This window comes from Hirundo rustica, chromosome 3 (genome assembly GCF_015227805.2).
Source record: "Hirundo rustica isolate bHirRus1 chromosome 3, bHirRus1.pri.v3, whole genome shotgun sequence".
NCBI classification, from domain to species: domain Eukaryota; kingdom Metazoa; phylum Chordata; class Aves; order Passeriformes; family Hirundinidae; genus Hirundo; species Hirundo rustica.
In genome coordinates, this window is record NC_053452.1 from 2,942,397 (window position 1) to 3,086,575 (window position 144,179).

Genomic DNA, 144,179 nt, shown 5'->3' on the forward strand with positions numbered 1-144,179 from the left:
ACCCAGTGGCTCCTCCCAGCTGCGCTGAACTCAAGAAGACCATCTCTGTAGATATTGGAGTCTGCTGAAGCCAGATGCACTTGGAAGAGCCCCAGCATGCCATGTATTTCCACATGGAGATGTGTAGATGAGACCTGCACTTCTGTTGGCTCAGGGACCTCTGCTTGGAAATGCTCAGTTTCTTGGCTGGTTCCCATTTTAGATGAGCGTTGAAAAGCAAATGTCCCAAGGGATGTGTGCTGACCCTCGTTACCAGGGCTGATCACACGGGCGTGCTGTGAACCAGTTACTGATCCATCCCACCTTCTTCTTTTACCGCAGCACAGATTTCTTTCTCTAGTTTAGGTGTCATCCACCTAGCTGTGCTTGGTTGGTGGCAGGGGAATAGGCTCCTCTGGGTGAGAGCTGGCCGTTCCTGGGTGGAAGGCAGGAATGCTGGCAACACCCTCGTTTGTGCTGCTGCTTCAAGCTTTTAGCAGGTATGGCTGTCAGGATTAACCCTGCATTCCAGAAAATTCCTTTAAATAAATCACTTGGAAAGTGACCGTGGGCAGGGTACTCCTCCCTCTGGGTACAGGTAAAGCTCTCAGGGTGGTGCAGTCAAGTTACTGCATTGAGAGTTGACTCTAGGATGGACACACACACACACACACACATATATTTGTCTTATTTGGGGCGTGGAAAGAGGGATTACTTAGATTATCCTGTTCAGAATTTTTTTTTTTTTTTCTTTTGAAGGGCCCTTTGTCTGGAAGTACCAGAAAGGATGAGACAAACTGGTTGCCTTCATGGCCCAATGAGCAAAAAGAAAGCAGTACTCCTGTTACCTGGAGACATTCAAGAAGGCAAGCGCAATTAGTCAGTAGATAATTAAGCTGTACATAATCAGAGTAGTGGAGACAAACCACCTTATCCCGCAGATGCAGCGGAGCAGAAGCCCTTTTTTAGAAACTGCACGACAGGGAAGGGAGGGAAGGCAGAAACTGCTGGATCAACATTATTTGTCCCACGTCTTCAGCAAACAGAAGCTCTGCTGGGGCCTTTTCTTGCAGCCTTCCTCCTGGGAATGCTGTCAAGGGAGGGAATGCTTCAAAGCTTGTTGTCTTCTCTCTGGTCTTGCTGAGGCAAAAGTTTCACTGATGGGAGCAGCTCGGAGAGGTTTGCTGTTTCAGTCCAGTAAGGCCAGGAGCGAGGGTATTTGGGAAATGAGCGATGCCCGGCGGGGCTGGTGGTCGCTCTTGTTCTCCTCCCTGATCCAGGCTGCCCCAGTGCACGGTGCAGGTCTCAGAGAGCTGCTCCTCAGGACCCCCTTGTTGCCCATGGCCAGTCCCTGCCATGCTTACGGGGTGGGGCAGTGGAGCTCAGCATTTCCCTCTGCCCAAGGAACCCACAGCTGTCTGCGCCAGGAAGCCCGATGGGTCCGTCAGCCCGCTGGCTCTGTAGCCAGGCTCACTTCACTTAACCTTCAGGTGCATTTATAATTAATGCTTAATTGATTTCCATAATGCAAGATCAACACTTTGGCCTCTTCCTCTACGTCTCTTCTCACATGAGCAGTCCTTACTAACCTTATTTTGTCTTTTCTGTGAGGTTTAACCTCAGGCAGGATTCCTGATGAACTTGCTGCTCATAAAAATATCCAAATGTTCCTAGCATAGATCAAATGCTGGCCTCAGGCTCCCTGCTGTTTCTTTTCCAGGAAGAGAGGCTTCTTTTTTTCATAATGTTAGGAGTCTGTGTCTTTTCCAAGACTCAATTTTCTTTCTTGTATCTTCCCCTCTGGGGAAAGGTCATATTCACTTCACTCTAGTCGCCAAGTTTTGCAAACTCGGCCTTAGAAAAGTGGTCCTGTGTGGGATCACCTCTGACATTCTGTCCATAACAATGCTGAGGTTTTTATCTCTTCTGTACATCTACAGGAGATTTGCCCACTCTGGAACTGAGATTGGAATATTGTCCCAATGACCGTGGTCTGTGCTAGATTGCTTTCAGTAAAAATAGCCCAAATCAATCTCTCCAAACCTCATATGAGACTTTCTGGTTGAACCCAACCAGAATTGCTCAAAAACTGGATGATCAAATGAATCCACTGGATGCAGTGTCAGCCACCCTCCTTGACCCCCTCAAGGGGAAAGAGGGGAGGACTTCCCACCCAAAATGATGTTGTGGCTTTGCTTCGTGTCTGTGGGAGCGAGGACAAATGCAGGAGGTGAAGGGGTTTGGAGAAGGACGTTATTAAAGGTGATAAGAAGCAAACTGTCTTGCAGGAAACAAAGCGGTTCACGGCGTCAGGGCAGTGGCCACTACAAGTCTGTCTGTGATATTTGTCTTTGCACTTCTCAGGTGGCTTTATTCGGGCCACACCTGTGTGTTTCTTCACAGCACAGGTCAGTGATACAAGGTTGTATCATCAGAGTAGAAACAAAGTGTTTCCATTATCCCCATCCTTTCAAAGCCTGAGGACCGAGGTCAGAAAATAAAGCCAGCAATGACTGCAATGCTGCTTCACGTTGTCTTAGTCCAACCATTTATTTTAGTTAAGCAGAGATCTGGTGGTTGTTGTTGGAATTTCTGTAGCTGCGCCCTAACAACATTACTTCCTGCACGCCTCTGGCAGTTCAGCACCGTGGTTATGTGCTGTCTCTGTGCCTCATTTCTTTTACTTCTGAGGTGAAGGAACTGGTGAAAGGCTCAGTTTTTAAGTTGACCGTGTGCTTTTACATTTTGTGAGTTGCACTTTTTACCTGCTCTTTCTCTTTTAGCAATCTACAGCCAGGTGATATCCTTGACCTTCTACCTAACACCTTTGCAGCAGACAGGACAAATCAAATTTTGATTGTCTGAGGGGAGAGATGGTCTTTAGAAAGCATGGACAAAAGAAGAATCTACCACACTAAAACCCCACCAGTTTCTAGATCAGGTAAAGCGAGAGGACTTTCGAACCTGTGCTGCAGAGAGGAGAAACCAAACTCCTGTGAAGCTCAGCAGGGACTTTGCTCTCAGGAGAGCAGGGAATTTTCCAAGTCACGGTTACAGTTCTTCTCCATTATCTGCTGCTGCCAAATACCTGGATACTAATGACAAATAATTATGGAGGTGGGAGAAAAAAAAAAAAAGCGTTGCTGGTGGATTGGCCTGTTTTGTTAATTTCAAACATCAGTTAAATCTTAGTTTCAGTACAAGAGTAATTCACTGAAGTCACAGACTCTTTTTTTTTGTATATCAAGCATAATTTGGTAACCAAAAAGGACAATTTTCCTATGGGTGCTTAAAGAGAGCCATGAATTGGATATCAAATGCTCTTTTACTCTGTTTGTGTGAGCATGCAGGAACACATGAGGGCCTCAAGTAGGCATCAGGAGCACACACTGTGAGGTACTGAGGTATGGAAAGTGGAAAGAAAATCTTTCCCAAAAGAAGCTTGTGGTCCAAACACATCAGTTTTGAAAACTGGCACACGTATAAAGAAATTCCAAATAAATCTACATAGTAACGAGAAAAAAGGGGCTACTGCAGACAATTGACTACAGGATCCGTGTGATAAATCTTTTATCTGAAATTAGCAATGTGTGTATTGAGTGGATCAAGATGAGCACGCTACTCTTATAGAAAACTTGTACATGCAAAACCTGTCATCTCTTATTAAAAGACAAATGGCATTTTGAGGCATTACATAAATAATGGAATCACATGGCCACCTGATCTTGGTTATTTCTTAGTGAAGGGTAAGACGTTTCAAACGTCCCTTTATTCTGAGTTGTAGAGCTGTAATTCTCCTGAACTGTCAGCACAAGTTGAATAGCTCTGAAGGCTTGGAATGAATTCCTAGTCTGTTTGAAGTCAGTGGGAGTGGTGTGCCTGGCTTAAATGAAGCAAAGGTTTTCAACTTCAGTGCCTGGGAAGAGGTGCCTCTGGCTCCTGTTTGCTAAAGGAGATGTCCAGTCACTATCTGGAGAATAGAAATAGTATCTCTGTTTTCATCTATTCGTTAGTAAATTCTGCTAGAACAACCAACCAAAAAAAAAATTTATTCTGATGTCCTCAGTTTGGATGACCTGCCCAAGCTGGGCTTGGCCTTTAGGAGAGGGGATGCTTTGTGCCGTGAGGGGCAGAAGGAACAAAGGTGGATTTTATCGTTACCCACATCAGCCACGCTGTAGTGCTGCAGTGACACTGGCCTGCGTGGCTGCGCCTCTGGCTGCTGTTGGGTGTGTGGTCTACCTGGAGCTCTGTACACACAAACCAGCAGGGGTGGCTGCTCCCAAGCAGCATTTCTGACAGCTGAGCCCGCTGTTCTCTCAGGGGGCGGGTGCTGGTTCAGACATTTCTCATCAATCCAAATGCTTTTCATGAAATTTATAGGAACCTCCTGATCCCTGAAGTTTGTAGCCCTCTAGCAAATCTGGTTGAGGCTGGATGACAGATTTAGAAGGTATTGGGGTGGGGTTAGGCAGACAGCAGGAAGGCATCAGCTCTCGTTTGAAATTGAATGAGGGGATTACAAACTAGAAAAGGCACAAATTGTTTCCTTCCCCTTTATTAAAAATACCAGAGAATTTGGTAGGGATCAATCAGTTTCATACACGTGTTGATTCAGAACTTTGATTAAATGAGGTAGCCATTCTAAATGTTATTTAATGAAGAAGAGGAAGAAGACTTCGGAGAAATCTAGCATGGGTATTGTTAAAGGTACAAAAAACAATCAGTTCCCTGTGCTCTGCAATGGGCAGCAAGAGAACCTTGCTTGAATTCACTCTGTTTGAATGAATTCCGTAGATTCTGTTCGGAATCCAGGTGGAAGTCAACATCATTTTGTCAGAATTGACTGCAGCTGGCCACTGAAGGGAATTGATTTGTACCTGGTGATACGTGTTTGTGGTCCTCTGTCTTTCAGTGATGGTTAAGGTCTGGACTTTGGAAGAGATCCAAGAATTCGTAGGACTTCCCAAATTTATAGAAGGACATGTCTGCAGCTACTTAGAATGCCCTCCTGCCAGAGTTGGGCGGGTCTGTGTCTCCATTCCTCACCTTTCCCCCTTTGTCTGGAGGGACAGGTGAAGGTGTGTCTTCCCAGAGCTGATAAAGGTTGTTTTGGGAATGATTTGCATAAAAAATCGATCAGTCTAAGTTGAATTTTAATGTAAGGAAAAAGCTATGAGATCTTGGGGTAGAACTAAACCAGGATTTATAATGAAAAGAGAGTTTGCATATGATCAAAATAAATAAAAATGTTTGCATATCGAGTTTTATAGTCAGTAAAGTTTTAAATGACAGATTCAGTCTGATTATGCAGACATTATATAGAGGCTGAAAATTGCCTGTATGGAGAAATTTCCTTACAATCTTAAACATACTGTGTTATATTCTGGTCTTCTTATACCAATTATTGTCTTGACACAGAGGTATCTCCTCTGTTATTCCGCCGTTTGAAGCAGTTTTCATGTACCTCTCCACGTCCTTCACGTCCTTTTCTGATAGAAATGCCATTTGGAAACACAGTTTCTTCTTTCCTCATGGCTCCTAATGCTATTTTTCTGCTTCTCTCATCAGTCATTTACTTTCAAATACTGTAGTATTTGAGGTAGAATTACAAAATTAACATTTAGGATACCCTGAAAGGGACCTGAGGACCAATTGTACCCATCTACTCAGGACAAGATGAATTCAGCTGAATAAGGAAGATGAGGAAGCCTGGTAGCTAAATCTAGGGAAGGAAATGTACAGCTACTCAATTTGATGGATGGTCTTAACTTGTCCCTCTAAAAAGTTCTTTGAGAGTCTGGATAAAGAAATCAGAAGTCTAGAACACCATGACAACCATGACAGGAGAATCTGTGAAGAAAAAAAGAGAAGTGGTGTGAAACATTTCGGAGCAGCGTTAAAGCTAAGGCCATTCCTGCTGTCTTTTTGTCCTTCACATTGCTTTCTCCAGCTGACAGGTATTCCACTGAATTTGTTTTATTCCCAAATTCACAGGATTCTGCAATGACGCCTCCCAGGTACCCCGTGCCAAAGGCCAATCAATTCTCATGTTCTCCATTAACTGCATGGTATTGAAAATATATAAGCAAGTCAGGTTGATTTTTTCCAAGCATTTTCTTTGGAATAATGAGTTTCTCCTGTGTTTGCATACCACTGTGTATCTGTTTATGTACGGTTCCTGAACTTAACACTATAAGCTTTTTTTTCCTCTTCACAAATCAATGCTATTGATGGTTTCTCTTTTCATTGTTGTTTTTTTTTTTTTCCCCCTCCTGTTTTAGAGAGCTGTCAGCTGGCCAAACAAAAAAACCACCACAAAAACAAAAACACCCAAACATAAAACCCAAACAAAAAAGCCAACAAAACAAACAAGAAAAACAACAACAACAAAACCCCAAAATCAAAAACAAACCAAAAAAATCCCAAAAACAAACAAAAAGAAAACCTTTGTGCATGGCAGCATGTTTCTTTCTTTCTTCATGTCTTGATATATTTGTCATTATTCCACAGTAAAGAATTTATACTCACTGGTTTAACCTCTATCTATTTATTATATTAGTAGTACTTCCTATGGGCTAATTAATTCCATGTTTAAAAAACCCAGTGGTTTGTGATGATAAGCAAATCATTAGAGAAGGTATTTATGTATTTACTGAATTCTTAAAGAGGAATTTCTCTGCTAGAAAAAGGAAATTAATTTCTTTTTTGCACCTTTTCTCTCCCATGTTTTCAGAATTTCCAGAATTATTTATTGAGAGAACCTTATGGGGAATGAACGGGGAAGAAGCTGAGACCCTGTCTCTGAGCCAAGCTGTTTGCAGTTTCTCCATCACTGGGTAGTTTGTTTCTTTTTCACTATGTTAGGGCTGGTTTCCAACATTTTATCCCTAATTTAGCACCAAAAGTGCACAGTGGAGTTGGCTTTCCCCAGGCTTTTGTGTGTGTTTTTGCAATGCTGGCATTGGTTTCCTCCCTTGTCTTATAGAGCACTCAAGAAAGAAATGCAGCTTGTCCAAAATACACGGATGATAACTACCCCAAACATACACATTTTGCTTTTATTCCCACATATGTTTTGGCAGGGTAAAGAGCTCATTTGGCTTCCTGTATATTTGAGCAAGGAGGGAAGCTCTTGTCGTTTCTCCCTTCTATTCTGTGTTTTTATTTATTCATCGTATTGTTCTTTCAACCCGCATAAAGAAACCCCAAGCGCTATCACAACTGGCAAAGATTAAAATCAGTGACTAATATCCTTTCTGCAATAAACTTTACCAACCCCTAGCACGAGACATAAATAATACAAAAGGTCCTCTCATATTTTTGAGGAGCTGATATGAAAATTATAATAATTGTTCCACAGTTAATGGTACAAGAACTCAGTAACACTTAAGGACCTCCACACTGGATTTGATTTGCAGCCAGCTGGAGCCTTTCCATTAAATCAGCGTGGCTTAGACTATGCCCCCAAAAAGAGGTGGGCAGCATTTTCATATTCAGTTTGGACTTTTCCTCCCTTTTGAACTCGTTCTTAGCAGCTGAGCGAGAAGCACTTGAAGGGGTAAATAACCACTTGAGTGGTTATGAGATGACATGGTTGCATTAACTCTGTGTTTAGAAAAATCTGTCTGTGCTCAGGTCTGTGCCTGGAGCCCTGGGCACAATGCTCTGATCTTATAGGGGAGAGCGAGCCAGCCACTAACCATCAGCCAAATAATCTAATAATTGCAGCTCTCTGAACACTGGAGCAGATTCAAAGCCTCAAATTAACCAAAAGGAGGTGCTAGGGGGGGCAGGTGGAAATAGCCATTGACTTCTCCTCAGGACTGCAATAAGTTGAAAAGACATTTTCTCCTACGTGGAATGTGTGAATGGATGATATGAAACAACTGATTAAACTTTGGCCTTTGGATCTAAGCGCTGCTTTTTCAGAGTGGCTTGTGACCCAGTACAGAGTTGGATTTAGAGATGGGAAGTTAATGAACTTCTTATAATCCAGGCAGGTGCGCTTAGCTGCTTGTCCTGTTTGTTTGGTTTTTTTTTTTGTTTTTTTTTGGTTTTTGTTTGTTTGTTTGTTTGTTTTAATACTAAGATTTCTCTACAACAGTAAAATTCAGTAAAAAGGTTCAAACTCTGAAATAGAAGTGTAACAACAGTCTCCACCAGGTGTGAGGTTGGTTGCAGCTGGTGTTCAGTTCAGCAGAGAATACAAATAAAGGATGAGGTTGTTCAAAGACTTTTTATTAGCAGTTAAGCTAATAGTTACACTTGAATAAGAATTAAGACTCGAGCTGGCACAATTTGGAGCTGACGCCAGCGAGATTTAGCAAATGGCCATGTTCCCAGGCTGCTTGGGGCATGATGTCTAGTGGCATATGGAGATGAAGGACTGGAAACACTAAAATAGCCCAAAGAAACCCATCGGGCAGTAGGAAAACAGTGCTTGTGATCCTTACACCCTTTGGGGACTGTGGGTTCACTCTCCCCAGTAAAAAAGCTGGAGAGGAGCTGTCTCAAGGACAAGAGATTAACTTCAGCTGAGACTTTCAAAGGTTTTCTTTCTTTTTTTTTCTTTCTTTTCTTACAGTCAAGACTCACAATCTCATAATTTTAGGTCGGAGAGAGGTAGCTTTTTAACCCTGTGACTTAAAGGAAAATCTCATTGGACACAAAGTGGAAAGGAGCATATAGAAAGTCAGGGTTATATGTAATTGGTATCTGTTATAAATACACAAAGTCATGTAGCTGTGCATTAATTTCAATAATTCATTTTCTGCTACCAATGTCAGAATTAGAAGGGACATTCTAATCCATTTCTCTGTTCACGTGAAGTCTGGAAAAGAGAAGTCTGACAATTGGTAGAATCTTGCCTCTCTTAATTTAGGGGTGTAAAGCTCAGTGACTTCAGGGAGTTCAGATTTCAGCCTGAGAAACAATGTTTTGATTTTTTAAAAAAGATAATAATTAAAACAACTTTTGAAGCTTTATCTGTGGGGGAAAAAAAAAAAAAAAAAAAAAAAAAAAAAAAAAAAAAAAAAAAGGGACAACCAAGAGGCTAGAAATATATCACAACAGGAGGTGGCTTTTCTCTTATTTATCCAGGTGAAATAACCTGATAAATAATCTCAAATAAATATGAAGAACCACTCATCTGCTGAAAGGAGAAACACAGTATCTTGTGAGACTTTCATTCCATGAATGAAGGCAGAGCACCCCTTGAGATAACAACTGCAAAGGATATGAATGCACTTTCTCTTCAGATTCCGCATGCAGAATTAACTGGCTCTTTGCTTTAAACTTTGTTTTGGTTGTTTTATAACTGCAAGGATCTCCTTAAAGCTTTGAAGAGTCCCTTAGCTGTCTTTTGCTTCAGAGGAAAACATGTTTTAGGGAAAGAAGTTTTAGGCCAGGAGGGTGTTTTACACAAAAAAGAACTTCAGTGAAGTTGCAGAAATTGTCTTTTTTGTATAGTTTATAGGTAAAGGGCTAATGATTCCAAATATCCATGACTTTGGAGTCAGGCCCTAGAAATCATGCTACTAGTGAGCTTCAAAAGAGGAATTTCAGTTCTTGTTGTGCATGCAACCTTTAAATCTTATTTTCCTAATTTTTCTAATGACCACTTTTGCTAGAAGCTGCCTTGCAGATTAAATGACCTCATAATCTGCACAAATCTGGGATTTTGTGCTCTAAGAAAGACAGCAGCTCTCTTGAGACCTCAAACAAAAATCCTTTGAAAATCCTCCTGCAGAATTGATGATTAAAGCAACACTCACTTTGAAGTTCATCATACTTGTAGCCTGTGTGAGAGTAAGGATAAAATGGGATTTTAACATTCAACAACAAATTGTTATTTGAGAAAAGAGTCACTTGAAAAAACTATTTCATATTCATCATTAGGAATTATATTCCCTGAACAAAGCACATTTGTTCCATGGTGTAATAAATAGCTACTGCAAAATACGAGGATTTAACTTAATGGGAACTGCACAGTTAAAATTGCCTTCAAGGAAAGTTGTGCACATGGACAGGCACTCAGAGTCTTCAATGACTCCTTTTCTCTCTTCAATTTGACCTGTTGCAGAGTGATACTGAATCATTTTCACCAATTTTCCCCCCATTATAGAACTCTATATGCTTGTGAAAAAAAAAAAAAAAACAAACACGACTTGAAAGAGAGAGATTTCCCCGTTCTGCCCAGCTGAGTGCTCAGAAAGCTTGCATGGGAGTGCGAAACCCTTCTCGTGGATATATTAAGTGCTACCATCTGTTTGAATTGTTTTGAAATGTCTTTTTGGGCCAAAGCCTACCCTTATGAGGGTACAGTTTAACATGAAAGCCTCAGCAGTTCCCTTCATGCCTCCCAATCATGCCCTTTCATTTATCTGCAATAACTGAATCAGAATAGCCGCTCCAAAAATTGAGCCTGTGCTTGTCTTGATGACTCCTCGCAAGAAGTTGCATCGATTTCAAGGGTTTTTTCTCCACTGACTCTGATATCACATTGGGCAACAGCAATGAGTCAAACAAAGTTTGTGGGCAAACACAAAAACTGCATTTTTTTTCCTTTTAACTTTGTCATACTGTTTTCTCTTTTCCCAGACGCCTAAAAAAAAAAAAAAAAAAAAAAATTGGGAAAATATAGAAGAAAAACTTGTATGTAAACTGGTTTTTTTTGTTCCCTGGGAACAGCAGAAAACCCTTAGAATACTATATAAGGTGATATTATTACTGCCATACTTCAGAATTTCTGTCTGAGCTGACAAATACTTTTTGAATGAAGTTTTGTCAAGGTTTACAGCATTTGGCAATTGCAATTCCTATCTGTTATAAGCCAAACTTTATTTTTAGTCCTTAATATTGTGTTAGTGAAGTTATAATTAGCATATACACAGGAACAGCAAGTTAATTTTTCTCGTGAAAATTTTTCTCCTTTTTTTGTATCCCAAATAGTAACTACTTCATGAAATTAATTTTATACTGTAGGTTTCATTTTGATTTACGTGTCAAAATCAGAGATTTTTTTCAATATTGTCTTTTCCTTTTTTCCCTCCTTCTTTATTGTGTCCTGAGGGAAAAAAACCAACCAAACTAATCCGAAAAGTTAATGTGAAGCACGTATTTGTAACTTTTTTCCAGATACTGTTATTCTGAAATGAAGAATGCACTCTAGTCGCTTCTATACACCAAGTATTACTTTCTTTTGTGCTATATCTAGAGCTGATATATGCTTAATTACCTGTTCAGTTTTCCCCTATTTGTCTGGATTTGTTTGTCTTAAAAAAAGAGGAAAAATAGACCAAAAGAGGCAGTCTCAAATTTTTAGCATTCCTGAAAGCTATTCGTCCCTTGCAGGGCTCATGCAGCTAAAGCCACATGTGCTGGTTTCAGCTGGGGTAGAGTTAACTTTATTCCCATAAATAAATTGTTGGAGGGCTGTTAGAGGGCAGACTTTGGTAGCAAATCCTCCTTTTCCATCAGTGTTTGGAGTAAAGTAGCATCTCGTCACAGCGGTGTGTTGCGTGTGTGAAGGAGCTTGGATGAGTTTTCAAGCTGCCCCAGCACAGCTGTGTCTGAGCCCTCACCATTTACCTTTTCCCCGCTTCTGAACTGCATTGCACCACTCCATTTTCTTGCTTTTTGTTGAGGGTGCAGTTTAACACATCCAAATATGATGGGGATTAACCAACAGTGCTTGAAGGAAGGAAGGAATGACTCGGAGAGGGGAGTGTATTCTGGGATTGAATTAATTCTTGGACATTGAACCTATTCTTGAGTGTTTTTTGGAGAAGAGTGAAAATAAAGATCTGCATCTTTATTTACTCTGGAATACTGTGCCCTGACTTGCCACTCTGACAGGCTGGGGACCTTCTGGCGTCTGAAATCATGGAGAGTTCATCACCTAAATTTGAAAGCTAAGATGCAGCAAACTGAACTGGCCAGGCTGAGAGGAGCAAAGTCAACCAAGAGTCACCTGGACTGGAAGAGCAAGTTCAAGCAGCTCTTCAGCTTTATAATGAAATGCTTTCCTGAGTCCTCTTCTTTATACTGAATAGACTGGGATCACCTAGAAGAGCTTTGGGATAGCTAAAGCAAGGCAAGCCTGATCAATGTCCTTTATGAGTATCAGACAAACTCCTGGCACCCTGTATCTGCAGTTTCAGCTGAGAGATTGTGGTGTCAGTGGGACCACCTGAGCCAGAGAATAGGAAGGTGGGTTTTGTTTGCTCATTTCTGGTCAGCCTTCTTTGTCCAAGCAATATAAATAGGCATATGCTTGGTCTTTGCAAAAATAAATACAGGGCTACGTCTTACAACCCAGCTGGGAAGCGGATCTGGTTCAGGATGTGGCAGTTTAATATTAGACACGGTCTCTTCCTTGAGTGCTTGTAGCCAAAGCTCCTGTACTGGCTGATCTCCGAAACTGGAGTTTTTTTTCCTTCTCCCGGTCATAATCTTAGTCATGAACGGGAACAGGACTTGCCTCCTGCTTCCAAAGATGCTGCCTCATGTGTCCTTTGAGACTTTGCAAGCGAGCGTTGCTGCTCCAGCTTTCATTCACTCCCCGCTCCTGAAATAGTTTCTGGATCTGAGCCATCTCTTTTCAAGGTGATGATAGGGATGGGAGCTAGGACGGAACTCGTGCATGGTGGGGATGGGAATTCGAGCCTGGGATGTCTGTTTTAGTTGGCAGATCTCTGTCTTGGAACCTGCCTGCTTGTCTGCTCAAGCCAAGATTGTTGCTGTCCAAACTGCAGTGCGAGATGTGCGCATCTTGACCGGCAGCGGGGCTGAGCTCCTTGGCACCCTCATGAAGTTGTATTCAACCTGGGACATTGGTGACTAAAATGTTCAACTGCTCCCAAATTGCCATGGTTTTTTCATGAGCATGAAATAAAAAAAAAAAATCTTCTGCTGAAATGAAACCTCATGGTGAGATCACTACATCATGCTTTGCTTGAAAGAAGATTCTTCTTTTTTTTTTTTTTTTTTTTTTTTTTTTTTTCCCCTCAGTGTGTGTGTGCTGCAAGACATTAGGAGGGAAAGTCCCAGAGAGAAGTAAAACTTCAGCAACAGAAATTTTCCTTTCCTTAGGGTCTGATCCCTAGGGGTAAATCTGTCACACCCAGCATCTGAAGTCAGCAGGGTTTGTACATATCCATTGCCTTGTATCTGAAATAAAAATACTGTTGCAAATCAGGAAAGATTTTGCCTGACTCTTTTGGCCAAATACAGCATATTCTTTAGTGCTTGTCACCCTGCTGAGATTTGCTAAAGTCTGTAAAGGAAGCAGAAGAAAGTACTTGCTTTTAAAAATGTGTTTACTTCCTTCAAACCACCTGGGCTTATGGGCCTTCAACAGGTTGAGAATTTGTTTTATACAACCTACTTCCCCTCCCAGGTGGGCTTTAATGAACTCCTTCAGCTTCAGAGTCCAGCCCCACAGCTGAATTTCATTCAAGCTCACTGTTTCTCTCTACTTTTTATACAATATAAGGACCAGTCATGTGCACTCACCATCTCCTGGAGGGCATTGAGCTCTTCAAGTTGGCTGGCAACCATCCCCAGTCCCTGGCCAATGTCATCCTGCTTGTAAGAAAAATACATCACGGGAGAAAGGCTCTGTTATGAAAACTGTTATTAGAGAAAACATTACTAGTTCTTAAATCTTAACCAGATTATATAGGGTTTTGAATTTTCAGTAACAATAATTTTCTGGTGTTCCCCATCAGGAGGCAAGGACTGCTGTCAGCTCCACTGGCATTAATCCAGGTTTCATTAGAAGAGAGGTTCTGAGAAGGAGAACTGAATTTTTATCCTAGTGCTTTTGTTCCTCTACAGTTGAAACTAAAAAAAAACCAAAAAAAAACAGGGCAATTTTGGAGAACTCCAGGGTCTGGGTTTTTTTGTATGAAGTAGAGAATTTGTTTTCTTCCAATTCTAACATAGCATGTGATGCTTAAATATTTTGTCAAAATTGTTGGTACTGTGTTTAGTTGTTGAGCTCCCTCACTTTTTTTTTTTTGAGGCTTGAGTTATCCGCACTCCCTAATTTAAAAAAAAAAAAAAAAAAACAAAGCAAACCTTTAATTTAATTTTAACGGTGCACAGGTGTATGGGTATTTAAGCAATTAAGAATCTCATATCCTTAGCTTTGTGGGCACTTCACTAGAAAAACTGGCTATCTGCTGGTTTGGAGGCTGCAGCGAGATTTACTCTTGGGGTTAAACCCCGTTACAAAGGCTGACCTCATTACGTAAATTACTAATTCACGATAAGACGATGCACGTTAGCTGTTTGCTTGGTGGAAGCAGTTTGCTGAAAGCCCTCTCTTGGGGAGAGCGTGGAGCAGCACTTGACACCTTGGCCTGGTTTGGAGCCCAGTGGATCCTCGGTCAGCGCGTGCTGCCAACGGGAGCCGCATCCGCTTGGGCTCGCTGCCAAATCTAGCTCCCACTCGGCTACCAAGGGTCACCACGGAGACGTTTTGTACCAGAACGATCATTTTAAATATCAGATTTCAGCCTTTGAGTGAGTATTGGAAGTTTATAGTTGCAGTTGCTTTTTAGAACATCTGCTTTTTCATAGGAAGGGGGGAAAAACACTTCAGGGAAGTTAAAAAGCCTTTATGATAGATTTGGCATTGCATGTTCATTAGAGTAGTAACCAGTTGCTCAGCAAAGAAGGGTCCATCCATAAATACTTTAATATTATTTATTAAATTATGGTGGACTTTAAAACATATCTAATAATAGCATTAAATGTTTCGGTGTTTAACAGGCGTACACATTGTTTTAACAACATCTACCAGTTGCGTGCTTTGCAACAGCTTTGTTACAGCTTCATCTGTTAGGCATTTAGTATGCATTCACTTAATTCATTTCTTCAGGAAAATAAAAGGGAATTCTCTCTGGTAGGTTGCAAAGGAATGTAGCTGCATCTAATGACCAGCTAAAAAATAGGATTGAGCATTTGTGAAAGAAGTGGAAATTTAAAGCTGTACTCACCTATAGTCATAACTCACTAGGAGCTTGTTTTTTGCCACCTTGCTCCAAGCTCTGCTGGCAACAGGACCTCCTTCAGTCATCATTGTCTGCTGCATGAAGGTGCTGCTGCTGTCTGGGCTGGGTTCCTGCTCTGACTGGGGTTTTAACACAGCTTAAATTAAGAAATAGAGCAATAGCCTTGATCCGTGGTACCAGGAATGGTTGGGACCTGCAAGTAATGCCTTAAGATGAAGATATTTTATATCAGGACACAGCCTATTTTGGTAAGGGGCAGTTTTCCAAAGCAGAGGGCTACCTTTCTCCCCTCCTACAGGCACTGTGCTCACCTGGCTGTGAAGGGAACCCTTCAGTTCCTCTTTGAGAAGCAGCATCTGCTGGAAGGATTGCAAAGGTGCCTTTTTTGGTAAGCTCCACCTCACGAGTGTCGGGCATCTGTTTGTTTCAGAGGAATTTGAGGGCAGAGCTCATTCTTCTGTTATCAGCTGATAACATGCCTTTAATGATATATTTATTGTGGATATATAAATCTGATGCTTATGAAAGGTTCTGTGCATGTAGTGCTTAGAGAAAGCAGTGCCTGGGAGATTTGTTTCTTGCTTTTTCTCACAAGGCAGAGGCTCACAGTTGGCATGCATTGTTAAACCCAGGTGAAATCACTAGTGCTTTAAGAAAAGGGAAAAATTAGGGAAGTGATTGTCCTTCTTTAGGGAAATGTTTGTCCTCCTGTACTCCACACTGGTGAAGCTGTACCCCCTCACACCTGGTGTCCAGTTCTTGGCCTTTCACTTCTAGAAGGACATTGAGGTGCTGGAACGTGTCCACAGAAGAGCAACAGAGAGACTGGAGCACAAGTCTGATGAGGAGCAGCTGAGGGAACTGGAGGGGCTCAGCCTGGGGGAAAGGAAGCTTGGGGAAGATCTTTTTGCTCTCTACTTCTCCCTGGCAGGATAGTGGAGCCAGGTGGATATTGACCTCTTCTGCCAGGTAACCAGTGACAGGACAAGAGGAAATGGCCTTAAGCTGCACTATGGTTGGTTATCAGGAAGAGTTTCTTCACTGAAACTCTTGTCAAGCAATTGGAACAGACTTCCCAGGGAGGTGGTGGAGTCACCACTCCTGGAAGTGTTCAAGCAATGACTTGACGTGGCACTTAGTGCCGTGGTCTTGTTGACAAGGTGATTGGTCAAAGACTGGACTCGATGACCTTGGAGGTCTTTTCCAACCTTAGTGATGCTTTGATTCTTTGAAAGACAAAAGTTATTTCTGAACATTTAGGACAAGAGTTTGATTGCAAATTATTTTTGCTGAACTCTTTCCTTTGGGCCCCTGAAACGAAAAGATGTTTCATTCTGATGATTAAATAGGTGAGACCAGCCAATGATTCCAGGATCGTGGCAGATAGCAATTTCTCTTGCTTTTAATCCGACTGGGATTGGTGTGCCTCCCAGGGCGATACTGGAGGAGAAGTGCACCTGTGTGGAGCTATGGCTAACCAGGCCTTACAGCGCCTGGGACGTCTGATTCCTCCATGGCAATCACTGTGTGTGCCATGAAGGTGGGGATATGTGTCTGAGAACTCTTAACCCAGGTATGTGCTGCACACTGGCAGGTTTCTGCCCCACCACAGCTGCTAAATAGGGAATTGGCTCTTTCCATGGCCAAGTGTTAAGTGAGGAGGAAACCTTTGGCCAGCAGGAAGAAGACACAGAGGGACTAATTGGAGTTTTGTCCAGTTTTTCCCTCCCCTACATATTTCCACAAGTTGAACAGTGTTAACTGGACACCAAGACACCAAACAGTTAAGGCAGAGATTTTTGGGGCATGGGTAACTGATACTGGCCTTGCAAGGCTGTTGCATTCAAGACTCCGTGTTTAAGTGCCTGAATATGGATGTTGGTGCCTTGCTTCAGGCGTTTGGTTTGCAAATGCTGGTGTTGGGTATTTGCCAGGAATGGAATTGGAATCTTTTGACTTTGTGGTTTAAGTCCTAGGCAGCATTTCTTCTTCTCAGCACACTGTATCCTGTGCTTATTCATATGGAGAACAAGCATGATACTTCCAGAGGGAAAATGATTTTCAGTGATGAACGAGAATACGTGGAATTTGGGGTTCTTGCATATGACTTTTTTTTTTTTTTTTTTTTTTTTTGATTGCTGTTAAAGAAGGAGTGTTTTATTTTCTCAATCCATCCCTCTCTTGGTTAATGGCTGCTGGAAGAGAGCTCCCTAGCATGGTTCCTTTTGCTGAGTTAATGGATGACTTTAAGGTTTCTGAGCCAGAGGGTGTAAATGCCCAGCCTGGTTTAGGACCTCCCTGTGCTGAAGAGAAGGAGGCTCTCCAGGGGAAAGTTACCCTCTTGCCATCCCAAAATAGACCGTGTCAGCCAGTCTTCTCTGTCCCTGAAGTGGCAAGGAACCGATAGGAAAAACTATATGGCAGGAAAGGGAAGGACTCCTCACGTCTCTGTTTCTCTTCTGGTCTCCTTGGATTTAGCATGATTTGGGGAGAAGAAGAAAGGAAATAAATTGGACTTCTGGAAAATGACTCTTGTGCCTGGGATAGGCAGTGGCCTGGCAGAGATGCCCCTGGAAAGTTATCTGTGAGAGCTCTGTGAATCTTGAGCATATTCAGAGCAGACTTATCTTGAGAGGATTTTGCTGGAGTGAGTGCCCAGAAAATACGCCTGAGCTGAGGGTCTTCTAGAGAGAGTTAGAAGTCCACCAGAAGGAAAAACTGGCCAGAAGGGAAAGGTGGGGCAGCAACAGGCTTGATACAGACCATCCTTCCCCAATGCTATAAATTCTTGCTTCAGAGAATACGGTTGTGAAAACCTCTCCATTAAATGGTTATTACCTTTTTTTTAATATATAGACAAATTGTTTTTTTCCCCCCTCACTTCATTCTGGGAGACGGCCGAACTGTTTTAACTGAAACTTTCCCAAATAACTCAGCCCAAGACAGAGACATGGGCTAGGAAAATATAATACCAAGCACAGAGACTTTGGCAATGTCTTTAGTAAATGAAAGCCGAATTTCTTAATGGAAAGTGTCAGGCACCCTTAGCCATAAGTAGTAGTAAAACTCAGCCTATAATTATGCAAATGAAGAGGGGGCATCTTTGCCAACTGGACCCGTTTCCCAAACATTGCATTCACTTTTAAGAATCTGGAGTAGTTGCATGATATATAACAAGGTGGTTGTAAAATGGCATTTTGAATGCGACGTGAGCATCCACTTACAAGAGTGAATAAAGTCTTTGTTAGAAAACACTAGGTCAGATTCAGCTGCAGCATGTCCTGGAGATGTGGGGCTGCGTGGGGCTTCGAAAAGTTTGCAAGAATTTTTCTACTGGTAGTAGAAACCAATGATCTTCTGACCGTCATAGCTTTTGTAAGCAAGGTGGGAGTTACAGCTGACGTGTTGTGAAAGGCAAGCTTGATGAATGGAGATTAAAAGGGGTAATCACTGCTGCTGGGATTGGGATTTTGCACGGTGTGCAGTAAGCAGACTGGGAAATACTTTTTTTTTTTTTTCCGTCTCTCCTGTGCATATAGTTTGTTCTCTGGGGGGGGTTCCTTCTCTTCTAAAGGAGTAGAAATTTGCCAGTAGTTCTAATGCAGATAGTGAGCTGAGAATGGTCATTCATATGTCTTGCCTATAAAATCAAAATTAAGGAGCTAAGAAAAGCAGCATCTGTGTTCTTACATTCTCCATGCCCTCTTGGGCTATGGAATGGGGACTGTCAAGGTCCCTCTAGACTTTTTCTCTTAGCTAGGTTTTGGCGATTCCCTTGTTCCGTTCTGCTCTCTTCCTTCGGCGCACTTGGATGCATTGGACGTGGAAAAACTAACGCTGTTTGGGTTTGTTCTATGCTCTTGGGATCATCTTGCTCAGGGTTTACAGAGCTGCTCAGAATAGATGCTCTGTGAACGCTCTGGGCCGTGTGTCGCGTGGCACCCGGCCATACACCGTGACACAGATGGTTCCTGCCAGCCTTTTTTTTTTTTTTCCCCCCCCCCTACAGAAGAAAGATGCCAGCATTAACTAATCCATAAAGCTCCCTCATGCTGGGCATCCACCCAGTTAGAGCGGTTCAAACCTCCATGGTGTCTTAAACTCTCTTGTTGATGTTGTTGCCTTGGTGCTCCATTTCCTCCCGGAGCCAGCTCCAGGCTGTTATTGCAGCGCGGGTAGACGGCGCAGCGCCGGGCGGTCAGCAGAGAGGACAGTGGCAGTTTTATGTTTTTGGAGCACAGTTTTTGCTCTGGGAAACAACCTGCCTCGGTGGAAGGGCTTCTCTCAGATCCCCTGCTCTTGTTGTTTTTTTAGGATGCAGTCCTCGCTGGTGAAACAAAGAGTATCTTTCTTAGTCTGGGAGATGGTGGCGAGGGCTATGCAGTGGTTTTTTTCAGCGTAGGTAAAGCTAGGATGTGGCTTTATGGCTTCCATCTGGAAGAAAATCCAGCCCACATCCTTTGGGAATAAGTGTCTTCTGTGGGAGGATCCCTGGACACAAGGCATCAGTACTCTGAGCTTGCTGATGGTGGGGAACAACCAGAGCACTAAGCAAGTCAATCGCTTGGATTTCTAGGAGGGCAAGATGGAAATTACCGAGCAATTATAAGAGGTGGCAGATGACAAATAGAAATGCCTTTCTCCTAATTTTTCAGCAGATGATCTCATTTTACACCAGATCCTCAGCTGCTGTAGATCAGACTACTCCCTTGAAGCCTGTGCTGATTTGCACCTGCTACAGAGCTGGCAGTGGCATGCTCGATTTTAGAAAGAAAATAATTGCGGTTGTAGTGTAAAATCAGCTTAGTTTTGGATTAGAGAAGCTTTCAGCATTTCAGTCACTCTGGAGGTTGCATGCACCACATGTTTGCAGGCTGACACACACAAACTTCTTTCCTGTCTTTCAGGTGAATCTGTGTGTTCATCCGCCTCAGAGGCTGTTTTGGAAAATTCTCAGACTTCTCCCTAAGTGTTTGTCTGCATTATTTATCTTGAAAGCAGGGGTTTTAAAAATAATTCTTACCAGACCCATTTGGCCCCATACCCTGTGAGTTTAACTCATTCAAGTTTAATTCTATGATATCAGGCAGGATAGATGAATATTGTGAGATATTGTCTAAGTAGGCTGCAGTTTGAAATCTGCCAAAAGATAACGTTCTTTTTGCTCAGATTAGCCCCTCAAGAACTGATTTATTATCTAGTGCAGGGAATATGATATGGGCTCCTGTATTCTGTGATCTCAAGGTGATGTTCTGTCTTCCCTCTCCTCTCTTTTTGCCTTTTATAACCCACCATCTTGGTTTTTTTGGGTTTTTCTTTTTATTATGCAGCTGAGAAGTCAGAGATGCTGCTGCTGTTCAGACCACATCAGTAGTTCCTGGGGTGCAGGCATATGCACAGACAGAATACCGTCGGCACATCATGCTGAGGGTTACTTAAAACATCCCTGCAAAGCAGCTGATTTACGTTGGCCCCGGGAAAGGGGTGAGCTGGAATCGTGAGGAGGCTCTTAAACTTTAACCACGTCTTCTTCAAGGCAGAGAAAAATATCCATCCCGTCAGATAGGAGAGCGGTGGTTCAACTCCTCCAGCTTTTTAAAGGAGGCAAAAACAATGCGCTGCATATTTACATGGAATCCCCTTAAGGACATCCGTCATGCTGCTGATTGAACTGAAAGTCTCTCCCCAGTTTAATGTTATGCCTTCAGGCAGTCGAAACCCAATAGACTCAGTTACTCTGCTCCAGATCCTAGATTGCCAGCACAGGCAGCTTTTATTCTTGCCCTTATTTTTCCAGAAGCACAGAACCTTCACTTCTAAATCACTGGCTTTGTGTGGGTTTTCTAGGCCACTTCCACTTACGTTTTGGAGCCTGGCCCTGTGCTGGATTTGTGGTTAGTGTTTTATACATTAACATCTAGCAGCCATGCTTTCCTTGCTTCTAGTTCCATGTGGTGCATTAGGCAAGTTATTGAACTGATTTCCTTCCCTTCGTTGTGACACACATCAAAGGGGCTAGGTTTCCATCCATCACCTTTTATCCAGAATTTTGCATTGCCTTTAGGATTTGAACTCCAACTACCACCATAAACCTCCCCCGCCCCCAAAAACCAAAAATCCCAAACCCTATCCCCCCAAGGAAAAAAAAAAAAAAGGCAAACAAAAAACCCCCAAACAAACGAAAAAAATCAAACAAAACCCTCCCCCTCTAAACTGGCCAAAGAGAATAGAGGAAAGCAATTATTTGAAAGTTACTGTGTTGATTTCTAAAACCAAGTTTGCTTTCCTTATTCGCTCCTGCTGTCCTGCTGCCACTGAGTCTACTTGCTGTCTGCAGCAGAGGCTCATTTTTCTCAGCCAGCTTGCTTGTTTGCTCACTCTGTGGCCTAAATCTGGGAAGCTTGGCCACAGCATTAAAAAAATACATGTTAATTTGTGGAAGAAGAGTAGATTCCTTTAAAGGAGAAAGCTGCAGAGGTTCAGAGGTTTCCCCAGCAGAGGCATCATTTGACCAGTTGACTTTACAGCCGTAGATGCGTCTCCTTTGACATAATTGGAGGAAAACAAACAACAGACATTTAGGACACCTTCTGCAAGATGAAATTTCCAGTTCCCAGCTTTCACCAGCTGATTACAAATAAGCCAGAATTGAACAGCAACTCTGTCACCAGTGTCAAAATTTCCCCAGCTAGAGAGGGTTTCCATCAGGAGCCCTCTGGCAGGTGTTTCACAGAGACCAGAGGATTATCTCCTTTAGGTGACCCTTTATAAAGCCAGCTTTACTCATTGGATGTAAAGTTCAGTATTCTGCCAGCAACTTTCACATTTGTGAGCTGAATGTCCCATCTTGTGGCAACTCCTGCATTCTACAGTGTTCAGCTTGCCCACGTATCCTTAAGGCAATCCCAAAGAGCGAGGCAAGTGTGGATCCCCCCTTTCTCTCACTGTTTATCCTTGATGTTTTTAAGGTACTGCACATTTGCAAATCTGATGCGTTGTTTCGCAGTTTCTGTGAGCGTTGCCAAGTCCACAAGTCTTAGATTAGACAGAACAATCTCAGATCAGGCTCACCCAGTCAATTTTTGACTTCAGTCATTGATAATGACGGATGAACATTCCTGATAACCTGTCTTCCAAGATGCTTCCAGGTGAGCAGCCCCTGGTCAGTGTTACGGCTCTGCCACGTATACTTGTCATTCTTTCCCCTTGCTGTCTGGTTAAACTATGAAACTTGAACCCCATCAGGCAAGCATAGAATTTGCCGGGGGACTTGAAACACCTCGTTAGCTATACAAGGGCTTTCAAGGCTCTTAACAGATTTCTCCATTAAACCCATAAATTTCTCCATAAATTCCGTTTTATACTTGAATCCTAGTCGGTACCACCAACTGTGGCATCATCAAGGAATAAATTATGACTGCTAGGAGGCTCTCCTTGCTGGTCCTTCCTCTTAAATCTCTGGCTTGCAGTAGGATAAGGTGCTCATATGCGCATCTCCCTGCAGCATGTCCATTGCTCTCTCTCTTGCATTCTGGCCAAAAGGAAAGAGGAAAGGTTGCAGGGGTGAAAACGCTGTCCGTGTGACACCAGAGGACCCTGGGCTACCTGCCTGCATGAAGGCTGTGACCACAGAACCGTGCAGGGATGAGGACACGTAATCCTGCATAAAGGATGGACAAAACAGAATTCTCCGGGTCTGAGGTCCATTTACCTGGATGGTGAACCCTTCTCTGCATGAGCTGTGTGTTGCATAGAAGGACAAACTCAACCTGCCTTTCACCTCTCAATCGTTTATACACTGCTCAGAAACAAAGTTTAGTATGTTTAGCAAGAAGGAAACAGAAATTTAAGGATAATGAGTGTGATGTCCCCCTCACGGGTATCAGCCCACAGAGCTTGTGGGCTGCCTAGGGGAAGAATAAGGTATCTTTAAAGATATATATCAGGACAGCTGCACTCAGCCCCCTCATCCTTTCCAGTCTGATTTTTTTTCTTTTTGGTTCCACATTAACCTTTTAATATCCAAATCATCCTGTGGCAAGGCATTCCCCAGTTCAGCCAAGTCCTGTCACAGCACTGCAGCTCCAGATACACCTGACAGCTCTGAAGGATCTCTGGCTCTTTGGGAGGTTGTGTTTCTGTGGCACCTACATTTCCCAGGTGTGACCAAGGGAAAAGGTACAAGTTATAAGGACCTAGCATGGAGAACCGAGGCAAGGTCTCTAATTTGTAACTGGAAGTGCTGAAGGTGCTCAGCTAAGGGTTTCAAAACTAAAAAGCTGTGGCAAGAAGCCTTGATAACTAAAGAGGGATAATTCAGTGGTCCTGAATTGAGAGTAATGCAAACAGGGCGCTACATCAGAAATGAGCTGTGTAAATATCTAGTGGGGATGGGGGTGGCCCTCACCAAATCTGCTTGTATGAACTGTAGAATTTACTCTGTGTGACACAGTAGTGACACGGGCAGTATTTCAAGGAGGGAAAGGAAAATTTCAAGGGTTGGAGCCTGCATTTAAATTCAGCCTGCAGGAACAGTTTACATAACCAAGGCTGTGACTGTGCCATTAAGGTGGCCCCTCATGAGTTCATCCAGTTCTAATTATAAAGCCACATTATTACACTCTGTGGAAATAACAGATACAGAACCCAAGAGCAGTCCTAGGGGTTTCAGTCTTCAGTTAGGTATTTCCTTGCTCTGGAATTCTTAAGAGAATGAGTCAAATAAACAGAAAGGACCTGGCTCTGAATTAAACTCTGTAGCTCTCAAAATTTCGGTGCTTTCATTTCTCTCCTCCTTTCCAATTACTCTAAGACTGTTTTTTTGTTTGTTTGTTTTTCTTTTTTTTTTTTTTTTCTCCGAGAAAGATTTAAATATACCAAAGAAGCACCATTTTCAAATTCCAGCAGGTGATTTCCAAACCTCATTAGCAACAGCCAAGATGTGGAGAGCACGCGCCTCTTGCGAGGGGTCCGGATCCACTGCTCAGTGCAAATCTGCAGAGCTCCTGCGAGTGCTGCAGATTTGCACCAGCTGGACGTGCAGACTTGCCTTTCCACCAGCACATATGCTACCCCTGGCAGAGAATTGAAGCCCAGATTGTGAACTGCTTCCTCACAAGGATGAACAGCTCCTCGTGAGCAGCTGAATTGACTTCACTGGGCCCCTCAGGTGAAGAGCTCCTTACTGGGGAGAGGGCAGGGTTCACGATGCAGCCCTTAATTTTCATCCTGTAAATAGCTGCTGGGTTTGCTCAGCGCTGTGAATGATCATCATTTTGCAGTGGATGACCAGAGTGGGTGATGAGATCCGAGACTAAAGGGATCGATACCTGCTAACACAAAAAAAAGGAGAAAGAAAAATTCCTTTTACCTCAATTCCATTACCTCCCTCTAAAGAGATGCTCCTTCAGCTACACAGCAGCAAGAGCAGATACGTGGTTCTGTTTCACCAAGCCATCAAACATTATAAAAGTCAGTTATATAAACATTTGAAGCTGGTGACATTTGATTCCCGGGCTGTGTGGGCAGCCTCATTTACAGCAGAGTTTTCTAAACAGGCAATCCAGTTTTCCAGGTAATTAAAAATGTTTGCACAGGCTAGTAGATTTATCTTTTGAAACCATTTTAGCACTAGTGCTCTCCAGAGTGGTATCAGTTGACACAGTGCATAATCTAGAAGAGACTAATTGCTGCATGACTTCTAATTTTTCTGCAGTCATGTAAATGAGCTGGAGCCTGCACAGGTGGAGCCTATTAGAGTGAATGATTTTGCTCTCATGTTGTTATCTTCATTTGCTGTTGTCTTATCAGCCCAGAGTAGGGAATCTGCTGTCATGAAAAGCAGGCTAGGGAACAATGTCTGACTGAAAAGTCTTGTTTCATTATTTTTTAATTCATACAGTACTACCTGCCTAATGCAGTTTTCTGATTACCATGAGAGGCAGCCAGTAATGCGGTTTTATTCAAATAAGGGAAAGCAGTGCTTTAATTTAAGCTAAGAAATCATCCACATTTCTTACCAGGCAACAAGGATTGTGACTCAATAATACATGAATTTAATAATGCATAATGGTAGACTTTGCAGGTACTAAATAGCAAGATCAGAATGAATTAGTATGCTATGTTGTTCTACGGGAGTCCATCTCCTTTGCGCATGTGCTCTTCCCCTGTCCCTGTTTTGCTTTTTCTTCAGCTACTTCCCTAAGAGATAGGATAAACAAATTGAGTTTCAGCTCCTGAAACCCTCATTACAGATCTCCTAAAACCCTTTTAGGCTGTGTAGGAAAGACTAGTAAGACGCTGTGTACAGCAGTCCCGTGTTATGCAGAACCCCAGGTCTGCAGCAAGAAAGTCAAGTAATGCAGTTTTCCATGAAAAAAGTCCTCAGGAGACCTGAGCAGAAGGGCACTGCTGGGGTTCCTCTTAGGTGGTCATCCCAAGGTATAAGTGCTCTTCTGGAACTGGGTTTGGTGCTTGCTCCAAGCCTAAATAAACTCACAGCTTTGTGGCGTTATCTGTTAATAAGAGAAGGTGTTCTCTTTCCTTGGGCTTCCACCCCAGCGGGTTTCAGACAGCAATCACACTTTTATTGTGTGATGAATCTGTATAGCTCTACTCAAGTTAATTTAAATTGAACTGCCTTGGGTATTAACAATACTACATGCAGGTTTCATCAGCCTTTTTGACTCCCTAAAAAATGGGGAGATGCAAGGTGAGAGGAGAATCTGTATTTGCATCTTCTAACTCCTGTGGCTCAGTGAGGACACTAACCCCTCAGGGCTTCCCCCCTCCGTTCTTTACCACCTGAAGCTGGCAGGACTTTCTCCCTCTCACAGTTAGGATGGACTGCTGAAGTGTGAGTCCCTGTTCTTCACCTCCACTCATCAGGTGCGACCTCCAACGAGCTGTCAGTTCACACAGACCTCCTGAGCACCTACTCTTTTCCGCTCCTTGAGAAAGGAGGCACAAGATGCCAGCAGAAATACAAAGCGAGGGAATCGCTGATTCTCCCACTTTGAGGTCCTTGACTTCACGTGTCTTCCCCTTAGAGACATTGCCACCAGTTCCTACCATCTCAGTGCCTCTTTCTCACCCAGGCTGCTTCTTGGAAAGGTTTGGAATTGCATTATTCTGCAGTTTTTGACAGCCTTCAGTCCAGTGAGTCCTGCATTCCAGCTGGCTGTCTTTGTTTTAGGTGAGAGGGGTGTTGTCACCACAGTGTCAAATGTTGTCACCACATGAGCACCCAGACCTGGGCTCATCTTGAGGGCCAGCAGCTCAAGAAAAGAGTTTTCGGTAAGAGCACATGAGCAGTTGTGGAGCAAGGAGGAAAAAAAAATAGAGAACCATGGTCCCCATTCTGCTCTCATCAAAAGGGTATGTAGATCTCAGTCAGTTTCCATTCTGCAGCCCTCAAAAATGTGTCCTCAGTGCAATCCCATTGGTTTAAATAGACTTATTCCTGATTCACACTGTCCTCATATGTTTATAATAAAAATTCTTACCAGTGCCATTAATACCCTGCCGATCATTCAAACTGAAAGAAGTTTTTCAGAACAAATTCCACTTTCATCATTTATGCTTTTTGTGCAGTCCTTGTTTTTCACTCATCACAAGCAATAAAAACTTACTGATCAGTTTCACTTTTATTTACAATCCAGTTAATTCCTTGGCACAAAGGTATCCTGTTTAGGTTAGTGACATTGGAATGAATTTGTCTGTTTTGTTTTTTTTTTTTTTTTTTAAAGCAACCTAGTTCTGTTACTATTTTTGACTTTTTTTATCTTTATTTTTTTTTTAATCGTCTCCTTTTATTGGCAGCTTAGGAAATAAAACATTTGTATTCTTTAATAGCATTCCTCCTAAATCTAAAATGCCCCTGGGAAAGCTCTGATTAACTGTACTACATTCAAATGTAGAATTATCTAATTACTGTTCCCATACCGAGAACTTCCAGAGGACAGGATTATCTCATTTTTAGCTCCTTTGTGTTTGGAAAGTGCTTCTGTGTGACATCTGTGTGTACATGATACATGGAGACATGTGTAGGGCAGGGTGCACACGTACAACAAAATACATGAGTGAAGAACTACAAGAAGTGACATTTTGTTCCTTTTCTATCTAGCCTCTCTTGCTCAGTATTACTTTTCTTTTCAGCAACAAAATTTCGTTCGTCCTCTGTGGACAGAAGCTTGCTTGAAGTTGTAAAATAGATTTCCCCTCACATTGTCCTGTTCAATAAACCTCTTGTTCCATTGTGGAATCCGTGGAAGCCTTCTCTGGGGACAAAGCTAGAATGTGGAATTCATTACGTATTGCCCAGTGTTCCATGCGAAGCACTCCTCCGGATTCCTTCGACACAAAAACGTGCTTTATACAGTTGCAGGGGCTTTTGAGAATTCTGAAGTAAATCCAGCTCAGAGCTGGTATATCAATGGCAAATCCTCTTAGCTCTGGTTACAGGAGATCAGGATGTTATTTCAGCATTCATATTTGGGAGCTGTTCCATTAACACCTACAACAGTGGATGCGGATATATATTTGGCTGCTGTTTAGGAGGATCTGTTTGACGACTTATCCTGACGACAGGGTTTCAAATTCTGTTCTTACTTGCAGCTATGTATCTCCAGGGAGGTTGCTAGTTTAATATTTCCAGCACACCATCATCCCTCTTCCAAGGCAGGGATACTCAGCTCAAAGGAGACACTCGCTGCCTTAAATCACAGATGCCATATCCTGTTAACATCCTCGTATCCCAAAAATGTCTTTATTCAGTGGTGCAGTCTTCAGATGTGGATTTATTGCAGGGATTAGTCCTGCTCATCAGCACCAGCCCATGCAGTGCCAAGTGGTCCTTTTCCTTCCTCAGGTAGCTCATGGCTTGTGCCCCTGTCCTGTAACTCGTGACCTGCTTATGGTCTGGCCAGTCCTTTTCCTAGGGCACTGTTCACAGGGCAAGAAGTGAGGAGGGTTTCAGGGCCACCATTCCCTCCTGTTTTGTGCAAAGTGTCTGTCTCTGAAGTGAAGAGCTGCTCAGCTGCTGTGGGGCTCAGGGATGTGGGTGGTGGAGGGGTAACTTGGAAACCACCAAGGAAATGAACGCTGCAAATGACACCAGCAGAGACACGGCTCACGAGTGAAGGGACCCACAGAGATGGTTTTCCCTGGGAAACCTTGCTTAGAGGTATGTCAAAGCAGGGTTATGTCAGTGCTGAAAATGGCATTCCATATTTTCTCCCGGTGTGTATGGAATGTGGGATGACTTTCCAGGCATTTGAGTTATAGCTCAGCAGTGAGTTTAAACAGATTATTTCCTATCAATTTGTTATTCTTTCTCACTGCTGCTGTCCTGCATTAGCTCATCTAAAACCTTTGATGGGCATGGAAATTTCAGCTGGTTTCAGAGCTGGCTCAGGCGTGGGGTGCAAGTTCTGCCAGCCCATTTCTTGCTTTGGGTCTGCACTGAGCTTTTCATAGGTCTGTGTTCTGGGTAGCAGCAGAGATAAGAAATACTTCTGTGTGTCCAAGCCTCTTGTGGTATGCATTGATGGGAAGGGTTTTTACCAGGGTGATATTTGGCCCAGCAACAATATTACAGAGCAGAAGAGGTGGCAGGGAATTAATCTGCTTGTGTGATCAGCCATTTATATATTTTAACCACTTCTTAATAAGGGCATCTATTTTTAAACACCCAAAATAATGTGTAGTTTAGTTGAAGCTGTAATTTTCCTGGTTTTCTTGAGAGAAATTTCCTGTGTTTTGTATCAGAGCTTCCCTAATGAACTGACCTTCTGTCCTCATTGTCAGCTCATCCTTCTTCTCTAACCATGACTCTTCTGATACTTGATTTGCTTTCATTTTTTTCCCCTTGATCTTGCAATTCCTGAAGGCAATGCCTTCAAAGGAAATCCTCAGTTTTTTCCCCTTAAAGAACTAGGCCTTCTGTCTATGGAAAAGACCGTGAAGATGTGGCCATTAGAGAGCATCACATCCCTGAAGGCGTAAAAAATGAGTTTTGAGGTAGAGTATTTGCACCATATCCTTCGTTCTCAGCTTATCCTATGACTTCTGGGTGACTGTCCTATGATTCTGAGACCCAAGTTTGGTTCCTTGCATGGCGCGTGCGTTTTAGGGAATGGGCAGTGAAACTTAAAGAGCTGATCATTTTGAATGGGGTTGAGCACCAATGGTTTGAAGTTTTCTGGTTTTGTATTCTAAAGGAGCTTAATCAGAGCTGTTAAAATGCAGAGGGTTGTTTCACTGAGCTCTGAAAGTGGGAGCTGTCAGGAGCTGTGTTCGTTACCGTAGGGCATTTGAGGTCAGCACAAACATCCTTTGCCGCGTTGAACATGGAGCTGTAGGCGTCTCTTGCCTCCAGAGATATTCCAGTGGAAAGAGGAGAGGGAGCACAGTCAGGGTGGGTGGGAGATGCCCTCAGGGAGCAGCATGAGGCCCTTTCAATTCCCCAGTGTGGGGGAAAGAGCTGGGTTTTGTGGAAAAGAGATCAGCTTGTCTTCAAGGGAAACAATAACAGGGGAGAGGGCAGAGGAAAGGAAGGCATGGGGTGGAGGTGAAGACAGGCTGCAGTCAAACAGCTTTGGAGGAGGATGTTTCTGTGTGTCCAGAGGCCTCTCTCTTGGTAGTGTCTACACCTGCTCTGTGAGGCTTCTTCTCTGGAATTCGCCTTCTGGAGGAGAGGGTTCCCATCTGGAACTTGTGGGGCTTGGAAAGCAGCAGCTGTCTCTGGGACTTTTCTGAATCTGTGGGGACAGTTAGGCTGTTTGTCTGGGTCTTGGCTCTACGCTTTCCTAATGTGTATTTTCTCTACTCCTGGTAATTCTTCTCCTGTCTTTTGTTAGTGTCTTGGCAGTGAAATGATGTGAGCTGCTCCTATCTCAGGTGTTCCATGGGTACACCAGGAGTGTTCTGGAAAAACTTTAAGTGCAAAGCAGTCTGGAAGAAGGATGAAGCAGAGCATTATAAAATCCATGTCAGCAATCTTTTAAAAGACAAAGCCGTACAAAGTTTGAGTGACAAGATTCCTTCTTACAACACAAGTCTCCATTTTATAATTTGGTCTCCAGATGGCTGTGATTGTTCTCAATCTGGAAAAAAAATATATTAATTAAGATTTGGTGCTTTTAAATTGCATGTGAAATGAATTCTCTTTTAATTCATATTCAGTTTTTTTTTTTTGTTTGTTTGTTTTTGTTTGTTTTTTTTTTTTTTTTTTTTTTTTTTTTTTTTGTTCGACAATAAATTCAGTAAGGATTTGTGGACCTTTCCTGGCTGCTCTAAATCTGTATATTCTGTCAAATCTGTCAAGGCTTGCATGCACCCTGCTCTTCAACTGGCACCCTCAATGCAGGATGAAGTTTTTTAGTGAGGAAATTGTGTATCCTGGCACATCACCCTTGTGTCTAGGAGAAACAAGCTTTTGTTTTTATTACATTTTGTCATTTCAGGTGGAAAGGAAGACAAAACCGTGTTAAGCACACGTTCTTTCCATAAGTGACAATGATAATGGATTTTAACATCTCTTTTAAAAATTTCTCCTCTCTCAAGACACCTCCTTTCTGATCAGACTGGATGTCAGAACACCACATTTACTGTTTGCTAGGGCAGTGCTACCCCCCAGACAGCTTCAGGAGTTGTGCTTAAGGGTCTCAGAGGTAAAGGTTCTTTCTGGCTCTTGCAAAAAGGAATCCAGCCAGTCCTGCAGGTCAGCCAGTCATCGGGAGTGGAGTGGCTGTGCAGGTCCAGGAGATAAAAAAATTAGTTCCACAACAGGGAAACACATGGCTGCTCTTGCAGTGGCAATGGATCTGCCTGGAAATGTAACAACTCGTAAGACATGTAACCGAAATTGTATTGTTCAAGAGTGGAACAAATTAATTAGGCTAAATGGAGACTTTGGCTGTCATGACTCCAGTGAGAAAATTCACAGGCTGCCTTTTTCCCGACAGCTTTCTGCCTTCTGCCTGCATGGACTGGGATTTTCCATGCCTTTTTTGCCCTCTGCCTCTTCATTCCAGTCTCTGCCCCCAGCCCCAAGAGCTGAAGGACTCCTGCTTCTTCCCTGGATAAAGAACTAGCACCCAGGCAATGAGGAGGAGCTGAAGTCGAGGATGTGCCTTTCCCACCCCTGTGATTACTCATAGAGCCACAGTTTCTCCTTCCCGTTGAACTCAACCCCTCCTCTGAGGTCTTTTCAAGCTATTCTGGCTGTGCTGCTCTCTGTTCCATCCCTGCAGCGAGAGGGACGCCATGAGCAACCTGCAAATAGCGTGGTTCCAGAGCAGGGAGAGACCCTCTTAGCTGCTTTCAGGAGCAGGGCTGAGTTTCACTGCTGTGCTGACTATGATTGTGATGATTTCCTTATGTTAAATTGCCAGGTGGTCAGAGGAATTTTGGCTGTTCTGCTTTTAAATAATAATAGTAATAATAATTATTATTATTATGTTTCTGACTCTTTTGCAAACAGGAATGTATCAAGGGAAGATGAAGGGTGTGAAGAAGTAGCACCATTGAGATTAAAGGGACCAAATTTTACCAGCAATCACAGCAAATATCTGACTTGCTTAAGTGAAGCCAATTACTGTATTATTGCCTCCTTTTGCACTATGCACAGTAGGGATGTCACTGGATAATGGTTTGCATGTAGAGTTAATCACTTTGATGCATTTCTGACTGATCCCAGCAAATTATGTTTTGGTTCCACTATATTAAACACAAGAGCAGGGGATTATCATTAATAAATCTAAGGCACAGCATGCATAAATCTTGAATAAATCAAATATCAATTACATAGGCAGTATCTGCTGACATCTGCTTTCATCAAATAATATATTTGAAATAGATTTTATTCCACTTTGTTGGAGTCAAAGGAATGTTAGACTGGTGTGCAAAGACCCTTACTCCAAAGAGTTGGGTTATGTAGGAGTGCTCTCACTAGCTGAGCAACATAAAACAGTTTTTATTTTTTTTTATTGCCTTTCATTTTTAGACATAAATAGCACATCGGTTTCATAGAGTGGGTCACACAGTAAAGGAAGGACTCACATCTTTTGGGAGAAGCTCTTCTGCTCGTTCTCTTTTCAAGTGTTGCTTTATGAGGCTCGGTTCTGACGAGGCTGCCGTGTCCCCTTTTCATGTCCCAGCAGGCTGGGTGGGCTGAGCCTGGCCTGGGATTTCCCTGTGGGTTGTGGCAGGGGGAAAGAAGGTTAGTTAATGCCCGATTTCAAGGGAATTACTGAAAGGGAGGATTAGAGGTGGGCAGAGCTCAGCGGCCGTGGGTGTTGTTGGAAGGCCCGTGGGCAGGGTGAGTATTTATCTCTGAGCACATCATCTCCCTGCCAGGGGCAGGTGGGTGTTTCTCTGGCTTGTGGGAACACGCCGAGCGGGAGTTTAGGGTGACGGTGAGTCCTCTTCAGCTCTCCTTCCTCTTCCTGGCTGCAGAAGCGACTCCCTCTATTGTGTGCCCTCCCTGCCTCCCTCCCCTGGGTCTGAAGGCACCTGAGTCTGCACCCTTTCCTGTTGCTGCACTGCCCCAGGGCGAGGGAGGGCTGCTCCTGCCTCCCTCCCATGGCTGAGCCGCTCCTCCAGCAGGGCATGGAGCAAGCAGGCGAAATGATGTTGGCATATCAGTGCAGTGTCTTCAAGCATTTTGCCTTCCCCTTTGCTCTCCTTTTCTTACCAGCTACCTCCTCACCTCATTTCCAGATTATTGGAGAGTGGTGTGGTGACCAGGGACAGGACCCCGGGGAATGGCACAAAGTTGGGTCAGGGGAGGTTTACGTTGGATATTAGGAAAAGGTTCTGCACACAGAGGGTGGTTGGGCACTGGAACGGGATCCCCAGGGAAGAGGTCACAGCACCGAGCCTGACAGAGCTCAAGAAGCGTTTGGACAATGCTCTCAGGCACAGGGTGTCACTCCTGGGGGGTCTTGTGCAGGGACAGGAGCTGGGCTTGATGATCCTGATGGGTCTCTTCCAACCCAGCATTTTTTGTGATTCTGTTACTGTGAGCGTCTCACAACACGAGAGCATGCTCTCCTCTTGAAGAACAAAACCAAACAAGTGTGCCCTGAGTGTTTCCATTTCCAGCTCTTCCCAGCCTGCTGAAGTCCCATGCTGGCCTTAGTTCCATGGAGGCACTTCAGACATTGGAAATACTGCTTAACAAGGCCAGTGGATCCACAAGTTCATTTCATGGGCTCTCTAGATAGAAAAAAAAATCATCTGAAGACCCTTGGGACGTATCAGAATCTTCTCCAGGGTTTTCTGTAATACAACTAAACTTATACACAGATGTTTTCAAATATGTGCATAATCCACATTAGGTTTGAGTGCATGTAGGTGGATTTAGTTTTCTAATGTTGGTTCACCATTTGTACAGTGTGCTTCTTTGTGAACAAAATTATTTCTTTTCTGTCTGGACATCTGTTGAGTGTGTTAATTCTGAGAAAATGTGCAGATATCAAAACTGTATTATGTGATCACCAAGCCAGAAGGAAAGTAATAATTTTTCTCAGGTTTTTTCTGGTTTTTTTTTTTTTTTTTTTTTTTTGAAAGATCTGTCAGCCTCTAAATTAGTAATTTCAACAGCTATAATGTTCCTTTAACTTATGCATTCACAGAAGTTGAAAAAGTTGCTATCCTATGGATTTGTGTATTTAAATGCAGCCTGCTTTCTCTTGTGCACAATCCTGAAAGGCACGGGGAGCCTTGTCCAATTTGCAGCCAGTGCAAATCTTTACCCCGATTCCTGTGGTAACACCGGCAGGTCTGCGAGTTAAGAAGTGCATGTGTGAAGAATTTATAGGAGTACTGTCCCTTGGGAGTTCTTTTGAAAATATCTGACACTCGATATAATCTACTCCATTCCAAAAAAAAAAAAAAAAAAAAAAAAAAGCAAAAAAGCTCTTTACAAGTGTTTTTCTGAGCCCCAGGTATGTCCTCTGGCAGAGATGGTCCAGCTGTATGCAGAGAGGGGGGGACTCCACTGCAAGTAGAAAAATAAACACAATAAAATATAAAGCGACATACCTGCTGCTTTTGTTTTGGTGGTGGGAATATTTAAGATGTTAAGCAAGCACATTGCAGGCTTGCGTTCAAGTCTGATTCCTTTCTTAAAAGAGAATAAATTACAACGTAAAGCATTAAATTCTCTTCCCATCTGCCTGCTACGATTCCTGTTGCCTTCTGTGGACATTATACCTGTGCAGTAGGAAACAGCTTCCTGTTCCCCCTTTGAATTTAACAGGTCCTGTTACTGCTGTCAGGGATAATGATCTGAACCTGGGGGTGACAGCATGGGTCTGCAGTGGTGCAACCTTGTCTCGTCCATGCCCTGCTGCAGAAGGAGCTGTAGTTTGCTTGAAAATAGGCAAGGTTCAGCTTTTGCCCGTCACTTCTTTTGCATTGCTTTTGTTGTTGTTTTTGGGGTGTGATTTTGATTTTGTGGTTTTGGTTTGGTTCGTTTGTTTTGTTGTTTTTTACAGCTTTAAAGAAAATTCAGAGATCTGGTTTTTAAGGCAGAGATCTTCTGCTTGAGGAAGGGATCCAGAATATTGAAAGAGATGTTGCTCCAACTCCGCAGGCCCCCCAAAACTGGTCCTGGCCCACGCCATTGCACAAGAGGATCTGTAGAGTTTAGATGTCTGTGGTTTTTTTTTTCTCCTTCTGGCCAATCCCAGCCTTTTTGTCCCCATATCAACCCACAGGGTCTTGACCTCCCTTTTGACACAAGCTATGGGGCCCACCACCACCATTTTCATGGATGTGACAAAAGTCATAAAAAAAGCCCCCGGTTTGTCACGTGAAGCAGCTCAGTTTAAGGAGAAACCTTCCCTAAAAGGAGCTCGTCCATAATATTGTGTGCATTCGAGTGGCAAGGAAAAGGAGTACACAGGGATGATGTAAGATAGTGGGAGATTAAAAATACTGCCATATTCCCCACCTTGTTTCTTTTTCTCTGTGTTTAATTGGTATCTAGCAATTACTTAAAGTGGCTAGCAACTACAATGCGAGTATTTACAGTCGTTAGCAACTCCTCGTGTTGGAAAATAAGCCCATTGAGTATTAAATTAAGTCAGACTACTTAATTAATACCATCTCATGATTGTCCTAAAGAAATTTCCCTACTTGCAGCTCTACATGAATGGCAGAGTTACGCACTCATAAGCTGATCTGTGGGCTTTGAACCAAGCTGGCATGACGTGTTACTGAAAGCAGTAAGATTTCTGCAGTGCAGGCAGTTTGCAGAGGCCTTGCTTCTGCAAGGATGAATGTGGCAGGCTTCCCAGATCTTCTGTATTTATTTATTTATTTGTACAGACACACACACATATATATATAATCTGCCTTTTAGTTAATTAGCTAATGTTTGTAAAGCGCTTTGAGGATTAAGTGCTATGTAAGCGCTAATTATTATTGTTGTTATCTCTCAGTACGTCTTAGCAGACAAGGTCGACCAAGAAGACACGGCAGAACATTTCTGCTAAGGGAGGCTGGGTAGGCTCTTTGCTCTTCATTTTTCTTCCCTGTCCTGCGGTGGAAGATGGTGTCAGACAGAGGGAAGACACACAGACAGACAGACAGACACATCCTTAACAATGCAGTTTGGTGGAAACCTGGACTAGGCTGCCCGGGGAGCCCAGCACGTGTCGGCTATTGGGCATCCTTAGGAACAGGATGGACAAGCCTGTGCCAAGGAGGACTGATGTGTGGCTAGTCCTGCCTGAAAGGACCATGGCCTGTGTGGTGGTTACTGGGAGTCCCTCCAAGGTACGGGATATGGTGGCTGCCTTCCAAAATCTGTCAGTCTGGTGCTGTCCTGGGTCCATGCAAGCCAAAATGTCCATAAGCTGGACAGGCAAAGCATGGAAAGGGCTGTAAAGCATTGGAACACACCGCTCAGGGAAGTGGTGGAGTCACCATCCTTGGAAGTGCTTAAAAAATGTGTGAGTGTGGAGTCTGACACTGTTTAGTGGTGAACATGGCAATGGTTCTGGGTTGATGGTTGGACTTGATGATAATTTCCGACTTTAATGACTCTATGATTCTAAAATGTGCAGGTGTTTCTGGTCCAGCAGGAAAACTCACAAAAGTGTTGGGGTTTTGCTTGCAGTCCTTTTAAATAACCCCACAAGACGAGGTTGCACTGTTTCATTGCCCAGCACCCCCCCTGTGGAGTGCTATCCCTCCCAGAGCAAAGCAGGCAGAAATTGCCTGTGGACCACCAGATCTTGCAGCCCGTGCTGCAACACAACTTGACTTTTTCATTTGACAGAGAGCAATAATGTGCTTAGCACCACTTTGCTTTGTTTAAGAGGGGACAGTGAGGGACCAGTTGCCAGCAAAGAAGTCCTTTGCTGCCTGGAACAGACTGTTCCTCTGTGCCTTTACCTCTCACCAAGTTGAGTTTTCCCCCTTTCTCTTCTCCCTGTCTTGATACCACATGAGCGACTGCTGGGTGCAATAAGAGTGTGTGTGTATGCAGGGTGCCTTTCAGCCTTCTGTATGATGTGCAGGCATTAAACACCCACCATAAAATCCTTTCAGGCAGAATGGATGTTTTTATTTAATACACACTCGTCAGTATGTTTAGAGAGGCCGGTGTGTATGTGTCTGCCCCAAAGAAAGAAGCAACAAACCAACACAATGAAAGGTTAAAGAGAAGCCTCAGAAACCTCACCAGGCGCCAGGCTCCACGGCTTTTGGTGAGATGTCTTCCATGAGAACAGCAAAGCAAATCACATTCCTTTATTTCTAGGCATCTGACTAAGATTTAATTGCTCTTAAACGTTTATTTCTACGTTTGCACGAAGGTACGTCCGTGGTAACACGGGTGTATGGTGTTGTCATTTGGTGTGGTGCTTGGTTAAGTGTATCTTTAATTGCTGGCAGGTAGTAACTGGTTCTCAAAAACTTCTGTTGGCCAAGATTGAACTATTGCTCCTTCTCTTCTTTACCAAAAGAAGAAGTACCTGATTTTGGCTTAGTGGCATCCTTTTATTTATTTTTGTTAAAATCTGTTAAAAATATGGATGGGGAAAAAAGGGATTTTAATTAAAGCTCTGGATGCAGTAAATATAAAGTATTGCTTTTGATTTAATATGATTTTCTTTCTTTTTCACCGCAGAACAATTTCATAAACTCCATTTTAGCTTTAAAGTCTCCTAAAATTACCTTAAATAAGTAGGATTAATGTTTTTTGGGGGGGAGAGAACAAACACAATTGAGAAAGTCTGGAGTTGCTACGTCCTTGCAGCTGAAGTTCAAGCCTTCTCTCAGGACAAAACAAATGCATATGAAAGGGGAAAGAAAAGATGAGGGAATAGTCAGCACCTGAGACAGAAGCTGGTTTTGTTTTTTTTTTTTTCTTTTTTGCTTACTGGCTGCTACAGACTCTGCCCTGAGAGCTGACAAACTCAGGTCTGCTGGGCAATTAAAGGAATTGTGTCCCAGCCTGCTTTTTGCTTGTAGTCACAGAAGCCTTGCAAAAGACGGAGTCACGCTGACAGAGTGAAATCTTCCTTTATCCAAAGGACAGCAGAAGTTAGGTCAAAGAAAAGCAGAAGTAGAGTGAGGAGGGAAAAGGCAAGAAGGAGCTACCAGAGGAGCAGCGTGTGAGGCTGGTGTAGGGGTGTTATAGGACTTTTCCCCCTCTAACCTGCACCCTGACCCTGAAAGGGATGTATGTCAGTAAACTTCTCCTAAACAAGGCACATTCCCTTAAATTAGGGAATTAATTAGTTTAATTAGTCAAAGAAATCTCTGTTTAGTTATAACTTGTATTGTTTATGCGTTGTGCGTAACACACGTGTGTGCCTGCGTATAAAATAGTTAAATATATATCTGTGTGCTATGCTTATATCATCGCAGCATTTTACTGTGTAATTATGAGTTATTACATAATTCAATTATAGTGATTATTGAAAAAAATAATATATCATTATCCTATAATATGATTGTATTATTATATGTAGGTGTGTGCAGGAGCTCAGGAGATACCTTGTGTCGCTGAGAGAAGGTTGGATGTAAATCTGAGTAAAGCTCAGTTGCTGAATTGAAGTCAATGAAGCCACCAAAGTGCAAAATTAGCTTTCTCTTTCTTTTTTCTGTAGCTGTGCCTGTATTTTCAGGGTAAATAATTTGGTTTCAAAACTCTTCTGGTAAATACACTAGTGTTAGTTGTCAGGACTATCCATCACCAAAGAAAAAATTTCCTGTATCAGAAGGGCTACAATGAAAACAAAAGCACTGAGAAAGGTGGTGAATATTTGGAATTACACTGCTATGAGAGGCAGTAAATAGACCGCGTGAGATACTGATTAGCCCATAAAAGTGCAGCTTGGATGAACCTGATAATGGCCTGGATGGTGGGAAGCAAGCTCCGAAGCAGTGACTTTTTACTGCTGTTTGTACTACTGGAACTGGAGGGCACTCCCTGAAATAATTAGGCAGCAAGTTGAAATCGGTGAAAAGGAAGTTTTCCTTCCCCCCCTGCTTCCCCAACACCATCAGTGCACGCTTGCAGTGTGGAACTCCTTGTCACAGGATGTTGTGGAAGCCAGCGGTATAAATGGGTTCAAGAAGGGATTAGACGAATTCATGGAGGAGAAGTCTACTGGGAGCTATTAAACATGATGGTCCAGATGCAACCTCTGGCTCAGGAAGTCCCCAAACTGCTGATTGCTGGAATCTGAGGGGTTATACCAGAGGAGGGATCACTGTAATTGCCACGCTGCTTATATTTGCTTCCGAAGAACCCAGCGCTCCCCGCTGGGGAAAACGAGATACTGGCTTGGATGGGCCATCAGTGACTCAGAATGGCTCATCTATTTTGATGCTCTTAATTGTTTTAAAATGAATAGGGCGAGTTACCTCGTTTTTCTCCTCTCTACAAGCTGAAATTCGCTAGTGCCAAGAAATTCAGATTTCCAACTGCTGGGGCCACTTAGGACAGGCTCCTCAGAGCCAAAAACGATGCAGCACAGCACATTAAGTATAACATATTCCATACTGGCCTCTGTGACCTCCTGGGGCCGGGTGAGGCAGGCAGTCCAGATCAATGGCTGGAACCACGTCTTCCCTCTGGGTACAAATGCCTATTTGCTTATTATACGGGTAAAGATACTCAAGCAAAGTCGACTCCAAACTTGGGGATGGAAACTGAGGAAAAAAGGAGTGTACTGCCTGCTGTACCTCCTTCTCTGGGGCAGGTAGGAAGGGATTAAGTAGCAAGGTTGGCAGATGGAGGAAGGTTTGCTGCCTGCATATTCAATACCAGTGGTCACTATACTAAAAGCTGAGCAGAGAAGCTTGGAATTGGTGTGTTTCGGGCAGTGTTGGCATTGTTTTATCTGTAGTGGTGGAGGGGTGAAGGTAGCCCCTCTCTCCAGGCTGGTGCAAAGGCAGACCTCTCTCAGCCTGCCCTTTTAAAGAGGCTTGTTCTCACTAAGGGGTGAATTAAAACCACCTCATTTGCCAACGTAACATTGCCTTGGGGAGCAGGAGTGTGCTGGCCGAAGTGGGTTTGGGTAGATCTTTAGCGGAGTGGAAATTCGCGTTGAAGAGCTGAGAAAGGGGCAGCACCCTCCAGGGTTAAGTGTGCAGAGGGTTGTGTGCTCGGGCTAAATTATGCCGCAGACTTCAGCGATTGCCCCAGGAAAGAACTTAAGCCCAGGGGCCTGAACACAAACCAGCTGAAGTTGGAAGCAGTCTGGAGGCTGAGGTCTGCTTTTCAACCCTGTCCACTGCGTGTGTGTGTTTACCCAAAGTCATGCTCTCTCCCCCTTCCTCCCCCGCTGGCATCTCCTTTCCCTAATTTTTCATAAATGTTGCCACTGGGGATTTGTATACGAGAAAAAAACGAGGTGAAAGAGGCGAAGGGAGGAGGAGGAGGAGGAGAGCTGTACCTCTTCTGCAAATGCAATAATTCAGACAGGGGAATGCGCTGTTAAAGTTTCTGCCTTGACGTGCTCATGTGAAACGTGGCCAAGTTATGGTTTCTGTGGGAATTGTACTTTTGAATTTTCTGCCTTTTGTGTGGTTAAATTCTCAACCACAACATTGCATTAAATAGCCAGGCTTTTTTTTTTTTTTTTTTTTTTTTTTTTTTGAATATATTTTTATTTTTAATATTAGTTGTTGTACCCATAAAGCTTAATGTTTTGCTGCTTTCCGAAGGTGGGAGGGTATTTGTGTGTTTTTCTGCTGGGGTGATGACATGGCGGTTTACTTTAGATGGGAGCGCGGAGGATACACTCGGATTTCTGCCAAAGCAAAAGGAGGAGGGGGGAGGCGTTGGGAGCTCTTTCTAGTGAGAAGGAATGGCTCAGCAACAGGGGTGCACTGCCAGGCCAGCAGCAATTAGCCTAGGGACAGGAACAGGCCTTGGGATTTCCTGTTGTGATACCGAATTTTATCCCTTAGTAAGCAGTTCCGAATTTGCTCCAACTGGTGGAGCCCACCAGTTTCGTCTGCTCTTCCCTGCACCTTCTCCCCTCCAGATATTTGCTCTGCAGCCTCTGGGAACTGATTTGAGTGACCTTTGTAGGAAAACTGCACTGGCTGTCCAGTTAAAAAAAAAAACAACAAACCAAAACAAACAAACAAACAAACAAAAACCCAAAAAACCCCCCAAAAACAAAAACAAACAAACAAAAAACCAAACCAAAACAAAAAAACCAACAAAAACACCTCACAAAAACAAAAACAAACCAGCTTTGCCACCAGCATTGGTTGCTGTTGGAGCTGAGACTCTCCACACAGACCAAGCACTGATGTGATGTGGAGCTTTGGTTTCCTGTCAGCCCCTACAGGAGCCTACAGAAGGCCAGAAGAAGCATGAGGAGTGCTGGCACCACATCCATTCTCTGTGTTTTAATGCCAGTGTGGATGAGGGCTGTGGTCCATTGAAATGTAAATTAGATGAGTTTCACAAGAAGGGTTTATTTGCTGTGCCAGCAGTAGGCTGAAAGGTGAAGGCTTAAACTTGACTGATGTATTTTCTTTTAATCAGTGACCAGCAAGAGAAAATGGATGTTTACAGGTCCTGTGAAACACATTAGCTTGGGATGGCTTCATTATTGCAGCCCTGAGCAGCCTTAGGGAATCACAGGCATCAGAAATTGTCTCCTGTAGCGTTGAGTGAGGGATGTGGGATAGACTGGCCAAGGGAGGGTGCTTCTCTTTGCTTCTTTTTAGTTATGCATTTTTTGGATAATGTTACCAGTTATTTTTCTTTGAAAACACTGGTTTTAACCTCCCGTAGCCACCAAAAGTAGTTGTATTTTTCAGGCCCTGGTCCTGGTGGAAGTCAGGCAAAGCTTGGAGCTTTGCCACACCTGCTGGAGATGGAGATCTGGGAGTAAAGGGAAATCAAATCACCAAATAAAGGTGGTTTATTCTTTGTGGTAGCTCAAACCATCCTCTTCCAGCCTGCTGAAGGTTATTATCTTCATGAAAGGTTATTATCTTCAATGTGGAAGATGTTATCTTACCTATCATTCCTGCTTCATAGCCCAGGGAGTCCTTCCCCACGTGAACACCCTTGGTGTTCCTGTATGCTCCTTTCCAGCCAAGAAGCAAGGATCCCATATCTGAAAGCTGAAGTTGTCCTTCTGACCTTCTCTGTCCTTCTGACCGTGTCTTCTTTCTGTGTTTTGGATTTCCACGTTTCCTGTGGGCACAAACTTCCAAAGCAGATGGAGATGGAATGTCTTTGCTCTTCCTTCTCCTCCCACAAAGAGCATTTGGGTGCTTTTGACACCCTGAGCCTGAGCTGAGGTGGGTGAGGGCCATCCTGAATGTGTAAGTCAGTGTTTATCCCCACAGGATATGCTCAGGGCTCTGTTCTCTGGTCTAATGGGTAGGTAAAAGGCAACTGGTTCTAAAACTCCTTTAGAAGAATGTAAATATGTTTTCTGTTTTGACCCATCGGGTCCTTGAGCAGCTTGTGATGTTTTCAAATGGCAGATGTCCGATTTCCTTCGCTGTCCCCAGAACAAAATCCTGTCCACTGGGGTGGGAGGGAGGGAGGTTTTCCTTGGTCTTTAGGAGAGAGGGGCTTCAAATTGCATGTGTCCTGGTAGAGACAGTCTGGGTGCTTCTGTGGGTTTTCCCCCTTCACAGGATTTTCTGGCCTGTTGGAAAAAGTTCTCTTCTCACTCTGCCTCTGACAGCTCTAAGGGCAGAGGCAAGGACGCTGTCAGCAGGGAAGCCGAGTTTATTGGCTTCCTACCCTGTGATTTGGTTACTTTCTGCCCTTTTTTGAAACAATTCTTTGGTTTTGAAAGCAAATGGTGTCTATAACATAGTGAATTGGACACTAAATTTCTATTAATTCATAAAAAACTAAAATAGAATCCATTAGGAGTAGTTTGGTATTGGCGTGAAAGGAGATGTAAATTATCTACTATCATGCTTGAAATGCGAAAGCTAATCATGTTTGGCATCGGGCCAGCTACCATTAAAGTAATTATTTTTAATCATCAGCTTTTGGTGACATGAATACTCATATTTGTTGATTTACTGTGGAAAGCACTTTACATTGTAAATAAAAAGCTGAGAAAATATACATTTTGTTTCAACGATAATAATAATTATTGGGGAAAAAAAAGGCATTTGCTTTTATGAAGCCAAACGAGTCGGTTTCTATCCCTGTGTCAGTCGATATAATCCGCCTAATCTAATGCCTGTCATATTAAATGGGAAGTCCACCAAATGCAGGAGGGGTTTGGATCCTTTTCCTGTGTGAACAGTGCATTTTTTATCCTTTAAAATTACCAATAATTATTAGTAACTGGAACCACTGCTGTTGAACACCTTTTCTGTTTAAGCTGACATAAATTCAAGCAGGGGCGACCTATGCGCAACCTTTATTTGATGAAAAACCCTGTCAAATATTGTATATGTTCTGCCTGAACTGCGTTAAAATTTCTAACTTTACCTTGTATTCATTAGTTTTTCAGTGAACCTGAGACTCCTAAATTCCTATGGAAGTTAGGGAGGATATAGGGAAGATATATTTTAGGGAAGATATAAGTGCCTTGCTTATTTGGGGCCACTGGATATCACCTGTCTTCTGGAGGAATTAAATTGTATATGCTGGCATTGCATGATAAAATATTACTCTGGAATCTGGAAGCATGAAATAAGAGGACCTGCAAAACATTCAGGAAACAACTCGTGGATACAACTGGAAAATCTCTATTTACCCCAGCGGCCCGTCTCCTCAAAATATGTATTTGCAGAAAGTATTCCTTAATTTCACAGGCATAGAATCCTATGGCCTGAAATATACAGCGTTTAGGTAAAAAATTAATTAATGAAGCAATCAAGGAGTTGGAATTCAGCATGTAGTGACTGGACAGGCGCTGAGTATACGGAAGCAATTCAGGGAGGTGAAAGAGTTATTAGCAGGTAAAGCAAAAGCAGCACAAAATATTAAGTGTAGGCCTGCTTGTGATTTTAAGCGAAGAGGGGCTGGTTCCTCTCTGTTAATTGCAGTAGAATAAAAAGCTTATTACAGGGTGTGAGAGGGCGTGGGACTAGCGTGTGCTCGGAGTCTCAGAGGCAATTCCACCACGTGCATCCTGACAGAATATTTTGTACGAGCCCAGTTATAAAAGAACCGAGTAACGCGGGCAAGAGAGGAAAGGAAAACAAGCAAAAGCTCATCTCTGCACTCTCTCCTTAGGTAAGCAGATCCAACCAAACACAGGCTGTTCCCAAAGCCTTGAGAACGCTCTCGTGCTGGGTGGCTTGGAGGACAGCGGGAGCGTTGGCTCCCATTTCCGTGGCACCAGCAAAGCCACCACTCAGCAATGCGGGTTTTGATTTTGTCAGGCTTCAAGCAGCTCCCTTTTCCTCCTCTTCTTGGCCACTTTTGACCACTTTTTTTGTTGCTGAGTGTAACCGTGGCTTGCCGGAGGTTCTCCATATTTCTATGGAAGAGGTTGTTCTCCATTGCAGATCCCTATCCTTCTGTCCCCACACAAGTTCTGTTCCCAAAATCTGGGCCATCTTTGGGCCTCTCCTTCCTGAAGAGTGTGGTCTGTACGAGCAGACCGTGTAGGGTGATGTCAGTTTTCTCAGGAGTGAGGAGTCTCTGTCAGCCTGCTCTGGTGGGGCACGTGAAGCTCACGAACAGTGACCAAGCCCCAAGATAAAGCCGCCTCTGCGCACCTCCTCCTTCCGAGCACGGATGTACACAAACTGCTTTTCACACTGGCCCAGAAGTTAGCCTAGGGCTTGAATTTGGGTCTTTATAGTCTAAAAATAGGGTAAATGTGCTTAAAAAAAGGAAAAAAAAAGGCATCAGTTGGCTCACGGTCTTCCTTGTGGAAACATGCTCTGTGAGTGTTTCAGGTAGTTTCTTAAAAGAATAAAACCCCAACCAACCAACCAAAAAAATAAACATATTGTGGGTGGAAGTTTAAGAAGGCTTAGCAAGTGAGCTCTAAGATTAAAATAACTTAGGTCAAAAGTAGAGATCAAAAATTAAAATAGTGGTTTAGTTGGTTGTGAAAATAAAGCTGAGTTGTTTTTTTTTTTCTGAAGGCCTAGATATAAATATACAGTTGGGGCAGTGCTAAATCAAAATGCTTATTTTTTTATATTTTAAATCTTTATTCCTTGACAAAGCTGTGGAAGTTGAAGATGTATTCTTTTCTGAAAATTATTTAGTCCTATGTGAGACAATAATTTAGGTAAATACATACTTTTCTAGCAATTCTTTAGGGATCTTCCCCAGACAAATAGTCCTTTAAATATTGTTCCTTATCCTTCAGGCAGTTCCAATATCAGCTTAACTGACTTCTCATCAGAATGCTAAGAGAGAAAAAAGAAGTTTTCATGAAACTCTTAGGGAGAAAAATACTTTCTTGGAGATTTTTAATATTTGGCTTCATTCAGAAATGCATTGTCCGTCAGTTTCAAATATTTCTACCAGCTGGGAAAAAAAGGGACTTGGAAATGTTCCTTTTATAAAATGACAATGCATATTACTAACTTCATTTTTGGGGATTTTTTTTTTTTTAACATTTTATGTAATAATAGAATTGTATATACTAATTGTATATAATTTTATATAATTTAGATAATTTTATACAATTTTTATATAATAATATGACACTATAAAATATTGAGAAAGAATTTGCTTTCAAAAAGGAAAATTCCAGCTCTTTCACCTCAAAACACTGTACTCTTTTGAAATGTTCACCCTACTGTATTTTTTTTTAATATCTACAGGAACATTTCAACGAATACCGCACGAAATTTTTCAAGGTTTTGATTGACCACCTGATTATTCTCTCAAAGTTTTTCTGGGCACCTTCCATTAATTTTGTAACCCTTCCTTAAGCTTTCTGCCCCCAGCTTTTCTTCCACAGCGTTTTTTTCCTCGTTCATTTTCTCTCTGACAGTCCAGCAAAGAAAGGTGCTCTCACCCACATTCTGCTCTCTTGTTTTCTCAGATTGTTGGGCAAGGTACCATTTAATTTGTTTTATAAAATTTGTGCTTGTCCTTCCCATGGCCATTTATATATATATATATATAAATATATAATTTAAATCAGAAAGGAATTGGTCTGTGCTCCATCTGGCCCTGTGCAAAACGCTCACCCCGCTGTTGGTTTTGGGATCCTGTGCAGGCAGGAGTGTCCCTGGGTTACCTTTGCCGTTAGCTAGATGGTGCTAAAGAATTTGTGCTTGTCATCATCGCAGAGGAGACCATTCCCAGCCCAATCCTCCCTCTGGTTCCTGGGCTCATGATTAAAATTAGGCGCTTCTGCTCTGCCCCAAGCGCGGCATCAGCTGCCCCTGGTGCTTGCAAGGAGCCCAAACCGGTGAGAGACCTGCTCTGGAGCGCTTTTATGAGCTGGGCCTCTCGGTTTTGATGACTTCAGTGCGCTGTGGATCAGCCCCAGGAGCCTTACGTGTACTTTGACATAAAAGAGGTTTTGCCAGCAGAGGAATCCCTCCCTCTCCTGCTCCTGCTTCCGATCCTCCGGAGCAGCGATGGGCTTACAGCAACAGGCTGTGAGAGCTTTGCCTTTCACTCTTGCTGTGCCTATCCTGAGGGAGGAAAGGTTTCCTCTGCCTTTCAGAGTGACTGGAGGGATTGAACAGTCAGCTGCCTTAACCCTGCAGCAGCTGGGAAATTTTTAGAAGTGAGTAATTTGGAAAACAAACAAAACCCAACACCACCCCTCCAACTTGCAGTGAGTGCACTTGGAGCCCGGGTTTCCTTGCTGTTTGAGCGCTGCTGTTTTGGATTAACAGAGCCCTGGCTCTGATAAATACTAACAAAGTGTAACGAATGATCAAAGCAGCATTTACAACCCAATGAGCTTGAAATGATTGATCTGGATGACATAATAATGATAACCAGTGAGATGAGGCATGCAGGACTCTACCCCTCCAGGTACTGGGAGGAAAGAGCAGGTATTAAAAATTACTCCACATCTTAGGTCATCAGGTTGTTCCCGTTCTGATATAAGTGAAATACAAATGCAAGACCCTTGCTTTCCCCCCAGAAGAGCCCTGCAGCTGCTTTGGGCTGTTCATATTCTTTTGATAGTAATTCATTGTTTTGTACAAATTACGAAGTTTGACTGATTGTGGGGTAAGTGAGGCCGAGTCACTGATGTCTGTTCCCTGTGCTGCTGGGGATCTAAGCCTCTTGCCTGCACTTCAAAGCGTGGTCTAATCTCAAATGTTGGTCTTTGCAAGGCCATGGTCACAGACGTGGAAGGATATGAATGTGTCTACGGCATGGCTTTTGCCATCCGGAGGTTTCCTGTTATCCCCCAGATAGACTGGCTAGAGAATTGATGACAAGACAATGTAGACGAGCCATAACTGCAGCTATGCTTTAGAACTTGGCTGCCTCTGGTCCCATGACCTCTCCAACAGCAGTGTGTCTCCTTTCAGCCCTCCAAAACCTAGCTTCCAACAGACTTCATTTCCTCATGCAAAATACAAGTGCCTATCCACTGGCCTTAGGCCTGGCAGGTGAGAAAGAGTTGAGCCTTCCTTGATGTGTTCATTTTTTTGCCTTTTTTTTTTTTTCTTCCTTTCAGTCTTTGACAGCAAAGACTGTCTGGATATGTGGAATGTTCACATTCCTCAGCATTCTTTAAAGACAGCTCACCCTTCTATAAAATCAGCATAACCTGCTGTTTATTTCTAGCAGGCTTCTTTTTCCAGGTAGGAACAGAAGGCTTTGTGCCCCCAAACCCACCAGCTCAGGGTTATGGAAGACAGTCTATTTGTGCACGTAGAAGATGCTCTCACAACGTTATCAACATCTTTGCTCTACAGGTCTGATCCTGATGTGTCCCTTTCTCGGGATTTACAGCAGGCAAGGATTCCTTTAGGAACAAGTCCTCTGTTGCTGCTGCACTGTTAGCAGCCACCAGCTACTCCTTCCTTTCCTTTTTTCTCACGCACGGAAAAAGCATGGCAGTGAGAATAACTTGTCCACGCAGGGGCCAAGGAGCATTAGCATTTTAAATATGCTGGCCTGAATCCTCAGCAGCGTGAAAGTAAACAGTAACACCTTTGAAGTCAAGAGAATTTGTCTCATTTACCGTCTGAGACTCCTTTGCGGTATGACACTAAGAGCAGAATCGCAATATCTACACACACAGGAGGATTTCTCCAGGTTTCCAGTAAAGTTGACCAGGAGACCATCAGTTGCTCTGGAAGGCAATTAGAGTATTTATATAAAGAGTCTGAATTCCTGTGTGGAAGAGACTATTTTTTATTCTCCCCTTCCACTGCCACCCCTTTGCCCCTCACCGGACCATACCGACTCCACCAGGTTAAGCCACTGAAGCAAGGTCCTTAAAATTTGGCCAGCTGAGTATCATCTCCTGTCACCACTTTCAGCACTAACTACAGCCATTCCTCGAGGAGTTCCTCAAAGCAGCTCCATCTGTTTCCCTAACCTAAAACACCCCACCAACGTTAGCAGTGACAGGTAGGAGTGACAAGTATGTGGACAGGCATGAATTCTTTTCTAAAGATTTCTAAACTACCCCAAAGTTCTTTTACCACAACAGTGTTACTGTCTATGACAGCTGACCTCAGACTTGGTTCTCTGAGCAGTGACTTCAATTAGCTTTAATGCTTTCAACATTTAAATAGTTAACAGTAAGCAAAGTTCTTTAGAAGCGTAGGGGGATGGCTACATGTGCGTCTGCTGAAGTTGTCAGGCAACGATGGAAAGAAAAAGAAAAAAAAAAAAGTTTAAAAATCTCTAATTGCTTCCAGACAATGCCTTTTTGGGTTGGGCTGTGAGAGAGCAAGGGGAGCTCATGCTCTGACAGAGGGGCTGCTCCCAGCCAGAGAGGAGTCGGCTGCAGCCCTGACCACTCTCCAGTCCTGCCTGGTGACCTTCTGAGTGCCAGTGGAAAAGCTTTGCCCTGAACAATCAGGTTCTCCAGCTCTCTGCAATACCCCTGGCTAACAGGAAACTTGTGGAGATTCAGATGTCCAGGGAAGTGAGCCAGCAGATCTGGATCTACTGCTGTCTTTCTTCACAATCGTGGGCTTGTCCCGTCACTGACTCTCATTCTCCCTGCCAGTAAAATCTGAGATAAATCTGAGCTGTTGAGGGCTGGACTTTGGTAGCTAATTTGTTCAGGTCCTGCAGTAGGAAGTGGCATTGTGTCATTGATATACAGACAAATTCCCGGAATTTCCAATGTATTCTTAGCTAGTAGCAGAACTCTAACACAGATCTTCCTGCTTCGCTTTCTTCCGCGTTATTTTCTGGAGTTGGTTCATCTAGGTGTTGGCAGAAAATTGGATTCACGTATTTTTTTTGCTGCAAATGGAAAACAAAAGCAGAAGGGGCTGGGAGAGACGGCAGCAGAGAGCACTGAAGAAAGTTCACTGGCTGCAAACAGCATCAACAATCAGTGCCAGAACCGAGGGAGGAGTAATAAGGTCATATATTCTGTGATGACAAGTGGGAGAGCTTCTACTTGAACTACCAGGACTCAGCTCAAGCAACTCCTGCCACTAGTCCAGCTCTGGCTGTGACAAACCATCCTCAAAGGTGACTTTTCAGGACAGCCTAATTTCTGAAGAGGCACAGAAAAAAAAAAAAAATAATTTGTCACAAAATTTAGCTTTTTCTAAATTCCACAGAAGTGATTAACTGCTCTCCAAGGCCTCCACAAATGTCTGTGTTACTATAATCTTGCCATTTACTCTGCTGAGACTGAGCCTCAGACAATTCTTTATCAGACATTTCTGATATTTAAATGCTAGATTAAATTTAAATTAGAAATGCATCTTAAAATGAAGACTCGAGCATAGTTTATGGTGGCATGAGGTGGTAGTATTGGGGTGATTTCTTGCTGGGAAAATCTGCTTTGGTCCTTGTCAGTCCATAAGGAAGATGATAATTTTATTACTCATTCGAGTCACTGATTGTGTCCAGTGGATACTGTCCTGCATTGATGCCTTTTGCTATCTCAGTGTTTTAAAACTGTGGAGTTGAAACCAGTTAAATATTTTATTGCAGAAAACCTAGGCTCAGCATGTAAGCTCAGCAGTCAAACTATACCTATATCTCTATACATGCTTTTATTTTATCCTAACTAATATAAGAGTAAATGGTTGGATTGCAGTGGAATTGTCAAGGGTGTGTATGAGCATCATTTTATATCAGGACCTAAGCAAGTCTCCAGTAGAGCAGTGTTGTGGTTTCTTGCAGTCGGAAAGATCGGAGACTGTAGTAAAAATAAGTCCACGGAAATGGATGACCCTACCAGCAAAGAAATCCACGGGAACATCTTGAGCGAATTCATTGCTACATGTTGACATCCAGTGGAGAAATGGCCTCAGAAATCCTCCTTTCATCATCTCTACAGCAACCTCAGGCAGAGGCCCCTGGAAGTGATGTTGCTTAACCTGTAGTTTTGTCTTTCAGATGGATTTGAAGAATTTAAGTCACTGTCAACAGTTACTGCAGGGAAGGCAATGGAGATTCAAGATACTGGTGAAGCACCACATTTCATCTGGAGCCTTCTCCACTCATGGCTGAGCTGGCGTAATTGAGTTTATGAGGAACCATCATCTGTTTCAGTCTGAAGTCAGCTGGGTTAATTTAAGGCAGGGCTGACTAGCTGGCAGGAGAGAGCACTTTAAACCTACCCCAGCCATTACTGCTGCAGCCTGGCCCACTGCCAGCGCTGAGTCTACGAGGAGTTGGAGTATATTTAGCTTCAGCTCATTCTCTGCCCCCTCGACTTGCGTGCCGACCCATGCCAGCTGTGACTCAACTCTTCCTGGCCCCTTTTGCTCCAACCTGTCTGCTTGTTTAGATTCACGCTCTTCGCTGCCGTGGCTCTTATCTTCGACTGGGAGAGTTTTACTGGGCAGCTGCCTTACTCAGACACCTTGGGCAAGTCTTCTAATCCCTCACAGTCAGTCTGCAGATCTGCAAAATAAAGGATTACTCCAAGAGCCCTGACTTTGACTCTGACTTGGATGCTTTAAGATGTGATGCTGGATATTTGTGCACCACTCCACTTTCTCAGTAGAAAAACTGAGCGTATTTGATACAGCATATATCATATTTTTGTAGCATTAGCAGAGCAAGTCAGTCAAGGACCATGTGTTTATTACTCCAAGAAGGGATGCAGCCCTGCTGTCATCACAAAAGATTTTTAGCTCTTACTGTATTCGTGGAAAAGTGCACCAGATCATAGTTTTCTCCACCAAACAAGCACCTTTTTTAATCTTGGAAGCTTCTTTTTCATCCATTCCAACTTTGACTTCAATTTTTCGTGGACAAAAAAAAAAAATGTCAGGCAGCTTTATAGGATTTCCAGTTACAAATGATACAAGTCTTAGCACATCTCACAGGCAGGGGGATATGATGTACTTTATGACCTGATAAAAGTAAACCTGAGGGAGCTATTCCTAAAACTGCCACTCAGGGTCAAGGATGAGATCACATCTGAGAAGGCAGCAGTGGTATCAAATACCTTTTGTAACACAGTGACATAAAGGGGTTTAGAAAGCTGGCCTGAACTCAGGGGTCTGGATTGGCTCCTAGTGATGTCAACCATGTGCCTATAGTGCCCAGAAAATGTCTCATTCCTCTTCTTTTCTAGGAATAATTACCCCTTAATGACAGCAACAAGTGAATTTAGGTCCCTTGGTGTCCCCTGTGAGCTGATTAATATCTGCTCCCAATGGTCACAGTCAGTGGAACTGAGGACCAAAGAGTTTTTGTCAGGCAGATTTTGCACCTTGGGCATCTTTCTCACCCCATCCTAGCTGCATCAACACCTTTTGGGTTCAGGTTCTTTACCTGCCTTTCCTGGGGCTTCATTTTCAGTGTGGTCTCATATGTTGACCCCTTTCCCTAGAGCAGCATGCTCAGAGCTCCAAACAACCTGGCCTTGAACATTTCCAGAGATGGAGAATCCACAACTTCTCCGGGCAACATTCTTAGAAGCCCACTGTGTCAGGGAATTGTGTTAATGGCAGGTGGGGAACCTCTTTCCTTCCTGGGTGTGTGAGGTAATCAGGTGTGACCGTGGTGCTGAAGACCAAATATGCTCGATTTGAAGAACTCCACCAGGGCTCTTCCTAGACAAGTGTAACTGCAGTCTTGGGCCTGATTCCTGCATAATCAGGAGCAGCGAGGTCTGAGGTTTCCATAGCTGTGTCCTGAACATTCGTAAATAAAATGAGCAAAAGGTCCCTGTACCTTGTGCAGTGATGTGTCGCGCTTGTGTCTTCAGCAAAAGGTCATCCCTTCACCAAAAAGCCTATGTGAAATAGAAGATTACAGCTACTGGGGATTTGGTGCACTATCTAAGAAAAGAGTGAAATTATTGACGCGAATTTGGAAAGAGAGAACTAGAAGGTTCAGAGATTTGCAAAAAGTAGCCTAGAGACCAGCAGCAGAGTATTTTCAGTTTGATCTGCATGTGACACAATCTGACCCTTTTGCAGACACAAGTGTATTAAACAAATCCCCATATAACCTGAAAGCAGAGGACGAGCGTTTCTTAGAGCAGAGGGAAGGATGTGAATATGTAGGGAAAATGGGGGGGGGGGTGGAAGGGGAGTGTAGCCAAAAGGTTGGTTATCACCTTCAGTTTTACTTCCAAATGTATCAATCACCAGGGTCTGTGGTGTTCCTTGTGCTCCCCAGTTGGTATTTTTTGCAGGCAAAGCAAAATTACAGTAATTTACACCAGTTTGGACATTAATCTGGTAACCTTAATTTAACAGAGCTCTGCCCACTTGTTGCCATTGGAGAGTGTTAAACTTGTACCCAGGTGCAGTTTCCACCTGGCAGTGATCTCAGATCCGAGCAGGAATACCTCACCCACAGCCTTTTAGTAAATGCTGTTCACCTGGCAGGGTTGGGAAGGGAAGCACAACCTAACAAAGAGATGCTCCAGAGGAGCTGCTGAGGAGTGGTGAGTTCCTGGTTGTCCTGTCCTTTTCTTCTGCTTGGCCTGGAAATTGTACCTGGCTGGTTGCTGCCTCCTGTTGCTGGTGGTGCCTCTCGCTGACCCTGGGTTCAGGTTTGTTTGATAAACTGGGATCTGTAAAACTGCAGTCTAACAATTCCACCACTTGTTCTGATTTAGTGAGGGGTGAGAATTAACAGATGGTGTCATTATCAAAAGCTGTTCAAGTGTTGAAACAACACAAATTCTACAAATACAGAAAAACAAATATAAACTGCTGTAATTTTTCCAATATTGGTTGAATTATGATCACGCTTTGCATTTACACAGGGCTTTTTCATCCACAGCTTTTGAAGTGCTTCCAGATTGTGCCTAAAGCTCAGCCCAGATCTGTGAGAGAGGGGAGCATCACATTGCCTGCTCTGCTGAAGTTGGAGGTGTGGTGCCAAGGGTTAAAATCTTGCACTGGAGATCTGCACGGGGGCTCTGGCTTCTTCACCTGGCTCTGCTGCTGCTCCAGCTGAATGGTCCTGGGTAAGTGGTTTCATTTCTCCATAGCTGAATTTCTGTTTCTAAGCAAGGAATGATAATGCTGTGCCACTTTTGGGGAAGTGTTTTGTTTCCAGCAGATGAAAAGTGCTGTGTTGATATCATCGTCGTTGCAACCGTTCAAAAGGAGATGCTGGAAAGGGTTAATATGAAATACTTGGTCTAGGTTTCCAGAGGGACTGAGAATATCAGGGTTCTAACTGAAATTCTTCTAAAAGCTAGATTTTTTTAAGAATCCCATGGTGAACGCTTTAAAACAAAAGTAAAGATTTGCTGGTTTTGAGGTTGTGGGGTTTTTTGGGTTTTTTTTCCTCTCCTTTTTGTTATTTTGTTATCCTTGGTAGTTCTTAAAACTTCCCTGCACCTTTTTATTTCAGCTTTCTGCATGTTCCATCCTCACAGCAATACCAGTGTGTTGCCTTTGTCTTGACTGTGCTCCTGCAGGTGTGAGGCATTCTGTAATTAAATTAGGCAAGTAATTGTACTGAGGAAAAAAAGTTTGAAGATTTGAGCTCACCTTCTTGTGCACTCTAAATTTGGACTTTGTTATGAGGTCGTGATTCAGGAGTAAAACAAAAACACGGTGAGGATGATCTCTTGTTGATAAGTTGGGTGTTCAGACTGCATAAGGATAGTAATGGGTTTTACAGAAAAGAGATCAGTCTATGAATGTTAAATTTCAGGCTTGTGTGTTTCAGAAGATGATATTTATGCTGTTGATTGTGTTTATATTTTGGTTGGCCCAAAGGATTCAGTGGTGCTTTGGGATAGATGCTTTGAGGATCTGAATTTTCATAATAAATGTGAGTGAAGAGGGGAGAAAGAATGGAGGAAAAAAAGAGGTGGAAAAAACCCCCAGCATTTTGGGAGAGGAAGGTCTCCTCAAAACCCCTCTGAAAAGCTGGAGTCTGTTCTAGTTTCTAGTTGTGTGCAGGATGGATGGGTTTTGAACGTGTGCTTATTTTAAAGAGACCACGTTTCACACATTTTTTATAAATAATAAACATCCCACTCGAGTTGCTTTTGTGCTGGAAGATGACTTCTCCTGGCAGAAGGTCCTGCTGCTGGCCTGAGGATACGAGGTGGGAGTGGCAATGAGGTGACAGAGCATTTCTGAATAAGGAATTGTCCTATCCTTGTTGAGTTCTACATGGAAAAAACCTGGGGGGGTCTTAGTCCTGAGACCCAAAAGTCTTTTGTCTCCCTTTATACGCCAGAATGTTATGGATGGTGCTTATTTATTCATTTTGGTCTCGGTCAGATGAAAAAAAAGAGAGGAAGGACTGCTCAAGATGTATCTGTCTTTGACAGCGTTTGAGGCTTTATAAATGTGGGTTTCAGCTGCACTTGATGGAAGTTACTGCAAACTGGCAAACCAGCCTGGAAGCCAGCACAAATCAACCACAAATCTGGCAACAGATTACCACTGCCAGATGCCTTTGCTGTTCCTTTAGCTTTCTGTGGATTTGAGGCACTTAGGTTTTATTTCTTGTCCTTTTTTTTTTTTTTAGATTTTGGAAATATTCCTGAAGTAGGATGCAGGCAGAGTTTTGGGCTGTCTAGCCAAAGTTTAGCTGTCCTCTTGCATCTCTGCCAAACTTCCTGTTTTCAGCAAAAACAATTTATTATCTTGCTGGTTCTTTAGACCTGAAAGGATTTGTGAGTACAAATAAACTTGTAGTAGTTTTGGTTTGTTTTGGTTTTTTTTTTTTTCATGGCCTTTCAAAGAATAAACTCACTTGCTTCCTCTCAATTATGTGGTCTGTGCTAGCAAAGAAAAGTATTTAACCTTTGGGCCGCTAGCAAGATTCAGAAAATGTTTTAATTATGCAGAACTTCTGCACTCTGAACTTTTAAAGTACACATAATTATTTTTTCATATGCTAGAAATCTTTGTTTTCATGTGGCTGGGCAATAGCATCGCTTGGCCACATGCATGTTGAGGGAGTTTGGAGTGAGTTAAAATTGGAAATCTTTGTTCTAAAAATTTCCTAAGCCTTTCCTAAAGTTTTATTCTTGGCAATCCATGGACATGTGGTAACAAAATGAAAAATCTACGGCAGGTATGTGGTAATCCTCCCTGTTACTGACCAAATGAGATCTGAAGTAAGAAATTAGGCAGCAAATCTATCCCTCGTCTTCATGGAAGGAAAGCAAGAAATCACAAACCCAAGCCCTGCTGCAGAGGAATTGGAGAACAATCTCCTCTCTAAACATAAAATATATGTAAGTTACCAAAAAGAAAGGCAAAACAAAGCAGCAATCTGTGTCATTCATCCCCAATGTCTTTGTAGCGTGAGGGAATGGAACAAAAGCACGTTTGTAAAATTGGCATGTAAAATTGTAAAAAAACCTCCTGCACGTTACCTGCAACTGTTGGGAAGATGTTGGAGCTTATTTTTTGCATTGTACTTCAAAGGTTTTGCAAATTCTTTGAAGGTGACTTGACAGCTATTGAACGATACTAAAAGCGGGGGGGAGGGGAAATCGAAATCTTTCCAAAGAAGTTTAAAGGATGTGTTTAATATTAGTGTTGGAAATGTGCTATAAATCTTTGTAGTTTATGTGTGTCACCATCTCTGAGATGGCATTTATCACAGCAGAGGGAGAAGGAACAATTCACAGAGGAAAGGATCTTTTAAGGGTTTTATATGTTCCTGCCTATGTCACCAAAAGAAGGGGGGAAAAAAAAAAAAAGGCATTTGAGCAGAAGTCCTCTCAGCTGCTCAGAAATCCTTGAACAGTTGTAATGTCCAGGCTGTGTGACAGCAGGACAATCCTGCTGTTTTCCTTAAGGAAAACTGTACGTTTTGCCATTTTTTAGCAATTTGTTGTCTTTCATAAGGTAGTTATAAAATAGCAAGCACCTCCCCATGCCGCATCATAAGAAGAACTGAAAATTGTCATTTAATGTGTGGAAAAAACCCAAAGTTTGAATAATGAAAGTAAAAATTCAAATGCTCTGAATGGGATGCTTCCATTGATATTTTCTATTCTAGTTCTATTGATTAATTCATGTAGGAAATTCTAAAAAGTGTCAGGAGGAGAAATGCACCTGTAATTTATTAGTTGGAAAGATGTTCCTCTGGAGTCAGTTTTAGTTCCTTGCCCCTTAAAAACCCCAAGCCAGGAGTTTTGTCAGGAGCTCTGTATTCATCCTTTCAAAAGTGAAAGCGTTTAGAGGGGTGTTGCAAATAATTTCTGATTCCACTAGCTTCAAAGAAGTTAACTGCACTCAGTGTCCTTAGCTCTTAGCTTCATTTGTTAAATCAAGCTGTTTCTGAAATTTATAGCAAAATTGTTTTTCTCTGGGGAAATAATTGCTATTCCTCTTACTGCTGTGTGTGTGGGTGTAGATGTTTGTCAGCAGAGGAATTTTGAGTTGATGGGTTTAAAGGGAGTGTTTCTTTCAGTAGCACTGAGCTGGTGTCCTAACAAGAAGGGGAAGCTGGTCTATCAATTCTTGGCTATTGGGGTTGTGCCCTATCGATGGGAAATTCTGCTTTGGTACAGTTTTTACTGCATGTGAAACCTGACTGATCTGTGAGGGGATGTAAATGAAGTAGGGCTGGTTCATCCTGGTCCTCCTGTTCACCTTGCCACAAGGTAGAGACAGGATTTTGGCTTTCAGGGCTCTCACCTGATGGTCATCAAGCAAGGAGGAGGTGTTTAGTACATGACAAGGCTGAGCCTGTAGTAAAAACCTTCATTTTGGGTGTTCTTAGTGAATCCATTTCTCAGGAGAAGGGATTAAATTAATTTGTGCACCTTGAAGAGGCTTTGACAGAGGGAAGATCTGGCAAAGCTGCCTGGCCTGAAAGTGCACTGACCCTCAAGGAGAAGGATTTTGGTGGGATGCTGGAATTGATGTGCATCCCATCACTTGCTGAGTCTCATCTAATTGAGCCCCTGTCTTGGTACAGGGGTTGAGGATCAGAGAATTTCTCCAGGTTTGGAGGAACATAAAGGTTTTGTGTTTTTTCCCCCAAACTGGGAAAGGCACTTACTGGGGAATTTGGGGCATTGCCCACAACCTCCAAAACTGGAGCCGAGTGTTTTGGTGGGTTCCGTTTGTTTGTTTTTTGCTGTCATTGATGGATGTAAATCTTCTAGCCTGGCCATATACAATACCTGCAGGCACAGCTTTCTGCAATGCACTCTGAAGGAAACTGTCTGCATGGTTTGCCATCATCTGAGCTACTTGATCATGCCACGTTTCTCTCCTCCTGAGCCATGCAGCATGGTTTTGGCTGAGAAGAAACTTTACCTTGAATAGTTTGAACTCTCTCAGTTCAGAAGCAGAAAGTCATAATGGGGGCTTTCTTAGGTCTTCACTAACTAAGTTTATCAGTGAAATGAGAGCCAGATGGATTTGATTGTCCGCTGCAATACTGCATCTTGCGTTGGTTGCATGGAGGGTGGGGAAAGGGTGATGGTGGCTCATCAGCTCCTGGCTTCCCCGACTGCTGCAAGAAGCAGGAGAATTAGGTTTTGTCAAATCCACTAGTGGCCACAACTGACAGAAGCTGGATCTTCCAGGGCTTATAATAAATAGATGAGAAGCACAGACGGTGCTGTGATGCCTGGTTAGTTTTCCCCTGGAGAAAGTGAGGACCAGGATGGTGCCTCCGATAGCTTGGAGGCTGGCTTGGCTCTTGGCTCAAGTCCGTTTTAGGCACACGCAAAAATTCTGTTTATGTTGAGCCCTTTCTATTTTAATGCCGAACCAGTGTTCCTTGTGAATCCGAGGAATTGCCTATAAAAGTTTCTACATCTGTTTCCTTCCCTAGGCTTGTCAGTTGTTACTTATATCCCAGTCGTGGCAGAGAGGAAATACTGCTTTTCTTTATTCCAGTGTGTCTGGAACCCACCCTGAATTTAAAGCACCTGACAAATTTTTAAAACGAGCCATTAACAAATACTAGATGTGCATCTTCTGTGCTTTGGTTCATCCCCTTCTTTTTTTTTTTTTTCCTGGAACCGATTCTTAGTGAAAAGTCTTTTTCCTACAAAAAGCCAAACACCTTGGCATGTCAGCAGAAACCTGCAGCTCCCTGGGAGTGCTCCATCCCAAGGCTGCTGGAAGACTCCTTGCCGTGGCCTGTGGATCTAGCTGTGAAAGGAGGTGGAGTACACTGTGTGGTCTAGGTTTTGGGAAACTAGAACTGTAAAAGAGTTTCACAATCACTGGACCTTCAGGAGATCCTGCGTTTGTGTGTCTTTGCTAATTTTAATCATTTGTGTGACATGCCTTCCAGTCCAGCTATCTGCTTCAGACTGCTCAATTTCAGCTGGAAACAATCCCAAAAGAATGGGGTTGGTAGGGTGGAGGAGTACGGGGAGAAGGCTGGAACAGCGAATTGCAATAGTAGATTGGGGAATTTAAAAAAAAAAAAGAGAGAGAGACAAGCACCCATTTCTGATTTCTGGTGATATTTTCTTTAAAACTGTATGGCACACCCATGTTTTGGAGCAGAGGCATGAAAGCTGGCAACAAACTGACTTTTGTTTCGAGGATGCGCCTCTTGCAGTTTTTGTCGGAATCCGCACAAATTTGGCAAAGCTGTCAGGCTTTTAACGATCTTGGTTCATGCATATTCAGCAGCGAGGAGTTGGATTTCAGCAGTCTCTGCCCAAAGAGAGCCGTGCTCGTACCAGAGGCGGGAGCACTGCAGGCTGGGAGGTGAAGATGCACATCCCCGTTTCCTCAGGGCTTTCAGAGGATGGCAAGCCCTGTGCTGCACCTCTGTGTTGGTTTGTTTCTGCCAGAGCAGCCTTGAGGGCTGCCCAGAGCTGAATGTAGATGAGGGGAGCAGCAGGGAAGGAGACCTGAGAGCAGAAGCCTGGGGTTTGTCTGGGAAGGTGGGAGAGGAGGAACAAAGAGTCCACCAGCCCTGGTGAGGACTTGGCAAAGGACCAAGGGCTTGGACTGTGGCCAGGAAGATGAGGGATGAGGTCAGGAGAAGAGGCTGGAGCATGGAGAGGGTTGTGGATCAAGGCACACAGGTTTGAAAGGGGGAGAGCTGGCCGGGGAGGAGAATAGAGACAAGAGCTGGGTTGAAGTAGGTGAGACTTCTGTTATTCCCTTACTATAAACTTCATCTGTGCTCATTCCAGGCTAAACGTGCTAAATAAAAAAAAAAAAAAGATAAGTGCGAGGAGATAAAATCTGCCCCCCAAATTGAAACATCCCTGCCTTTGATCACGTTCCTTTTCCTGTGTCAGCACGTAGTCGTCGGGAACTAGAATTTAAGTTATTTGACCAGGTTCTCAGCTGGTGACACCTGGTTTAACTTTATCAAATAGCTTCCTGCAGATTTATATAGACAGCCTGGTCCTGTAAGCATCTTCCCACCTCTGTTATTTCCTGACATGGCTTATGCCTTTAAAGATTATAAAGATGTGGTCTGGTACTCTCAGACCTGTCAGGAGGCTGAGCTTTCTTATTAGCAGCCAAGAGCAGATTCTGTCTCTTCCTCTGTAAATTGTCTTCATTTTACTGTGTTTTAAAATGCATCACTTGAAAGTCTAAAATATTTGACAGTCTGCAAATGTATTCAAAATACTGCAGCATTTAGCAACGGTCAAATATCTAGCTGTACATTATATACTGTCACATATATTTAATATACGTGCAAAAATGTCACCAGACAGAATAGTTATGGGGAAAATATTGTAATAAATGTAAAAATTGTCATCTACTGATGAAAATGACCCTAATTTATTTGGACCGCTGACATGTATATATATCTTTACTCTGACATTTTATTCTGCAGTTTTAATAAATAACTTAGTTTTAGTACTTGTTTTCATAGAGTGTAATGTCCTGGGATGAGGTGGAAGTTGGAATGCAGAAGGAATCAAGTGGAAATTACTAGGTGGTGCCTTTTGTTTTCCAACAGTAGTGAAGTAAAGTTTGAATGTGTTTTAATATTCTTGAATATTTAAATGCCCTGGGGCATCTTGTATTTAGAAGGAGATTTTTTTTTTTTTATTATTAGTTTCTTTGTGCATTTTCTGTTTTCTTTTCTTCCCTGTTTTGGATAAGCTTCAAAGGTAATTTTTTGCTTGCGACTTTCTATGAAATCCTGGAAAATGTCCGTAAGGTCAAATGAGTTGTTTTGATGTGGTGTTTGGATGTTCGTTGTCTCATTGTTTTTGAAGTAAAAAAGGCCATGTTAACATAAAACCACGTAACAAGTTGGTTGTATTAACGAGCTGGCAGACTGGAGGAGGGGATAGATTTCAAATTTTTTTTTTTTTTTCTTTTTGATTTCTCTAGTCCCCATTAGACTGGTGTGATGTTATCTAGCGACAAATTCCATCAAACTTCCAAATATTCTCACAGCTGCTGTGGAGCTCACATGGGAGCTCGGTGGACTTCTTTTTGGGCCCTGGGTATTAAAACACAAGCTATCAGTGAATCTTTCTGAATGGGAGTGAGACTTGTAATATTACTAGCACAGTAACGCCCTTATTTTCTTCTGGTAATTTCTGATCATTTCTGAGCCCACCAGATTTAACCACTGTATTAATGTGCTCTACAATGCTCTGCACCAAATATTAATATCAGCGTTATTACGGTGTCAGCACTTCGCTGGTGTTAGCAGATATATTGTTTTCATTATATAAATCTGGTCCCCACACTCCCTGCTTTCCAGTTTAATTAATCCTCTGTCACACCAATGCTGCCAAGAAACCTGTAGCTATTTATAGAAAGGCATCGTGTTTTAATATGCAAAAGATAAATATGACTTGGAATGTTACAAACTGTGCTACAAGTGGGATTTGAAAGTAAAAAATTAATTTGACTCAATAATGAAAGCTATAGACTGCCTTTAGTGCTTTTCAACTTGTGAAAAATGTTAGCTCTGATTAGGCAGATAGCAGACTAGCTTTAATTTTGAGTTTTTTTGACCTTGAGGTCTCTTAGACTAGTCTCCAAGCGTGTTGACTGGCCACACTCTAACAGGGAAAAATTACTTCCAGTTATTTTTTCGTGCTCTGTACAGCCAGAGCACAAACCACAAGGATCAGGTGATAAAACTCCTCTGTAAGGAAATTTTTTTGGGGAAAGAGTTTTTGTTTGCTGTGCAGAAAACTGGGTGGATAAGCCTTCACTGGTGACTCACCAGCATTTTCCAAGACCTACCATATGGCAGGGAGGGATATACTCCCACATCTCCTCAAAAATGCCCAAAGATTCATGATTCTGGCTCTTTGCATCAACCCCCTGCATATAAATGTCTCATCAGGGAAAGAGAGGCTTCAAAGAAAACGTAGAGATTAACCTCCAAATATTGGGCAGAAATGGCTTGCATGTTATGAGTTTGGAAACTTGCAGTCATGCCAAAACAGTAACTTTCTGGTGGTATTGCTTCAGGCCATAAGCTTGCTGGCTAAAAGGCACCTGGAGCTGGCCAGGGCTTGTACTGGATGTGTCTTTGTTCCTTCTTCACATCCCCAAGTCTAAGCCATGACATTCTCCTAAAAAAAAAAAAACAAACAAGCTGTGTTGGCTCTTCCCCAGCTTATTGTGCTTAGCTTTATCTTGAACAATTCTATTCTTTAGACTTTCTGCAGCTTTGGTCCAGAAATTACTTTGCTGCCCTATATTTCCTGCAAACCTTTTATTTTCCTGGGATTGATTGTATGTTTGCCAACTGCAATGTCTGTGGCACCAGGTGGATATAAATGGTGGAGTTACAGTACCAGGAAAAGCGGTGTTTTCGTAGTCTGGTATTTGAATTCCTTTGGAGGTCTTTGGGGAAGCAGACGTGAGAACTGATGTGGTCACTTGGCTACTGTGCCTTTAAGAACTGAGAAATTTGGATGCTTTGTGCAGATGACACAGTGTTGGACTTAGTCCTTTAGTCTTACTCTACAAAGGCCACAGGGGCTCTTAAAACAAGCTGAATTTTTCCTCAGTATACATTCTGAAAACTTCTGCGAACGTTGAGTTTAAAACTGATGATTGCGTGTTTACATATGCAAAATAAAAATCAATTATATTCTTAATAGCAAATACGTGCCAGTAATTCTGTTGAAAAAAAGTGCTTGTGGCACACTCTCCATTTTTCTATTTAATATCCCAGCTGTTTTATTAGTCCACATTTTTCTTCAAAATACTGAAAGTGAGAAAACCTTGTTCCTACATAAAAGTGCTTGAAACTATTTTTGATTCAACTCAAAGGCATTCGGGAGCAAGCAAATGCTGTCAAGTTGTCTTCAGCCAGTAGATTTCAATTTGTATTTAATACTTGCATAACTTAAACATTGGCCAAGAGAATTTTAAGCATTTTCTTTCTCTTTAATTTGACTTTAAAAAAAAAAAAAAAGTAAAAAAAGACTTCTCCTGGACTGAGATCTTGTATCTCAAGTTTCAGACCGAAGTAAACTTTTACAGCCGACTTGTAAAATAGCAGTTTATGAGACGAACTCTGCCAAAACTTTAACTATAACTGTGCCAATGTGCCATTATAATAATCCAACAATAATCATGGTCCATTATATTAAATCACTCGCACAGACAAAGACTGCTAACCTTTCCAAGTGGGAAAAAATGTTCCTTTCAGATCAGGGATAAATTCCAACTGAGAAGACCAAATGCTGCAGCCTTTAAGTAGTGAATACATTTACTTCTCCCCTGGGCTCAAATAACCCAACATTTGGTAAATGTTTAACAAGGACGAATTCTCCCTCCCATTTGCCCTTTTCTCATATACACTAGATTAACAAATTCAGTTTAACAAGACGATCTGCCTTACCCCCTGGTATCCCCCAATTAGATCCTTCCTCCTGTTATTGGCTCATCATCCCAGCCCATTTGTTTGATAAGAGGACCCAAGGTAATTAGCTGTGTGGCAGAAAGTGTCTTCCACCAGCCCTGCTTCTTACACAGGCTCACAGGAAGGTGCTTTTGCTGTTGCTCTTTCCTTTTCTCATGTTTGCTGCTTTTTTTTTTTTTTTTTTTTTTTTTAAATGGGGATCTCCTATTTGCAGCATTTTGCAGAGGAGATTAAGCATGGCATGTAACTCTTGACTCCGGTTATGCCTCCCCTGCAGCACGTCAGGAGCTGAATCAAAGCCTCTGCAGGAATTCGCAAATCCAGCTTAGAAATCTCATATTTAGTCCCGGATAAATGAACTTTGTTGGGGACAGAATAACTGCAGGCGCTCTGACAGGTTCAGGGGGCAGTGATAGGCTGTGCCTGCCGTGTCTTTGTGCAATTCCTCTGTTAACCTTCTCTATTTTCAGCTGGGTTTTGTCACGTTCAGATGCACTGTTGCTTCGTGTTGTATCTGTCACGCCGGATGGATGGCAGAGCTTGGTGTGTAGGCTCAGACCGATGAGCAGGTTTCAGATTTGGGGGAAGTTTTCCTGACCTTGTCCAGGTTTTGTTTGGTTTCTCTGTCCCTTCAGTTTGTAAAGTGGTTGGGCTTCTGCTGCGGGAGGAATTTGGGGCTCTCCTGTTTTCTTGGGAATATATTGGTGACCCCAGAGCTACCACCTTTGTCATTCTTAGAGCTTAATGCCTGCAAGGGCTGTGAGGAGAGCAGAGTTGGGCTGGGAAGGACCTGAAGCCTGTGTTGGTGATCTAAAGCACGCTGAGCAGCTGCACTTAATTCCAGAACCAGGGCTTCTACCTACGCTTAACAGCGGAGCAGGGGTGGTGACAGCTGGGAAAAATCTCTAATGCTTTTAACAGCCATCAGTGTCACTGATGAATAAAGCACCTTCCAGTGCCCTGATGGTACGAAGGGATTTTCCTCTGTCACTGAGACCTGCTTAGAGGATTCTCCTGCACAGGTGCACTGCCTGTGCGAGCCATTATTGCCACTGCGGTGTTTTGTGGGATTTTTTCCCCCCTCCCATCCAGAAGGGAAGGAAGGCCTGGTTGAAAATTGGACAAGTGTGATGGTGTGCTGGAGGAGATCGAGGGCAGGAACAGGGTGATGCTGTTTGGAGCTCTGTGAGCCGGTGAGTTTTGTCACTTGGCTGGCACCGAGGGCTCCATTGAGCCTGACAGTGCCCAGTGACTTAAACATCCCTGTCAAATGAGGGCTTGCACGAGCTCAGGACTGTGGTGGTCTGCTTTATGGTGGGGTGACCCTGTTATTTGGATTGGTGGGCTCCCAGCTGAGCACCAAGCCATCACCCTTCCAGGTGGCTTTTTCCTGGTTTCTGACAGGCTGATCTTCTGGAATCGTTCATCTGGGGACTTGCTCGTGTCATTCCTGTCTCTGACACCTCAGATTAGATGATGGCAATGTCAGACTTTAGTCAGCCTGGCCATTGAAGCTGAGAGTGAATATAATTTTCTTGTGTGAAATCCATCACCAGGGGCTCAGCGCTGAGCCGCTTGTTGAAGCAGGTGGGAATTGCACCATCTTCTTTGTGGGAGAGGTCTCATAGCCTAGGAAAGCGCAGCCATGTGTTTCCTTCAGCTCCACCAGAGAGTGGTTTGGGACTTACCCTCAGGTAAAGCAAGAACTTTGCCTGTGTCCATGCCTTATCATTTTGGTTGTGATTGATAGGTTTGGGGAAACTCCTCCGTGGGAAGGAATACACCCATGACCTCTGGAAATGCATTTGCTTCTGAGGAGCTTTTGCATGAAAGGGTCTCCACGTGAAGGTGTGTTTTATTTGCAACTGCATCCTTTAATTGCTGGCAGAGGAAAAAAAAAATCTCACTTGTTTGTACTTTTATTAATCAAGCTAAATAGAACCACACAACCTAGGTGCAAGGAGGCACCAGAAGACTCATTTGGATTAAATAGGACTCTTCATTTTCGAGTTATTCACACAGCCATTCTGCTGTTCTGAGGCACAAGGGAAAAAGAAAGAAAAAACCCACTCAAGTGCTTCAGTAACACCAAGAAAAATGAGGCAGTGGGAGGACTCTGCTATAAAACTGTGTCACAAGATAATCACTCCTTGCTGATATACAAATTCTGCGGCAGAAACCTGTCCTTGCCATAAAGGTGCAATTACCAATGTCTCAGCGGTTTGCACAAAAGATAAATACCCAGATGATGGAGCAAAGAGCCAACAGTTCCACCCGCCCCTTAACCATCTCCTTATGTATGTGCATGTAATACTTCCCATTTTTCTCCACTGTCTTTCCAAGAAAGAAAAAAAAAAAAAAAAAAAAAATTTCTAAGTGCCTGAGAACAGAATAACCCCTATAGAAGGCATTCATTCGTTTAAGGAATCATGGAAATAAAAATGTTACATTTTCTGGGTTTGACAGATCGTTTTCACTTTGGGGGCTTATACATAGCAATGAAGTCAGATCCCCAAATTACTAATTGCACAGGTTCAGGCATTTGAGGGCACTGACGTGATTTCTTCATTGAACTCAGCTTTACCAATACCTGTCCACTCCTGACAGCTTTCCTGTCTGGTTGAGGTGCTCTTTTAACATAGGTCCAGGCTGTTCTTGATTCTGCAAAATGCCAAAAATGGTCTGTAAGTCCTCAAACCCTGCTAGGGTTTGCAAACAGCACAAGAGGTGTACTCTAGACTTTGCAATGTAATTTTATGGATGTTTAGATGGACTTCAATCTTAGCAAGATCAGGAGGTGATTTCTAGTCCTGAGAGTTTGCTGCAGCTCAGGAACATCGGGAAGGGTGAGAGCAGCCTTGCAGCAAAGGACCTATTTGGTTAGGATGGGACGATTAGTCGACAAAGCCTTTCTTTATTCTCTGTTTGGCCCACTGATTTTTAGCTATTTTGAAAGTCAATTACCCCAGTCTCTGTTCTGATAACATCTAGTGATAGAGCTAATGAGTGTCTTTGGAGCTGCTGATGTGTTACTGGCTGTTTAAGCAGCAGGTTCAGTTCTGGCTGAGCTGGGGCCCCTTCAGATGTGCTTGAAGTCACAGTGTGTTCAAACAAGCTGTCTGGAGCTCTCTGCTTCTCCTGAAACTCACTGAGTGGAGCCCTAACCTCAGACTTAAGTGTTGATCTAGTTTAGTGGTGTAAGACTGAGGAGACACTGAAGGAATCTGTCATTGAGCCTTGCGCCATCTCGTTTTGGAGCTACAGAAGGGTCAAAGAGATCTGAAGCCCTCCCAGTTTCTCCAGAGCACAACATTTCCTTGCTTCCCCTAAGACTGAGCAGGGCTCCGGTGATGATGCTCCCTGGTTCTGGGAACAACCACGCCTTTTGTGCCATGAGGCCAGGACACACCACCAGGCCGGTGGGAAAACTCGAGCCGTGAGGTCGATCTCGTGCCCAGGGAAGGTGCCAGAACCTGTGATCATCCAGGAAGGCTGACTGGAAGTTTTCTGGGTCTGTTCAGAGGTTGCTTAAGGGCTCTCCCGTGAAGCTGGGTTTTGTCTGAGAAAACGGCGTGAGCGATCTGGAGGGAAGTGCAGGCTTTCCACCCTCTACGTGTCCTGCATGAAATGGCAATTTTCCAGTGTCACTTGTAAACCATCTTTTCCTTGATGTGCAGCTAGATGCCAGAGAATTTGGCATAAGCTTTTGCATTGCACTGAAGGCCATAAAAACATCTCCCTAAAATCTCCTTTTTTGGTTGCAAGGGAGCAGCTGTCTAACTTAGTGGGTAAGGCTGGCCCATCTTTGCCTGCTTTTATGAGTCTCTTTTTAGGTAGAAATTCAAAAATATCCTCCTCTTAACTACTTCCAGCAGAAAGTGCTGCTTTACCAGTTACACAAAACACTTTGGGGGTGGGGAAGAATCAGAAATGAGTTGTCCTTTGCTTTTCTCATGGCAAACATATCCTAGACCAACAACTTTCTCTCTGCTCTGCTGTGAAAATGCCATTAAACTAGTTTGTTTACATCCTTTCTCTCCTTTTTTTGATACGCGATTTTGATGCAAACCCCTATTTTAGGCAGGCTTTACTGCTACAGTTGAAACCTTGTAGATCTCATCAGCTAGTCCCCAGCCATCCAAAGGTTTGGGAAGCCAGGGAGGCCTGGGAACAGGGATGGAGCTCCCTGTTCCTCAGAGGGCTTTTGCACAACTCTATTTTTGGCTCTTTGCTTGCTCAAATGAAACTGTCTGATTAAGTAACACATAGGAAATAGATTTCAGTCCAAGTCTGAATCATCAAGCTATTAATTTTTTAAAAAGTGTGGTTTTTTTTTTCCTCAAAATCCACGCTTGCTCCTTTCCGTGTTAGCTTTCCCCCAAGAGGGACACTCAGGAAGTTCATTCGGATTAGGTGTGAATTCGCAGTGTATGAGCTGTGTAGACGCCCTTGTGCAAAATGAAAGCTGCCTGAAGTTGTCTTGGCTCTGAAAATGGATTTAGTCCAACCTAGGTCTCAGTAAGAATTTTCTTGCTGAGATAGAATTAGCTAATTAGCTGATTTAACTAATCCTTCTCTAAAATTAATTTGGATTACTTTCCTTGGCTGTCCCCAGAGAGACAGAAGTGCTTAGCTCTCCTAGTAACTAATGCCAGCACATTCTGGGATGAACACGGTATCTCTGCAGCATCCCGTGTTCTGAGCCCATTGGGATGGGGAGTGAAGAACTTGTACAATCCAATCTAAACTTGCCACCCATTCAGCCTGTGCAGTTCGCTTCCAAAGTTATTGCTGGAGCTGGCACTTGTATTTCAGGTATATCTGACCTTTTTCTCAGGCAATCAAGGCTCTAATTTTGAGGGGAGTCATGAGGTGTAGGTAAGGTCTTTGAGCCCTTCTCAAATTGCCAGGCTTAAGTGCTGGGTGCACAACTAAATTCCCTGGCATCTTTGATAATTAACATGCAGTCCAAAGCAGAATATTTTAATTAATAAATAAATGTGATGTAGCATCAGTGAGGATGTTAGATCTCAGCCTAGATCAGGGGAGTAAGAAGTATCTAGACAGAATGAATGAACCTTGCCTGCTTGTGTAGGGTCTGATGAATTGTAGCTTTTGATTCCATTCCTGAACCATTAGGTTTTTTTTGTGTTTTGGTTGGTGATTTTTTTTATTATTATTTTTATTTTTTTATTTTTTAAATTTTTTTTATTGAGAGTGCACTGAAAAATGGACAGGAAAAGGGTAGATGGAACACATGCACTTGAATGTAGAAAGGAAAAGAGATTAAACCAGATGAGACTCCCCTGAGTTAACTGTATCCTGAGTATTGTTATCAGCACTCCCCTATCCAATTGGAGGAATGTGATGTGTAATATTCCACAGCTATCTGTCCTGCTTCCAGCTCTGTTCAGTGTTCTCATTAATGACTTGCACAGTGCGGTACAGAATATGCTTATTAAATTTGCAGACAACACCAAGTTACAAAGGCCTGCAAGTGTACTAGGGGGCAGGATTAGGAATTTAGAAAGGCGTGTAGAAACTGAGGAACTGGTAAAAAAAGAATATATATATATATATATATATATATATTCAACTGGGGACTAATCTCACGAGTAATTTCATGATCATGGGATGCATAACGTGCAGGTGACGACAATTTAGAAAAGTTTTGGTGAATTGTAGTTAGATCATCACAAGCTGAATGCAAACTTAACCCTAAACCCAGGCATGTCATGGTATTGCAAAGAAAGGCAGACCTTGCAACTGGAACTTAGTAGGCATTTACCTCTCAAGACACTGTTATGTCACTTGGCACTGATAAGGTGTGGACCAAGTTTGCTACTATTCTGCAAAGTTGGAAAGATTTTGAATAAACACTGAGAATATTTATGGGTCTGGGAAAAATGGCTCAGGAGGACAAATTGGAAAAAAATACAGTTTTCTTGTCTTCTAAAGGACACTGAAGTTAGGCATAAATACTCTCTAGTACATTAAAGACTTAAAAAAAAATAAAAATAAAGGTTGTTACCTCTTTTACAAGTTTGTGCTGGGGCCAAAATCACAGCAGGAGAGTTCCAGATTAGATGCAAGGAAAATTCCCCCAGAAATAATGGCAGCGTTGGGTTAGAGCAGATTGCCTGGTGGGGCCGTGTAGTTTCTGTTATTGGTGGTCAGTAGAAACAGTTAAGAAAAGAGCAGTGAAATTAATGTAGGGTGCTGTCCTATGGGACAGCTGAGGATTTCTTGGGGTCTTTTTTGGACTGGGGATTTGAGAGCAATCGGTACAGTACTACTGGAGTATTACCCAGGGGCAGTGGTTGCTCAACTAGATATTTGTATTACTATTTTAATCTTTACAGGTTATTAATTTAACTGTTTCCAAGCTCTCTCTGAGTAGCTCGGTCGGGACCAGGACCTTCTGAGAGCGGCTCAGTTTTGCACACAGGGACACCTTTTCAAATGCATGGCTGTTTTCTGTGAAGCTTTATTCCCAATCACACTACAACGTTTCCAAGGAGGATCCTGGGCTAGAATTTGGCAATCTTTTTGCTGTCAAATATAGGAAATAAAATTTTATGAATAAAATTACGTTTTTTTTTCTGTATTAAGCACGTCTAGAGCAATACGCCAAGCTCCTTGTTCTCTTGTCACATCCCTTCTACAGCTGTTACCTCTGCATAAAACTACAAGGGGAAGGGTGGGCAGGTAGGATGGAGGACCCTCCCCTCCCCAATCTGCTTTTTCCCCTGTGATGTGAAGCACCACTGAAGATAGAGTCCTCTCCATCAGCACACATCTGGAAAATGCATTGCAGCGTTTTGAAAGAGAAGGCTGGGAGAGAGGTCACAGTTATAAGGCAAAAGCCAAATTATATTCCCCAATTTATTACAATAAAACATTAAAAAACTTGTAAACTTCCCAGATTTTAATCATCTTTGGAAATACTGTTTTCTTCACATACTCAAGCATTTTCTTGGCTTTTATGCCTTCAGAGCACTTCAGTTTACTTTTTGGGATAGCAGCTATGAAAAGGAGACAATTTTTCTGCATTTTGGAATAGCGAGTAAGTTTGGAGCAGTCATTTGAATGGTTCATTATGTGTGCACGCACCTCTGTGTCTAAATAATCATAGTAATTTCCTTTATTCAGTTCTTCAAAGTCCCAGATGAAATCTGGATTTCAGTACAGTTACATGCATGTAATTCAAGATACGAAAAAAAAGGGGAAAGGAGCATTAACTGTACAGATGGGGAACTGAATCACACAGAACTAAGAGACTGTCCAAAAATAATACAGAAAAACTGAGGCAGAGCATGGAGCCAAGCCTGAACTTTGTGATATCTCACTCAAATCCCTAATTACAAGGCTGTTTTTAAATTTCCAAGTTGTTCCCTTGTACGTAACAAGTGTCATCACTTAGGCCCTTAACTATTTTGCTTTTAAATTAAACCTTTCTTCGCTCTGCTGGAACACGGAGCTGGAACCGCTAGTGTGACTAACTGGAAAATGACGATTTCACACCAAAGCCGGGGAGATGTGGCCAAACGGATAGGAACCAGTCCCGCACCAGGCTTGACCCATTAGGTGTCACGTCGAGAAGCGCCACGTTGCTGCTCCCTGCCCCTTGGTGATGTGTCTCACGCTCGTCCCCTCAGCTCTCGGTGCGACTCCTGCCGCGGTTATCGCCCGGGATCCTTGGCTTGGGGACACGGAGGCCAGCTGTGCTGTTAGAGAAGTGCCACCGTGGGAAGCTGGAGCTGCAGCCAATGCGGCTGCTGGGATATCAGCGCTGCTCCTGGCATTCTTGGGTCCTTCCTCTTTGCTGCTCTCCTTTTTTTTTTTTTCCCCCCACCCCCCGTTCTCGCTTCCCCCAGATAATTTAAACTCCAGAGATCTGATGAAAATTTCTATTCAGCAATTTTTTTTTTTTTTTTTTTTTTTTTTTTTTTTTTTTTTTTTTTTTTTTTTTTTTTTTTTTTTTTTTTTTTTTTGTTCCTCCCCTCCCCGCCTCCCCGTGCCTTTAATGATAGGAGCTTGTTCGGGGAGAAATATGTGCTATCTCAGGGACGTGTGTGGGTGTGAAAGAGTGCGCTTAGTAAGGCCTTTCTTCAGGTTAAGAAAACAGCAAACCCGTTCTGTGACATTCTCTCATCCTCCGGTGACCTGTGCGAGGCACAGGGAGTGTTGTACCTACACCTGAAGCTAAAACAAAGCTGAAAAACATCTAAAACGCTGCAGTTGTTGGGTGGGGCTGGAGCGAACGAGCAGGTGCATACCGAAGCGAAATTACCTTGGGTTGCGTTCCTGTCCTCTTTCATAATCGTTAAGCAGGTTTGGGGATAGGAAACTTCCAAGAAAAGGGGAAAGAAGAGTGGGAAATGGCAATCCAGAAGTCAGTGGCTTTTTCCTGGAATCAGCCCAGGAGTTGCTCCTAGCTGCCTGACTGTCAGGTTTTGGCAGAGATTTAGAAGCTGGATGTCTGTTGTCTGTCAGGCCAGCGCTGTCCGTCACCTACGCTCAGGTTAATGCTTCAGGGAGCTGGCCAAACTCCAGGGGATAGCTCGCCTAAATAAAGCTATCATTGCTCTTTTCTTGGAACTAGATGTTCTTCCCTCCTCCCTCAGTCTATTGCTCCTTCTTTGTGCTGTGGAAAAATGAGATGGTTTCGCACAACTCGGGGGATGTTCAGATACAGGCGGAAATTTCTCATCCCTGCAGGGGGAAAAGAAAAAATAAAACAAGGCTTAAATCTAGAAACTTTAAAATTAAGATTGGCCCAGATTAATGTGTGTGTGTGTGTTTTTTTCAGAACAGGATGAACTGAACAGATAGGCTGAAAAATGCAGTGAGTAATATGTGTAAACTCAAGCCTTTGGTATGCAGCTTAATCTGGCACAGCACCCAACTTGCCTGACTAATCTGCTTTATGTCAGCATGACAAGGTTTGTTGGAAGTGATGATATCTTTTAGTAGACAAAGTAATTTAGTTGGCTATCTATTAGTAGTATTAGACAAGGTTTCAGGCACATAAGCCCCTCTGCAGACCACCTGAAAGCTTAAAAGAAGGCGTCACCTTTGCTTTCAGCTGACCTGTGGAAACAGTTGGGAGCTTAAAGCTCGCCTGCTCTCTCAATCTTTTCTGCTTCGTCTTATGAAGGATTTATTCTGCCTTGTCTACATGATGTCTAGAGACTACCTTATCCACCCAAGAGTACAATAATTTCTTTCTTTCAAATGTTACTCAGTGTTAACAGGAAAAATTCCAGAACAGCTGGACTTGGGTTGGGGGGGTTGGGTTTTGGGGTACACAGATTTTCTGTGCTGGTCATCTGCTTTGTGCTGTACGTTATTCTGTGTTGTCTTAAAAGCAGAGCCTCTTGTGATGTCTGAGTTTGTGTATGCAAAGGAGATATTTAAAGTCAGCAACCGCTATTGAAAAACACAGATTTCGAAGTTAATTGTAATAGGATAAGGGACAATAAATTAGTTAAGTTGCTCTTCCTCTACGCTGTTTGCCTTCAGCAAAGTGGGATAAATGAAGTTACTTAGACATTTGGCTGTGTTGTAGATTAGAAGTGATAAAGTCAAATAGCTACCAAATGCTTTACAAAAATATCAAAATCTAGCAAGCGGGTGAAGGAATCCGAATACTCAAACTGAAGCTGAAAAAGAAAATAATGAAAACCATCCTCTCTCATGAATAGTTTTGGTCCTCATTATAGATTAGTAGTTTTGTGAGATGATGTAGAAATGTTCCTTATTATCACAGCTTTATTGCCTACCTCTGTACATCTGTTCCAAAATTCATTTCAAAATGGCCAGACATTTCAATAATCCAGTGTGGCTTGGAATTTTCATATTGTTTCTGGTGCGTTAAAATCTGGATGGAAAGCTGGTACTTTTAAATTTACAATTGCACAGACCGTACAACATCTGGGTAGCTTTGCTCTATTGCTTTCCCTGTTCCTTTAAATTTAGGCTGAAGTTATGATGTGCATGAAAGGCTAAAGACCTTGTGTGTGGCAGGTGTTATTTCAAGCTGACAAAAATTCAGTAATATGTTCATTTCACTTTGATACGGCCTTTTACAAAAAGGCATAAAACTGTGTTTCAGACATTGGCAATATTGTTTTATTTTAAAAACAGGCAAATGGGGCATCTTCTGGGCTAGGAGAAATTAACAATGGACTTATATATGTGCGCATGTTTGTGTTTATTTAAAAATACATTCATGAAATTGCTCCCTAAGAAGCTACTTATTATTATCCCCTAGAATTAAAGCTTCTCTGTTGAGAGGCACTTACATACTTTCCTGGAGGATCAGTTAAATGTTTTGGGCTCTTATTTTCCAAGAATGATGACACTGACTGCAAGCTTCTGATGTATATTATACGTAATACATCACACATATTTTATATATATGTGTGTATATATATATATATAAAAAATACATCACACACATTATATATGTATAGGTCCCTTAGAAATGTCTTGATTAATGACTCATCATTGGTAGTCCAACAGCCATAATTGAAGTTAAGGAATCTTTAGTGGAGTGAAACATCCTGGTTCTAGTTCTCCATGCTGAGATTTGCTGCTTTACCTGAGCTAAGACATAATTGATGTGTGGTTACTCTGCCCCAGTACCTCCATGGCACCCTTAATATAGTCTGTTTAAGAAGACTTCTTTAGCCTGCAGGGCTGGTGCTTGTGTTTTTATTTAAAGACAAACAAAAGATTCCAAACCAATGACAACCCCACCACCCTCCCAAAATCATAATTCATAAATATGGGAAAGGATGTGAATTTTATGTGCATCATCCATGTGTCTGACTGAACCAAAATCTTCGGGGAGGTTTTTAAATGCTGCACACCTGAATCTTCTGAATGACTCCATGGGGTTTTTCTGTATTGTTGTTCGTGTTTGGCAAGAGGAAAAAGAATTTTGGGGAAAATTGTGCGTGTAACTAAATCCCAGCTTAATGGTTTTACTCCTTAATCCTTTGGAGTGCCTGTAACCCCCTCTGGGAGACATCTGGGAGGGAGGGTGCTCGTGGCTGGAACATTGGTTAAAAGCCCCATCCCAGGTGTGTTTGGCATTACTCTTGAGGTGGGCATAGCGCTGTTTTGCCAGAACAGGTCTGATCAAACTGCATTTTCAACATGACCTTCTCCTCACCTCTAATAACTTCCTGGTTGCTTGGTCAGAGAGAGATTTATGAGCAAGAGCAAAGTGTGATGTGTCTGTCCCAGCAGCAAGGGAAACCAGGAAAGTTATTGAGAGAAAAGGGAGGGGGAAAGAAGAGAGAGAATGGGAAGGAAGAGAGGCTGAAAGTGAGTCTGAGTTTAGACAGAATCACCTCAGCTTCTGGTCTACTGTAATTACCCAGCCACTGAAGAAATAAAACGCTGAAAAATCAATTTTATAAAAAAATCAATGTTTTAAACAATCTGAAAAGCTCTCGTAATTTTAAATCCTTCTACAATGTACGCGTTCAGAGCCCTGATCACCTTCGAAGTGCTCCAGAAACTTTAAAATTGCTCTGCACAGAAAAGGCTCTGAACCCCCATTTCACTCCCAAATGGAAGCAGTCTTGAAAAGTGAAGCATACCAGTAATTTTTAAATAAACCTCTCTGCCCGACCCTGCACATGTTTCCATGAAGCTCATACATCTGAGTTTCAGTGTTCTATTTATATTGAAAAAAATTCTGCCTATAATCTGTAAAGATTATTTTTGTCTACTATAATAAGAGATGTTTTTTAAGTTAAAAATATGAAGGGTCTTCTCAGGTTTTTATTTACTAAAATAATGAATCTTTTCCCCTTAGGAGTTTTTCTGTTTGTTCCTGTATTTAGTCCAGACAAAAAGTACAAATTGATGAGTATAGCTGTTATCATTCCCTAACTTACAGCTCTGTGCAGAAAGTGATTTTACATTGAATTGTAATTTCATTCACAAAGGGCTTTAGACCTTATATAATTAAAATACCTCAATCCTCTTCAAATTAGAAAAGCAAATTGTTACATATCATAAGTAGGTGCTTTTCACTCTAATGACAGTCACTTAGATGATTTATGACATACATTATTTTATATCAAAGTACAATGAAATAGGCATTACCAAAGGTAATCTCAGTAATGTCTGAAAAGGGATCTCAAACCTCAGTGCAACAATGAATGCAGTATTTAAAATGCAAAACCCAAAGACATTATTATGGTTTTGATTTCTTATGCCACAGCTTCTCCTGATCTGTTATATTAGTACAGCAATACAAAGGGTGTTTTGGATGTATTTTCCTAAGATAACAGACGGGAAAAAATGAAATATAAAGTCAGGTTTTATGCAGAAATTGTTATCAAAGGGATGATAAAGTAAAACTGCATAATCTCAAGGAAAAACAATTGATGATGTACAAACCAAAATATATTGAGCTCATGGAATATGCTCATTTTCAGCTCTTAAGCCCTTGCATTATTAAAACACATAATAAAATAAAATGCTTGGCTAATGTATAAACAAATCAGAATAAAGTAGCTTCCTGAATACGATTATTTTCATATTTCTCTATTCTGCGTGAAGATTATCCCTTCTCTCCTCCCCCACTCCTGCTGCAGTGACCCATTCCAGAGTCAGTGGTGAGAATCCCAGTGTCCTCAGTGTCCTTTGAGGGCAGGCAAATGCTACCCTGCAACGCTGCCTCGGAACAGGGGACAAATGGCCATAAACAAGAACAAATGGCTGCGTGTCTGCCATCAATACCTTTATGCTGGAGACGAGAAGGGAAAAAAAAAAAAAAAAAGTGCCTAACCATCTGAAGTGTGAGACTGGAGCAAACTTCCTTCAGGAATAATTGGAATTAAAAAAAAAAAAGAACTAGGGAACCACATTGATTTTAAGCGAGAAGCTGAGATTTGAGGTGGTTGCCTGCAGTGCTCTAGGGCCGCTCGTGGGATCCACGCTGCAGCAGCAGCCTTGCAGAGATTCTCCTGTGCTGGTTGCTGAATGGGTGCACTTGTCTGAAGTAAGGAGGTCCTGGGTGTGTGGGGGTCCAAAAGTCATAAAGGCTGATGGAAAGGGTGCCTGAGTGAGCGAATAAATGCCAGAGCTGCTTGCTTTTGGGATGAGCAATTGTCAGAGTTTTCAACAGTTCTGGTTATGGGCTTCAGGAGGACAGAGGAGTGAGCATCAGGGACCCCACAAGAATGACTTAAGGATTGGGAAACCTGATTTACTGTGAAAAGCTTAGGAAAGCCCAGCCTTGTCAGCTTGAGGATTAGGGGAAGCTCCATCACCTGCTGGGACAAGACGCAGGGGGAGCACAAAGCTCCTGTTAAATCTGCCAGGTCAGTGTGCAGTCCTCAGAAAGGGTTCCCAGAGACTTCCCAGCCTGTAATTCCCTTCTCCCCCACTCTGTCCCCTCATGCCCAAACAGTGTCTGGTGGAGCTAGACCCACTCAGCCTCAAAACGTAGCAGGATGAAGATCATGAACTTCCCAAGGGCCGAGAGGGAAAGGCAAAGCATTGTTCACGGTGAAAAACGTTCGAAGGGAGATGTCAAGCTTTCTGAGAGAGATCTTTCCCAGGAATCAGCTCTCAAAGCGCTGTGGCTGTGCCAGCTGAGCATGTTTGTCCCTGATGGCTGCATAATCGATGGCGTTGTGGTCTGGTGCTCGCTGACTGAGCCCCAGCCTGAACGTGCTCAGCAGTTTGCCTCTCATTTGCGTCAGCATCTAAATAAAGATGAATGCCATTCCCCCCCCCCCCTTTTCAAGATGGGCTGTTAATTTTATAACAGAAGAGCAATCTAGTGACTTATATAATTAGGAGCATGTTTTTAAAAATTTCAGAAGACTGTATTTTTTTTTTTTTCCCCCCACAGTTTGGCAGCCGTAATTAGGGAGAAAACTGTAAAGGTTCTTAACGCTGAGGTAAGCTCAGGGTTACAGCATGGTACTAACAAAACCATGGCTGTGGATTTGATCCCTGTGCAGACCATTCAGTTAAGGGGTGGACTTGATGGTCCTTGTGGCTCCCATCCAACTCAGAATATTCTGTAAAGTGGCAGCAGTCAGATTCCAAAAGCACCCTGAACAGCAAGAGTTCCCCTTAGTCAGAAAATCTGGTCACAGTTTTACATACGAAAATGGAACCTCGGTGGTTTGAAAACATAATAAATTCACATTTCATGTTGAATAGAGTTCTTTTCCAGTGCCTGTGCCTAAAGTGCTACTTGGAATAAACACCATTGGCAGGAAAAAACCCGACATCTATCTTGAGGATAATTTCATACTTAGCCCTGACAAGTAGTGGTCAGTCACTCCTGGCTCATTGTGCCACTACAGTCTCAGCTGAGAAAGTGGGGATAGTCATCTACAGGGTTTCAGTCTGGCTCGTGTCCCCTGCTGCTTCACAGCTGGAGTACCAAAAGCTCTTCCCCTGATTTTCCCACCCAGATGAAAAGCTCTTCCCATTCCACTGCTTTTCCCACCCAGATGAAGGGCTTGAGCATACCACACTTGAAAAATCTGTTCTGGCCAGTGCTGGAAGAGGGTGAAGGTAGAAGCTACAGCTCTGCTTCTTGGTGGGTGTAGAAATACTTCCATGTATCTCAGAAGCATTTTCCTGCTTTCAGTGGTTGATATTTTGATCTGCCCAGCTCGATCAGCATTTCCTGCTTAGTGAGCGAGATAATAACAGGAAGGAATTCTTCCATGTGAGGGTGGTGGGGGCCTGGCACAGATTGCCTGGAGAATCTGTGGATGCCCCATCGCTGTAACTGTGCAAGTCCAGGCTGGATGAGGCTCTGAGCAACCTGTTCTAGCTGAAGTTGTCCCTGACAGTGGCAGGGGGTTGAAAGAACATGATTTCTAGGGTCGCTTTCAACTCAAGCCTTTCTAGGATTCTGTGAAAAAATCAGCTTGATTAGCAAGTGTTTGTGCTTCTGGATGGAGTGTTTTACTCTGGGGACAGTTAGGAGGAAAGTGGAAGGGAGCTTTCCTGGATAACAGCAAAAGGTCATGGTGGGCATGGTTGGGGATTTAAGCCTGACCAGTCTGTATCTGCAGTCTTTGGTGGAATCTAAAGTTGAATTCCTCCTTGTAACTCTTTTTGTCTTGCTATGAGCTCACCTGGTGTGGCAGGGGGGATTTTGAGTGTCCAATGGCTATATGAACAAACCAGCAACTATTATCACAGCCTTGTGCTTAAAAAGAGGATATTTTCCCCTCCCCTGCCATTGTCTGAAAAGCTTTGGTGACTGAAATATGTGCAAAGTCAGAGCTCCTGAGCAGACATGCTCTTCTGGGATCTCCTGATGAGGTTGGTGTGGAAAAAAGCCAGGAAGAAAAATTTCGGGGGTGAGGGGAATGCAATGGGAAGGAAAGTAACCATTTAGCTTGTAGAACTGATGAGTGCACCTTGGAGAGCAAGAAGAGGGACTTTTTAATAACAATGGTGAAGCAGTTTGACATGGATAAACTGGATTTTGGGATGAGGGGGCTGCTATCATTTAAAAAAAAATTAAAAAAAGAAGATTCTCTTAAGTGTGGTTATCCTATTGCTTTCTGTAGAACCATTACCTGTCAGTGTCTGGTTCCCACATTTAAAACTATTTTCTCACTCCAGACTTTGAGATTCAGTTCCACTGCCAGTAGTTCTGTAAAAATTCCTGCCGGAGAAACTGGAAGAAACATGGTGGAGTTTTTAAGATATGGTAGAATATTTCGGGTGTAGGAAATGCATAGAGCAACAAGCTCGATAATAAGGGTTTCTCTTCTATTTTACCAAAGAGGAAAAAACATAGCAATGAGCTCTTGGGGTTCGGATGGCATTGCAGGATTGAGGTTGAAGGAGGGATGACTGGTCCTTTTCTTGGCTGTGTGGGGAAGCTGAGGTCAACACTTACCTAATTCAGCCGTTTCTGTGGGGAGAAGGATGCTTGTGTGCCAGGTGCTGGGTCCAGAACTGCCTGTCCTCACACAGAGACACTTTGTCAGGTGCGTGCTCTGCCTGGGGCTTTTCCTGGTTTTGATTCTTCATCAAGGTGTGTTTGGCGAGAACTCTTTGCCACTGGATGGTCCAGGAGTAGGACATTCCTCTATGCTTGGTAGTGGAAATCGCCTATTTAGGACTTTTAAATCATCAGTATTGTTTTTGGTTTTGTATTTTTTTTCTTGTTTTCGTTTTGGTTTTTTTTTTTTTTTTTGTTTTGTTTTGTTTTGTTTTGTTTTTCATGAACTCATCTGCTCTATTTGTAATATCTTCATCCTCCAAAAAGACAAGTACAATAAACCCAGCAGATTGCTTTGAGCAGTGAAGTTTTGTCCTTGTAACCTGAGACATCCTAAACAGCCTAACACCTGTGTGGATTTGCTGGGCTCTGCTCTTCATTGCATCCAGCTTTTGTGCAGGAGAGGTTGGGGTCATCTCACAGCTGGCTACAAGGCTGTGTTCTTTCTAACTTGGTCCCAGCTGTGTCTGCAAGCGTTAGTTCCTATTTTCTACCCATCTCTTAGCCAAATTCTCTGTGCTCTCATCTTTCCCCAAGCTGTCTTTGGCTCCTTGTCCTCCAGCCGTGCTTCCTCTAGGGTGGAAGGCAGAAGGGGAGGCAGCTGCATTGGTTCTCCCTGCATTCAGGGGGCTCTGGCTGCTCTGTCCTCAATCTGCTGGAGGGGATGTCCCCCAGAGGGACCAAGATTCCTTCCTTTCCATGTTATTCCAAAGCTTGCTGCTTCTGAGCTGCACCATATGCCACGGAGGAGAGAGGCAGGTTGCGGAGAACCTTCCAGTCTGTCTGCTCCAGGCCTGCTCTCACCTGGGAGAGAGTTGCTGGAGAGCTGTGGAATCTCGGTCGCTGTTCGGTGGCCTGCGTTATCCCTGAAATTTGGGAAGCAGTTCTTTGCCTGCTTTGAGGGCACTGGGCTATGTTCCCCTGGCTTGTCACAGCCAGAGAGCCCAGGAGGCAGAGTGGGTCTCCATGGAGTGGGATCCCTTCATGTGTGGGGTAGGGCTCCACTGATTTCTACCTTGATGCAGCACTATTCCTCTCACCTTGCTTGGCTGCCACGCTGCAAGTGATTTTGAGAAGAAATAAGACGTGTCCTTGCTCCAACAGGATATAAAAATGACTTTATATTAGACAGGCTATATTTTATTGAAGTTTGCTTCGTATTAGTGTCATAGAAGGCCTTGATTTCAATATAACAATATGGAAGTGCACGTGTAATTTGTCCTCTGATCACATTAATGCTAAACCACTGTACATGGTAGTAATGTTAAACTAATGTGACAGAATAATACAAGTATAAAGTGATGTAAAACCATTAATATTATAGAATGTTATTCATTTTATACAAAGGATTCTAAGGAGCAATTTGAATAAAACTCCTTGTCTCTTTCTCTGATCTAGTTGAGCTACTTTAATCAAAAGATAAGCCTGATCAACAAACTTGCTATTAGCTGATTTCCATACAACGACTTCTTGTTCTTACTCCTGGCTCCTGCATAGCTCAAACCCAGCTCCCTGCTCTCGGGAGCTCTGCTCTCTACAGCACACCTGATCTTGAGGAGCAGAGAGAGGGGATGTGAGATCAGAGGTGAAGCAATTTATTGGTAACCTGGTCCACTTGGGCACTCGCATTTCCCCAGCCAAGTTTAAAGGGCGTGTAAAGCTTTAGTGAACTGAGCCGTAAATGTTTTAATTGTATGAGCTGCTCCTCGAATACAATAGCGGGGCAAGTTGCAACCACTAGCAAAAATGACTATACTGTACTGAGTGTAAAAGCAGCCTTCTTTCACAGCAGATTTCAGTTTTGCTCAGAGAGCTGCATAGCATTTATTTTAACTCCCTGCAAACTTTAGGTCTCTGATTAAACAAAGTAGGAGCTAGATGATATCAAGACGTGATTTCCCCTTGTTTAATCAGACCATTGAGGACAGCCAACAAGAATAAATAGTATGTGAAAAGCCAGATTTCCAATGAAATTAAATGAAAAGTTATAAGGCTGTGGTTTTAGGAACGGCCTCTCTTTTGTGGTTTTTGGTTGAGTGTGTTTGTCAGATTTTTATAAGAACATTATTGCTTTAAGAAAAAAATTTAAACCCTGAGAAATTACTCTCAGTCTAACGAGTTCTTTTCCACTGACTACAGACATCATTAGGGGATGGCTATAGCCCGAGGCTGTGCATGAACTTTTTCTTCTAACTGTACACTTTATGTATAATTTAGCTTTCTTGCCTAAATTATTCAAGCAAATAGTGAGTGAAAATAATGGAGTTCACTGAAACCTTCCACAGTATTAAAATAAAACAGTTTTTCACGTTGATTTGAATTTTTAAGCTTTTTAATCACGGATTTCAAATGGAATACGCATTGTCTTCAGCTCTTCTCTGCTTGTCCCCCTGTGCCTTTTTCCAGTAAAGGGAAAGAAGAAAAGAAACGAACTTCAGCAAATACCCCATTAATTAATAAATGTTACTTATGACTACTTGGAGTAGAAGTAATAGTAATTAAGCAAAACCTATAGATATAGAAAGCACACTCAGTAAGTGTTGAACTAAAGACTCTTATCTCTTTCACTCCTATTAAGGTCAGTGTTTAAATACTGTTGAGTTGCTTTAGCTGCAGAATACTGTTAGGGAGCTCTGTGTAATAAGGTTAAACTCTAAAAAGCTAACACAAAGGCTATGATTATTTCAGAGAGTATTTTCCTAGCTTGATATCAGTCTTCAAAAAAATATTTCTTTGGAACCCGGGGGGTTGATCCTATGCAAGGAAATTGGTACATTTTCAGGAAACCCTGCAGATTTCTTCCAGGTGAAGAATCAACACTTTAAATATTCACTGTTGTAGCCAGTTCTCTGCAGTATTGTGCCTCAAATTCCTTTTATAGGGTACTGCTGATGCTATTACTGATGTGGTAAGAATTATATCTAAATCTGGGTGGATTCACTGACTGTATGCCATCAAGAAAACATATCCTGTGAAAGTTTAGGAATCTTAGTAATATCTGCAAACAGACTCTACCGTTCCCTAGCTTGGGTACATTGTGCTTTCACTGGATGTCTGTTAGAAGTAGCATAATTATGATTTTCCATATATGATGGGAAAGGAGCCATGTCTAGGCACCTGCTGTGGTCCAAGATGGGATTGGATTCTGCAATCCCACTGCAGATCAGCCACCAGTGAGGAATCTCTGTGGGATTCAGACCATGCACTCATTGACATGAGGCAGAGGTATAAGTTCAGCTTTATCTGATTTCCCCCACACATACACTAACGTGTGTGGTTTGTCAGTGGGCTTTGGATTAATCCCAAACAGTCAAACGTCCAACATCTCTCAGTGCCTGATGTAGCTACTGTCACCCAGCTCTGCTCTTGTGCAGCGTGGCAGCTTCAGGATCCACAGAACTTTGTTATTCAGACTGCAGAAATACCAGACTATTTACTTCAGCAGCTTTCCCCCAGTCTGAGGTTGTACATAGGATGTATTTCCACACCTGGAAACAAGGTTGGATTGTTTGAAAACAAAATAGAACCAAAAACGTGTCTTTGGTGACATTTTAAAATTTGTGATTCTATGACAAAGAAATACCCCAGGAGTGGCCATCATCTGTGCTTGGTCGCAACCCTCATCAAAAATCACAAAGCAAACCAACAGACAAGAGTAAAGACAAGTTTGAATGTGAATAATTTTGAAATTCTCCTGCATTTTTTGGCAATTATTGACATACTACAGGTGGCAGCAGGCAAAGATGTCTGGAAACCAATAATAATAATAATAATAATCACAGAATCAATCAGGTTGGGAAAGACCTCTGGGATCATCGAGTCCAGCCCATGACAGGACATCACGGTGTCAGTCAGACCGTGGCACCAAGTGCCACATCCAATCTTCCTGAAAAACCTCCAGGGACAATGGCTCCACCACCTCCCTGTGCAGCCCATTCCAACGTCAAACTACCCTTCCTGCAAAGAAATTCCTCCCAATGTCCAACCTAAACTTCTCCTGGCACAGCCTAGGTCTATGTCCCGTTGTCCTAAATGGGATTTGTTCTGTGGAAACCACTTTGAAAAGATATTCACTCTAGATTAATTATTGCTGTGATAGATTTTTTTTTTTTTTTCCTTTTATGGCTTTCTTTAAAGGAGATAATTGTTTTCTGATAGGAGCAGGCATTTTTTATTTTGTGTTTATTAAGTTTATTATTTTCAGCATTTTATTTATTATTTTGTGTTCATTAAGACCTGCTGCCCTGATTTGTAAGGGTATTTTGTGTCACTGTTGGGATCATTGTTTGCCTCAATTGCTTGCAGTCAGTTCTGCGTGTGTACGCATCAGGGGCAGTTGCATAAATTAATTAAGCCAAATAGTTAAAATTTAATTCCGTACAATTCATAGGATGTACAATCTGTGCTTTTGCTAGAACTTTCTGAAGTGAAGCCTGGTGATTTTCTGTAGTGATGGCTATTGACTATAAACTTAGAAAAGGAGCAGTAGAGCCATCTAACATGGAGGATCCTCTCATATTTGCATTTTGGGCTTATTCTGCGAGGTATTTGCTCTTGCACAAGGAACTGATACTCACTTTTTATGCACAGTGCATCCATCTTTACCCCTCTAGTTAATACGAGTGGTGAAATGCAATCCTGGTGTAATGATTACGTGGGAAGTACCTTTTTACTCATCTACGTTTATTTGGTTGCTCTTGAGTCTTCAGTAGTTGGGGAAAAAATATCAGGTAGATATTCTTCAGAAAAGAAGAATTACAGAACTGGGAAGCACTTGAAACTGAGCTGCTCAGTTAATTGCCCTGTAAGGTCTAGACTGTGAAATCCTTTGACAGTACAACATCCTTTTCCCACTGAATTCATGTTCACCAAAGCCCAGCTAAGCATCACATGAGAAAATTCTCCTTTTAGGGATGTTGGACATTTTGTAGAACCACAAGATCAGCACAGAGCTGCTCAGTTCCCTGTTTGTGTCGGGAGATTAAAACATTTGGTGAAACTGAAATGATTTCTCATTACATCTTGCGGAATAACTGCTTCCTTTCCTTTTTCTCCTTATGCACTTCAATTTCCCCCCTTTTTTTTTTTTTTTTTCCATCTGTTTGGCAATAGGTTTTGGGTTGGTATTCCATGACAATCTATCATTTGACTGCCCAGTGCACTGAACATTCCTGACTCATGCTTGTTCTCAAGCTGTAGTGGAATCTGTGACTTCCTCATCTGTATTTTTCCTAAACAGAATTTCCACCCTTTTTGGTTGTGTGGCGGATTTCATGAAGTTTGTGTCCCTGGAAGGGATCTCTGGCCCTTTACAGGCTGTGGTAGCTGTGGTATGGCTCTGTGCTCTCTGTTCTACTAGCCAGCGAGCCCAAAATTTGATCTGGTGCCTATCACGATTTTCCCATGGATATTTTGTCTGTGCCTGTATTTAAGGGAATTTCCAGACTTCAGGCAGAACCTAGGAGAGGGGAAAGCAGCTCTGCTGAAGTGTCCCCCGGACATGATGAAGTACATTCACCGGTTCATCCGGCAAATGGAATTTTTATGTCAGACTCAGCCCTTGTCACTTCTGCCCAGGGGTGAATTAATGGCTGAGCTGATGGGGCCACGGCCCCATTCCCCCAAACACTGTGGAACCCTGGCTTCTCCTGCCATCACAGAAACCTCCGTGGTGGCTGGCAGCCGGAGGGTGACATGAAGATGCGTGGCTGGGGAAGAGCTCAAGGAGATCCCTGTGAGTCGCAGAGGGGGCTCGTGAAATGCAGCGTCTTCAGAGATGCTGCAGTAGCTCCCACACCTGGCCCCTGTCGCATTTCCCAACCCACCTCTTGGGAAAGTCTTTCCCCTTCTCATAAACCTTTGAAAGCCTTTGCTGCTTCATAGAGCAAGGTATGGAAGAGGAGAAAAATCTCAGTTTCACTCCTGACTTTCTGCATTGAACCAAAGGAAACGTTGGTTTCCCTTTGGAAACCTTGGCTGGTTCATCAGTTCCTCTCATCCTGAGTGGTTTTGCTGGAAGTTCCCTGCTGTCCCTGGTTTCTCCGTCCGATTCAATCTATCTTGTTGCAGAGCTCTCCACTTGAGTCTATCTTGTAGTCATCCAAAAATTACCTCTTCCACCTTTATTTTTTTCCTTAGCACTCCTTCAATTTGAATATCTGGGCCGGTAAGAATATTTTGGGTTGCCCCACCTAATGGTCCAATTATTTTCCTGTATTACCAAACAGACTTAACTGAATTGCTTTCAAACATCGAGGGTTAATTAGTTACATTCCTGTTTCTCTGAGAAGACTGAAAAATTTCATTCCAAACTCGCCAGAAAATAAACAAAATTTAGACTAGATTATTTTAAATGAAAAAGGGAAAATGAAAGTTTGACTGCAGCTTACAGCGCTTGTCTCAGACTTGTTGAAGGGAGCTGAATGCACATGAATGACCTCCTCCATAAACACGTCCCTTCCTTACTCCATGAATGTCTAATTACGGGTGAAAATGGGACAACCCCAGCAACAGAAATTTATGGCAGCCCTGCCTAAAGCTTGATGGGTTTAGATATTTTTGCAAGAATGTGGGAGACATTGGGATCAAAAACTGTTCTGGCAGAGTAATGGCAGGGTTTGAATGTGTGGTTTGGTCCTGGGTGAATAGCTTAAATCCCCAGGCTGTTTCATTTGGAGAGAGAAGCCAACATTGATCCTTTCTGTGGAGATGTCCCATCTGGGGGTTGGAGACTGTAGGGAACATGCTACGCTCCATGAAACTGTTGTAATTGTACTTTTAAATCCATTTGTGCAAATCTGCAAAGAAGTGGCAAGTAAAAAAAGGAATTCGTGGGGAGAAAATCTGTCTTTACTTGGCTTCATATGAAATGTTACTTGGACCTCGGATTATAGAAAGGTTAAGCATCATCACTCTACTCACTGAACTATAGAATAAACCAGCAGCAGTGGTGTGAAAAATCCAACCCTCTAGGTTATTTGATTTTTCTTACAAGTGTCTGCAGCAAAATGTTTTGGGGTTGGTTTTTTTTTTTTCAGGTCTAATGGCATTTTCAAACTAAATAAGTTTATGTGTATTTGGTTTTGCAAGAAACAAACACTTAAATCTAGGTCAGGTTGATAGAGAATTTTTCCTTTCTTTTCCCTTCCAAATTTTCATTTTTCAGGAGTATACCGATGAGTCTCTCATTCTTTTAAAACCTCGCCCTCCAAATTCTACTTACTTATTCCTGTAGAGCCCTTTGTGATAATCACTTGTGAGAGCTGCAATATCAAAATATGTTTTATTGTGATGCACTTACTTCAGGATAGTGTGTTCCATGTTCTGTCAGTCCTTATGCTCTTCTGCAGGTGCCTGTAAGTACTCAGGAAATGCAGAAACTCAAACCAGTCTTTTCAATTTAGTGTTTTAAAACAAAGTTTTAGCTTTGTTACGTTTAATTTTTATAATTCGTTTTATTGTGCAGAACTCTGAGGGGGGGGAGTGAAATGATGGGTGGGTAAAGGAGACAGTAAAAAGAGAGGAAGAGGGGCTTTGTTTGGACCCACTGCTCCAAGACGAAATCAGAAACGAAGGTTCATGGCCCATAATATTTTCAGGTGCTTTTATAAAGGGATTTTTACTTTCCCTCTACTCTTTTAATTTTTAAAACACCAGCTCTTTTTATACGGTGGATCTGGGGGCTGTGTATTCTCATACAGCTCCTGCACGGTGTCAGTAGGCACTACACAAATGACAAAACCCTGGTTTTGTCTAAGTTCAGGGGGTTTTTTTTCTGTTTGTTAGGATTTTTTGGTTGGAATTTAAGGGTTGCTTAAGGACAGCGAATTTAAGGAATTTAAGGGTTGTTTTGGGACAGTGGAAGCAGCTCCTTTGGGAAGCCCACACGGTCATTGCCCTGTTGCCATGACCGCCCAGAGCTACTGATCAGCATCGCTCTAAGAGCACTGCGGCTCTCTGGGGTACATCCAAACACGGGAACACGTAGCCAGAAAACACTACCAGTACCAGCCTGGCCAGTGAGAAGGGGGAGGGCAGGGGGGACAGACCCCAAACACAACACCACACTGATGCCTTCATGTCTTGAAACCTGTCTAGAGGATTAATAGTCCCTGCTGGTGATGGTCTCTGAGGTCTGATCTCCCACGGTTGTGTCCCGTGGCAGGAGAGTGGGAGAAGAGAAGAATCCTACAGACACCTCTGCCACGCTGGCTGGACACTCTTGTCTTCAACCTGATGTTCTTTGAGACCATTTTTTTCCCCTTTCAGAGCAGTGACATTCCTTATTAGCCATCATTTTTTTTTCCTCCAAAGTGGGATACACAACAGATGGTTACACTGGTGAGATATGTGTGTTTTTCTCACAAGGAAAAAAAAAAAGAAAAAGGCCAACTTTGCAGCTCTGTTTTGCATTAACCACAGAGGTGTAAAATGCTGCCAAATTTGAGAGCATTTTTATTTATCTCTGGCTTGGCTTCATATGATTGCAAATGACTAGGCAAGGTGTGGAGAGTGAAAAGTCAGGCCCAGACTCACAGGGGAAAGGGGAACTGGCTGAAAGATCTCTTGGATTGAAATTCACTCCAGAAGGGAAAAAATAAGAGGAGGAAAATTGTTCCCTCTCTCTTCCTCTTGCTGCCCTCTTTCTTCTCGTGCATTTTTCGTTCTGGTAGAGAACTATTTATGAGTACTTTCACAGTCTGACTACTGAGCCCCTCCTTCATCTAGAGATTATTTCTCCATGCCATCCAGGGAGAACTACCTGCTCCTTTTTTTGCCCAGCAGAGGTTATTTGGCAGGGATGCTGCTATTCCTCCTTGCCCTGTCAGAGGTCTCATACCTGGTACTGTTCGCTATTTTTGTGACCCCGGCATATTTTGCTGCCATCGTTGGCATCACGGGCACCACGACCCCAATACCCTGGGTACAGCCTGGAACAACAACAAAAGATGATTCCTGCCCCGAATATCTTTCATTCAGCCGGAATGTTTCCCAACCTATGTATTAGCAGAGGGGGAAAAAAAACGGGACAAAAGAGAACTCCGCTGCAGGGGCCTTGAGGTTTTCACAAGCTGACGTTTTTCGGGTTGGCAGCCTGCCTGGCTTCGCCGTGCGGCTCTTCAAGAGGTGGCATTTCAATGCCACGCATCCAAGAAGGATGGGGCAGGCGGGCAGCAGAGCTGATGGCCCACCCTGGGGTCGAGTCCTCAGCCAGGAGAACCTCTGGAGACACAGGCACAGCTACCGCCGATTATTTCTTTCATTCTTTCCCTCCCGCTTGCTCATTATGCTTCGGCTTTGAAACTGAGCTTTGTTTCAGCCTGGTAGCCCGTGGCAGTGGACTGGAGAGAGGAGACTTTTACTGAGCTACCAAAGGCATTGTGTGCACGGGAAGAAAATGTGTGAAGAATTGAAATTATATGGTTGTACTGGGAGTTTGTTGTGGTGGTAACACTGGCTCGCATCTTCTGGTAGCTAACGGAGCATGGTGGGATGATCTGAAGATGAAATGAGTTTGATATGCCGGGACATGACATTTAAAAAGAATGGTGAAATGATATTTCTTATTTCCCTTTGTGCAGAGAGAATGCATCTTGGCTTTCTGCACAAAGTGTCTGATTGTGGGGTACTTCCAGTCGGGTTCTTGCCTTCAAAATAGGAGCCCCGCTGTCCACTCCTCCCTCCTTCCCTTTTGTCCTGCTGCTACAGACAGTACCCAAAGCACATGGTGGAGTCCCAGGTCCAGATCCTGAGCTTCCCCAGGCCAGTGCCCACGGGAAGCACTAACAGAGGCCTCTGCAGTAGGGCTGCCCCCTGTGATGCTCTTGGAGGCAAATGGCAGCAGGGTGTAGAAAGTCAGAAAAGGAATATTCCAGAGATGTAGCTCCCAGCGAGAGGTGTGACGGTTTGACTAAGCTCTGGTGATACTGGCATTCGGGAAAAATGGTTTCATTGGCAAAGTGGGGAAGAATAAGGGAAACCTGAAGTCTGGGGGCAGAAATATCTGTTTTCAACGTATCTGGAATCCTAGGAAGGGCAAAGTAGGTCATTTTTCCCATGGAAGTGATCGTGAGCAGATTGATATCTGGGTTTTTGCTAGCCAAGCTAGTCAGCTAAAATTGTTTAAATGTCATCAGCTACATAAGCTACACATTATTTTTTTTTTTTTCCTGGCCCTTAATCAGCTGTCCAGGAAGTGCTTTCGACGTGCACCGTGTGAGCTGAAATGGCACATGAACAGTGTCACAGGTGACACCTCCAATCTCCCTGTTCGGGAGGGTGCATGCCAGCGAAACCACATCACAGGCACCTGCACACTGGCAGGAAGCACAGAAGGAGTGTTACCATTGCCAGGACAAAGTGATAGAAAGAAAAATAACGTGAGTGGAATTATTCCTAGAAATGTCTTTTTCAGTAGTCATCCGTTCCTAATAATCCCTGTGATTTGAGAGAGTCCTCCTGAGCCATAACTCCTTCCACTGAACATGGAAATCATTATGGGTGTAGATATCCTTAATTTGCTTCAGTGTAAATTAAAGCTGGATGCCAGCTTAATTTATGTGCTTTCTCTAAATGCTTTTATAGATTTCTTTTTTTTTTTTTAAGATCAAAAACAAAGTACCCACCACATATGATAAGAATGTTGCTGGTTTGGGCTGATTGCACTTTTTCTGTGTATAATGAAGAGCTTACTACTTGTGAGCAGGGAGAGGATTTAATGAATCACAAAAGTACATAATTTATTGTAGAATGTATTCCACACATATTTCAGAGCAAATTCCATGGAAAATGTATGTGAGTCGTATTTCTATGAATCAGACTCTCAGAATTCTTCCTTAGAAACAGCTTGTCCTACATTTTTATAAAGGAGCTGCAGCATTTATAGTGCACCATTGAATTAACATCTTGTGGTTAAAAATGCAGCCCGAGAAATTAAAATGATATTTGAAACATAAATCCTGCGTGCTAACAACTATCGTTATAAAAGCCAGCCAGGATCAACAGACATAGCTTGTTTTCTGCAGGGCTCTTTCTGGAGACCAGCTCTCAAAAAAAACCCAACAAACCAAAAAAACCCCAACATCTGTGCAAATGCAGGGGGAAAAAAATAAAAAGAGCCTCGACAGGAATAGAAGCCATCAGTGGTTAGGTGTGTTATAAATACATTATTACTTCATTGTAATGGCATACAGGCTTTGGCGAGACTGGGGGTGACCTCACCGGCTGTCGGACCTCGAGTAACTCCCGGGGAAGGAGCCTGAGGGATGGGATTCCCTCCCTGCACACGCTGATGGGGAGTGAGCAGAGCCAGATAATGTGCAGGGACTCCACGGTGGCTGTACACCTAGGAGCTTTGTATCAGACCTGGCAACGAGGGGCTTTGGGAGCTTTTGTTATCCTGCCTCCCAACCAAACGCGCAGAAATCTTTTGTTATGTGCTCAGAGGTTCTCACCGGTGTCTCCACCACCTCAAGCTTGGCTTGATTGTTAGGTGCTTTTGTGACCCCATCTTTGCAAAGCAAAATCCTGTTCTTACTGCTGGATGTTGAGTGGCGATTTGAGGGACTTGGCTTCAGGCAAAATCTTTGCTAAAATGCCGGGGCACCTGTCCTCTTTAAAATCAGCACATACATAGCCTTGGGCACCCTAAATATTAGCTGCTGCAGAAATTTCTGGTTGATTCTTTCTTTTTAGTCTTATTAAAACATATTTTGAGTCATAAGAAAAATCTCAGCCTCCTCCTGGAAGACTTTTGACAAGAGGAGAGAAAATTTTGCCACCACAGAAAACAGAATAAACAAGATGAAGCTTTCTTGGAATATGGTCCGGATTTATCTTGTGTTGCTTCTTAGCAGACAATTATAGAAAAATTTGTGTGACTGTGTACAAGTACAGACTTGCAGACAACCTCTGGTTTTCAACCAAAACTGGCAAGACTAGTGGCAGAAATGGTTTGGTATATCGAGACTATGGCTAGAAGCTTGAAGTTGATATACTAATTGAGGATTTTATCATGTTTTGATCACGTTCTTTTGACTGTTCCCTGGGATCACGGAAACTAGACAGGGGGAAAAGGTGATGCTGCAAAAAGGGATGGGAGATTGGAGTTAATAGGGCGCTAGTAGGTTGGAGCTATCAGGCTGCTTGGTAGGACAGCACCTAAGGCAGGGGACTGCTGAGGTTCCTGTCCTCCTATTTCACTCCAGCAGCTATTCTTGGTGGCTGCAGCCCCAAACGGTTTCTTCAAAGCCAGGCAAACAATCTGAAGGACAAACGTCCCAAAACTAAAGGAAAGAAAACATCAATAATTGGTGCTTTTGTTTCTTTGCCTTCTTTTGTGGTCATGACAAAAAGCTGGGGTCCCTGTGGCTGCCACATCTTCTGTGGCACTCAGAAACACTCTGTGCTGGAAGCACGACACTTCTACTGCAACCAATCCAAAAGAACCAGGATGCTTCAAAAGCCTTCAGAACATCACCCAGCTAAAAGCAATTATCTTTCTTAAGGCCTTTCCTGTCTTAGCTCCTTAAATTCGTAAGGCTACAGGGTCTAAATCCAAACTGCATACAGCATCTTTTGGGACAGGAGGCCAGTCAAATTCCGGTACTTCATATCTCTGCAGCCACTTGAGGTCCCTGCTTCATCTTAACTGTGTAACTCAAACCTCTGGAGATGAGCCTGTTTTGGCAAGGGATATTATAAGAACAGACTCTACTTAGAAAATATGCACCAGGAAATCATCAAAAACTTCCAAGATTAATTCATTTGTTTGTTGGTTGGTTTGTTGGCTAGTTGGTGTTTTTTTTTTTTTTTTTTTTTTTTTTTTTTTTTTTTTTTTTAATTCAAATAAAATCCTCTCTTCATAAAGAAGGCCAAAAGCTGATGTCATGACTGCTGCTGATCTGAGTTTAAATCTACACTTTCCCAACAGAGACCAGTAAGTTCCACTCAAGTTGTCATCTTGCTCATTTAGGTGAAGAGGGGCAGAAATGTCCCCTTTCTTCTGTGCCCTTTTCCTCTTTAGAAGTGGAGGGTAGGAAACAGGATTTCTGCCGCTCGTTTCTCTCCATTCTCAGTGTTGCACAGCCCATGAAAGGAGTGAGATCCAAAGATGGTTTTGGTGACCATGGCAGGGCAGTAGACTTTGAGCTTGGTACAGCCTGCTCCACAAGCTGTGATGCCGAGCAAATCTCGAAAGCAGCATGGATCCATCTCAGGGTTGTGGCTCCATCCCTGCAAACACTTTACATCACACTAAGCACGTTGTACAAGAATTTGTCTGCCAGTTCAGAGGCTGTAACAATATGTCTTTATTCCAGAGATTTTTTTTTTTTCTGCCCCCACAGCTCAGTAAATTTATTACAGTAGAATATGGAGGAAAAAAATGAAACATGGGGCATTTTCAAGATTGTATTGCCTTTTTTATGTGCCCTCCCCCCATTAAGGAGGAATTGCTATAAGTGCGGTCAGTCTAATTTTGCTATCCACATCATGGCCAAATAAAAAAAAGTAGGATTTTATATTAGCACTTTTTGGATAGGATTTTGCTGTCATAAACAGTCTCAGCAGGAGTTTCAGCCAGGGCTTGACTTGCAGTAGTATGCTTGAAATGTCTGCTTCTGGTTTCCTTACGTGGGACGTTGGTCCCAGCTCTTGTGGATCTGACAGATCAGCTGATGACAACTACATATTCCCTGCTTTATGTCCTGCCTTTTTAACTTGCTCATCACCAGCTTTAAGCACAAACCAGAAGGTTCAACAGCGCCAGTGGGATAGGGCAGGTAACATCTGTGAGCAATTATACGTGGGCTGGAAAACACCCCAAAACACTGGTGCTTTACATGGAACTCAGTTAACTTCATTGCTGAGTGTATGTAAATCTGAGTAATATTATGCAAAAAAAAAATCCTACATTTAAAGAAAAAAACCAAACAAATGAATACCCTCCCTTGTTTTATTAGTATCTAAAGTTTTTAACACTGGTAAAGGGAGGATTATCTTGTTTTCACACTGACCACCTCTCCTCGCTGGTGCCATGTCCTTTCCCTCCTCCTGCAAAAAGGAGGAGAACCAGTCACCCAGCTTTACCTGCTCAGCCACACAGGACTGTGCCACTCGCCACTAAAGGCTTTGGGAACATCTGCAGACATCTGGTAGATGTACCCACTCTGTCTGTCTGCTTTAATCCTTCACCAGACATTTCAGATCCGCTTTTTGAAAGCACCCTGTAAAAGATTTGCATAATTAAAAGGAGAGTGGAACTTCCAAAAGGGACGGATGCCTACCACTCTTGCCTCCCGCCATTAGCTGGCAAAGGGTTAAAGTGGAGTCCCAAAGTCCTTTTTAAACCTCCTGCTTGCTGTTGTTGTTGTAGTTTGGGGTGGAATAGTCCTCTGGATGTCTGCAGGAGCTTTGCTTTTAACGTCAGTTATAGCCTAAGAGCTGGGATTTTTTCCAAGGCGTTTCACACTTTCTTTTGAGGTTGGGGCCAAAGTTTAGATGTTTCAATACCCGGCACACAGGCCCCCAGCCCCTTCCCTGGAGCTGGCCTGCAGACCACTAATTCAATAGGAGACATGGCCTGAGTAATCCACGTTAATGATGTGCCTATTTAAACCATGTTGCCTGATAGGAGATGTCTGGTACCTATTAACCCGAGTACCAATTACACCCAGAGGATGCGAGAAAGGTTACTCCTCAAGAACACGGGCTGCAAAATGATGCACAGAAATGAACGAGTTGCTGTGATTTTCTTTGCCTCTCTTTTCCAAAGGCGGGGGGCGGGGGGGGGGGAGGAAAATGAGATGTGCTTGGCAAATCTTAGGCACTGGGCATTAAAGAGTGGCTACTGTAAACAAGGTAGTAGAAGCTGTGTCATCCCTCCTCGTCTCCTCAATTTGCAGCCCTTTATTTAGAGGTTCTCTTGTTCTTGGAGTGAGGAAAGGCCTGGTTTTGAAAAAAAAAAAAGCGTGGGGCCAGATCCCCAGAGTGGAGTAGTCCTGGAGACCTCCCTGAAGCCAGTTCAACCCATCCCAGCAGAAGCTACAGCCAGTTATCTACAGCGTGGAGCCAGTGGGTGGGGAAGGTGAAAAAAAGGGCTGTTGCTGCTGAGCCTTTTACATCGGTTCTGTTTACGTGGGAAGCTTGTTATTCCTTTTCTGGCTAAACTAATCCCACTCGGGGAGATGGCCTTGAGCACACACAAAGCTCCTGCAGCCAGCAGCCAGCCGTGATCAGTGGAAGGCTGTGCTGCGTTGTGGTCAGAGATCCAAATATTCCCTTTCCTTGGAATGCAGCTTCGCTTGTTTCCTTTGAGGGCAATGTCTGCTCCAGGCCCCCTCCCCTCTCTTCTGGCACTGCTGGGATAGAGCACTTGGTGGGTGTTGTAGAAGAAGCCAAGGGGCCTGCCCTGCACGGCTGAGGTCTATTATTTTTTCTTAAGGAAGGGGGAATTTGGAAGAGACAGAGTATTATTTCAAGTTTGGCTATATTTAAACTCTCAGCTTCTTCAGAGATTGTTACCTGGTGTGTGTTAGCAGGTTGCCGTGGGCTTTGGAGTGGCAATGTTGACACTCGCCTTCTGAGAAACTGAACCCAATTTTATTGAAAATTCCCATTTTTGCGTGACTTCAGGCATAACGTTCCATGATCAGTATTCATTTTCTTGGTATGATGAAACTTCAGGTATGCTGAAATAAGGCTTTATATAATATTGTTGCATCCTGCAACAATAAAATTGGTTTGGATCACTGGGAAGGAGAAAAAGAGGCTGATGGCTGGGGGAGATGTTTTCTCAAGTAAGAGTTGCCCCAACAGCAATGAAAAGAGTTGGATTGAGTGCTTTTTTTTTTTTTTTTTTTTTTTTTTTCCCCATCACTAGGAGCATATTTCATGAAGCCCCCACTGAGGTTAGATACGCTGAGCCTATTTGCATACTTGGAAGAGCTCCCCTTTTAGAGGAGAACAGTGAACACCTCTTGCATTTCATATTTAGGTTCTAAATATAAATGCAGTCTAGAAGGAGTTTGTCTGTGAAACTACCCTAACTGCTTGCTTTCTCACTAGCTAGACTTCTTAATGGTGTGATTTTCTATGCCGGGGAAGTTCTGATTACAATATGGGCACAAATGTGCATGTTGTGCACCCTTGTTAATTGAAAGCCTGAATATTTAATGCGCTGAGGGTGCACATCTATTTGCTGAGCGCACAAGGAAGGCTATGAGCCCTGAGCACAAATATCCAATAGATACTCGGGCCAAGACCTGCATTTGCACTGTTTTGGGTAAAGACAAGGACTTCTGGACTACTAGGACAATTTGGCATATTGGCCTGGCGCAGAGCAATGTGTGATTAAAAAACAATTCCGCAGTGTGGATCCATTTGAATACCAAGTTATTTTATAAAGCCTTCACTGTGTGTTTTGAATGCACATTTGCTGTTATGAATAACAGGAATTGTTTGGCTTGGCCTGCCTTTGTGCCGGTGCCAGCTGGCACAGAGCAAAGCTGTGACACATGACACTACAGCTGTGTCCACATGTTTCTGCCTTGCAGTCTCCACTTATATAATTTACTTTTTTGATCCGCAGTCGAACTATTCAAGTGAGTATAATTTCCTTTTTTGATCCAGCGTCGAACTATTTAAGTGAACTCATCAAATTACACATGCCAGCCACTTCTGTGAGAATACTTGTTTTGTCATTGTCAGAAAAGTATATTCGCTATTAGTCATTTGTGGCAACACAGCAACTTTATTAAACCCATTCCAGTAAAAAATACATCCCTAATTGAACTCGAGTATTTATTCCACTTGATACACATAATTGCAAGACAATAGCTCCGTATTTAATTAAATGAGCCGTTAAAAGAGTAACTAATGGTGACCTTACTGTAACTGATAAAGCAGACCACGCTTATGTTTTCCTGTACGTCATTGGGATGTTCTTGTTTGCCATCACGGCTGGATCTGCACTTGGGAAACTGTAACCTGCTACATCCAACTTAGTAATTTTTGGCTGTTTATTTTTTCTTAAGGCTGTTACAGGAGTACCTCTTATGTGATACTGTATTTAAGATTGGAATGGATGGAACAGAGAGCTGAAATTGAACTTAAACTAAAGTTACCGTAGTATGCTGAAACTCTTGTTGAAGAAAACACGCTAGCTCAACTCCGGTTATCCAAAACCAAGGCAGGAAACAGAAGGGAAAAAAATAGGAAAAAGATGTCCAACAAGTTTTTTCAGCCTGCTGGTAAAGCAGAAATAAGATGGCAGTAAAACAGACAACGTTTTCATGTAAGCCTATTTTATTTTATTTACCTCTTCAATCAGAGTGAAAGAGGAGAGGGCATGGATTTAGCTTTTTCCCCTCCATTTAGGAAACAGTACCCAAGCATTTTATTCCCAGCGCGCGCTGAGCTCCGCTGCAGTTTGTGCTGCCTTGCCTTAATTCAGTGCAGCTTTGCAAACGTCAGGTCCCCTACGGACCAAAGTAGCTGCGCATTATCTGCCTTATGGTCCTGGTATGGTGCTGTTACAGAGCCAGGGTCACAAGTTCATGGCAGAAATGATTCATGTAGCCTGGAGGAGGGAGCCCAAATTCAAGGCGTGAGACCTGAGAGCAGAGTGGGGGCGGATGCTGCTGGCTGCCCCCGTCCCAGGCTCTCCCCTTGCTGGCTCTTGTAGAAGGGACAGAGAAGGTGTGGAGGGGGCAGAATCATGTCTGGTGTCCTGTGTGACCTGAGCTGTGACACACATATATGGATATACACGTCCCTTTTAAAAAATATATATAAAAATACTATATATATATATATATATATGTATGTATATACACACACACACACACACACACACCTATAAATGCATGGGAAAAGCTGACCTGAGTTTGAACACAGTGCACTGTGGTGAGAGCTGAGGCATGCATGACAACCGAATATTAAATTCTGTTAGCACTCGGAGATATTCAGCAGCAAAGAGCTTTAAAGAAACCAAAGTAATTCAGGTTTCACAACCAAAAAAAAAAAAGAGAGAGAATGCGTAGAACTTTAAAAAGCTGAGTATTTTCTCAAGACACTCAGTAAGTATTATGTTCTTGGTCAATAACATTGCCTTTATAATCGTATTGACAACGTGTGCAGAAACGTACGTGGCATGGCAAATTGCAATTTAATGTCAAATGACAATAAAACAGTCAGAGATCATTCAACTGAAACAAAATATCACTTTAATTAAGCGCTGCACAGGATAGCTGTAACAAAACGTTATTAACACATAAAGTACTCCGTTTCAGGTGAGGCTCAGGCTACGAGAAAGCAAATTCGGAAGCAAAAGCGTGTATTTCACTCATCCCATTGTGCCGAGGCACGGCAGCATGTGAAATGAGATCCAGTTGCCCTCGAAGCCAAAAGGGAGCTTTTGTATTTTAATGACTCATGAGCTACCACACGTACTGAATTTGAGGCAAAACTCAAATGGGAGAATGTACTCTTTAAGTTGTGTGTTGGGTTGGGTCTCTTTTCTTGCAGAGAGGTGAACCTCAAAAAATTTTGGTCTTTTTAATTTCTGGTGCTTCTCCCAACTCTCTGAATTTCTGGTGCCCACAGCACAGAGCCTGAAAATCTCATGGAAAGGCTTTTCCAGGCGGGTTTGGGAGCCCAGTCAGGCTGGGGAGCAGAACCCAAAGCAGACCTTTCTTGTTTGTGAATTAGGCAGCAGCAGGGTACACATGGTATAGACACCTGAGGGAGAGAAGATAATGAAAGCCAGGAAGCGTGGATCTGTATAAGTGCAGGAAGGCATTGACAAAATTTTTTCCAAACCCCTAAAGAATTTTTCTGATCTTTAAGACGGTTCTTGTTTAATTTTCATGTTTCCTTCTCATTTTCCTAAATAGACTGATACAACAAGGCTGAAATACAGCAAAAGAACTACTTGCACTTGCGGTTTTATCGAGACTTTTTACAGCCAGTTTAATCAGACAGGTGTTTGGTTCCTTTAGTATGGATATTTGCATGACATTTAATATTATTTTTTCTAAAATCCAGGTTTTACTGGGGTGTGGGATAAATGACTGGTATCAAGGCTTGGTAAGAGCCAGAGGAAAAATCCATACTCTGTATCTTGTTCCTCAAGTTTTAAGTTAGGGAGGAACAAGTAAGCTCTATGTACACGCTGTGAGAAACAATCCCGAAGTAATTAAGGTAATTACGCATTTTTAGGTATTGGACAACTCCCTTTTATTCATTTACATGCAACGAAAAATTGAAAGGTGTCTTGAGAACTCTGTGAAGACCGTGAAATTCCCAGAGTGGCCAGCTCAGAGGGATGTCTTTTCCTTTCCTGACTCGGAGTTCAGCGTTTAAAGCAATTAACGTGAGAGTTACATTGAGTGAAACGCAGACAAAAAAAAGATTTACGCACATCTGTGCCCTTTGCAGACGGTTTCATCACAACCCAGCTAAATAAATGCCACTGCTCATGTTTTGAATCAAGCCCTCAAGGTGTTCAGTCATTCCAGCCTCAAGCTGTGCTGTCTCCACCTGAAAGCTGTCGCTCAAAATAGCTGAGTGTCAGGTTTTCCTGTGGAAACAGAGCTGGTGCATCAAATAAATAACAAAGTGTCACCTGGAACTGTCGCACCCTCTCTGATGAAGTGCATCAAAAAAAAAAAGAGCATTATTAATTTCAATGTCCATTGCATCACCACGCAAAAATTTTCAAGTGATGAAAGCAGAGTTTTTTTTTTTTCTTTTTTTGTTGCAGGACTTTTAGATTCAGAGGAAAAAACACGCCATTTGGCTGGATGTGTATGGAATATTGAGGAAATGTTTTGTAATCTCTTGTCAGTTTAGGAAGTCTTTGTGGAATGGAAGAGTTCTTCATCACCCTTTACTCTCTGGGCTGGTCCTCTCAGACCAGCCTGGCATAGCAACAGCAATTTTATGTCAAATTTGAGAATTGTAAGGCAGTTGGTATGGTCATCACTCCATGGTGAGGAAAGTAGGGATGAACTGTGGGACAGGAATAGCTGAGGAGAGGGACATTGCCTCCTTTTTTTTTGTCTTGTAGAATATTCCATTAATTTGATGCAAGATGTGTGTTTTTGCCTTGTTTTTCTTCTTATACAAGAGTTTAATTAAAAAAAAAAAAAAAGACATTTAAGACATTTCTACATCTTGTGAAACTGCTTTTCAACTATTTCCTAATTCATTAATTGTTTTCACTCTTGGAAACATCCCCTTTATCCATTGAAAACAGCTGATTAAGTAATTTTGTTTTTCTTAAAGAAATTAGGTATATTGATTTTTATTTTTTTTATTTATTTTTTTTTTTAATTTACTTCTGTCAGACAATTTTGACAGGAGTGGCCTGAAGGTCAAATACAAATTACCTCCAACATAGTTGGAGTTTGGAAGATGCTCCACAGTAGCTTTAGGAGAGACAAAGTTGTCTGACATAAACAACTGGTGGAAATGCTCCTTTTAAAATCTAGACATAGGAGTGAAAAGGGAAGAATTAGTCACTGATGTTTCGTGTCCCCTTCCCAGGGCCAAGGCATTAGACTTGAATTCAAAGCAACCTTGTGGGACAAGGGAATTTAGTCAAAACCCTGGACAGGGAAGAAATACGATGTTTTACCTTTGCTCTCTGAGAATCCTGGTACTAAAGCAGCAGCCTAAGGCTTTGGGATGCGACATGAGAGTTATTTGCAAAATGATTGATGTTTACAGGATCAGCATAAAGAAAAACAGACCCTCTTCCTGTATTTTTGTGTGTGTGTGTGTATGTAGCCTTGCCTTTTAAACTGGTGGTATTTATTAAAATGTCTAACAAAAAGAAACAAAACAAAAACAAACAAACAAACAAAAAAACCAAACCCAAATCAGGTCTATTCCCTCCCCAAGACCCATTTACCATCCAAACAGAAGCTTTTGACAGAAGCTTTTGAATCAGCTCTAGAGAGGTTTTTGGGAATATTTGGTGGCGCTTTGAGCCATCTCTCTGGACAGATTTGTTTGGAGGTATTGCAGTTGATAGTTTAGGTGAGTGCTCAGTAACTGTGGCTTTCCCTTTTTGTAAACCACCGCGATACGATGTGTTTTCCAATTACACTTCCAGTTGCAGTGGTTACCATTTTAGAAGAACCATCTGCCAACAGTTACCATGCTGTGGTATCTGAGGTCCCACACTTATTTCCTATTCTGAGGACAGAGCAGACTTCACTATCTCTTACAGAACTTTGAGGCAAAAGTTGATTAATGTTGACTTTTTAATGGTAACCACTGTGATTTTTTTAAAAAAAATTCCTATAATTCATGGTATTATGCGTAATAATAATATGAATATCACTGAATTATTTATAAACTTATGTTGGTAAATAATAATGAGGTAATAACAGTGAATTATTTCTATATTTACACCAGTAAATAATGAGGAAGAGAAATCATTTAGAGCAGGCTCGGTCTCTCACTAGCCTACACCAATTAAAACATTTTTGCAAATGTATTTTCATGCCAGAAGAGCAGAGCTGCCTTGGGGAGGTTTTAGATTCCAGAAAACATTTAGAGGTTACGATGTTCAAGCAAAGCCTGAGTTTGATGGTGTTAGCAGCAGTTGCTGCCACCATCTTTGTATTTATAAATGGGAGTGAAAGAGAGGAAACAATTGCTGAGACTCCCGCCAGGACATGCGGTTTGGGTTTCCATTTTTGAGGATGTTCAGGTGTGAGAGTGCAGAAAATAGCTGTAGGAAACCCCTGGAGGTGACAGAGATGAGAGGCCTCCTCTACTCATTGCTGTAAAAAGAAAATTGAAAGGTGGCTTGACGTGAGGAAGCTCTCAGGGGAAGAAAGTACCAAGCAATGCAAAATTGTTTAATTTGGTGGATAAATGATGCAAAACAAAACCTGTATCAGGGAGCTGAAATGAGACAAATGTAAATTGGAAATGTAGGTGCTCCTGGAATAAATAACTGCTCAAACAAAGTGACAGTATGAGAGGCAGATTTTTGTGCTTTCAAATTAAAACAGAAGGCTGTTTACTAGAAAATAGTTCCTTATAATAGAAGCGCAGTGGGGGGGGGGGGAAACAAAAACAAAACAACAACAACAACAACAAAAAAAACCAAACAAAAAACCCCACCAAACTTAAACTCACCTGCTTGGAGTTCTCCACACAGAAAAGAGCCAGCTACATATGCCTCAATTAGCAGTGAGTAAACTCTGTTTTTCTGCATCTGTCTGTAGCTGAGCATGTGATTTTGGCTGAAGGCAATTAGCAGAGTTTACTACAAGGGTAACTTCATCCGTGGCATTTCATAGCCTGCGATAAACAGTTCTGCCAGGACCAAGTCGTGTTTCCCCCCAAAGTTAAACTGCACGGAGCTGTTGCGTGCAAGCTGTGTGTGTTGTGGGAGGTGTGGAACGTGGGATGGAGACGAGGAGGGTCTGGGATCCATTTCCAGCCCTGCAACCCAACTGGCTGTCTTCAGGCTACTCTTCAGCTGTCACATCCCTGCTCTCCCACTTATAAAACTGGCATTACGGTATTTACCTTGTTAAGGAAGCGTGTCGTGGTCTTCAGCTAAAAAATGTTAAGGGCTATTACTATTTATTGTTGTGTTGCATTTTTTCCACTGTGTTTGTTCTGATTTACTTCTGCAAATGCTACTGGCTTCTGTTCTGAAAGATGTCACAGCTTGCTGGATGGGAGCTGATTTTCTTAGCCTCTAGTTCAAAAGAGGGGAGGGCCCCCTTTTGGACTGGAGAAGAAGGTGAAAAATATGACATTTTTAATGGTTGTGTCCTGCCGTGAATCTCTTGGATATGAGGGGGAAGTCAAAATTGTGAAGTGGGCATCTCCTGGAAAGGAGGAACATTGAGGAATTGCTTCTTTAGCTTTTATAACTCAGTTCTGAGAGAAACTTTTTCCTTTCAAGCTGTTGTGTTACTTAAAACACGAATGAGGTGTCTTGCTGTGACTGCGTGAGATGCATTAGATAGGATTGTCTGCAGGAGTGGGTTGGAAGAAAGTGGTGATTGTTTGACCCCCTGCCTGATTCAAGGTGCTCAGTTGAAACATACCTTCCCTCCAAGGGTGGCCTTTTTCCAAAGGCATTTAAATCACTCAGGGGCACGAGTCCCACTGATTTCCAGTCTCACCCAAAACGCTGCTGCAGGAGCTGGGATCGAATCTTCCTCCCGTTTCCTAAGATAGGTTCAGGCAGCTGGGGACCCAGCAGAAACAACATCAGGAGGGACATCTTCTGTGTGTCCCAGCGTGTCCGCGTGAAACGCTGCCTGCGTGGTGAAGAATAATGCGAAAAAACCCAACCGGTTTGTGAGCATTTGCCACGCCTGAAAAAGCAGATGAAGCCGTCATCTAAAAATTGTCAGCCGTGTTTTGAACTCTGTTATTGGAGCAAGGATATCTTTGAAGAGAGAAAAATGGGGAAAAAAAATGAAAAAGTTAGCCCTTTTGAAGAAATGTTGGAGTATCCAAGCTCCAGCTTCGAAAATTTTTCCCCCACCACAGCTAACATTAGCCAAGTCGTAATCCGTGCAAAAACTAGGACAAGTTAGATGGTAGCAGAGCCATTGAGCATGGCTGGAGCGGGGCTTTTTCCTTTGGAGAAGGAAAAGCAAATCCCCACGGGATTCCATACCTGCAGAGCTCGCCGCCTTTTATCTTTCATTAGCAGATATTGTGTGTTATTGGACAGTGCCTTGTGCAGTTACTTGCAGGAACATTTAATCAAATAATCTATTCTTCTCCCAGGCGGCTTAGCCCGCTGCAGTTTTATAGTTACCTACTTCAGCTGGAACAGTTCCTTTCAGCTGTAAAAGCAAATAGGCAACATGGAAAAAAAGTCTCGTTTTATCAAAACAGACAGAACTATTCCAGCTGCTGATATTAAGGTAAAAATAGCAAGGTTAAATGTTAAACAACCTCTGAGTGGACTTTTATAACTACAAAGAAAGCCAGACCAGTTGCTCTGAACGCGCTCTCCATTAAAAAAAAAAAAAAAATCTTGTTTTACTTCTCAAAAGAAAATTTATTTTCCCCCATTGCTGATGATTAATCACAGTGGAAAGTAGTTCCCTTGATAACAAATGTATCAGTAGCGTGCGGTGCTTCCTGCTCCAGCATCTTGTAACTCACAAAAGTTTCCATGGCCAGATTTGAATACTCAAAGTGCTAATAATGTCTGCTAGTCAGCCTTCCTACTGCTCAGAAAATTTCACTCCTGTGGCTTTTTGGCTTGTTTTGAGAAATCACTGTAGAGGTTAGTGAACTTTTCAATGTGTTGGTATTTAAACTGTGGTCAGACAGTGAAGGAGGAAAAAAAAAAAAAAAGAAGAAAAATAAGAAAGAGAAGAAAAATGTTCATTAAAAGAAATTACCTCTTAATAATTTTTTATGTGAGCACTTGCATAGGAATTGAACTGATTGTGAAATCTCCACTTTTAAATGGAATTCCTCTGACTCTTAACCTATCTTAAAAAATATAGTGCATTAAATGAAAAGATGCTTAAAACAATGCTGGGGTTTTGTTCCAGAGAAACATTTGGGCACTTTCACTGGGAAAGGAGGTTAAAAGGTTGTCAATGCTTTCTCCAGGGGCTCTGTCTGACAGTGAACATGTGTTTCCTCCCTTTAATCGGCTCGCCAGTAGCCAGAAAGCTGCTTGTTTTCTGCAGAGGTTGTCAAAAATGATTTCAGTCTGGAGACGATGAATGATAAAAGAGGTTTTCAAACACAGTTTTGCACTGTAGCATTTGCAGTCCCAGAGAGGATGGATTGTATTACAATCTCAGTGCAAAGGGCCGTGTTCCCGTAGCAGGAAAACAGGGCCTCGTTCAACCTGTTTGATGCTCCCACTTACCTTTCAAACTTGAAAAACCAAAGCTGGACCTCAACTAAAGGGGGAAAAAAAAAAAAAAAAAAGGAAAAATATCATCCCAACAGCGTGTTCCTTCTCTCTGGTAATTTAAGTGGTTTACCTTTGGTAAAATTTCATGGTTTCTCCTGCTGTTCCTGAGTGTCATGTTTCCTTCAGGAGTTTATGGAGTGCTGCTTCTTTTCCTGGTTATTTTATACAGGCCAGAGGGTTGTTCTTCTGGAGTTAGCAATAAAACTTTCTCCACTAACACTGAGCCTATAGTCCGAAGATCTGGTGCTATAAAATACCACCTTACCTTAGTTTCTGCCGAAATCATCCTTTCAGGTAGAACTCAGCATCTTCCTGAGATACCTGTGTGTATGCAGAAATCCAGTTCTTTATTTCTGGGCAAGACATTGAAAACTGGGCAAGTAATGCCAGCAAAAAAAAAAGATTTCACCTTCAGGGATTACTGCCAAATGCAGAGTCCAACAGGGGATTTATGAGGCTGGCTGGATTCTGGTATCATTTCCACTGAGGGTATTGTAAACTCTCCAGAAATCCCATACATCAGATATTATTTTTAAAAACACAAATGCAATAATATCAGCAGTAAGCCTTGTCCATGACAGCTGATTTTATCCCTGGACCCCTGCAGCCTGTACCCAGTGCCTGTGTGATGATTAGTTACCTTGTCTCCCGAGCACATTGATTAACATGATGCTGGATGTTTTGCCATGTTATAAGCTGTTTCTTTTTACCAGAAATTCTTTCTTCCCAAACTCCAAATCAGTTCAGTATTCAGTACCACAGCCATCAGCAAACTGGTCTTTTCCAGCTTTTTCACTGCCAAGTCCCATCTGGTCTCTATCACCTTTCTCTCTATGTGAATTCTGCCACAAAACCCCACTTTTTTTACCAACCTTCCCATCAACTTCATCCATCCCCCCCCCCCCCTTTTTTTTTTTTTTTTTTTTCCCTTTCTGTTTTAATGCTCGTAATTCTATTTACGTTCTTCCTCAGTTTCTTCACCACCCTCAATCAGAAGAATGTGCAGAAAGGAGCACCTGCAAGTGCTGTTCATCCCCCAGTTCCACACAGCGTTGTGTTTTCAGGAGGGAAGGGCTCAGGAGTCATCCTTGCCAGCTGGGTTCACCTCGTGTGGCTGGCAGTCAGCGGGAGGACATCCCCTCTTCCACACTGGTGTTGGCTGCTGCTGGATTCGTCTTTCCTGGTGGGAGCTGCATCCATCTTTGCCAAAACTTGGGTGGAAGAAGAGCTGGGAGAGCAGTGGGAGTGGGAAGCACTTGCAGGGGGATAACTGAGCTCGGCAAATGCCCCCGAGTAAGCGCCGTGCAATGCGGGTCAGATGGATGGAAGGAAAATAAATTTTAGACATATTGAATATATTTGGTTGCTCGATGACACTTCCCATGTTCTCCTACTCTATTTCTTTTCCTTGGCTTTTTAGCTGATAGAAGGGACCACGGCAGAGCTTCTGTCGCCAATTTCAGCAATTCTCCTTTCGGTTCTACTGCGCTGCTCCTAACAGGAACTTCCTGTTTACTCTCTGCATTAAAAAGGATGTATATAAACAGGAGAGTCACAGAAGTTACTAAATGCTAGGCACAGAAGGTTTTTATTATCAACTTTTGAGTCTCGTACACAGGGAAGTCTTCATTCTTTCTTTTTTCTTTTTCTTTATTTCTGAGCACAACTAAATTCCAAAATACTTCTCGAGTGGCAACTTGCCTTCCAGTCTTCGTTGTTTCTGACAGCATATTAAATAGTTTGAGTTGAGTTTTTTGCCAAGAAAGGCAGGCTCTCAGATGGCAACTGTACTGGGTAGAACCAAAAAATGGTGTGTGCGCTCGAGGTATGCTTGGGAAACCTGAAAATTGGAAAACGTCTTTTTTTCATCTGAATGCGATTACCATTCAGGCAGTGGAATGTCGTCACTGGGAGGTTTTGCTGCACGTGTGGTCAGCTTGGGAGTCTCCACTGGCGTCAAAAAGAGGTGTTAACAGGTGCATGGAGAATTTGCTAATGTGCTCTGAAGAAACCTGTGCGAATCAAGAAAGAGTGCATGTGTCTGGAAAGTCCCCATCTCTCCCAACAGCATCCATGTCACATCGCTCTCCACTAGTTCTTGGGCAGCACTTTGAATATTTAAAGCTCCTTCTCAACGAGAAGTTTCATTGTGACCTCGGCCTTCTCAAAACTTTTCTCATACTAACCAAAGTGCCAGGGAGAGACGAGGCAAAGGCAACACATCCCACCAGGAGAGGGTCCAGCTCCTCCTCTTCCTGATGCCGAAATATTTGGTTAATGTCATAGGTTTGGCTAAGTGGATTCAATCAACTGTTTTCACCCTATTATAGTTCATAATCCCTATTCAAGATGAAGTGCACTGCAGCCTAATGAATGTGGTAATGGAATCCTTGTGTATGTTTTTCCACAGCGGGGTGCAGATTAGCATAAGTGTCATATTCTGTTGGCATGCCTGCTATTATATCTGAGGCGTTGCACACACTGGGAATTTTTCAACTGGATAATAATAAGATGAATATGGTATGCACATGCACATAGAACACACGGGTTTTAGAAAGTGATTTATAATAAATCTCACCTGGAGAAGCATTATGATAGATTAACTTTGTGTTTTGGCTCAGAAACACAATGTTTTAGCCAAGCGAATGGTAACATGAGTATAAAAGAATTAGATTAAATTTCGTGCGCAGTTTTGAAGAATGTTGTCATTTAGGGCAGCAGAGTGCTAAGAGTGCTGGTAGGTCCTAGGGTTTCATGTATTTGTACGTTCAAGTTCAGAAGCCTGGCTCAGATGTCCTTGCCCCTTGCTCAAAGCTGATTGTTACAGCTCCAAGGGTTGGCACATGGGTTGAGAAAAGCTTCTGGATGGTAGAAGATCACCATGTCTGTGCCTCCTCGGGCTGTTGCTGTCAGTCTGTGAAAGATGAAAAAGAAAAGAAAAAAAAAACCCAGCTATCTTTATTTCGTTAGCACTTAGGTTTTACCTGCTGAACCGGCTCTTTTTCTCACAGACTGAACTCACAGTCTCACAGACTGTGTCACTAGGACACAGCAGTTCGTGCTCCAGCAAAAATCCTTTACGAAACACGGAATCAAGTGTGGAGTGCCGTGGAGTGGTGCGTAGTGTATGGTCTGTGTTTGACCCATGAAATCAATTTTGCTCCAGATTGTGGGATGCAGTTTTAATTACTTAAGGCGTTTTAGTTTTTCTCTGGTTAAAGAAACTCTTGATGAATCTCCTTGCGCCTCACCCAGGAGAGACAGCACAACTCATGATTAGTCCCAGAATTTATTACTTGATTATTGAAAGTGCAGGCCTGAGAAATTCGTACCACTTAAGGAATGGTTTAGTGTGACTAATCAAAGAGGTTTTCCTGGCACACGGGAGGTATCACTATATATAGACTAGCGTAGAAGGGCGTATCTTTATGCTTTTAAGTATGGTGGCATGGTAACAGCTCAAACATATTAATCAGCCCAAGGTAAGTGCTGCTTCTGTATCATATTTTAATCTGATTCTTTCTACAGTGCTTGAGAAATTATATCTGTGGCTACAATAACATATAGAAAAGAAATTGCTTGCCAAGTGAATGAGACAATCAGACCAGCCATTCAGCCCTCAGAAATAACCACAAATTTCATTTACCTTTGTTATCGGTGCATTTCTGTGCAATCACAAGTCAGACTGTTTGAACTTTACTGAGAAGTGGTGAGCCATCAAAGGGGACCAATGTTTGTTTGTTTGGTATTTAGTCTGGAGGACCTTTGCTTTCAAAAATGTTCTATTAGCACGGTAATCTGATATTTTGTTCCTGACTTGGACTTCAGAGGGCTGGGTTAATATCTGCGATACAATTGAGTTCCAAGCGTTGGCCTCTGTCGTGTTCCAAAGCCTTGAATGACCTTTTCAAAACTCCAAGAAACCTGTGTCGGGCCCATGTGCCAGAGTTAGTTTTCTAGCTGCCTCACAAAGCTCATTCTAACTATAAACAAATAAGTGAATAAATGCATTCCACTGCTGGTTGAAAGAATGTAAATCGGAGCTTTCAGGGAAGTTCAAGCACCCTTTACGATGGCATCACCCTTTTCCTTGAGCGTGGTCTGAAAGGCTGGGTGGCAAATGTATTTAAGACTCTGAGGAAAGGGGCTGTTAAGTCGACCTTGGTAACTTAACTGAAACAGTATACGTGTAAATCCATCACAAATCCCTGGCCTTTTACAACTCCTGTCCCAATGGAAATCAGATCACAGAACTGTTTACAAGAGACTACGAGTCATTTGGATAAAAAGCCATGACAGCAGACTCCATTTTATTTGAAAATTTAGTAACCCAAGCCTGAAAAAATATTCTGAAAGCAAAATAATAAGGATTAGGCAGTTATTATGAGTTGATTATACTTAAGATATTTTGAATTTGGTAGGGAAGAACAATTTCACTATAGAGGTCAATGCTCTGCCTTTTTACAATCAATTGTAATCTTCAGTATAAAGATTACACTCCTGCTACAAAAAAAAAAAAAAAAAAAAAAGAAGGTGCATATATATCTTTTACCCTGAGCTTTCGATGTCCTGAATAGTAATTTTTAAAACCACTAGAAGGAGCACCATAAAAGTATTTTACAACATTATTTAATGCATGAGCTAATCCCCAGCTAATGGTCAATTTTTGCCATTTTTTCTAAGTGGGGAGGAGAAGGGGAGGGTGGGGATCCTGCTTCTGTTCAGCCCGATGCCCCAGCAGCGCAGGAGTAAAAGGGAATCACTTCAAGATGTAGCGCTCTTGGTAACCTCCTTGGTATCACAGATATGATGTTTTCATCAGCTCTTCAATCAGTCCTCCCTACACAGTATTTTATGAGTATATGTTTGCAAATAGTTGTATTTAAACTCATGTAAGTTTGGGTGGTGGGGGTTTTCCTTCTCCCCTAAAGTCACTCTGAAGTATTTAGTGCAAACAGATGTGGGTGTACTGTTAACTTGAAGAATTAACGTTCTTTCTTGAGGAAATAATTTTACAATTAATACTTGCAGAAAGGAAAGTTCTTGGATTGGTCTGAGTCAATTTGCTGTTGATGCTCCTTGTAGCTGAGGCTGCCTTGCCCCCACACTGTCCCCATCCCGCACGCCACCTACCAGCTGTCCCATTCAGCTCTCATATGGGCAGGATAACCTTGAGCAGTTTGTCTGCCTGGAGGTTCAAGTTCATTTCTCATCCCTTGTGTAGGTTTTTGGTGTCTGCCCTGGGAACACGGGATTTCTGAGGTGTTTTGTCCTTGAGAAAGTAGAAATAATGCTAGTTCCCGGGGGCGGCCCGAACCAGAAATTGCTAATATTGGTAATGTCCACAGAAATCCTTGCGGGGAGGAGGCTGTGTAACGGGGTCTGTGATTTGGAAAAGAGAAAATAAGGATCCTTATGAGACTGTACCTTTTGGGCAGGAGATAAATGGCATTTACTGCTACCTGTGGTGGTGAAGTTATAGTGGGGACACCTGTACCCCACCAGTACCTCCAGTGAGCACCTCAAAGAACACAAACCTGCAATATTTATGTTCTAGTTTAGTGCTTTTATTTTGTTATGTATTTTCCATGCAGTGAGGAAGCTCAAAACACAGTGGAGGTACAGAGAAATATTTGGTTTTTTCTCATGCAGAAAAGGACTGAAAAGTCATGCTGGGGTTTTTCTAAGTGGTCATTGCTTAGTAGGTTGCACTTGAAGGGCAGAAGCAGAGTGAGAGAGTGAGGAAATCAGTGTCCACTGGTGCTGTCCCATGATGGTAATTCCTGCTGAGATTTTCCAGGGGGAGAGCAGAGCCATAAGCTGAGCACATGTACACACAAAATGGGGAGAAATTTGTCTTCACAAATGTATGGATTTAATGGCTGAGCCAGCAGTATGCAGGCTGACATCAGTGGGGCTGTCACATGTATGTCCAGGGCAGAAGTGGTCTGGTTGCTGAGCAGTACTGCTCCAAACACTGTTATTCTCCCATTGTTACTCACTCCAGTTTACAAGACCATGATTTTAGTGAAAATCCTTCAAGGTACGTCCCATGGGGAACAGCTGCTGTTTCTCTCCTTGCTCAGGATTGCCTTCCACTGCTCAACCAAAAGTAGCCCAAGCCTAAAAGCACTTGCTGCTTACAGAAAAAAACAGGATCCCCCAGGCAGGAGCAGAATGAGAACTATGTTGTGCTATATATCAACTCCCCTTTTTACAGCCAATTTGCAGACCTGTGTGGTGAAAAATCCTCAGCTATGTTGGTGGTTGAGGGTAAAAGCATCATAAATGCCACCAAAATCTTGTCAAAATATTGTCAGGGAAATCATTCAGTTGCTGCTCCATGTGCTCTCCTTCCACTAACCTCCTGGCCTGGACCACTATAGTTATTACAGTTGCAATTATTTGGCAGAAGATGGCCCCTTGCTACAAGCAGGGAAGCATGTGTCAATCCTAATTAGATCCTGAGGACAAAACACTGGAATTGGATGTGATTAGCGCAGTGAGGAGACTTGGGATCAGATCTGTGGCGTTTTTGCAAGGGAAGATTTTGCTCTTCGTGTTGACAGTGGCGAGACAAGCGCATTCGCTGCTTGGTGGGAGTGAGCTGTAAAATCTCAAAAGGATTTTTTATACTTCTTGTTTGTTGGACACATCGTTGCAGTGTGAGTTACCTGGGAACGATCTGTACCTGTGTCCCTCACCCAGCTTCTTGTCTCTGGCCCCACTGGGGACTAAGTGTTGTTCTTTGAGGGAATGAAGGAAAGAACTGATGCCTGGAGGTATGAGATGCTCCATAGAAATAGCCCAAGAAATAGGTGAGGTCAGCTTCTCAAATGACTACGCTTTTCTATTGTTTAGCACACCGGGCAGCAAAATCACAATGGATTTATAGAGCACGGTGGGCAATGCTGAGGATCTGCCGCCTTCCCTGTGCACACACTGGGGAAAGGTTTCCCTGGGATTAGCTCTCATCTGGTTCCCATGGACCGAGTGCCTGGTGAAGTGCCTGGAATGCATTAAATGTATATCTTCCAGCTTTCGTTTCATCTGAATGGGTCTCTGCTCTGCGCACCGTGGAAACCAGCTCATGGTTTGAATCAAAGTGCTGTGGTCGTACACATTCCTAATCCAAACTAAAATGGGAGGGCAGATGCATCCTTCCACCCCTCCGATACCGAGCGATTGGCATCAGGCAGATCCTTACTACCTGTGAGAACCTGCACACCCCACCCAGCCCCAACCCCCACCAGCTCGGGAATATTCTTTCCCTCAGCTGCAAAGCCTAAGAGCCCATAATTCCTCTTTTCCCACAATAATTTGCACATAAACAGCCGGCAGTTACAATGCAGCCTTGTTTCGTACCATCAGCTAAATAATAGTGACACACTCCCTACTGTCATTGGGTTTTGCTAATTTTAGCACAGACGTAGTTCTTATGTCTTTGGGAGAGCCATAAAACCTTCTTCCAGCTCTGTGTTTTATTCCTCTTCGAAGCCCAAACAAATTAACAAAGTCGAGAACTTTATTTTCAGAGTTCATTAAGCCCTTAACAGTAAATCCTTTTCTCACGTTCCAGATGTTGCGGTTTCCTTGACCTCAGTTTATATTTCCTTCTGATGTGAACAAGCCAGCGTCTTATTCCGGCCTTACCAATTTCTTTGGAGAACTGAGCAAAGGGGGATGCATGTAACCTCCTGAAAGGTTTCCAGAGAGACAGAATGAAAAAATCTTGCTGTGGTACCAGCCTGAGCCCGAGGCTTCGTCTGTAGCCATTGCCTCCCTGACCTCTGCAGAGCTATTTTTACATATCGAATGCATCTTTACTGATATATTTTTCATCCCTTTCCTTTTCACTTGAGCACTTTGCATTTCAGAGGTAGTGCTCACCTGCATTTGGGTATGTCGAAAGCATGTCCCTTGAATAAATTAAGTGTTTTGTTTTGGCAACACTTTGAGAATTGAGCAAATCCTTCGTTTCTGCTTTGGTCCCGCAGAGCGTTTTGGACATGCCGAAATTTAGCAGTTTGGGCAGTCCCCCGGATTTGAGCAATGTCAATTATGCATCGCGTGCGTTAATTGAACACCCAAATATATCTATTCTCTTCCAGCCGCTGGTGAATCATTTTAAATTGTAGTTTGTGCCTCTTCGTCCTCTCCAAACGTTGCATTTTTGAAGACAAGCACCTGCAAGCCTTTTAGGAGGTGTTACTCCTGCTGTTGCTGACATTTTAATAAATGCAGAAATAAATGCTCCCCACCAAATTGTCTAACGTCAACACTTACCTCATCGAAAGAAGTGAGTCAGTTTGAGCAGAATTTATAACATGTGCCGTACCCATAGCTGCCTGACGTGAGGCGCATCCATTTTTGTACCCATTTTTCCTGTTTTCCTTGAAACCATAGTAACTATCAGGCCGCGTTCATAGATATTACAATGAATATTTGTCTTTGTGCACTTGCATGGGGAAACACATGAGAAATGGATCAAAGACTGCTACTCATAAAGGGGAGGGGAGGTGGGAAAAAACCAAAAACCTTCCTCGTGGTGTATGAGTCCGCCTTCCATGTGAGTGTGAGTGCTCACTCTTGCCACAAAACATTTTATGGTGGGGAAAGACGAGCACAGTAACAGAGGGTAATGCCCAGAACCAAGCAAGCCACTGGTATTTGGTGATTTCTTGCTTAGGAGAGCACCTCAGGGCATCACCAAATGTGACTGACGAGATGCAGCTTTGCTCTCTGCAGATAAGAGTTTCTAGGAAGAGGGAACCTTGTTTGGCATTTCAGCCAGCTGCTGGGAGAGTGAGCAGTTGTTAGCTGAAGCAAGTGGGGGAAACACGGAGGGGACGAGGAGGAGAAGTTTAAATGTGGCTGAAGCTTTCTAAAGGGCTTCATAAAGGACAGCCAGTGCTTTGTTGTTGTTGAGAGGTTTTAGCATCATTTATTTGGCCTTGGATCTTTCAGTCTGCCCCAGAGAACAGCATTCTTCCTCTGGGGACAGTAGGAAAGCTGAAGATATCAACACATTGAAACTCCTGTGTTTACAGGGGTAGTGGGTAGCATTTCAGTCTTTATTTTTATGGTTCTTATATACATAAATCCCCCACCTTTATTTTTAAGTTATCCATTTATTTTACCAGTCCAATGTATTGGCCTGCTGGTATATTATCTTTTTTTTTTTTTTTTTTTTTTGAAAAGAGCCTCATGTAAAGGACGTATCCAGACAGGGCATTCATGGAGACAGGTTATAAACTTTGTTTCAGTTTGGTGTAATCAGGTAATTAATTCTTTGACTAGAAAGGAGTGAATTAAGAAATTAAGAAATTTCAGAGATGTGAGTTTTTTTTCTGAATAGCTAATAGTTAAGCCCCATTGTTGAGATTTCCAGGTTTAAGAAGATAGCAAAAATTTGGCCAGAAACATCTTGAAAATGGGCCAGCTTTCTACTACTACTTGTTGATTGAGAAACCACAAATTATTTTTCTCTCTTTTGTCTGGTTGCTTTGTTTTGGGGTTTTGGGGATTTTCTGGGGTTGGGTTGTGGTGTTTTTTTTTTTTTTTTATTTTATTTTTTTGTTTTGGTTTGTTTGAGGATTCTTGGGGTTTTTTTTGTTTGTTTGTTTTTGGGGGGGCGGCATAGTTTGTGGGTTTTTTGTATTTTTTTAAGGAGGCAAAGCACGTACAGGTGGGGTCATGTCACTGCTTCTGTTCCCTGTGTCTGAGAAAACCAAGATTTGTGGATTTTTGCCAGGTTTAATTCAGGACTGCATCACCTTCTCAGTTTCACCGCTGGAAAGCCAGAATAATTTTGTTATTTCTTTACTCAATAAGCATGAGTCTGGTCCCCTGTATGCCAAGTCAGGCAGAAACCTTGTGCTGCTGACACAGTCCCAGGGTAAAGTGTATGTAAAGTATATTATGCATCAGGGTCTAAAATCAGGAGTCACAGCTTAGTGATAAAAACATTGGGCTTGTTTTATTTGTCTTCTCGTTTCTGACTCTCTAGATTATGTTTTGAGGTTTTCATCCAAACCCAAAAATAGTGAAATTTATCGGGCATGAGGGTGGCTGGGAATTGGAGAAGACTTGCTTTCTGATTACTTGAAAGCACTTACTGAAGAGCTCTGAACAGTCCTATTCATCGAAAAGATGCTGTCAGGATGGGAACAAGTGAAACCGTGGAGAGCAAATAATGGTGTTGGGTCTGGAAAACCCAGATCACTCCATTGTACTTTCCCACTTACCCTTCTGCAGACACAGACACCTGTTTTGTGAGAAATGTGGGGTTTTCTTCCCAAAAAGCCCCGAGGTGCACCTGTGCGTGAGGGTGAGGTCATGGCTGGGGTGAGACAGCTGCAGGTTTCAGCTGAGACAAGGAGTGGCAAAGAAGTATGTGTATGTTTTCAGGACCCACCCAGAAACGCTGAGGGGGCAAGGTTAAGAGTGGGATGGCAATTTGGGGTGGGAGGTGGGAGAAGTGGTGTGAGAGCCTGAGGCCATTTCCCTCCTCCCAGGAATTTCTCAGTGGTGGAACCTGCAGCTGGAAAAAGACCCGGCTTTGACTGGCAATTTCAGGTTTCTCTTGCATTAGAAATTCTGCTGAATGATCAGGCATTTCAGATATCAGAGACAAAAGTGAGGTAGAGCTGGAGACAGAGCTGACAATTAAGTTTTGGTGGCTCTTTTTTTCCCAATAGGTATATTCCATATTTGAAGACTTCGTTACCAAATAAGTTTGGGGGAACTTTGTTTTTCCTGCTTGCAGAGAAAAAAAAAAGTTTCTTAGAATATATTGATTGTCCTTTCCAATTTTTTTTTAAAATTTTTAATGTTTTAATGATTGCGTTTCACTGAAAAAATTGGAAACAAGCTACACTTCCAGAGTCTTGACAACTAGTGCCTCTGAGCCTCTGGTTCTGCTATAATGACTAGTGGACAGTGCTGATCCAGCCTGTTGGGATTCCAGACACCGAACCTGGACTTCTTGGTGGTTGCAAAAATGTACTTGAAGGGAAGGAAATTTAAGAGTTTAGTCCCACATCCTGGAAGATAGACATAGAAGGTTGGGAAGTGGCTCCCTCCCTGCCATGAAGAAAAGCAGGGTTGGCCAAGGGGTTGGCTCTTAGGCTCTTGTCAGACCTGTGTCTCAGCTGGAGCTGGGCTTGCCCAAGAGCTGCTGGGAGAGCAAACCCTGCTGTGCTGGCTGGAGGTGAAGTTTCTGAGTCACCCCGCTCTGCACTTTAGCAGAGGACCCAAAAAGTACAGCTGGATTTTGTTGGCTACGAGCCATTCGAGGAGCAGCCATTCCCTTTGGCTCTTCTCGGCAGCAGGGTGAGTGATTCACAGGATTAGGAGGTTTGGGCACTCTGGAGTGGTGCTTTCCATGCCCTGGCCGGTGCACTGCTGCCTTCCCAGGAGCTTTCCACAAGCCACTGTGTTGTGTGGCATCACCTTTGAGAAGGTGCACACGGGACGGAATGGAAGCAACTGAATGAACAGAATGAAGGACAACTTGGTGGCATTTCAGGGCACGTTTCATCTGGCAACTTCCCAGTTCAGGAAAGGAGACGGGGAGAAGCAAAGGGAGTTCAGAACCTTTGGATTTGGGCTGCCCACTCCATTGATGAGGAGTGCAAGGCGTGTGTGGAAGTTTCTGTTTGGCATCAGAGAAGCAGGGTGCCTTCAGGAAGAATACGTAGGATATACGAGTTTCCCATCCCTTCAGAGCTTTGAGGCTGGGAATGGACTGAGCTTTAGGTGGTTTAATGAGTGTGCAGAGTGAAGGGCAGGAAAGAGTGGAAAGAGAGGAGGAATCATGCGAGAGAAGGGGCAGGTAGCTATGTGGCAGAGAGGTTTTCCTCCTCTTGGCTCTTCCACATGATTCCCAGGAAAGAACATCATGCACAGTTGAAAGGAAAGATAGAGACCAAAGAAATATATTTTAATGGACTAATCTTAGCATCAGGAAGGGATACTAAAAATAAATAGGACTTTTTTTTTTTCTCTTGTGAATTAAAATATTTCTGACTGGTTGAAATGTTTCGCAAAGGAGGATCCCAGACTTCTCCTTCTTGTCAGCACTTAACTAGACAACACGGGTCTGCAAATAAATCCAATTCTTCTTTTGATATCCCTGAATCCTTGTTCTTTTCCCCTTCCCCCATTGTCTTCAGACTCAGCTTCAGTTCTTGCCTGTAACTTCACTGACCCCCTCGGAGCCTAAAGAGTTCCCCACCCACTCACCCTAGGCGATAAAGCCTTTTTTTAGCTGTGGAGCTTGTGACTCTCAGCTCACACCGCTGGATCAAAAGCATCTGGAGCCCTGGGACATTTTAAAGGTTTATCCAAATGTTCATCACCAAGGAGAACTCATCAAAGTCTCTCTTGGGTCTTTCTGCTCCAAGGGGGACGGCGTTATCTGGGTGTAAGGGGTAGTTTTGCCCATAGGTTGGGGAGACACAATAAACAACCTGTCTGTGAAAGCAGAGTCCACGGTGCTCGTAGCATCCAGTGACATGCCTGAGAACAAGTTTTGTAGCCGCAACTGGAGGGAGCAGGCAGTGTTCATGGAGTGTCAGATAATCCGCTGTGACATATGATCCAAAAACATAAGGCTGACGAATATTCCTGGCACCGTGCGCCGGCGCTGAGAGCAGATTATGCGTTTTTAAATGTTTGATGTTCTCTCAACAGTTAAAAGCCATTTTGGGCAGCAGAATAGCTCTGAAGATATTTTAAATAATAATTTTTTTTACCACTGGGTCTTATCAGCGCTTCATTTTAAGAAGCAGCATCACAGAAGGCAGAGGGCTCTCTAAGGACCTAGTTCTGATCTCACTTACCCCTATTTATATCCGGAGTAACTCGGCTGAAACAAATGGAATTTACTCCTGCATTAAGCAAGTGTAACCAAGAGCAGAATATAACAGGCCCCTCTCTTTTGGTGTTTTCTGTACCTCTCTCCTGCAAACTACTTTCACAGGTTAGGGTGTTTCTGTGGCAAGGGGAAGCCAGAGAATCTGGGGTTTAGAGCACGCATGGGCACAACTTCTGCGCAAGGCCTGGCAGCTGAGTCAAGGTAGAGCACTTATCTAGCAAAAAGCCAGGAGTCTGTGGGCTCCAAAGTGGGAATACCCCCTGCATAAGCAAGCAGTGCCACCAAAATCCATGGGGACTTAAGGTTTGTACTTCTATAGAACCAAAACTTGTATGCACGAAGTAAAACCAAAGCCTGTTATTATTTTTATAATATGTATAGGTACGTAAGTGATGCCAACATGCACCATGGTAGGAAACACTGATTCTAATAACCCATAGACATCCAGCCCTGGGTTTGTATTTAATATCTTTCCAAACCTGGATATGTTTTCAGAGCCAGAATCCTTATGGATGAATTAAAAAAAAAACACAAAAAAACAACCCTATTGTAGTAGTTGTTGTTGTTGTTATTATTATTATGTGAGTGAAACCCATTTACACAGTGGCAGGAAATGCTGATTCTAATGACCCATAGCCAGACAGAGCTGGGTTTGTATTTGTTCTTTCCAGTCCTGTGTATGTACTACAAGCTATGCAGCTCTACAGAGCTCTGTCGATCCCAGCATTTTCCCCTCTCAGGCAATTGCATTTCCCACTAAATACTATGCTCTGCTTTTCCTGCCCTGCTGGCAGTGCAAATGTGCCAATCTCATTCTCGAGCCATGGTTCCTGTTGTGGGATCAAATGTTAGGATTTTAAAAGCTAAAGTTTGATGTGGATGAACAACTGCCTATAAAACGCATTAAGCTCTTACCCTGTAATGTATTTAATTTCACACTGACTGATGGTATTGCCCCTGAATGGATTACGGCAGGGGGCTGCCATTGTCCTACTAAACCACACTGGTTAAATAATACCTTGGAGTCTAAAGCTGCTCTGGGAGCATTTCATATTGGCTAACATGTGAAATGAATACCTAGCTTTTTCTGTCAGCCTTTTGGGTCGGTTTAGAGAAAAAATTAAATTTAAAAAAAAACCAAAACAACAAACCCTACATGTTAAGTTGGTTTGCAGTGCAGGAAAATTTTGCACAGTTGTAGGATGGTTCTCCCTCTGTGAAACACAGACCAGCAGCTATAAAGGGCCCTGGTTCAGAGAAGTGCAGGTGCTTGCCTTGGCTCAGCAGGCTGGGAAGGCTCATGGAGCAAAGCAGGAGCACATAACTTCTCAGGAGAGGTCCCCCTAAGCCCATTCCTCATGGGTGTTTGGTGCTTGCAGCGTATTTATTTAGGCAGCGTCTCGTTGACATTAGTGCCCAAAGGGTCAGACACTGGACTGCTGCTCAGGGCTCAAACATGTTAATGCCTCAGTGTTGTAGTTGAGGGCTATCAGCCTCATTACTGGGATTATTTTTATTTGTTTTCAGCTTCAAGGGTTTTTCCCTGCTAAACAATTCCTGCTTGGTCTGCATTCTCTGCCCCTTATGCTGAGATTAATCAAGAGTTCCTTCAACAGAGTTACACCTTCTGCATGCAAAGTCAGGCTCCTGGACTGCAGCAATCATTGATGCATGTCCTACCCTGAATCACGTCTTTTTGGGAAAGCCTGTGGTTAACTCTGTGAGAAAATGCCTGCCTGTTTCACCCTGCTCCCCATTATGCAAGACAACCTCAAATCAAGGAATATTTCTCAAGTCCATGCAACTGCAGGCAAATTCTGTGCTAAGTAATTTTAAAAATATGTGCTTTATCTGCGTAAGTGTATTTATGTCTGTATCTAAATATGGGGATGTATAAAATACGTACAGAAAGAGGGAGGTCTGTAACATCCACAAGTATCACTCACGAATGCGTGGCTAGGGATGTGATTATCTGCAGTGTGCTGAGGCACGAGCCCTTAGCAGCTTTGCTTACTGCATTGATTAAGGAAAATTAAAAGATCTTTTCTTTCTTTAAAAAGAGAAAGAACTGTGATAAGAAAAGGATAAGGAGGTATTAAAGCCCCACTAGTCTTTTTTTTTTTTTTTTTTTTTTTTTTTCTCCTCCCCCTCCCCAGACTTCAGCAGAGCCAGGAAAGAATGCTGGAAGTCATCAGAGGCATGGCTGGGATAGAGAGTGTTAATTCTTCCATATCTAAGCCTCTTTGTCGAAATTCCCTTTGTCTCTTGCCCCAGGTCATTAAACACTAATCCCATCACTCTTCCTAATCCGCTGCAGTGGAGCCAGAGTTCAGTTTCCGAAACTGTCTTTGTTGCTTTCCTAATAGACAGCTCGCTCTGGATTTTGGTTGGTTTGGTCACATTTAGGGCTTTCCAGCGCAGTTCTTTAATGAAGTGCCATTAATGAAACTTTTCCTCCTTCATGCAGTGTGCACGGGCATCAATTGGTTTAGCGTTTAAGCAGGGTAAGGTGCTCGGTCGTCTCAGCAGCCTTTGCAAAATATGACTGTCAAAGGCAAAACCTAGGAAACAAGACCATTGAAGAATATAGCCAGTGAAGTACTCATTTAATTACTGAGGATTTACAAAAGAAAATCTGTTCTTTGTGGCTTACAAAAGGCAACAAGCTCAGAAGAGATAGTAAAGGGTTTGGAACCTATTCTCTTTTCTCCCTCCCCCTCTTCCCAACAAATCCTGGAAGAGGAAATGTGGCTGAGCAAAGGCATCAAAGCCTATTGAAGCTCTTTCCAACCTGCTGCAGGAACACTAACTTTCTAAGTGGGAGGTGTTCCCCTGGCTGCTAAAATTAACTTTGAGACCTCTCCTGCCAGGAGGTGTGACCACATCGCCCAAATCAATTCTGTGGCAGAAAATCGAGCACTGGTCCGTCCCTCTGCGCTGAGAATAAAAGCTGTTTCATGACAAAAATGTTTCTGACAATGGGAGATGATTTGCAGAGCTGTGTTTGGCTGCCTGGGTTTTGTCTCGTGCAGTGGATGTCTTCAAGGGAGTTCTTCTGAGGCAGAGAATAGAGAGGAAAACTTTGCATCTTTCTCATGGCAGAGATGCTGAAACCCTCCCTACTCAGTTCATTTGCCACAAGCATAAGAAGGGAAGCAAGGTGCTGGAAACTCCTGAGAAAAGTTGTTTATGTCTGGGGCAGGCCCACCTCTAGTTCTAAACTGCTGCCAAAATGATAGATTCTGTACCTAGTTTTAGTTTTTAACATCCTTGGAAAGCTTTCTTCTGCAGCCAGGAACAGGAGTTCCTGAGTTAATGGGGGCATCTTTCCACCAAGTCTTGAGATGTGGATTTGGAACAACTTGCGTGTTCTCAGTGGGATGGAAAGGTAAAAAAAAAAGTAAAGACTGAGAGGATAGGAAAACTATTGAAGCTGGCAAATCCACTGGCTGTATGTAGTCTCTTTGGTAGGTGTTAACATTTTTTCCTGTGTTATGAACTGTCTAATTACCAGCAAACTTGTGATATGAAATAAACCACATCTTATTGTGCAGCACGCCTTCCATACGTTCTGTTTTACAATGTTCATGTGACGTATAAATGAGATCCAGGTTTGATTATTAACCAATTTAATTGCTCTGTCAAAGTTGATAATATAGTGCCCTGGAACAGGGAGCTCCAGGGGAGAGTATTCCTTTAAAGGTTCTTTTAACAACTCGTGGGTCTGTGTTTGTTTTGTCTGTATCCTGTTTTTCTCTTTTTCTTTCTTGTTTTTACATTATCTATCTATCTATATCTCAGTTGGTTTGGGGGTTGTTTGCTTTTTTGTTTATGTTTTTGCATTCTTGGATTTTATTCTGTTTTGTTGCCAAAATGTTCTGGCAGGTGACACCCTAACTCGATCTTCAAACGTTTTGGTGCAATTATGTTGCCTCTGGTTCTAAGCCAGCTCGATAACTTGCTTTGCTTAAAAAAAAAAAAAAAAAAAAAAAAAAAAAAAAAAAAAAAAAAAAATCTCAAATCCCCTGGGACAATAAATCAGATCCATTTACAAAGTGAATAAATCACAACAAAATGATTCATTTGCAAATAAAACCACAGCATTCTCTGGAGATAAAGAAAAACAACTGCATTTTGCCACTTCATCACGGTTTCTTCCCCCCGCCCTCCCCCCCCAAATTCCAATGTGCATCTACTGTTGGCAATAAAAGTTACACTTGCATGTTGTTAAAATTCGTTCATATGCTTCAGCAATTCTACTTTCCCTGTAATTGACTTGCCAAGTCTCTTACTTCAGGGAATTGGAACAGCTCTCACATGCGATGAGGAAAAATTTCCTGTACAAGTCACTTCAAAAAACAATAATAATAATAAAAAAATCCAGAACACATCCTGGCGTTGTTTATGACCAACGCTGGAGCAGCACACCCCACAGCAGCATCACCAGCTGAGTGCCAGCTGTCTGCTAGGCTTTGACCCTTTAAACTTAGTCCTCACTGAAGTCGATCTGCTAATGGTGAATTAGCTCCCCATGGCTACATCCTGGCAGAGCTTTTCGTTTAATCCTTCCCTTCCTTCCATTTCCCAACCACTGACTTTTTTTTCTTCTCCACTCATCTCTCTCTGTGCTTTCACCAACTGCAGCTCAGATGTAAGAGGAGTTTTGGGTGGGTCCAGGAAAATTCTAGGGAATGTCTTCTGTGGGCCAGGGCCCCCTGATAACTTGATAATCATTAAAAAAGCGATTTGGGGATGGACACCAAAGCACCGAGTGCTGGTTAATGGTAAGCTCCCTCTGGGCCAGCTGTGATGCTAAATGTATTTATCACCAGCCTAGCTAGTTGTGGATGTCTAGGTTAGGGCTGGATGCCTTTCCTGAGCGCAGGCTGGTAGGAAGCATGCCTGGATTGTGCAGCTGCCACTTTGGGACCAGTCCCATGCCCACTTGCACAGGTGGCAGGATCCCCTTGGATTCTGCCCAACTGAGCCAGGCAATCAGCGTGTGGGGGGTAAAGAATGGATCTCACTATTGATTAATATCACTTTGTTGATAGGGCCATGAATGAAACATCTGCTCGTTTCCTTGGCTGGGATTGATTTCCCCTCCCTGCCATCTATAGGAGCTCATGCCGGGCTCCATGCACGTGGAATTTTCTCATGAAGCCCTTGACGTAATTCCAACAAAAGGACATGAAGAATTTCCTTTCCTTTGCTAGCGGTGGCATTCAGACAGAAAGAGAACCCCTGGAAAATGTAAAAGCTTTTGTAAAAACATGAGAAAAGCATCTAAAGCCTTTTCAAAGAAAGAAAACATCAATGTAAAGCCTCCCATAGTTGTCTGCCCGTGCGGTCTCTCTTGATTTGAAGAGTTTTCAACCTTGTGGGGGAGGGAGGCAGAGCTGTGGGTTTTGTTGGTTTTATTGTTCTGCTGGTTTGTTTTGAGTTCTGTGATATCTTCTTTTCCGTCAACACATGCATGAACTGTGATTACACTAGAACACTTATTTAGCCCTCTAGAAGCATCACTATTCAAGCATCAAAAAAGCTCATGTGTGTTGCTTTGCCCAATAAATTTCTTTGATTCTTGGCGGGAGTTTTCACTTTGCTACTCTGTAGTGATTTTCGCTGAAAGACTTCAGTGATGAGTTACCAGCCCAGTATCTTCTGGATGGGCTGCACAGCTGAGTAGATCAGTCCCTCTTCCCCACTCCACCCCCAGCTCCCCTTTAGCTTCCCAGGCAGTGTTACCAGTGGTCAAAGTCAAAGCATCTCAGAAAGGAGCCACAAAGATGATGGCCTCCAAAGAGGGTTTCAGATGAGGGAAAGGGAGGTGGGAAACAGAGTGGTGAAGGAGGAGAGCTGGGAGAGAATTCTCTCACCAGAAACAAGGAAACTGTGGAGAGAAGTGGGAAGGTACAGAAATTAATAGAAAGGATGTGCAGCTTTCCACCTTTGGTGTGCTTATGCTCAGATACTTTGCCTCTCTGATGTCACTGCCCCTTGCCTCCCTAGCACTTCCAGAGCCTTGGAAAAGAAATGCCCTCTAAACAGGGGAGTTAATAAAAGAAAACCAGCTCTGCAATTGACATCTCCATCCTCAGCAGCAGCACTAGAGCTGTGGGGATTCCTATGTTGTTTGCTTGGGAGGCTGAACAGAAGAGGCACAAGAAGTTTAATTGTAAAGGACAGAGAAAACTATTTAAATCCAAACATGCTGGAACATCCAAAATACATTCAGGATCTCCTGTTTCTTCCTTTCATTCTCTCTTCTCCCAGAGTAAATGTTTTAGTGTGAGTTTTCATGAGAAAAATAAAACAAAGCATTTTCAGTCCTTGTTTAGGAGAGGGGAGAAGCAGAGATTTTTAATAAATTTATCAAAGGGGTTTGTCAGCTTTATTACAGTCTTCTTCCCCTGTTCTTGTCATCTTTCCATTGTAGCAAAATCCTCCCTGTCTCTGTGCAAAACCAGAAAATGTGCTCCAGTGCCCATCCAGCAACACTGGGTACCAGGTCTGAGGAGTTTCTGGTTTTTTTGGAAGGTCCCAGAGGGGTCTGCCTGGGTCTAGCTTGGAGAAGTGAGTGCTGGTGGCTTTGTCCAGGGGGATAATACAAGTGAGGTAGGGTGGGAAGGACGCAGTTTTCTGAGCACTCTTCTGTTGGGGTCAGAGTCCAGCAGTTCAAGGAGCTGGGTTGCCTGGTGCCCTGCCTGTCCTCCCATGATTATAGTTTTTCCTATAGAAACTCCCACTTGTGAACAAACTTTTCCCTGCAAATATGTTTGTAGAGGTATGTAGGTGAAATTCGTTGGCCTCCGCTTCAGAAGAAGTCATATTCCATGACCTAATGGCCCTGGATGTCTGTTAAAAATTCCAGATTTAAAACTGTCCTTGTGAAAAGAAGTGCCAAGGTCTAAAATTATCCTACGAGAAAGGCTCACACAAAGATTTCTCTTTCAGCGGGCTTTGCACATCAGGTTTCTGCCGCTCAAAGGATTCACAGAGCAGTGCGTCAGCTTTGATGATGGAAATACTACCCTCTTGCCCGGGTTTTATTTTATGTTTGTTTTCCCTTCTGCCTCTAGCAGTCTCTCCAGCACTCCTCCAGAAGAAGGCTAATTACCCCTCCTCACCCTGCTGGAGGAAGGGCAGTGATGCCGCAGCCCCGCTGCCGGTGGGGCAGGGGCAAGGGCTGGCTGTGCCCCCAAGAGCAGAGCTTTCCAAGAGAAACACGCTCAGACAACACAGCTCTTGAGTGCCTCGGCCATAAATCTCCTCTGGGCATCCTGCCTGCTTTATGGACTCTGCCATTTTCTCTCACACAATTCAGAGCCTGCCCTCTTGCCTCTTGCAGAGGCAGAAAGAGCGCAGCTTGCTCTGGGGAGAGGAAGATTTAAGCTTTCTATAATGCTGGGATGAAATTACCAGAAAAGTTGATAGTATGTGATTCTTTCAAGCTAGCGAGAGAGTGGTGGGAGTCTTCTGCTCTCTCTGCAAGGTTAGTAGAAAGAGGGCAATGAGATTTTCGCCCATATCTTTTAAGGGAAGGATTAGAAATAATCAGCTTAATATGCAGTAAAGGAGATTTAGATGAGATATTACAGAACTTCCTCATACCAAAAACAGTTAAGCGCTGGAGCAGAATATTCAGTAACTAGGTGGAATCACCGCTGTAGGAGACACATCTGTAAAGGTTGGGTTTAAGGAAACATAATCCTGTCTCCAACAGATGGTGTGGATGATTCCTCAGGGACAGCACTCATCTCAGTTTCATGTGGTTCACTACAGAGAGCTTTCCCACTATAAAGAGGCTAATATCTGATTCCTAGGTTCAAAAAAAGAACATAGGAAAAGCCATACGGGTTCAAAACTAAAAATCTAACCCAGTGCCTCATCTGCTACGGGGACCCACAACATCTGGAAGGAATGTAAGAGCAAGAGTGTCATACAGGGATACTTCCCCCAAATTATCTCCCACTTGGTAAATTTTGGAATTCAGGCATGTGACTTCTCTGTCCAGAGGTGTTGTCTTTTTAAGATCAGTCTAAATAGCTCACCTGTTTGGTTTTTCTGGCAGATTTTTGCACTAGCTTTTTGACTCAGGGAAAAGAAAGTGGTCATGAGAAGGTGGAAGAGGAAAGAGTATGAGAGGAGGAGAAAAGAGAAGCTGGCAAAGGGTGAAAGGGAAGCAGAAAGAAAGAGAAAGGAAAAAAAAAGCTAAGCGAAAGCAAGGAATGAATAATACGAAGAGGAAAGGATGTGAATACCTTGCCACTAAGGGAAGCAGGGAAACGGGTGGTAGCATTCATTAGGTGTGACATCAGTGACAGGCCAAGCCAAATCTGACAACTGTGGCACTGTTGCCCTCCACAGCTCAGATGCCGTGTTTGGGAGGCTTGTTTTATTGCCAGCCCTGTGGAGACCCAGTCCTTCCCTGGGGCTGGAGGGGCTGGGGGGAAGCTGGATCTGATGCCAGAAGGTCTCCAGTGCTGGTGGAAATGGCACCTGGAGAATCCAACAGTGGGGAAGCAACAAAGGGCTACCACATCCAGACTTGTGTTGAAAAACCAACGCGTCGGTGTCTTATGAACTTCTCTTTTTCGTGGCTGGTTTAGCTGGGAAGGTGCTGCTGGCTTGGGAGAAGGAGAATCCAAAGCCAAATAGCTGTCAGATGCTTCTTTGAGTTGTAGTATTTTTGGACTGAAAAGGTTGATTTATTAGGTGTGGTTGCAGGAGGGGAGCGTTGGGAGACAGTATTGATGTGTCCTTGTTGTTTGTTTTTCACAAAAGATGTCTGGCACTCCCGGGTTTACCCTGGCCTGACAGGAACATATCTGAAACAAACAAAACAACACAAAAAATCTTTCTTTCTTTGCCTTCCTGTTCTCCCCCACTTCTGGCAGGCCACAGTACCCCTGAACCCTGTTGTTGACTTTGCACATGTTCTTGTTGGGAGGTTTATGGATGGTTAATTGCCTGAATTAAGTTACTGCCTGCGACTGTAATCCAGGACACCTCTGTTCCATGAGCACAGCCAGTGTTACACTGAACCTTGCAGCTTTTACACTACCAGTTCTACTCTGTTGTTCTCATCTTTGTTGCACGTCTGGATTTGTCTTCTTAGGCTTGAGAGTGTGAGAGGCTTTCAGATTACTTTCGGTCATCGTGAGGCAGCACTACTCGTGCTCAGGCTGGTGACATTACCAGTGGCAATCTGCACTAAATGAAAATCGGTAACTAAGCTGTCACTTCGGGTAAAATATCTTCCTTGAAAAAAGAAAAAGAAATCGGGATCCCTCTGTGTCAGGAGAGAAGGGGGAAGTGAAGAGAGTCACACACTCACTAGTAGTATATAACACCCAGAAATTACATTAATTGTCTGCTTCCGCTACCCCATCTTTTTCTGATTTTGTGAATATCACGTGTAGAACAGCATCGTGTGGTTGTTAATTGCGACAACCAAAGTGCAATTTGGTGTTAAGGCTAGCAGATGTTTGCAGCTCTAAATATTCAGATCAAGCCCAGTTCTTTTTGCCCAGCGCACATCCAGTCAAAATTGCCGTAGAGTGTCAGAATTATTTTATAAATTTGTTGCTCTCTAGAAATTCCCTCTAGCTCACCTTTTAAGCTCTCTATTTGTGATGTGATCTGTAAGATCAGGTTGCAGAAAATTACAATATTCCATTTGCTCGTGCTTAGGCTCTCATTTTCTCTCCATCAGGCAAAGAGAAATTTTGCCACTAATTATCATAGGACAGGACCAGCCCCTCCGTTTTGCTTTTGTAAGGATTTTAAAGGCCATGTGAACGTACGAAAAGTTTGTGTTGACCAAAATGTGTGTGATGAGCTGAAGAGATAGCCATTTGCACTCATGTGAGAAGAGCCCTGTTAAGAGCCATCAATCCTGCTTGTGACAGGGTATTGACACTTGCTGGTCTTTAGGATTCATTTCTTAAAATGCTAATGCAGACAAGTTCCTGTCTGTTGTGGGAAAATATGGGAGAACTCTGTTAGATGAGACACTCAAGTGCAAATAAATGTTTCCTGTAAGAAAGCATTTGGCTCAAATATTTCCTCTTTTTTTTTTTTTTTTTTTCCCTTTTTTTTTTTAGTCTCCTAAATTGTTTCCCCATGTCCTTAGTGACACCCTTAGGAAAAAAAAAAAAAAAAAATTAAAAATTAACATCATGAAAAATAAAAGTCAACTATGCACATGCCAGAGATAATTGGAGATTTATAATATGCCCTATATAACTTGTGAGCACTGAAATAATATACGTGAGTGATGGGCTGAAACTTCACGGCATGAAGGATGCCTTTCTGGATAATTTACATCTTGGGGGGTAGTATCTTAAAATCAGAGGTCCTGTCTTCACTCCGTGCACATTAAAAACCACATGGTGCTTTTCATAAGGGCCTGGGCTTGCCCCAGCTGAAATTTTTTATTTTTTTTTTTTTCCCCAGCTCTTTAGTCTTGCAGCCTGTGCTGTGCTCAGACCATCTGGTCACCATTCTGCAACCCTGGCCATGGCTGTGCTTAATGGCAAAATGATTTCTGTCTGTGTACAGTTGGTAGAGTGTTTTGCATACTGCATATGCTCAAGGTATTACATATGAAAGGCATTATGTAAGATTACAGGGAAAGAAAAATACTCTCTTAAAAATTGTCAGTAATTGCCCAGAGTGCTCTTGTGACACCATTTGATGATGGAGGACCTTAACCACCGCTCTGAAATGGTCCTGTTTTTAACTCGTGTTTTGAATTTATCCGCTGTGAAATCCTCTGCTTTTTGTTGTCCTTTTTATTGGCATCTCCTAGAGGCCAGACCTGGGTGTCTGGTCATGGAAAGACAACTCAAAACGGACAAGAGAGAGGAGTCTGGGGACATGCCCAGGCTTTCACACCCCTCATGAAAATCACTCCGTGTGAGCCCACATTTCCCCCGTGCTCCTGGCTTGACACAGGTGGCCACAGCTCCAAGCTCACGCTGGTGCACTGGAGCTCAACACAGCTGACGTGATGGGGTTTAGAAACAAAACAAAACAATTTTATCCTTGATGTTAGTGCATCCTTTCCATTCCTGGTCTTTTCAGGTTGTAATCAAAGCTCCAAATCTTGGTTTGGCAGCTTTACACGAGCATTAGGCGGGGCTGGAGGTGACACAAAATTTCAGGGGTTTCCTCACTAGCACGAAGCAAGGCTGGAGGTGACCCAAGGCTTTGGGGACATCTGTACCATGTGGTTTTATATATATATATATATTTATATACAGGTTTATATGGACCCACGAGGACCTGTGTCCTTTGGGAGTAGCTACTGGAGGCCTGACCAGGGCATCACTGATGCCTCAGGCTGGAATTATTCTGCCTGACTCTTGCCGTGGTTTTTGGCACCCGCCAGTGTCTTCCCCACACAACATAAATGCTGCTCCAAACAGGACGTGGCTGTAGCGACCCTTCACAAACTTTCCTGTATCAAGGCTTGTCCTGCTGAAGGCTTTTGTTTCTTAGGGTGTAAAATGTGAGAGTGTTTCCCAGGCACCTGGGCACTCACACAGCTTGGCTCCAGCTTGGCAGCCACGCAGTATGAGTGCAGGGGTTGGGGAACCCGGCCAAAACACGGGCAAAACCCATAACTGTTGGGTGACAATTCGGCCTGAGGAAGCCAGGCTGCAGCTCTGGGGTGCCAGGGAGGACTGCTGGGCTTTTTTAGGCTCTGCTAAAGGGATGCACGTTAGCAATGCTCCTGAAGGAGCACACGAAGGGCGACGATCGAGTAATGATCACTTGAAGTGTGATGATCAAGCAATGATCTTGAGCCCCATTTAGTCAGAGATCCTGGTTTAACCTTATTCCTGATTTTGAAGGCAAGGCTGGTCCCTTGCTCACACACTTTTCAGATGAAGCAGGGAATGTTCCTTGTTTCAAAACCCAGCTTTGCAGGGTTCCAGAGTCACGCATCGTTTCAATCTAAAAATAAACCCCCAATGTGGTATACTCGTTCTGAAGACAAGTTGAACTGAGCTCCTCATGCAGAAGTGATGTTGCATTATATTTTCATCTTGGGCACGAAGCCAGTGCTGACTGCTCCCCAATACAATTATGAGCAAAAACACTGTGGGTCTGGGCTGTGCAAAGCTCTGGGGTCTGCAGTGGAGCTGGGCAAACTCCACCACCCAAAAATCATCTTTCTGTGCATGTGAAAAATTTAGGAATATACACATTTAAGCAAGCTTACTCTGAGAATCGGGTGTTTACAATGACTACGGTAACTTTTAAATCTTTTTTGACTACCAAAGAGGGTAAAAAGTGCTTTAAATTTATTAAAACCACAAGGTGGCTGTGGGTTGTACAGCAGATCTTTCAGCAGCATCTCCCTAAACACCAAGGAGCCGTTCTGGATCCCCTCTTCCTAAGTTCTTGGAGACGTTAGTGAGTAGCCCTGCCTTAAAAAAAAAAAAAAAAAAAAAAAAAAAAAAAAAAAAAAAAAAGGAACAAAAAAATTAAATGATGGCACGATTTCACCCGGAATCGTTTGTTCTGTTGGTGAAAGTCACAGAGAAAAGTCTAAAATTATACAATTATAATAATAAATCAATTCAACATGTCATTTCTGCTTTTCTACATTAATAAATTAACCATGTAACATTGTTCAAAATTATGTCAGTTACGCATATAATAATCTTTTAAATTAATGAAGTGATGAAGCAGTTTGATGACACCCATGATTTACAGGGCTGCTTTTAGCTAATGTTAAAAGCCTTTCATTTAATAAATTGTCCCCTTGAGAAATTACCAAAAATTAATATTTTCTATGCTAAATGTTCCAAGGTTTACACTTTTTCAGTGTATTAGCAAATGGCAGGGGAGAAGCATTTTTCAAAATATATCTTCTTTTACATATATTTAATTGAAATTAATTAGTATATTACTTTAAAAGGAAATGATCGCAGGGAAAGGTGTGGGATCATTTATGAGAGTTTCTTATGGCAATAAAACAGCATTTAAACAATGGAATTAATCATGTCCTTAAAATTTTTTTATGATGGATTAGGAATCATTCCAAGCTTTTTTGATTAAATAGAAGGACATTCCACACAGACGGGACCAAAAAAAAAAAAAAAAAAAAAAAAAAAAAAGAGAAATCCAGCTATTTCACTGTGGTTAATATTTCCCTGGTTTGATTATGTCAGGTTACGTGCATGCTGAATATTTACTGAGCGAAGAGCAGAAGTCCAGGTGAGGCTCACAAGATCTCTCTTGCTTTGCTCTTCCTTGTGCTCAGCACCCTGATGTAATGTATGCATAGGGTTGTGAATGCTTAATATTTCCCCTTTTATGCACATCTTATCAGAAGCGAGAGCTTTAAAGCCACTTACTCCTAGGGTTGGTTGGGATTCAAGGAACATAACGTGAAATGGTATAGTGTGTCCTATAAAAGAGGTTAAAATGGAGGTTATAATTATGAAAGCTCAATAGATTTGAAAGCCAGCACAGTGCCCCCTCACATGTGATACTACCTCCAGAAAGGGAAAGAGATATATAGGACTATAAAGGGAAGCCTGTAATTGATGCTCTCTGTACTTATTAGGATTTGTTTTAGTAACATCAGGGACTCGTTTTTGTACTACCTCTGAATAAATAATGTGCACAGTAGGTTGGGTCAATTCCTTTTCACTTTGAAATATTTTCAGCGGTTGCACTAAGACCAAGAATAATTCATTGGCTTTTTGTAAGGCAGATGGGTGTATTATGAAAAATAGGTGCGTTAACTGATTTATTGGGGTTGGGGGGGGGGGCATCTGTAACCGGGGGGCAGAGTGAAAAAAGAAGGGACTCCTGGCCTTAGGGGTGATGGGAGAGCATTTTCCATCTCAATCAGGAGCATTTCTGGAGAAAACAAACAGGGTCAGAAAAAGACCTTGTTCCAGTGTTCGTGTTTGAACGCTCCACGGGCGAAGTCTGCCACACAGCAGAGGCTCCGAAGGGACACCCACAAATAATTACCCACGGACAGAGCTTTGCCTCTGGTGAGCAAACCACCATAATGAGCACAGCTCCTCAGATGAGTATTTGTTTTAAAAAATAAGTGAAACAGAACCATCCCAAAAAAGCCTGAAAATTGATTCCAGTGCAGGCTTTGTTTGGCTCCTGCTTCTGGCACCGATTCCAGAGTTTAATATCTCCGGCAAGTTACAGCTTTATCCCGGGTGCCAAGTTCCAGATCTCTCAAACTGCTCTGGCCCCATCGGTAGGAGAGACACAGTGATGCTTAGCTAATGTTTGTGTCCTTTACTATGTCTGTGGATGAAAAGAGCCACGGAAGGACAAGTTCATTATCAATAGCAGTGATTAACAGATCAGTTGTTGCTCCTTCTGATATTTCTAGAGGTACCTCTCTGCAGCAGCATCTGAAGTAGTAAGGTTTTTTGCTGGAAAGTTTGGTTAGTTTGGGGTTTATTTTGTGAAAATACATATTTTGGAGGTTGGGCTTCGCAGAGCTGTCTCCAAAACCTCTTCTAGTTCTCCAAGTTTTCCTTGGAAAAAGAGCATCAAGGCAATCCTGCCTGTCTGTCTGTCACACTAAGCAGTGAGGGACAAGGGTTGTGGGTTTTTTTCCCTCCAGTTCTTTTTCAGTGTGAAATTCCCCCTTGAAGTTCAGTCTTCAGTGAGGGTCTATTTTCGTTTGGTTGTAAGAAACAACATCAATCTAGCAAAGCGAGGAGAATTTCTGTGGTGCTGGAAGACAATCTTGCACACCCTCCTGCATACAAAGTTTGTCCGTCCAGAAAGGAAGAGCCTGATCCTGTAAAAGCAGCAGGGATTTGCTGTGAGATCTGGGGGTACTCAGGCTAAATTCCTCTAGCAATTTACACTGAGCAAGGGGTCAAGAGAGTGTTTTCTGGAAAAAAAAAGTGAAGTATTTTGAGGATCATATAATTGTCTTCTACTGTGTGATTAGTTTTGGATACCGTCTTGGAAGTGCTACCAACTTTTGGTTATTTGCAAAGGCATCTGTTAATGTGAAGCGTAGCTGCCAAATAATTTAACAAAGCAGAAATGACTGTGTGTGGAAGTGTTACTCCCTGCCCCCAGGCAACCGAGCCATCTGTAAATTCTAGCCATGGACAAAATTCCTGGGTACAAACTTGAGTTTGTAGGGAAAGCGGTTGCTCCAACAGCTGGAGTGACCAGCAGCCATTGGGTTTGATGTGAGGTCTCAAGACATCTGGCAAACCTTTGATCGTAGTGGAAAAATTAATGTGGGTGAGTCTAGTTTTTACTGCGAAACTTCCAGATGATCCTAGAGATTATTAGTTTTGGAGACTTGTTGAAAGAGTATCTCACCCTGATTTCTGCAAGAAAATGGACCTTCCAAGCTGGAAGAATAATAGGACTGATAATAAGAGGGATTTAATGATACTTATTCGTTAAAGAGCAGAAATAATGGTATTTATTTCTCCATATTAAGATTCTTTGGGGTTTATTTCTAAGGGAACATAAGTAGTAATAACAGCAAACACATAGAATAAGTTGTGATCTCTGAGAAAAGCATCTCCATCCATCAGAAAAAAACCCAGGGAATTTCTTAATTTGTGCTTCTGTTGGGATAGACAAGGGTTGCATCATCCTGTTTAACAGAGCGTATCTAAATGCAGATAGGGCCAGTAAACCCAAACATTTCTGCCAGCAGAGTTCCTGCTCAAATATCTTTATGGCAAGAAAGAATTCCATTTCACTCCTCAAGTCCTAGAACAAATTGAGGGGTTGGTCTCTAGCAGTGGTTTTTCAGATGGGGAAATGACCTCAGACTGCCTCAAGAGACTTGGCAGAGGAGGCTCAAGAGGATGCAGTCCTCTTGAGAGAAAAGAAGCAGTCCTTGAGCAGGACCAAGGGCCACCTCCTCTGCTGCTGTTTTGCCTTGAGAACTGTAGGGCTGAAGGGTGAAGTCTCAGCATTAAAAAAAAACCAATAAAACCACCAAACCCCAGCAATTTGCACTTTCAGCTCATGCCCTTGATGATTTTGTAGCAGCTGCCTTTGTGGGTTCTGCCACTGCGTCCTGCCCAGACGTCTCTTCAAGCTTTTGGCAGGAGATTCTTGTACATGTAAATCTCTTTTACACCTACGCTTTGGCAAAGGCTCATCTGTCATTTGTGAGGAGCATGACCCAAGCCTTGCTCCAAACAAGTGGCAGTGGTGGGACCCTGCTGTTGGGTCTCACTGCTGGGGGACAGAAGCTTCTACACAAAGGTTAAGCGTTACACTGGGGGCTGATTTCTAGATAACTAAGTAGTGGGTAAGTCTGTGTCAGGGTTTATCGCAATCTTATCGGCCACAGCAATGTAGGGTTATGAGGAAGATCTATTACTCTTGCCTAATTGTCAGCAAAATCATCTGCATGCCAGTGTCCTTCCAGGGTTGAGGACACCCTTCGCATTGTGTGCCAACGAGACTAATTTTATTAACACCTTTTTGTGCAAAACCAGATTCTTTCATTTAACGTTGTCAGACCTGAAGGCCATGGAGGGCCGTAGAAAAGCTTAGAAGGTCTTACAGCTCCTCTTGCAGAGGTGAGGCTCCCAAAGAGCTGAGCACCAGGTTTTCAGAACTTGGATATGGGATGTAAAGCACAGCTGGGTTAGCAAAGTCTTGCCTGCCAAATCAGGCACCTTAATTGAAATTTAGGCCACTGCTGAGAATCTATAGGGAAGTTCTGCTCTAAGTGACCAGTAAAGCTCTACTGCACAACTCTGAAGGGGATGGGAAAACAAATTCCTGTCCACTGCTTGAAGTATCCCCAGCTTCCTGCTACTCCATCACTGCATTTTAATTACTTGGCCAGGAAGAATGTGTGCGTTGGCATGCGCAGGATTTAGCTGGAGCAGATTTGAGAGGGGATGCAGGGGCTTTAGGCCTTTCCTAAGCAGCCTCAGTCTGTTTTGGGGGTGCTGGTGGGACCAGATTTGTCCTCTTTTTGTCAGTCCAGCAATCTCATCGGGTCACAGTGCCACTCCTGAGGCTCACCAGCCTCGTGGAGCACCAGCCCTTGGCACAGGATAGTTTACCATGCTGAAAAGCTTCACTTGCCCGTGTAATTGGCTAAAATAACCAGATTTGCCAGAAGAGCAGCCAGCCTTACCTCCAGCATGCCCAGCAGATGCCATTTGAACTGGCTGAGAAATAAAGTGGTGAAAAATGAAATTAAACCATCTCTTTCATTGAAGAAGAACGAGCCGGGCAACATTTGAGCGAAGCATCTCCTTCCATCTTCTGGGACATGGTGGAGTCAGCCGACACCACAGTGGGCAGTGGATGGAGACAAGTGAGAAAGAGGCAGAGTAGGGCAGGAAGGCTCCAAAGGACACAAAGTCTTCCCCCTTTTCTGGTTCCTTGGTGTGCATCACATCCAAGTCCTGGATGAGAGAGAGGCAAGCCCAAAGGCCGCTTCAAAACCTGCAAGGACAAAGGCTGGACAGCACACGAGCAACGAAAGGGAAGCACCAAAGGACCAGAGGCGGGTGGAAAAAAAAGGCACTGACTGCAAAATTTAAAAAAAAAAAAAAAAAAAAAAAAAAAAGGAAGACTTGAAACCTGGCAGTTTGTTGGCTGAGTGCACAGCGCGTGGTGATGGGTACAGAGAAAAGGTTGTGATATGGTCAGGATCAGACTGGGCTTGCACAGAGGAGAGAAATTCACGGAGCCTGACTCACCCCTGGTTCCTGCTCTGCACAGTCTGTTCCAGCCTCTGCAGAGGAGGTGCAAGGATTGCCAGTTCACGTGGTTGTGTAACACACTAGGGGAGGCTGAGTTCATCCCAGCAGCTGCCTGCAGCGGCAGTGAGGGCTTGCCTGGCAGAAGGGAAGGACAAGGCAGGAAAAGCAGCCCCCAGGGGAGGGGAAAAAAAGTAGAAGTCAAAATGGCAGTGGCAGGGTCACTACTGATGCTTTATGTGATGGCTTCAAGGGTGAGTGGAGGGAACTGCACGTGGGATCACTCACGGTGCCCTGCAAAAGCGTCTCCCATCCTCTCAACAGGATGATAAGAGCAAGTGCACTTGAATTAGAAACAGTATTAACTATTACTTGCAGAAGCTTCTTGCCCCAAAAGCATAAAATTCTCTGCGTTTTGGGTAGAAACTCCTCCCCAGGGAATCCATATTTTTCGTTTTCAGAGCTAATGCAGAAATCCTGCTATTTTGGTTACCAGAAGAAAAAGTTCCCATTCATCATGGATGCTGTTTGAGGGGGTGCAGTCGCACATGCAGCTTCGTGGAGCTGTGCAGAGGGTGAAAAATACCGTGTCTAGGCTGCCAGCTTAGTGCCAAGCTGCTGTCTGATGCAGTGGAAAGATATATTGTGTCTTCTTCAGCTCTCGATACCCGGAATAGCCAGCAGACCCTGGCAGACCAAGCTGACGCGAAGGGGTCAGCGAGACATGATGAAACATCCATGAGGGGAGAAGCATCCTGGCATTATCCGTGCTTTTGCACAGGTTTGCAGGGCGGCCAGCTCTTCCATATCTCACGTTACGTTAGCTGTTTATAAATTATTCCCTAAGTTTTAGCGCACTCGCATATTCATTTTTAATGCTTAAATACACATTAAGAATAATTTTCGCTAAAGGATGATCCCTAATTCCATCAGGAGCAAAGCTAAGGAAGTGATACATGCAAATTTGAGCAGGGGCTGGTACCATTAATCGCTGGCTTGTCTTCCTGGAGGGAACTTGCCAGTCCTGGGTCTGTCAGAGCTTGCAGCCTGGATGGGAGCCTAAAGGCCTTGGATGAAACCCTACCTGCATGCCAGAGGTCCTTAACTCCCCAAACTTGCCGCTCCCACACCCAAAGGAAAGTGCTCGAGCTCTCCTGCTTTCCCACAAAGACTAAATCTTTCAATTGCCTCCCACACAAACCGAGGGAAAGGATAGAGCAAAATGCATTTTAATGAGCATTTGAATAATCGTCGGGATGAGTACTTTTCACTGACATAGCACCTTTTGTTCGAGTGATTTATAAACATCCATTAAGCCTGACAACTTCCCTGAAGGGTAATTTTTTTTTATTTTTTTTACTTTTTATTCTAGGGAAGCGGAGAGCTGAGATTTGCTGGAGGATAGGGCAGGAAACTCGTGGCGGGGCTGGAAATGGGAACCCCGCGTGCGGGATTTCCTCTCCCCCCTCCGCAGGGTTTCCTCTTGGCTCCCTAATCGCTAAGAGAGATCTTGATGACCAGATGCTCAGAGATAACACGGCTCAAATATTGCTTCCTTTCTGCAAATTGCATGCTGGCTTTTGGTTCAAAGGCCAAACACTATTCCACCATCAGCCGGCGGCGGGGATCCCGCGGAACGCCAGCCGTAGGGAGGCCAAGCTGCAGGAGTTTGGAAAACAAAGCCAAGCACGTGAAAACTTTTGCAGCCAGACACAGTTGCAGGGCAGGGTGTTATTTAGAGCGTTTTCTTCTGTTTGAGGGAACCTGGGAAGCTTTAAACGAGACTGTTTCTAAAAGGGCACATCCAAAGGCGCTCCATCCAAAACCGCCGGCGAGTCATTTCCCTCCCAGACAGCGTGCACCTTCCTGGGTGCAGTGACGGTATTTCTTCTCTGACATCGCCGGTTAAAAGGATTAATTTTCAGTAAAATAGAGTACTGCGGTCGTGTGATGGGCAAAAAAAAAGGTACTCTATAATTAAAAGTGGGATTAGACAGAAAAATGAGATGTTAGGCAGATAATTAGGGAACTATTATAATTAGGATGTGCTTTTAAATCCCTTAGTAGCTTCTATTATGAAAGGGATGTCCTCTGATTAACTAATATTTCCTTTAAGTAGATATTTTTCCTCTTCCTTTTGGACAGGAAAGCTTGAATTGAATGACTTCACCTTAAAAAATCACAGTTTACTGGGGCCTGAGTTTTCCTTGTGGCAAGCCAGCTTTGCTTGGGGAAAAAAGACCTACATTGGGGTTGAAAGTGGCAGAGAAGATTTTACTAGTAAGCTTATTAAATTGCTTCTCTCCTCTATTAAATACAATCTTATTTATAGACAGTATTTAGTATTCTTTGTATTGAGCCTTTAAGAGAAATTATTGCTGTTAGAGCGGTGATAGCCTTAGATTAAATTTTTATGCATGCAGGTTTTATACATGCGGAACTGCCGCATATTTCTGCGTGAAGCAGAAAGCTGTGGTGGTTTTGAAAGGATGGGGAGCTTCAGTGAGAGCTGTCTGACAGCTGCTGTTGAGGAACACAAACCAGCAAGGCTCTCGGAAGCTGCTCGTCTCTCCCTGGCTCTTTAGCAGGGAGTAGGGAAGGACAGAGGTCGGTCCCACTCCTTACAGCCCCACAAACCAAGGCAGTACATTTGTAAGTGAGTTAAAACCGGGGGAAACGAGAGGCTAAGCTGTTCTGTTCCCCTCACCTGAGCCTTTTCAGGTGTTGGCTTGCAGGGAACTTCATCATAGAAAGCGTCATATTGCAAACATATAAATGTGGAAAAGGAAAACAACTTGCTGAAAGTGCAGTCTCCCTCCTTCCCCCCCCCCTCCCTTTTTTTTTTTTTTTATTTTGTTTAAAATTTTAGGAATTGAGGCAGAATTGAGTCCAAAAGTTCATTTTTATTGCAAAGGCCAAATGTTGCCTCTTATTTGTAAAAGGAGGTGGGGAAGGCAGAGGAAGAGACAGCCAAACGTCCAGGCCCAACACGGATGCATATTTCTGTATTGCTGTATTTGGACAAACAAGACTCCTGTTCTTTCACCTAAAAACCATAAAAGCAGATGGAAAATTGCTTTATTCAGGGTCAAGAACCTTGGCGTCCGTCTGCAGATATAAAGATAACTTACTTAAAAAGCCATTTGTGGTACGTCTGATTCCAGTTTACTGGACGTAATGCTGGGAGAAACGCTCAGGAAAAAAATTATTTGAAACGGCCAAACGGTCAGGGAAAGGATGAAACTAACCCCAAATATAGTACACGGGTCCTGGAGAAAGCAGCCTGGGGAAGATGCACCCTGCCTGAGGTTAGAGACCCCCCAAGCCTGACAAGGGCACTGCTGCACGAGCAGCAAAAAAGGCTGCAATAGTTATTTCCAGTGTGGTGGATGGGAAGGGTGTCCCAGCCTACCGCTTCTGGGAGGGGAGAAGCATCTCTTTGCGGTGTCTTAAGGATGTGGAGATCATCTCTGAAGCCCCAGAGCTCATCAGTGCCCCAAAGCTGCAGGGGCAGGCTCTCAGGCACTGTGCTGCCACGTCTACCTGCCCAGAAAAAATGGGGGAGGCTGAAAAAATATCACTGACATCCAGGGAGACTGCAGGAGGGACCCGAGGACAAGGGGCCTCACGAAGATGGGGAACACTCAGAGGCAGGGACAGCCTGGCTTGAAAACTTCAGTTATGTGGAGAAGCAGCAGCTCTGCAGCCTGGCAGGGCACTGTGGGATGGTTTTTGGCCTTTCCCCGTGGATCTGACTGAGTGGCGGGCACCAGCCCCTTGTTGGCGTCAAAGGAACCGGACAAAAATGGTCTGGCAGCAAAGCCTCCTGACTTAGTGCTGAAGGACAGAGCCACACCAAAAAATCATCCAGGACCATGCTGCTGGGTGTTCATGGTGACTGTGCAGACTCTGGAAGGAGAAACACCAAGCTAAACTGAAGAGATTCTGCTGCCAAGGTGGACTGGGGTCATCTGGTGTCTCCTGACTTCTCAATGAATGCTGACACCCCAGTCAGGAGAGAAACACCCAAGCCTAAAGGGAGTGAAGGGACTCTCGTGATTCAAAGCTGTGGCCTTCTGCCCTATATTTGCAGGATGGAGGTCACAGAGGAACGTGAACTGGTTTTCCTTAATCCTCTGAAAAATACCTGGGCTTCTCACTCCTGCAGAAAAGAGCCCTCTGGTCTAATGATCCCTTGCAGCTCTGCAGTGCCACTCAGCCAAGATGCTGAAGCATTTTAGGTACCTCAATTCATCCTCTCAGCAAACAGCCGAGCCTCTCCACGGCAAAGTGCTCGTGTTAACAGTACAGCACAATGGGGAAAATACAGTACAGAAAAATATGATGGGTTTATGTCTTTTATGGCTTGTACTGCAAACACATAAAGACAATTAGGGTTTGGAGAATATTTTTTAAAAGCAAAGAGAATGATTGGCAAGGCAGAGAAAATAAACACTGCACCCTTGAGAGGGTTAGGGAACATATTATTTTTCCAATTTTGCAGAAGAGAAACGCCAGATCAGAATTACTTTCCCAAGATCACTCAGGGTGATCCTGCCACCTTTTCTATTGAGTAGTTCTTACTCAAGGGCTGGTCTGTCTTTGTGCCCAAAGACCTCCTTTAAAGCCTGCTCTACCCAGCGGTGTAAATTTACAGTGTATTAGCTACTCTGTATTTATTCCCCACATAAATATCTCTTCAAAGTGAGCTGCCTCACCCAAAGGCACTTTCAGAAGTGTAAGGCCAGCGATAACGCTGCTAAAAGAATTAACACTGTCCCACATAATTAGCGGTAATTAGCACTGGTTAGGACAGGAGTTAATGCACACTAGTGGACATAAATTCTGCCTTTGTGTCCCTGTGCTGACATAAAACCAGCCTGGGAATAAGATCCCACTGGGTGAGAAAGTGAAGGGACCAGGTTGATTATCTGATGTCTTATGATGCTGGAGCTCAAATTCTCTTTTTATTCCAGGCCTTTCTTCCCATCATGAAAGCTTGCACCTTCTTTTTTTTTTTTGGCAAGAGAACAGTTCTACCAGTGATCCCGGTGGTATTTGATAACCCATCATTTCTCTGTGTCTTGGGAGAGAAAGAAAACCTGAATATTAAAACCTGGCCAACTGTGTCAGTACAGTCAAATACCTCCAGGGATTGTTCCATAGCTTCCCCCTCTGGGGTTAACTCTTTATGGCAGCAAAACGAAATTATAGGCAGTAAAAAGACGGTATCAAAATGAATTCAGGTTATCCCCTCCTGCAGGTGAGAAGCTGGTGGGGTGATGGATGGCTTTGCATGGGAAAGAGGATGGTGGCATGGGTGCAAGTGCCAGTGCACATCTGGCATGGACATGGATTCAGGACACCACAGCAAACCTCTTGGGAAATGGTTGGGAAGTGAAGAACTGAGCACATAGAGAAGGCAACTTCCCTCATGCTTCAAATGTATTTTATTTCAAACAGTTTTCCACAGCTTGTCTGGGGTTGGAATAGTCCTCCTTGTGGGAGAACTTGAAGTTTTAAAGAAAACACAAAGTCAGCTGGCTGCAAAAACTCTCCTCCTCCTTTTCTTCCTTCCTTCCCTCCTTTGAAGATGATTTGACATAGCCATCAATAGTTACAGGTACTTGAAAGGGAAAAACTTAGCAAAGTGGAGGTAATCTTTTGGGCTGAAACCCCTTATTTTTACACTAGACAACTGCTGTGCTTATTGGGTTCAGGAAAATAACTTCACAAACACATGCAGAGTCTCAAGATATAATCACAAAAAACAAAACAAAACAAAAACTTTTCTAACATGAAAACTGCCCACTTCAGCTCCTTGGAACAGCCATTGGGAGCCAGGATTTATCAGGAGCTGAAGGATGTGCAGGCTGAATTGCCATAGGTGCTGAGGCTGAGTCTGATTTCCAGCATCACTGAGATCCATCTGCTTCTACTGCCTTCACCCAGACCTGCTGGAGCTGAACACCATTCATAGTCAGGGCCCGGCTGGTCTCTAGAAAAAGCCCTTTTTCAAGCATAAAAATTGTTTGAAACATAGTTTTAGGTTCCCTTTCTGAAATACAGAGATAAACCGCTGTATGGACACTTACTTTGATTTAACTGATCTTGAAGTAATTTTTTTTTTTTTTTTTTTTTGATGAGGGATTAATTTGAGCTAAACAAACAGAAGGTGCTCATAAATTGAAATTTAAAAGTTTGTTTTGTTTTGTTTTGTTTTTTTTTAATTCTGGGTTCACCTTAGCTAGGTTAAGAATTCATTTTTATGTCAGCTAGCTTCTGGAAACCCGTGGTCTGTTTGTGCCGGCTCATTGGGTGCTTGTAAATGGATTTAGTTTTGATCAAAGAGGCAGTGTGATCCTCAGCCTGCCGGAGAGGGACCCCCGAGGTGACGTCAGCCAAGGGAAGAGTCACCAATGGCAGCAAATGTGTCGCAGAAAAACTTCAAAGCAGCATCCACAGGCAACCTTGGCTAGGAGCAGGGAACAGATCCAAGGGAAAACATGAGTCAGGCTGGCTTGGCATCCCAAACAAAATCTATATTAAGAGACAGGCAGGTAAGAAGAACTTTGTGAAAAGCGCTGGAAAGTGGAGAGAGGGAATGGAATAAACGACATGCCCGGAGCAGCAAGTGGTCCTGTGATGGAGTTTCTTAGGAGGTCTCTTACTGGAAACGCTGGGAGTTTTAACACATTTATGAGGTAAAGCTCCTCTGAGAGCTAGTGGTTGGCTGTGGTAGTCTTGGTGTGTGTTTGGAGGAACACACAAACCCATTGGGCAGTGGAGGCGAAAAACCTTTGTGGGGCATAGCACAGCAGCAGGCAGAGCAGAAAACCAAGCAAGGAATGTGTGTCAAGCCACATTTTACATTCTTGGTGCCAACACTGCCGCTTTTGAAGAGTACAAAGCTCTGGGAGGAGTCACCTGAGTCAAGCAGGCAAGAGATTCTTTCCAGTGGTTCCTCAGGGAGAAGCCAGGCCCTGCATCACAAAGGCCAGAAGAAGAAGACATGGGGTGGTCACGTACCTCCTGACCCAACAAAGACAATGAGGATGACATAAGGACGTCTAGTGAAGTGCTGCTGATGGATCTCAGCCTACACAATGCCAGTAAGGAAATATTTGGGATAATTGCAGCTCTTCTTAAAAAAAAAAAAAAAAAAAAGTGAAGAGAACTGCAAATATGTGTGACTGCTGGTGTGGAGACACTCAGAAAGAGAAAGCGTATTGCTCATAGGTTTGTCACACCAGTAGGGAGGGAGGAGGAGGAGGAGGACGAGACATTCCCAGCTCTGGGAACCCAGGGCAGAAAGCCACCAGTCCTTCGAGTTCAGTGGGGCAGAGCAGGATTTGAACTGTGTGGGGGAGTCAGAGGGTGGAGCTCTCCCCTAAGTTACAGACCCAACATGTGCTTCTAATAGAGAAACTAAAGCAGAAGCTAGAGTTACTGCGAGGCTGAGTGTACTAATGAATCAAATTGTCTCTACACGACTTCAAAGGCTTGGGGAAGAAGCAAGAATAACTAGAAATGTAACACTAATGGTAAGGACAATGTGGCTGGCACTGGTTAAACCCAGCAAGGGTCTCCTCATCAGCAGAGAGGCGAACTGTGTACAGAAAAGAATGTGGGGGGAAAAAAAAAAAAAAAAAAAGTGGATTTGGTGGTGCTACACAGCAGAGGAGAAGGCACAGCTGTGTCCTCAAGTTTGGTGACAATAAATGCAAGGCAGAACGGGCTTGGTACAAAAATGAGGTGAGCGGTGCAGTAATAAAATTTGAAGGGGATCCAAGTAAGAGGGGTTTCAAATAGCAGCAAGGACAGGAGAATAATAGAAAGGGTTACAGCTGATCAGCAATGCAGAAAACTATAATAAACTTCAACTTGGAAACATAAAAAGGAAAAATATGATCTTGGATGATATTGGAAAAGTAATTTAAAGCAAGATATTCGGGGGAGGGGGGAGAGATCTGGGTAAGGTCCAAAGTTTCTGTTTATGAGTTAATGAAGAGAGGGGTGGGAGCAACTTGTCTTCCAGCAGAGGCTCAAGAGGCAGAGCATCTTGCCTTTGCTTCTTGCACCATCACGGGTCCTTTTGGTTGAGGCCCTTGAAAACTTTCTGTGTTTCAAGTGCTCTGTCATGGAGTGAGGGTTTCCTGTCGAGCACACGTGCCCATAAGATGTTCAGCTGCTGCAGTGGCACCCCCTAAACCACGAGCTGTCACGTATTATTTGGGTGAGCGGTCCTGTTTCAGGGGATGCACTTGAGGAAGATCAAACTGAAAGAGATGTTAGAAATGGAGAGGGGGACTGAAGCGATGGATGGTTTAGTGCATCTGCACGGGGTCCCATAAACTTGACTCTGCTCTGATCATGTTTGCATCTGCAGAGCCATAAAAGTAGAGTTTTGAGGCAAGAGGAGGGGCGAGGCAAAGAATTCAGTGTCCGCAAAATCCGTGGGGAGCTGCTTGGGTGGGTAGAGCCTTCTGACACGCTTTAATTGGCTCCACCGCAGTGGGATTCGGAGCTACTTTGGTCGTGTCTACGCGTGCTGTGATGCATTATCTGCCTTCGGGTACAGCCCTTCTCAAAACGTGACTTAGGAACGTAATCCCAGTGACTCGCAGGAAGAGTTGGCTGGTTGGCAGCTCCTGAGGTGGGACTAGATGTCCACACTCACTGAAGACGGTTCATATCTCTTGCAGAAATTAGGTGCCAGATTTTCAGTGGACCGTGGTCGCTGTTGTGTTGAGAGAAGGGACAAAATGTCTTCAGAGATCTGAAGTGCTGAATGTGGGAGAGCCCTCCTCAAAGCCCTCTTGGCTAAAAGAGAAAGTGCTCAATTGATCTAAATTCTGCTAAATGCAAGGAAACGGCATTGCAGGAGAGATGAGTTCATAATCCTGTGAGGTGTTCCTTTGGTTCCACCTAAAAAGTGCTTCCTTTCCAAAGTCGGGATGTCTGTCTGGTTTCATGTCTTCTTCCCACAACTAAAGTGAGGATAAGAGCAGGAAAGAATTTTTTCAAAGAGCAATTACGGCTTTTCAAACAAAGCTAGCATCCTCAAGATAAAAATAATGCCCTGGTGGGGTAAGCTGGAAGCAAACCTTCTCTTGGTAAATCTCGGTGGGTTATTCCGACTGCAGTTTCCCCTTGACAGCTGCAGAACCCAGCAGATCTTTTATACCAGCCCTTTAACCGAGCCACAGAAAGTGCACTGTTACCATCATGTCGCTATGAGGGATGCTGGGAATCCCGGCACCGCTGGAGTTTCCCACCCTAAACCAGCGCCCGGCCCAGTCCCCGTGGGTCCCTGTCCCCTCTCTGCAGACCTGCAGGGCGGGTTCAGGGGCCAAGCCAGGCTGGGACGCTGCCCCCACCGTGGCTGCAGGGCTGTGGAGGAGGAGATGCTGCTGCTGCTGCCTGGTGGGAGGCCCAGGGCTCGGGAGGCAGCTCCTGGGTCTGGGGCCCCTCCGAGGGGGTGCTTGCTCTGCTTTGGAGGAAAGTGCAGCTTTCGCTGCCTCCCTCCCCGACTCCCCTCCTTCTCTCCTTCATTTTTTTCCCCCCCTTTCCCTGCCTGCTTCTCGCAGCTGCTGCCTTGGGGACCCAGCCTTGGTGAGGGAGGAGGCCGGCAGCCCCTGCGAGGCTGAAGGGCGAGGGCAGCGGGATGAGCACACCCATTCTGGGAGGCAAAGCCCGGCTTCCTGCTTTGGGGGGGCACTGCTGTGAGTGGGGAAGCTGTGGGGCAAGGGGAGTGCCGCGTTTGAGTTCCTCTGCCCTACGGGAGGTTTTAGAAACGGTTGGCGAGGAAGGTTTTCCCTAAGCTGTCCTTAGAGCAGT

General features: G+C 43.2%; 2 long non-coding RNA genes across 3 annotated transcripts; both read left to right on the top strand.

The window, feature by feature from the left end:
• Positions 1-14,198: 14,198 nt before the first annotated feature.
• On the top strand, positions 14,199-22,910 carry LOC120750596 (uncharacterized). The gene is made up of 3 exons (XR_005700063.2): positions 14,199-14,511; positions 15,301-15,390; positions 20,333-22,910. It is a non-coding gene; the product is annotated as an uncharacterized LOC120750596 (long non-coding RNA).
• A 29,452-nt stretch (positions 22,911-52,362) lies between these two features.
• On the top strand, positions 52,363-105,234 carry LOC120750726 (uncharacterized). 2 transcript variants are annotated; one of them, XR_005700124.2, is made up of 3 exons: positions 52,363-52,471; positions 52,813-52,999; positions 104,721-105,234. It is a non-coding gene; the product is annotated as an uncharacterized LOC120750726 (long non-coding RNA). The 2 variants fall into 2 exon arrangements; XR_005700123.2 differs by having other exon boundaries at positions 52,461-52,579.
• The last annotated feature ends 38,945 nt before the right edge of the window (positions 105,235-144,179 follow it).